Here is a 118,102-nt window from a genome sequence, read left to right as displayed (position 1 = left end):
CCAAAGTATTCCAGAGTCAAGCATGACAACATCTGTTTGACTGCTATTAATTATTTATGTATTAATTATTTAATATTGTCAGCCTATCCCAGCTACTATAAGGCAAGAGGCAGGGTACACCCCTGGACAGGTCACCAGTTAAAAGGGACTTGTCCAGGGTGACTGGAGACCTGTCCAGGGTCACCAGTCACCCTGGACAAGTCCCTGACACATAGAGACAGACAACCATTCACACCCATGAAGGTAACTAACCTCACTAACTGCATGTCTTTGGGCTGTGGAAGGAAGCCGGAGTACCCAGAGAGAACCTTCACAAACATGGGGAGAACATGTAAACTCCACACAGAAAGACTCCGGCCAGGTGCTGGAATTGACCTTCTTGCTGTGAGGCAAACGTGCTAATCCTTCTGGAGCACTCAAAGCTCTTTATACAATATGCAATGCAAGCAACTGAAAGCATCTAAGAGTAACTCAGGGTTAGTATCTTGCCCAAGGATATTTGGCATGCAGACTGGGGGAGCCAGGGATCGAACCGCCAACCAGATTCTGCTCTACCTCCTGAACTCCAGCTGCCCCACACCATGCAGCGGTGTTCACTATATAATGGGACAATATACTTGTACTAACCATATACAACAGTGCAGACACACACACACGATACACCTCACAAACTAAATCAGAAAAATACATTTTTACATTGACCTATACACCCCGGGAATAACGCCTCTCTAAATGCCTGTGCTTTGAGAAAATGAACTCCTTTTTTAAAAAATGTGTTAAAGAACAATGATCCAAGCAGAAAATCTCCAACAGGATGGCAGAAAAATTCAGTTTAATTCTATTTATTTAAACAGCGCCAAATCACAGTAACAGTTGCGTTAAGGTGATGTACAAAACTGTAAACTGATCAAAGCAGTTCTGCCTTAAAGAAATGAACAGGGTGGGCCATTTATATGGATACACCGTAATAACATGGGAATGGTTGGTGATATTAAAGTCCTGTTTGTGGCACATTAGTATATGTGAGGGGGCAAACTCCTCAAGATGGGTGGTGACCATGGTGGCCATTTAGAAGTCGGCCATCTTGGATACAACTTTTGTTTTTTCAATAGGAAGAGGGCCATGTGACACATCAAACTTATTGGTAATGTCACAAGAAAAACAATGGTGTGCTTGGTTTCAACGTAACTTTATTCTTTCATGAGTTATTTACAAGTTTCTGACCACTTATAAAATGTGTTCAATGTGCTGCCCATTGTGTTGGATTGTCAATGCAACCCTCTTCTCCCACTCTTCACACACTGATAGCAACACCGCAGGAGAAATACCAGCACAGGCATCCAGTATCCGTAGTTTCAGGTGCTGCACATCTCGTATCTTCACACCATAGACAATTGCCTTCAGATGACCCCAAAGATAAAAGTCTAAGGGGGTCAGATCGGGAGACCTTGGGGGCCATTCAACTGGCCCACGACGACCAATCCACTTTCCAGGAAACTGTTCATCTAGGAATGCTCGGACCTGGCACCCATAATGTGCTGGTGCACCATCTTGCTGGAAAAACTCGGAACGTGCCAGTTTCAGTGCATAAAGAGGGAAACACATCATCATGTAGCAATTTCAAATATCCAGTGGCCTTGAGGTTTCCATTGATGAAGAATGGACCCACTATCGTTGTACCCCATATACCACACCAAACCATCACTTTTGTTGTTCCAACAGTCTTGGAGGGATCCATCCAATGTGGGTTAGTGTCAGACCAATAGCGGTGGTTTTGTTTTTAACTTCACCATTCACATAAAAGTTTGCCTCATCACTGAACAAAATCTTCTGCATGAACTGAGGGTCCTGTTCCAATTTTTGTTTTGCCCATTCTGCAAATTCTGTGCGCCAATCTGGGTCATCCTCGTTGAGATGCTGCAGTAGCTGGAGTTTGTAAGGGTGCCATTTGTGAGTAGCTAATATCCGCCGAAGGGATGTTCGACTAATGCCACTCTCCAGTGACATGCGGCGAGTGCTACACTGTGGGCTCTTGCTGAATGAAGCTAGGACAGCCGCTGATGTTTCTTCATTAGTGACAGTTTTCTTGCGTCCACATTTTGGCAAATCCAACACTGAACCAGTTTCACGAAACTTAGCAAGCAGTTTGCTGACTGTAGCATGGGAGATGGGTGGTCTCGTAGGGTGTCTTGCATTGAAATCTGCTGCAATGACCAGGTTACTGCGTTCACCAGATATCAACACAATTTCGATCCGCTCCTCACGTGTTAACCTCTTCGACATGTCAATGGCTGTGGACAAAGAGAAACTTGTAAATAACTCATGAAAGAATAAAGTTACGTTGAAACCAAGCACACCATTGTTTTTCTTGTGACATTACCAATAAGTTTGATGTGTCACATGGCCCTCTTCCTATTGAAAAAACAAAAGTTGTATCCAAGATGGCCGACTTCTAAATGGCCACCATGGTCACCACCCATCTTGAGGAGTTTGCCCCCTCACATATACTAATGTGCCACAAACAGGACTTTAATATCACCAGCCATTCCCAGGTTATTACGGTGTATCCATATAAATGGCCCACCCTGTAGATAAAAACAGTTTGAATGTGCACTTTGGTTCCCCCTGGTGGTTAGAGATAAATTGCAATGATCTACTAATGAAAAACATTTATAATTGATTCCATCATAATAAAAGTAACAGTCATTAAACCCTTATTATGCTTTCATAAATATTATTGCTTTCATTTATCCTCTGAAGTTCAACATTTGTTTAGTTCCTAAACTTTTAAATACAATGCAATACTTTGTAAAACTGCAGGTTTCCTGCAGTGTGGGGGTTAGCTTCAGTTCCTTCCTGCTTAGTCTTCTCTGTGTTCACCGTGTTATTGACTCACAACATGGAACAGGATGTGAGTATCTACGTTCACAAGCAGAGGGTGCATGCAAGCAGAGCAAGAAAGGTGACGTGTGTGCATGCATGCAGGGTGGAAAGAGAAAGAGGGTTATATGCAGATGTGCTCTGAAAAAGAAATCTTATGGTGGTTTCATGTGTGTACCTTCACACCTTTAGTATCTCCACGCTACATTTTCTTGTTTTACTATCTCCTCTGCTCCCTACTCCTCAGTCAGTACAGTCGGATTTGTACACACTGTTTTATTAGATTAAAATCCGTCTTCTTTTTCTAAATTTGGCGGTATGGACGTGCATCTTTCCTTTCGGTATTTCTCTAAGGAGCAGTACAAGATCACAGATTAACTTTTTGTGCATCTTCATATTAATTTCATCGTTTTATTGAAGTCCACAGAATGGAGGCTGTTTCCCAGAACCTGCAAGGTAAGCTGAGCCATTTTCAGCAGCAAAGTTAATGCTCTTTGATATTTCTGATTCTTTGAACTTAGGATGATAGCATTGAAACACCTTAAAAGTTTTACATGTATTTCAACTCAGTCTGTTTAAGATGACCTAGTTAAAGCAAATGCAATCTAATTCAGGGGCTCCAAATGTTACCATAGTGGGTAAAAACGGGTGCTTAGCAACAAATGCTGAGACTTTCTGTCACAGAGACCAAATACTGGAAGAGTCTTACATGTATTTATTTACTTTTGTCTAAAACTTCAAACATACAGTTTTATAGATGTAAGATTATTTATAAAGATGTAAATAATCTGTGCTTCAGTAATATGGCTAGTGATACTAGCCATACAGCTTTTTACTGGACTAAAACTTCATAAACGTCTAGTCTAGTCAGTTAAGTTAGGCTTTTCTTTTTCGTTGAAACAAACTGTTTATGCCTAAAGGTCAGCTTCTCCTACTTAGTTACCATCTGTGTTTCCACTTTAACAGTCAGTGACACCAACTGACAAAAAGAAGGAAACGTGACTCAGTGTGTGGTTTGTTAGCAGTGTTATGAACTGAATAAAGACAGTCAGACACCAGGACTCTCTGAAATTATTACTCCATTAGTGCTCCGATTAATTTCTAAAGAAGGGTGGGGGCACAGCTCACCTTCAACATGCAGCGTTCTGCAGAAATTCAGTGTAATCTAAGCACATGATAGGTATGGCATGTAACATGTCCTTGAATTCAGCACAGCAGTCAGTTGCACTCTGACTGTCAGTATTTCCACGCCATAGACCTTGCTGGTGCCAAAAACAGCTTCTGAATAACAGTGAATCTGACACTTGCTTGGTGAGGTGGTTCAGAGAAGTTTTTGTGCCATCTTAAAATTCTGAGCTACCTGAACTTCATTAGAAATGATCACCTAATCATGTATAATCAGGGTTAGGGTTGGAACTGCTAGGGCTCACTTCTGTAAAACATCAAACCCTGATTATACAGCTATTGCATCATAACAGTTTGAATCTTATCTCACAGACGTTTTACTCACTCTGTGGGGAACGTACCTAATTTCTCTCCTTCAGCAACTTTTGAGCCTCGGGTTCATTTTATATCTGCTGGCCTTGAGATAGATTAAAAAACTAACATCACACACTATTTATTTGTAGATACCATTCATATATGTTTTTTTGCCCCAACCAAATAAGCTAATGTTATTTATAAATGAATGGACAACAGTAATTTTATCAGTTCATTTAAGATTTTTGTACAGGTCATTGCCAATAAGACATCAGTTCTAATCGCCTGAAATAGTGGCTTACATGATCAGTAACACTGTGGGCGTCCTGTCCTCTGCTAATTTTATCAATACAAATAATTTCTGGGTCATCTTTGACCAGTCCCATTGTTTTTGCACCCACATAAAGGAGTTTTCTGTGTGTTGGTTTTTCCCCACAAAGCTTTTTTTTAATCTTGCGTTCATCCTGTCCATCTTTTATCAGCTTTTTTTAAAATTCATCATTGTCTTAGCTCTGTGTCTGATTACTTGTAGGAAATTCAGAATGCTACTATTTGGCCACTTAACAGTATTCCACCTGATCAGTGTGTCCATCGCCTTTCAGTAGCTTACCGTTGCCCACGTCACCTATTTTCAAACTTGTCAGCCTCACCTACAGAGCAGTGTACTGTTGGTCTCTGAGGTCTGCTGAGGATCAAGAATCAAGACTTTTATTGTCATACACACCATGTGTGAGTTTTATGATATACAACTGTAATTTTGTATATGAAAATAATGAGTGAGTGGACTTGTGTATGGACAGGTACATACACAAACCAGGTGTTATTGTAACTGCTGATTTTAACTCTGTTTGATTTATTGGGGAATTTGTAAAAGTAAGGTATCTAAAGTGACAAAAACCCCTCAAGTATATATAATATATTGAGTTTAACTGAAGTCATTCACATTGAAAGTCGTTACAAATACATTTCCTTTCTGTGCTAAAGTTACAGGGCAAGTTTCCATTATTTCAGTTTGCTTCAAACCACAAAATAGAGGTTGCTAGGCAGTTTCAGATCTTGAACTACTTTTGCTTCTTTGAAAACTCAATTTCATAAGTTTACCAAACTCTTAGCATTTCACAAATCACTATACTATCACGATATAATTCGCTACACTAAAGTCAGAACTCCTGCCGGTTAGTTCTTAAAATGGGCTGGAAATAAGAACCACACGGGTAAATAAACAGAGTTTACAAAGGATGGATGTCTTCATGCCTCACAAAGTAGGTGGTGTTTAAAGCCTGGTAATACGACTGTTTGGAATTTTTCCAGGGCCGCCCTTTGTCGGCCAGTTGTGTTCATAACTCCTAATAACAAAATTTCTAGGTGCAGTGAAGATGCTGGTGGTGTACAGTGTGGAGGATCTGTGGATCTCAGTTCAGGGTTTTGCAGAAATGGTGACATCTACACTATTAAGTATTCACCCACCCAAATCACTGAGTTCAGGTCTTCCAATCACTTTCATGGCCACAGGTGTATAAAATCGAGCATCTAGGCGTGCACCTAGAGTGCTTCTACAAACATTGGTGAAAGAATGGCTCGCTCTCAGGAGCTCCGTGAATTCCAGCGTGGGACCGTGATAGGATGTTACCTGTGCAACAAGTCCAGTGATGAAATTTCCCTGCTACTGAATCAGAGGTGGCAGAAGTACAGACATTATGTACTTAAGTCGAAGTACAGATATTAGTGTTAAAAAACAATACTCCAGTAAAAGCTGAAGTACTGATTCAACTTCTTTACTCAAGTAAAAGTGAAAAAGTACAAGCTCTGAAATGGACACAAAGTAAGAAAGTAAAAAGTAGCTCTTTGGAGGACGTTTCTACCAGCTGGTTTTCTGTACAGGGACTCAGCTTTAAATAGTTAAGTAGAAGGAAGATGAGCAGAGAAGAAGAAGGTTTTTTTTTTCCTGTTTCCTCCATTGTAGAGGGTGACTTTGCCTATCAACAGGGAAATTAGTAGGGAAGAGCCTAAAATGGGATTTAGCAGGTTGGAGAACCTTTAAATCCATCTCAGTACAGCAAACTAAGCTGTTTATCCTGCACTCAGCTGCAGGATAAACTGTATTATCTTTAAATAATACAGTTAATCTGCCTTACTTTGTTTTAAAGCACATTTCACAATATGAAAAACATAAAGTCATTTATACAGATGCAATGTCTGATTTAAAAACATGAGGACTTGCGTGTAAGCTTCCAATTTCCAGTTTTTGAAATCCCACTGAGCAGTCCTTCCCTTTAAATCTAACCTCTCTTCTTCCTCTCCTGTCCTGTCTTTCATATCTTTCTCCATCTCTGAGTGAAGTTAGCTCTCTTTCTTTTCTCTGCCTGTCAAATATAGCAGCTGGACCTTTAGCTAGCAACACACTGTGCAAAAAACTGCACACAAACAGTTTGCTGATGTTTGTTGAACTGATAGAAATGTTGCATTTGAAATGACCTGCCACTTAAAAATATGACTCCTTTATGCTCCTTGCTCCTCTTTTGTAGCACTAACTGGATGCTGAAGTACTGCTACTACAATTTAAATATCGACAAAAACAAAAATACCCATCGTCAAAGGAGTTTGCAAAGAAAAGCGTCTGGACTTCTTTAAGTTGCTTGAAGACGTTTCACCTCTCATCCGAGAAGCTTCTTCAGTTCTAAGGTCAAATGGCCGAGAGTCCCAGATTTAAACCCAGTGGGAGTATCCCCCCAAAGAGGGACAAAGGACCCCCTGGTGATCCTCTAATCACATGCGCCAAGGTGTGAAAGTGGGTGTGGGACCTAATCAGCCAGGGTTCCGGGTGAGCTCATTGTCACAGACAAAAATACCCATCACACTTTAACCGCTGACTTTGGCACTCAGTTTTGCCTCTTCCATCTCTTTCTATGTGACTTGCCCTGGTGAATAATACATGAACAGGACTGGCTTTCATGTGTTATTGTTTAGGCTCAAACTGGTTTGATGTTTGGAGGCTCACAGTGAAGTGAATTAATAACTCACCTTAAATATGTTAAAATCAAAGTAATAAACCTGTTTTGAAAATGTAAGAAGAAAGTACATATGCTTCAAAAATGTAGTGAGTAAAAGTAAAAAGTAGTAAGAAAGAAAACTGCTCAAGTAAAGCACAGATACCTGAAAATTCTACTTAAGTACAGTAGCAAAGTATTTGTACTTTGTTACTTCCCACCTCTGTACTAAATACTCCACAGTCAGCTGTTAGTGATGTTATAACAAAGTGGAAGCGACTGGAACGACAGCAACTTAGTCATGAAGTGGTCGGCCACGTAAGATCACAGAGCAGTCTCTTAGTTTCAGTGATGGGAACTCTTAATGCTTCAGCATACCAAGACACTTTGGACAATTTCAGGCAAAATTTGTGGGAACAGTTTGGGGATGATCCCTTCCTGTTCCAACATGACTGCACACCAGTGCACAATGCAAGGTCCATAAAGGCATAGATGAGAGAGTTTGTAGTGGAGGAAACCTAATGGTCTGTCCTCACAAATGTGCTTCTGAAAGAATAGTCATAAATAAACACTCCTAAACTATGGAAAGCCTTCCCAGAAGAGTGGAAGCTGTTATAGCTGCAAAGGGTGGGCCGACATCATATTAAACCCTATGGATTAAAGAATGGGATGTGACTCAAGTTAACAGTTAGGTCCATAAGTATTTGGACACAAGTTTTGATTTTTTTCCCCCTGGTTATTGAAACATATTTAAATAATAGTTATACAATGGATATCATGTGTAGACTCTCAGCTTTCATTTGAGGGTATCCACACTAAGATTGGATGAAGGGTTTAGGAGTTTCAGCTCCTTAACATGTGCCACCCTCTTTTTAAAGGGACCAAGGTAATTGGACAATTGATTCAAAGGTTATTTCATGGGCAGGTGTGGGCAATTCCTTTATTATGTCATTATTAATTAAGCAGATAAAAGCTTGGAGTTGATTTGAGGTGTGGTACTTGCATATGGAAGATTTTACTGTGAACAGACAACAGCAGTCACAGGAGCTCTCCATGCATGTGAAACAAGCCACCCTTAAGCTGTGAAAACAGACAAATTCCTACAATATTAGGAGTGGCTAAATCTATCCTGAGATCCTGAGACCAAAAGAAAAGCACTGGTGAACCCAGCAATGCAAAAAGACCTGGATGTCCAAGGAAAACAGTGGTGGTGGATGAAGCCATAAAACCTCCTCACAACAGCCAACCATGTGAACAACACTCTCCAGGAGGTCCGCGTATCAATACCCAAGTCTACCATAAAGAGAAGACTGCATGAAAGTAAATACAGAGGGTTCACTGCAAGGTGCAAGCCACTCATAAGCTTTAAGAATTGAAAGGCTATATTAAACTTTGCTAAAAAAAACAAAACACACATCTAAAAGAGCCAGCACAGTTCTAAAAACATTCTTTGTACAGATGAAACCAAGATCGACCTCTACCAGAATGATGGCAAGCAAAAAGTTTGGAGAAGGCCTGGAACAGCTCACGATCCAAAGCAAACCACATCATAAACACAGCGGAGGCAGTGTGATGGTTTGAGCATGCATGGCTGCCAGTCCCACTAGGACACTAATGTTTAATGGTGATGTGACACAGGACAGAAGCAGCCGAATGAATTCTGAGGTGTTCAGAGATGTACTGTCTGCTCAAATCCAGCTATATGGAGTCGAACTGATGGGCGTCATTTCATAATACAGATGAACAATGGCCCAAAACATACAGCCGAAGCAACCCAGGAGTTTATTAAAGCAAAGAAGTGGAATATCCTTGAATGGCCAAGTCAGTCGCCTGATCTTAACCCAACTGAGCATTTCACTTGTTGAAGAATAAACTTTGGACCAAAAGGCCCACAAACAAACCATTACTGAAAGCCTCTGCAGTAAAGGCGGGCAGAACGTTAAAAAGGAGGAAACCCAGCACCTGGTGATATGAGTTCATGAGTTCAAGCCTTCAGGACTGGGTTTCCACCCATGAATTAGAAATGAACATTTTATTTTCAGTTATTTGGATGGACAACTATCCAGTCCATCACAAAAGTGAAAACCTTGTTAGCCTTGTTTAAAGTGCTGCAGAAACAGGCACTTAATAATCAAACTGTGAAGATGTCCTTAAAAGTATGAAAGCAATAGTGATGGTCTGTTTTTGTGTGTAATCCTGTGAGCAGATCAGATATCAGAGCTGCTGAAGCCTCACAGAGTCTGTCTGGTGACGCCTGTTATTTTGAACAACTCCAGTCAGCCAAGTGGAAGGTCAACCAACAGGTTTATGGTGAGTGTCATTGGTAAAAGCCAATACCTTTGGTCTAATATTAATTTCACTATGACTGTTTTAACTAAATCTGAATCAGCTGGTGCTCTTACAGGATCAGCCTCACTACTCTGCTAACAGTTTGTTTGCACACAGAAAAGTTTATGTGGGCACCAGGGCCACTCTGGCATCGGCATGTACACAAATCTGCCAGGAGGGGGCACTAAAGGATCTGTTTTTACACTGCGTGTGATTTAAAGTTAGACAAATATTTTTATCAAGAGTCAGGATCACTTCAAGTTTACTTTCTTGTGGATTAAAGTAAAAAAATAATGTTGTTAAACTACTTTTATATTTTGTATTGAATACATTCAGGTGGATAAATGTATTCAAATAAAAGCCACGTACAGCGTGGCTTTTATTGTCCATTATTGATCGAATAAATAAATGGTAAAAAAATTATTACATATTATAAATTGATTATGTGTTTGTTAAAGTGTATTTTGACTTTTTTACTGTCAGAACTATAATCTGCTCTTTGACAAGCTAACAATGTATGTATAAACATGTATGAAGGTTCTTAAAGCAGGTCACTGAACAACTTCAAGTTTAATGTTAATTTTTGCGAAGTAAAGAAATTTGCACTTCTCTGTCAAAGATAGAAAGGAGTAAAATATAGATTTTTAAGAACATATATTTATGGCATGATTAATTAATGATTAATGATTGATGCAAAATCAGAGTAAATAAACTGTTGTAAAAGTAATTTGGCCAACATTATTTTGTACCTATTTTGCACAAGAAGCTAAACTTGAGGTGATCCTGACATGTGACCAAATTTCACACGGTAACTTGTTTCCTGTGTGAGCAGAGTGGTAATAATGAGGATGATACTCTACGAGCACTAACTGACCATCTGAGAATTGCATTTGGCTCCTGCAACACTGCAGGAGCAGCATGCCACTTGTGGACCTCAGTGCTACTGTAGTTTGGAGGTCACTGTAAAAGACCAAAATTGCATAACAAGACCTGACAAAATGACAGTGTTCCTCTGAAGCTGCAGGCATTGGTCTGTCAGTTTGATATCTGATAGCTTCTCTCTTTGTTTTTATGATGTCTGTTTCTCTTAGGTACTGAGTCTATGGAGAGGTTACGTGGTTATAAACAAGCAACCTATCAGGGTAAATTACAACTTCTCTTTTAAACCAAACCAGCTTCACTTAAACATTGTGTGATGATGTTTGAAATAAGAGGTGTTATTTTTTTTTCTTACTGGTTCTTACTTGATAAATGACCATTGTGAGTTATGAGCCTTATGGATTATCCTCTCTGACTAGGACACTGTTTCTGGAGAGAGATACAGCTGAACGTGCCAAACATTTTCTTTTTATATGTATGTGCATAAATGCCCCGATGCATCGGGTGTGTGGGCCTATGTGCACAGATTCATTCTCACTGTGCATAGAATAAAGCAGTGTAGGACTGGGCGGATATGACTTGCTGTGTAAAAGCACTGATCGGTATCAGGCCATTTAACACTGCAGTGAAAGGACAGATTTGGCCGCACCACAGTTACTAAAAAAAAATCAAATTTTTAAATGGAATTTATTCTCACTTTGTCTTTGTGTGTGTGTGTGTGTGTGTGTGTGTGTGTGTGTGTGTGTGTGTGTGTGTGTGTGGGTTCACATGTATGCCTTTCTCTCATCCACAGGTGGAGAGCACCTTTAGCTACCTGGAGATTTGCGCCATTAATATTCACAGTCACATGAAGGTACACCATTTATCAGTGCCATGCCTATTTTTTCCCCATGTCATATCTTGTTATGTTCAATATATAACCTGTTTTTACATTAAATTTTTATACGCATTTATGTGTATATAAAGCACACATTAAGACAATATTTGATTCTATAAAAAAGCCTCTAGTTTGTATATGCAGAGAGTAAAACATGTATGGTACGGATGTGTTACAGATTGTGTTGGAGACAGACAGACAGACTCTGTATTTTAGTGTGTTACACACTGAAGATCTTGAAGCCATGATCAGTCACATGACCGCCTCACTGAAGAGGATCTTTCCTGATTCTTCTCCAGGGTGGGTCCGTCTTGCAGTGGGATCGTACCAGCCTTAAAGCCAATGGCTTCTCAATCACAGAAAACATATGTTTATTATATACAGTATGTGTTTTTAAAGATACTCCCTAAGTTTACATACAGTTTGATGAATATAGGAAACAATCATAGACTATATATAAAAGAAGTAGCCATTACAATGTCATCAGCTGGTTTCCAAAGGCCTGTTGTTGCACAGTCAAAGTGAGCTTGTTCACCTTTGGGACCTTAGCTTCTTGAAATCAGATCTCACAGGTGGTAGATCTGTCCAACTTTACTAGGCTTTCAGGACAGTAAACATGACTAGAAATTCTAAAAGCAACACAATAATATATATTTAGTAAGACCTTAAGACCAAAATACTTTGAGGTGTTTAATGAGGGACTAGATCAAGTGAGTCAAGACCTGAATTTCTGTGTTCCCAGTCAATAGACTCTTCGTCTGTCTGCAGAGTATTGCAGTTTCATGGGGTACATTTCATATTTTCCTTTAATCCTCAGAAAGCTGTTGAAGACAATTCCACCCGATCTCAAGGACAGACTCCTCACACTGATTGGTGCGATAGAGGAGCAGATGAACAGTCAGCCTGGCTACTGTGGTGTGTTTCATTGTCCAGTATTAGATATTTTGTAGTTGGGAAATCAGTTACTGTAGTAACATGTAAACATTAATAGATGTGTTGTACATACTACAATAAAGCTAAAGACCTTTTCAGTTGATCATAACCTGTTATTAACACCTTATGATTCAAACATTAGCAACACCTACAACATGATCACCGACAGTTTTGCATTTCAGAAAAACACATGAATTTAAAACTAGAACTAATGTATCTGAGTATTGTTCCCAGGAGGATTCTCTGATACCTATGCTGCTTTGTGTGATTTCAATGAGATGCCGTTTAGAGAAGAGATTCAGTGGGTATGTTAATGTTGCAACAACATAAAATCTAGATAAAATAAATTTTTAAAATTTAAATCAATTTTAGCACTTTTTATACAAATATTAGAATTATTCTCAAACTGTTTATGCAGGATGTTGACAACATTTACTACATCCACAACTGGAGACAATTCAACCTGCAGGACTTCAGCCACTTAGACAGCAGGTGAGATACAGCATTATGATGGGTAATCCAGTCATACTTTACCGCTGTTACATACTTTCTTTGTCTCCTCTCCTCACAGGGACCTGGCATTGGCAGTAGCAGCTTTGTCCTTTAACCAGTGGTTTACAAAGATTTACTGCAAAGATCTCAAACTGGTACACTATGACTTTTATTTATTTATGTTTGAGTGTTTGAAAGAGTTACCTAAAGGTTTGCACACTTGAATCCAGCTTTTTCACAAGATGACAACTATTATTAATAATTAATAAGTGGTCATTTTATAATACACAAACTATATATGTTACTAACTAACAACTAACAAAATATATGTTAGGTCCAACACAACTGTCACAAAGCAAGACTAGTGAGGGGAAAGGCTGGAGAGGATCTGGATCTGAAGCTGCACTTATCTCTGTGTTCTGTGCTGAGTGCAAATCTAAATCTTTTTGTTTCTATACATAACAAACATGAGCAGAGAAAAATCTGCTGGTGTCTTTCAGCCACACTTCATATTTTCTTATCTATCATATGGGTGGAGCTTGTACCTGATTATACTCTGATCAGTATTAAAAAATCAAGATAAATTAACTGTCAGCAAAACCACATGTGAATTGTGATTCTGTGTTCAACCATTAATATACTTAATACAATTTCTCTTATTCAGAATCATGTAAAATGATGGGTTGGTGACATTTCTTGTCTTTCACATTCCTGCAGCCACACTCAGACACTAATCTGCCAAAGTCAAAACTGGATCATGTCTATTCACACAAAATCATTAGAATAATTTTCAACACTGAAACTGCATTTCTCATTCAACATATTAATCAACTTCTATTTTGATTATATCTTGGATTAAGAATAAAGATAATTTACTATTAGCAAAGAGATAAAACCTCTGTTAAGGCACTTTGTATCATTTTAAACATAAAATGCTGGATGTTAAGACCATTTACTGTCTCTCTCCAAGAGGAACTTCAATCTCTCTCTCTCTCAATCCCACCTTTCTTGACAGTTTATACACCAGTCTGCATTTAATCATTAGTTATTATTGATCTCTGGCTCTCCAGTTTTATTTCCCGTTTTCCTTCCCTCACCCCCGACCTATCACAGCAGATGGCCCCGCCCCTCCCTGAGCCTGGTTCTGCTGGAGATTTCTTCCTGTTAAAAGGGAGTTTTTCCTTCCCACAATCAGTTGGGGTCGTCCAATTTCTGAGGTCTTTCTGTATTACTTTAGGGTCTGTAACTTACAATATAAAGTGCCTTGAGGCAACTGTTGAACTGAAATTTTGCTCTTTTCCATTCTTGATATCACTCCAGACCAAATTATTTCTAAGACCAAATACACAATGACAAAATAACTGGGGTTAAATAAAATCCCCACCAGGACTTTATAAAAACCTCTCCCAGCTCCTGGATTCACGACAGGCTTATTGTGCATGTGTCTATGGGCCACTGCTAATGCAAAAAAGAAAGTTGGAAACACCACTCTGCACGTTTCTCTTGGACTCTGGTTTTGTTCTTTCAGTCAGTGGATATCCAGCAGCAGCTGACATACCTGCTCTCAAGATCTCCCAGTCTGGAGGAGCTCTCGCTGGAGGCCAGTGGGCTGAAGCTGTGAGTTTCTGTGTCCACATACAAAAGTAAACGAAAAAACAGAAAGTGTCTCAGAAAGATGTGGGGTCATTATGGAGCCCAGGTGCTCTATTGATGAAGGCATCATTGTCACACAGAAGAAACCATTAACACCAGGAGCGAACACATACCAGCTGAACGCTCCGCACAGCTCAACAGAGCTCCTCACTGCATGTTTGAGCTTTTAACAATGAATTTAACAAAATCTGAGACTCTTGTCTGAGGACCCCTCCTTCTTGTGACAACATAGATCTTTGTTACTCTGGCTGAATGTTTGCACTCGCTCACAGGCCAAGCAGATGCCTCCTTTATGCTACTGTGGTGGCTCAAGATCCAAACATCTTATTGTATAAAACATTTGCACAATATCATGTACTCAGGAAGAAATATTTTTACTTGTTAAACTAGGCTGACTTTAAATTACTTTGATTTACAGTGTAGTTTACAGGTATTGAGACTGACAATAATCTTCTCTACAGGGACTTTGCAGTCAAAATGGCTGCTGCCCTCAAAGAGCATGCCTCGTCTAGCCTGCAATCTATCAACCTCTCTGGCAATCCAATTGAAGACAAAGGTGAGCTTTTTAGATTTGACACCTGATTCATGTATGTGGTTGTGACTAAGATGTGAATAGGGGAAAGGCTGTCACATCTACTGCTGCAAATCATAATAACTGGTTTGTAGTTGTATGCCTTCAGTTGCAGTTTAGATCCATGTCTGTGCAGACTCAGACAGTAATATGTATATAGTGAAAACTTTCATTAAAGGTATGAAGTGATTGGCAAACAAATTTGATTCTAGTAGAACATAAAAGCCTTCCTGAGAAAAGGCAACCGTCACCAGCACAGATACATCATAAAATACAGGTAGTAATCATAGATACAGAATTAAATGACTAAAAATAAGAATATTTTTATTCTAAAAAGTGTCAAGTCAGTGATGAGAATATACAAATCGCAGCAGAGTTGAATTATTATTAATATCATTGCCTCTACCTGTGCTTTTCTGCAAAATATGTCCCATTGAAAGACACTATTTTAACTCACAGCTGTGTTAATGTTTTGTGTTTTCACTGCAAGGTGTAATAGCGCTAAGTCAGAATTTGGAGAATCTGGAGAAAGGACTCAAGCGCCTCTCCCTGTCCAGGGTATCGATGACTGCCAGAGGTACAAACACTATAAACTGTAGAAATAACGTGCTGTTTTCATCAGTTTTATAAGGAGCAGAATGAAGACAGAATCGAGTAAATATAAAGAAGAGGAGGTCTGTCAACACTGTGCAGTGTACCACTAAATAATTATAATTAGTGTGTTAAAACACACTTCTTAGATACAAATTCTAACAAATGCTGAGTATAGTATGATCATATTTTTGTACAATACAGCCAGGTATATCAGTTTTGCAGATTCCTCTTTTGCTCTTCTTTGAATGAATATGAAATGAATAAAAGAAGGATTCCCTGTGATATTTTGCCTGCCACCATAAACGCGTTTCACACCATCTTTGCTGTTACATCCACTTACCCCATTCAAAATAATCAGTATTTGTGGTTTGATTGTTTTTTTTCCAGGTCTCGGCTGTCTGAGTCAGGTGTTGTCCTCCAGTCAAAGGTTCTCAACATCTCTGACCCACCTTGATCTGTCTGGTAACACCAGTAGCCTGGTTACTGAGGAAGCCACGGTACACTCTGCTTTATGTGTACCTTCACATGATACGGATTGAACACAAATGATGCAAAGAATATTCTTACAGTACTTACAGTACACATACTGTAAACATCCAAAAGTGGTGCCGACTATTATCCTGACCTTGCTTGCAGGAATTAAAAAATACTGGAAACAAAGATTAAAGTAGAGTACAGATGACTTTTGCATATGACAAACTAAATGCTTGAGCTAAAAGCTTTCCCCATTTTTCTTTAAGTTACAGACAAACCAGCTTTAGTCTGGAGTGTATAATGTTCAAGCCCAACCTTAAACCTTAAAAACTTAAGGTTAAATTTCTAGCAACACTCATATGACATAGAACAGCTTCACTGGTTTGTTGAAACATTTCAGCTTGTGGTCTTCACAAGGGTAATCATCACTGAAGGCCACAATGTCCAATATGTTGTTCATGCAACAAAGTATTTCTATGTACAACAAACATTGCTGGACTTGTAACATGTTGTCCAAGCACGGTGAGAGTAAGTGAAGGTTTGCCAGAAACGTCAACTCTGTTTCAAGACACCCCCTGATGGTTTTCCATCCTGGATAAGAAGGAAGGAAACCATGTCTACATAACTCACACATGTACTAAACTTTGTGATGCATCTGTGTGTGTTTTGCAGTTTCTCTTCAAGTTCTTGTCCAGTACAAACTCTCTGTCTTATCTGGACCTCAGTGATACCAGCTGCCCTCTGGACACGGTCAGTGACATACTGTTTTTATAACTGTGGACTTCTTTCCATCATCTCATTGATTTCTCATTGATTGATATTTGGAAGAATCAGCGGCCATGGTTGGATCTCAACAAAATGGATAAAACAATAAAACAAACCAAAATCAGTGACCTCATAGCTTGTGCCCAAGACCAATCTGTATTACATTACATCTATGTTAATATTTATGTGTTATCCACTCATCTATCCAGTTCGAATGCCTCCCCAGGTCGCCAGTCTGATGCAGGGCCAACACATAGAGACAATTATTATTAGTAGTAGTAATAATAAACTTTATTTACCACTATTAGTAGTGGTATTTTCATTGTCATTGTTGTTGTTCTTGTATGCACAGTATCAAAACAGTGGGTTGAAACAATTGCTACAGTTGCCTGTAATTTAACTTGCTTGTCTGTCTGTTCATGCAGTTATTTGTGTCGCTGTCTGCTGGATGTTGTTACAAACTGGTGCACCTTAACCTGGCCAGGAATCCTTTCAGCCACAGGTCAGCTCCACTGTCCATATCTGTAAACTCATTGGATGACTGAGAACCTTCACAGACTCATTGGACTTCAGTTTCTTAGTTGCTTTGAAATGCAGCAGCGTTTGAAAACCAGCAGAGGGCATTCCAAGCCTTTGGAGTCATACTGCCACAATTTATAGGATCAACCAGTCCACAAGTTTACTTAAACAACATTAATGAACAAATTAAATATGAATATTCAACACAGTACTGCGTACCTCAGATTACAGTCTGAGAACATATTAGCATGAAGTGTTCAGAAGGAGCTTTAACAGCATGTGCACAAACTGGCTTATACCAGAAACAAGTGGCTTTTACAACATATCACCTGATGTTGTTGGGAGTTGTTAAAGTTGTTAAGATCTTAAAATGTGAAACACCTGCCACCATAGAAAAAAAGAGAGCTATTCCAGAATTAGTAGATAATTTAGGTGTCAACATAAATAAATACATCAGTAAAAAAAAAGATGTCCCATAATTTCTTTCATCCAACTGGTGTTTTTAAAACAATGTGCTTGGTGCTATGTTGGACACAATCTTGTTACAAATTCTTAGGAACTTGAAAAATGATATTTAATATTTTCCATATACACAATATATTAAGCCATTAAAAAGATATCATATTAAACTGTCATCAGCTGTTAAATTCATAGATTAATTCACTGATAGATTCAGAGATTGAGCAGTAGTATCTACTAAGTCATCTATTAATTGAAAGGTTGAATATGTGAGCATGATCCAGACACCCTGGTGTCTTCATGAATGTTTATGTGACTACTCCCTAAGTCCCTGATTCCAGCAAGAAATCTCTTTCTTTGTCTCTCTCTCCCTCTGTGTGTGTGCGTGTGTGTGTGTGTGCATGCACGTGTGTGCATGTGTATAGAAAGGTGCAGGAGGTCACGAGGAGCATTCAAGAGTTCTTTAGTCAGAGCTGTGAGCTGAAATATGTTGGGCTGTCTGCAACCAAACTACCTCCACAAGCTCTCAGGTGTGTGCACACACTGTCACATGATAATATGACATGAAAGCTCATTGTTGGCTGCAGGAACTGTAATGTTTAATGTAATGTGTTAATGTTTCGTACTTTTATATTCTAAATGAGTCACACACAGTTAGTTATCTGCTTGTATTGAGACGTTTTTTTTGTACAGCCATATTTCACCACCGGTACACTGTAGGGGAGCCACGGCACTTTTCACACTGCTTTTCAGAGTAATGCTAATGACCACAAAATTTCTTTGTGGGTTTTATTTTCATCAGTGTATTTTATCAGTGCTTTGCCATTGACCTTTCATTTTTGTGAATCATTAAGTAACTCAATAAAAACCTGTTTGTTAGCTGTGCTTAATGACATCAGACAGCAGGGGAAAAACGTGGTGGTTGATGTTAGTCAGCACTGGCAACCTTAGTTGTATTTAATATGAAAACATTTTTGACTTGGTTAGAATAAAGATGAATAAAAATATAGTTTTTCCACCACTCTTATCACAATTACTATTGTATGTACTAACTGTGAAGCATCCCATGCATCAGTAAGAGATGTTTTGAAGCGCTTTCGGTTCATGTATGTGAAAGTTTTTGTCAAACTATACTTTGTTAGGAAATACTAGGTTAAAAAAGCAACCATTGCTTACCTTCAGAGTACTACTGTCCACACTGCCAGCACATAAACAGTTACAAATACTGACGAACTAGTAGTCTGTGGTTAATGAATCTATTGATATGTTTTGCAACTAGGTTATTACTGCAGGGTCTGGCAACCAACAAACGACTGTTTGGGCTGGAGTTAGACCTAAGCAGCTGCGAGGTACACACTCACATACCCTCATGCAGAAAGAATAGCTTTTTTCATTTATGATGAATGGTAGCATCCACAGTAGGTACATATTTTAGACCTATAAATATGTGTTTGTTTATGTGTAGCTACGTTCAGCAGGAGCCCAGGTGATACAGGAACACATCTCTGAAGCCACAGCCATCAGAAGTCTGGATATCTCTGACAACAGTATGCAAAACAACTTTCTTACACACAAATCCAATTATGCCATATAAAACCTGCAAAACTCATTTCAGTACATTGAAGTTCAGGACGAGAAGGCCTGGCTCACAGTCTCCGCTCTAACTCATCCCAAAGGTGTTCTAACTCAGGCCAGTCAAGTTCTTCCACACCAAACTGTCTCATCCATGTGTTTATGGACTTTGCTTTGTGCACTGCTGTGCGGTCGTAGTGCAACAGGAAGGGGCTAAACTGTTCCCACAAAGGAGGACAAAATCCAAAATGTCCTGGTATGCCGAAGCATTAAGAATTCCTTTGACTCCAGAGAACATGTCCACTGCTGAGTCCACTAGCAACACCTTGTCAGGCTTGGATGCAGCTGCACGGCCATGGAAACCAATTCCATGAAGCTCTCGATGCACTGTTTGTCAGCTAATCTGAATGCCACATAAAGTCTGTTGTGACTGACTCAACCCAAAGTTGGTGACTTCTGTGCGTGACAGTGTATCTCTGAGTTCTTTGCCTAATTTTGTCAATTGCTTATTTTAAAAGTCAAATTATTTTTCCTCTCCAGAGTTAGGTGAGAAGATTGATAGCACCCTCATAACTATAACCTTAATATGATCAACAACAATTTGACAGTTAGCTTTTTTTCACTAGATGAATAATAAGAGAATTATTGAAGTACAGTAAACCCATTTACACCAGGAAGAATGAATGCTTCCATTCCACCACTTTTCCCTTGCTCTCTGACTGTAGGTTTTGAGAATGACATGGTGACCCTGGTTCTGTCAGTCGGTCGATGTCAGTCTCTTCGACATCTTGCCCTGGGGAGAAACTTTGCCATGAAATCCAGGTATGATGAAAAAGATTAAGAGGTCCCTTTACTCTACCACCACATTGTCTACTGACATCAGTTTATCACACTGACCCTTCACAATGTTTAAAATGCTTGCAAGTAAAGTAAATACAACTGATTATCTCATTTGAATGTTCATTAACAGTAAGTGGTTACATAATAGTAGAGTCCGCTGTGCGCAGCTGGTCATCAGAGTAGAAACATAAAAATGATGGCCATCACTTTTATAGAATAAGATTCTCAAAGACGCCAACTGAAATGCAGCTGTTCACAGTTATATGTTTTTAAACTGAGTAACTGAATTCAATTAAACAGCTTTGCGTGATATGAAATTTGTGTCGCACACAAAGTAGAGTAATAGTAATGTAAAAAAACCAGAAACTGCAACAGCAGCAACTGCAAAGCTGCACTTTCAGAATCTGTAACATCATCACTCAGTATTAATGCAGCAAACTGATGCATGATTTGGACGTATGGTAACATCATTTCTGTGGTAGAACATTTAGTTTAAAAGATGAACACAAACTTGACCTTTGAAACACATAGGTCAGAATATTTCCAGGTCAAACACACATTTGACCTATTTATCATAATCCAAGCCATAATTTATCTGCATGTATATTCCTGCCTCTAGCTATATTGGTCCTAGATTCATAATCTGAGTTTCTCTTTTCCATAGACACCAGGTGTTGTTACAAGGTACACAAAGAAACTATCACTTTCTGCCAGCTGTTTGGCTCAACCCACAAAACATGCCACTGCTAATTAAATCTTTCAGATCACAATATTTATTTCAAAGTGTATGCTATTTGTAAACTAGTCAGCCTGTAATTTAAAGAATGTAAATCAGTAATTGTAATTTCTCCTTGTTCTTAATTTTTTTCTCTTCTTTCTCCCTTCATTTCATGTCTGCCTGCTTTGCTATGGACCAGAGCACTCACTGATGTTCTTCAACGTATAGCTCAGCTAATCCAGGATGAAGAGTGTGTGAGTGAAACCTTCAGTGTACTTTAATGTAATTCAGTAGCCCTGCAATGGATGCTCAGCCTGTCAGATGTGTTACCCTGCCTGTGACCCTAAAATTGAAATCTGTGTTTGCAGCCCTTGCAGTCTTTATCAGTGTCTGACTCCAAGCTGAAGACCGGGATACACATTCTGCTGAGTGCTTTGGGTGGTCATGCTGCTCTGGTTGAACTTGACATTAGTGGAAACTTTATTGGAGATACAGGAGCTAAAATGCTGTCCAAAGCCCTGATGAGTAATACCAGCCTGAGGTGCACATGTAAACACACACACACTCTCTCTCAAGAATGTTTGTAATTAATAAATGTTCTAATCCAAAGAGCTAATTAGTGAATTAAAGAACATCCTTTCAGAGGCAGAGAAAGTATGAATATCAGTGGAAGACAGAGCTGTATTTCCTCAAACTGACTGATCTCTCTTTTTTAAGGACTTTAACATGGGACAGAAACAGTGTGACTGCTAGAGGTTTCCAGGATGTAGCAGATGCCTTGGAGAGGTCATGCACACACACACACACACACACACACACACACACACACACACACACACACACACACAGGCAAATGTCAAAAAACGCTTTGCTGGCTTTTACCAGAAAAAATGTTTTTTCAAATATACAATTCCTCTGAGACACTGGCTGCTTTTTCACTCATGTTCAGTCCAGTCCTTGTAGCTGACAAATTTCAAAGGAATTTTTGTGTGTTCACTTGTTTATTTGATTGCTAAGCTGCTTAAGACTCATCTATGGATCTTTCAAACATAAAAACGGCACCTAACCCAAGGAATGAACCAGTAACATGTCTACATATAATAGACAACTTAGCAAAGAACCATTTAAATTGATCTTTATGCAACGAAACAAAAAGCAGCCAACATCCAAAAAAGAGCTTTGTTATGGCCTTCAAGATGCTTTGAGAACTATTCCTGAAGACTATTTAGAAAAATTATAAGAAATATGAGAGAATTTAGGTTGTGTTGAAGAATAAAGGTGGCCATATCACAGAAAGGTATTTGCAAGTCTCAGTAAATTGCTGCACCTAGTTCCCATTTTCCTATTAAATATTTTTAAAAGAAAGACAGACTCAATATGGGTGACGGTGCAGTTCTGCACTTCACAGCAAGAAGGTCCTGGGTTTGAATCCAGTCTGATGCTGTGTGTGGAGTTTGCATGTTCTCCCTGTGCACAGTTGAACAGATCCATAATTTGATGTTAGGTTTCTTTATTATGCAGGAACTTCACTCTGCAGCACATGTCTCTTCCCCTGGCCGATATCACACCGAGTTACCGTAGCAACCCTGACAGAACAAAAGAGGCCCTGCACAAGGTCAGTGTGTTTAGCAGGTTGTTATTTAAGATTATATGCATTTAATGTGTTTAGGACAAGGGTCATTTTATTTTTACATCACAGTTGAAGTTCATGTTTTCTCTTGTTTTTTATTGCTGACAATGTGTCTTTTGGACATCAGAGAACTGAGACAGCAAATGCAGACAGCATACACATCTAACAGATTCATTGTACTCTTTGTAGCGATACAGTCCAAATTTATATTATATAGAGTAATATATATTAATTGTTGTTTGGAGAGGCTTCTTCTTTTTCCAGACGTCAGCTGTGTGTCTTTGTGTGTGTGTGTTCAGATTCAGCAGCATTTAGACAGAAACAACCAGAGACAGTCTGACAGCATAGAACTTCGACAAGTCTTTAGAACTCAACAGTCTGAAAAGGTAAGCCAGTGAAAATACAAGAGAATCATTTATATAACTACAACACAATTTATTCAACTAGTAAATTAAATAACTAGTAATAGTTGCTGCTCAACCCACAAATGATTTTCCTTACCAAGAAACATTGTTACAACAAAGAAATAATTGACCAAATGAAAATTGCCTTGCTCTTTGTGCTAGGTCATATAAATCTTATGTGTATGTTATCCACCATTTTAGCTCATCCATGGAATGTGCCGCCAGTTAGAGAGCAGCCTTCAACGTTTAAGCCACTGTAGCATTCAAGAGGACCAAGCTGATGTCCTCAAAGCGCACGAGGTGCTGCAACATGCCAGGGACTCTTTAAAGGTACACGCTTCAAAGTTAATTTTGGATATTTAAGCATATTTAAGTATGTTTTGATTGTTTCCTCCTACCATTGCAAATAGAGGGGGACAGAATATAAGAAACAAAAAACTTCTTTGAAATGAAGTGAATGCTTTGTTGAATGAAGTCAAGTATTAGCCTGTAACAATATCCTCACTAAACTGAACTGAAGAAGCTTCTCGGATGAGAGGTGAAACGTCTTCAAGCAACTTAAAGAAGTCCAGACGCTTTTCTTTGCAAACTCCTTTGACTACGATGACCTGGATGACTGAGAACCTTCACAGACATCCTCACTAAAGTGACCAGGGATTGTAAATGATGCTGTATTCCACCTAATATTTCTTTTGGTATCATTTGTGTAGCTGCTGCCGTCGCTATATGAGGTAGGCACGAAGTGCGCCTCCGATGGAGACTTTGTGAACAGCATTCTTACTGACACGGCTACTGCACTGACCAATGAGTTCACTAGGAGCATACAGGTAAATGTTTAGAAAGCACTCACTGTGTGCACACGCGTACACACACACACACACACACACACACACACGTTCAAGAAATATGAGGATCCATGTCCAACTTCAACTTCAGCAGCAACAACAAACACACACAGGTAGCCCAAATCAAACATGAATAAATTCTTGAAAAAAGGCTTCCCTTGCAAATAACTTGGGGGCTTCTTCATCTACAGAACACAATGTAGTTCAAAGTATCTGAGAATCCACAGAAAGCTTAGTTAATAGAGACTGAGGCAAAATAGAGTAGTGCCATGTAGTCTGAGCAATCAAAAAATGAATTTATTTTGGAATGGATGCTGTTTTTCAGCTAGCTACATAATTTGTCTGTTAAAGTTTTAAAAATAAGCAAATAAAAATTGTTGTTTTAAACCTTTTTTAAAGTTGTCTATATTATTTCCAATTAAGTTACGGGTTTAAATGACGTTTGTAAATTCTGTCTTTATTTTAAAAAACTCTTACATGTATTTATGTATATATATTTTAAAAAGAAAAAGAAAAAAGAAAAAAATTAGACAAAAAGTATGCAAAAAGCCATCAGAAATGAAAATTATGTAACATAATACCATGTTCGAACTATTGCTGTAAGTTCTTAAGGCTATTTGGGAGTTTAGTCTAAAGCCAAACGGTAACATTTGAAGCAATTTCCCATCACACCTCACATTTCTCACAGATGATGGTGGTTAATTGACTTTGCAAGATTTGCAATGACCCCACTTGTCACAGTGTGCAACCTTGTTAGTGTGAACATCATCATCAACAGGAGCTCTCTTGGGTGGTGGTGGTGTAGATGTGATGCGCAGTGATGATTAAAAGGATCAGGCTAACTTCTGCCTGGAAGCTATTTTGTTTCAGTGGCTTTTGGACACCAAGTAGTTTACAGTCAGAGTGTTAAATGCATTGACAACACCAAGCGTTGAAGTTTTGAGTTTAATGCTGGATGGGACATGTATGTCACAACGATATTTGACAAACTTCATCTATATCAAACTGTTTTAGAAATGTTGCCAGACTAGGTTACATGTGACATATTATTTAAGGATTAGAGTTGTTGAATGGGTTTAAATTTACCTTTGGTAAGAGAGAGCTGGGGTTTTAAAATTAGTTAGCTGCCCTGGTGTGCTGCCATTTTGGAAATGATGTCATGGGTACTTGCCAGGTCAAGCTTGGTCTTGAGGGAAGATTGTTTAATGCTGTTTTGTCTTCAGATGCCCAGTCTTGTCCTTACTGAAGTCCTCGTCTCTGTGTTCCAGGAGTTGTCTCAAGGCCTGATGAGACACGCTGATGCTTTGTACCCACGAGTGGTCCAGCGGTCTAGTGTGTGTGAGTGTCTTTCAGAGTGTGTCTCCAAAAGAAGCACACAGACACACATATTCATAAGAAGCACTCTGGTGGAGAGCACAGGGCACATCATCAACAACAGACTGCAGTAAGGACATTTCCACAGAGCAGTGGTTGACATTTAGTTAATGTTTTTAATGAGATCCCTTATGAGTTAGTACCTATCAGTACATATTACATATCAGTAAAGTCAATGCACATCATATCAGGATTAGAGATATTGTTTGATGAGTTAAATAAAGATTATTTAGTGTGATGGTTCCATGGTCAGTGTATACATTATAAACATTATAGACTGAAATGTACACATTTCTTTCTTTTTTCAAAGTTAAATAAATAAATGCATGATAGGTATGATCCTTTAGTTTTAGAACTTGTATTAACAATAGGAAACTGATCTACAATACACTGTGAAAACATCTTTGTTTTAGTTTCTCTGTTTCGACAGAACAAATAAAATAAAAAGTAAAAGACACAGTCTGGTTAGATAGAGTTTACGCCGCAGACATTTTTGACTATAAATCTCTGGCACAATCACTGTATCTCTTATACCATGTCCTCATTAATGAAGTTGTTCCTTATTTCCTCTGTCGTGTTATTAAAGTGAACTGAAGAAAACACTGACTGTCACTCTGGCTGAAAGCATTGTGCAACAGGTGCTACAGGATCTAAAAGTGGCACAGGACAAAATAGTAAGTGTGTGTGTGTGTGTGTGTGTGTGTGAATACTGCACACTCCCAATCAGCCCAACCATTAAAACCAGGTGAAATAATGAGGGTCATCTTGTTACAGTATATGTTCTGATGGGAAACCTAGAGTACCTTTATTCATAAAGATGTTGCTTTAACACAATGGTTCCCAAACTTTTTTTTGCTAGGCCCGGACAAAAAAAAAAGTTTGGGAACAAGCGCGCGCTGTGCAGACGCTGTGCGCACGCGCTGTGCGGACGGCACAGCGCGTGCTCCCGACCCAGGGCTGTCCAAATTCTGCCAGGGACACTCACCTTGGCACCGCCATCGTGCAGGTGAAGCCAAAGGCAAGATATGCGTCATCATATTTTGTAGTCTTTGGCTTGGAAGGAAGTTGGTTTGGAAGCATATTTGGCGATGCTTCATCCTCTGCTTTGCGTTTGTGTGGGAGCCCCGCCAAAAACCTGTCCATTATGCAGGCTCTGCTACCCCCCCAACCTTTGGGAACCACTGCTTTAACACATACCACCCACTAAATACTGATAAACAACCGCTTTTGGCAACAGCACTCACTGATAACAGGAGAAAGGACCAAACCACATAAAAGAAAATTAACTAAATGACAGGATAGGTAGCCTGAATTGTTGGCATTGCACATCCACAGATTACTCTGTAACAGGCCTGATCTGTGGGCGCGCACGCTGCAGCCTACAGAACCCAAAGTATCAGCTGCCAAAGTCCCAGGTCCAGAGAATACACCCCACTGTGTCTGAGCTGTTTTGGCAGAATTAGGGTGACCTACAGAATATAAGGCAGGTAGTTTTAATGGTGAGGCTGATCAGTGTATGTGTTAATTATATTATATACAGTACAATATTTTTACACTTTATTTCCCAGTATTATTATTCATATACATCAATCACAATATTACAAGCCATCAGTGAAACCTTTGGCACTAAGGAACAATTCAACATTTTTGTAAAATGCTTGCTGTCTTATAAGAGTGAAAGGTTAATATAAAAAACTTTCTTTACAGAGTTTAGAAATTTCACACAATACACCTAATTCAGTGCTTAATCCTAATAGCACTCTATATGACATAAGTAGCAGCAATATAATTCATTTTATCTTCTATGGAATGCTTTAAGCATCGTACTGCGCTGTATGTAAATATCTTTGGTATATGCAATCATGGGGATAATTGTTTTCTTGTATTATTCAGGATTGTCTTATAAAAGAAAATACATGCAATACCCAGAGACTCAACATCCCAGAACTCAAAGTGGTTGAGAGTGACTTCCCAACTGATGACGTTAGTAACACACACCTATCTATCCATCCACTGTCTTTTTTTAATCTAATTGTTTAATTTTCCGATTTTTCCTAATATTTTATTATATTCTCTCCATCACAGTACAGTCCAGCAATTTGGAGAAATAGTTTTTACTCTAAGAGCCTGAGACCCGCCTGTTCAATTAAAAGTAAGTGAAAACTATTGTGTAATCCAGTCTCTGAATCTGGATTCTGCTCACTTCAACTCATTCAGTGTACATGTGGAGGTAACTGCAAGAACCATCAAAAGAATCTAAATCTAATTTAGTCATTTGTACTCACCTGTTTTAACTTCTATATTTGTCCAGTCACTCACTGTGTCTGCTGTTTCCAGACAGGTAGAGCAAAAACAGTTATTCTAACCACAATTCAAAATAAAATGAATTTTTTACAGTGTAAAAAAATCATATTAAATATAGATAAAAATAATTAGTGTCTTTAAATGATCTGGTTTTGCTCAAATCACAGTCTACTTTCTGTAATCTCATACAGTCTTCTTATATTCTGTTTCAATATAATCAAAATGTCTACTATCAATTATTGTCATATATAGAGAGCACTGTGCAAAAGTCTTGACTGCCCACTCATTTTATAACATTTCATTAGAAAAATAGGATATAGGTGCAGTGATTTATTGAAGCCTACATGGAAATACAATTTATGGGGGAAGAAAAGACAACAAGCTTGAAAGTCAGTTACTGGTATGATAGTTACCAGTATGAATTACTGGTATCACCTTTATTCTTCAACCCAGCCTGACCTCTGCAGCAGCTTTCTTGTAATTTCTTAAGTAGTCTTCAGGAATAGTTCTCTAAGCACCTTGAAGGACAAAGCTCTTCATTGGATGGTGGCTTCCTTTTGTTCCATTCTCTATCAAGATGATCGCACATTGCTTCAATAATGTTGAGGTCGGGGCTCTGGAGGCCCATCCATGACTGATGCTGTTCCACTGTGGGCTTCTTCTATCCAAGTATGGGTTTATTGCAGTGACAGTCTGTTTGGAATCATTGTTTTGTGGAAGTCACATCCCAATCTGATGCTTTACAGATAGTATTATCTACTTTCCAAGATTCCCAACACCAGAGTTTGATGCTCAAATGTAGCCCTAAACCCCGACCTCCTCCAAACATGCTGATGACTATTTGAAATAAAAATTTCCATTTGGATTCATCACTCCATAAGACCTGTTGCCACTGATTTTCATTGCAGTTCTTCCTTCCTCTGAAAATGGTTAGGTACAAAGACTGGACTGAAATTGAGTGAAAAAAAAAAACAGCCAATGTCCAAACTTTCAGAAAGCCTGGACAACCTGTGTTCAAACCACAAGCAAAATATAAAGACATTAGCAGAGTACTATATATACAGTGCCTGTTGATAAGCTCCTCAATGTGTGTAGCTTTGCTCTCGGGTCCTCCCAGTTTTCTTTATTTAGGTTCAAACCTCCTGCAGCTTCCTGCTGAAAAGCTACTCAAAGGGACAAAATCCTGAAGGCATGGGGCACTTCCCAGACTGCAAACAACAGAGGGTCTAAACAGCGATCCCAATTGCATCCGTCCTTGTGAATGGACTTACAAATCACAGACTTTAACATTTTATTCAGCGCGCCATCAACCTGCCAGTCTGAGGGTGGTAGACGCCGTTCCGAACAGAATGGGCAGTACTTCAGACTGACCATTAATGGTAATGGGCGCTTTCGGAATGGCCGGCTGGTTCAGGATACCCCATGGTTTGCCCAGAGTCAGTGTCAGACCACCTTGCATCACCACTAAGCCCAGCACAGACATTGCAATTCTTTACTGGTTATGAACGCACCCCTGCACACTTCCCCATTAATCTGCTAAACCCGGGCCAATCTGTTCCCAGAATTAAGAGGTGCGTCCACAGCCTTCAGTCTGTATGTTTTGCCCCTGTATTTAATTTCCACAGGCACTATAGGATATTTATGAGTGTCCCCATTTAAACACCTAATCTCCACACACTGCACGCCCCCAGGTGAACCAGGGTTTGGTGGACCAGAGTACACCATAGCTGGGCATGTACTGGCACACTGTAAGTCTCTCCTGGACTAAGGAAGGGTGCTAGAGGCCTGGTAACATGGAACACTTTTTGCACCTTCATCAGTGGGCACTCTCAGTGTCTCGGCCCCCGACACCTCCAGCACCCCCTCCATGGAGGTGCATCTAATTTATGTGATGATTACTTCCAAGCACTTTGCAACCTGTTCTCTATTGTGTGCCTTTTCACTTGTTTCTTATTTATTCCTGCTGTCTTACTATTTATATCTAATTCCTGCACAACTGGTCTGGAGCATCCACACTTTCATTGTACATGTACGATGACAATTAAGGGCTATTCAATTCTATTCTATTCTATTGTATTCTATTCTATGCTTTTCTGATGGTATCACGGCCATATTCTGTATAAGGGTAATCTGGTGACAAACTGCCCAGTGTTACATCTGAGCTCAGGTACATGTACCCTTCCATCATATCATGCTGTATTCTTCATGTATCCTGTGCCATGCTGAACTATTCTGTGGCAGACATGCAGCACTGTTTGGTTAATTGGAGCATAGCCTGTTTACTTTCACACCAGTGACTCTTACCACGGGAGAGATCAGATGGAGAGAAGATGGAGGAGAGGACGATTTGCATTCTTGAATTTATTTATCTATGCAGCAGGGACAACACATATTAAAATTGCTGCGTTTAAATAAAACCATAGAATGGTAATAACTGCTAATTTGCAGACCTTGTCCCTGGTTAGATTTTTAAGACACAACATAACATCAACCAATACAGATGCAAACTTTTAAGAACAACAGTTAAGAAGGACAGTAGACTCATTTCAGTTATCACAGATTTGCCTTTGTTTGAGTCATAATTTTTCCTTTGGATTAAAAACTATAAAATCAGTCAATGTTTTCATTTCTGGTGGTAGAATGCTCCAAATCTGTGGACCTTTAACTGTAAAAGAGGCCCGACCAAATCTTTTTTTACATTTAGGTGTTTTATAATTACCATTTTCAGTTCCTCTTGTTGGAAACTAAATGATGAGGGAAGAAAGTAGGAAACAGTGCGGTGAGTTAGGATATTTCAGCTCACATTGACACCATCCATTGTCCTGTAGCTTGATAGTTTTGAAAGTAATAAAATCTGACACACACAAAGATAAGAGAACATCCAGACGTCCACTGTCTGTGTGATTTTGTGAATGTCTCACATGCATAAGAAAGAAGGTATTTTTATACCCAAAAGTTATTCCTAAATTTACAATTCAAAGGACACTGAAATATTTACATTGTCCTTGGAGCTGAAAGATTTTATTTTGAATAAATTATTTGTTTTCCTTCATAGCAAGAGCTATGAACTCCATATATACATTAAGGTTAAAGCTGTATTAAGGTGTGGGATTCTGATTTTACTGTAATATACAGAAATTAACGCGGAATTCTTAGATTTTTCTCTGGAGTTCATAACTCTTGCGGGTTAGCGACCTACCAGCCAATCAGATAACAGTATTCCTTGTTGCTGTAGTAATTTTCCCCCCACCTTACTGTATATCAGTATGTTAGAAGCATTCACCTGTCAATATAGTCCATCACAGGATAATCATAAACCGTATTTCTTACCTGTTGGCTGGTGCCAGAATCATCCCGTGGAGGAGCGGTGGCCATCTTCAACCAAAATGCTCATTTTTAATTTTTAAGAAACACGTCGTGTCAATCATTAGTCTCCGCCCCGCCCCTCCCCCTTGATACACGCACACAACACAAAATCAGGGTCAAAAGTCTAAAAGTGAAAAAAATTACCTGTAAATGAAAAAAGGGTTTAAAACTGAAAAAATTAATTTGAAAAAGGCGAAAAATTAAAACTGCAAAAAAAAAAAAAAAAAAAATGCATGAAAGCAACCGATTTAAAATAAAATAATTCATTTTTTTTAACTTGTTTTTCATTTTTTAAGTAGCAAATGTTAGAATTTCAGTTTCAAATCACTTTTTCGACTGAATAAAACTTTTGAGTGTTTTTTTGTTGGTTTTTCTTAATGCTTTCCTGCCTGTCCTAGATATTCCCATGCACACACAGTACATTCCACCAAATGCTTGTTTGTTTCATGTACTGGGGACCCAGTCTTTTTAGCCTTTTCTCTTTCATCATCTCATTTTGAATGTCGGTTTTCATCACTTGCTTTATTTCATTCTCAGGTCTCCTGGATGCAGACTGGGAGCAGCAGATCAGGGACAGAGGAGCAGAGAGAGAGTGGGGAGGAGGTGCTGGAGAAAAAGACGGAGGAGGAAGGTGTGGCCTGCCTTGGTTACCAACAGCAACATCACTGTCACTCACAGCCTCAAGCCCCACCCTTTCCCCTTCTACTTCCCCGTCCCCTCCCCCCAGGACAGAGGGGAGTAGGCGGAGGGAGGGGGAGGTGGTAGCAGCGGATGCTGCAGAAGCAGTATCAGGAGCGAGAGGAGCATCGTTTATTCCTCTTCCCAGTCTCCCCCTCTTTTACTCCTCCGCTCAAGCTCCAACGGAGGAGGCAGCTGGCTGCGGAGGCTTACACAGGCGAGAGGCTCCCTTCCCTGGCTGCTGCCCCAGCCCAGGCCCCTTCCCCAGATCTGGATACACTGTTTCTCCCATGGAGCCTCTACCCACCCAGGGACAGACTCTAAGGCACTACACTGCCTCCCGACCAAGGCCACGACGCACACATACGCAACCCCCTTCCTCCAGGCCTCAGGTAAGAACACACATGCCAAAGACAGCGCACACGAACACGCACGCACACACATACTGTGAGGATGCATACAGAGCCATACATATAGAAGAATTTCAATGCAGAACTTACCCTTTTTTATTTACACATAGGCTGTGTACAGTGCATGGGCTTTATGAGGGCCTAGAATGTATGGTCATAAAATACAGCCACAGTAGAAAATAACCGTAACAGGATGCAGGAGCAAAAAGGTGAGAATTATCAGGAGGATAGAGAGAAGGAGGGGGAATCTGTCTATCTATGTAGCTAGCTATCTGTCTGTCTATCTGTCTGTCTGTCTAGCGCTTATGCTTGTAATTTCTGTCCTGGTGTAGTAATAATGGTAGCCATCTTTATCTTTGCATTCTCTCCCCCCACGTAGTTGTGCACAGTGTGTGTGGTGGAACAGGCACATACGTTTTGGGAGTGGTGTTCCCTGGGTTGTTCCCAATGCTCTCTCTCTCTCTCTCTCTCTCTGTCACTCGGTGTGTGTGTGTGTCTTGGGAATGCTTTCACAAAGTCAATTATTCATGTTTTCACATTAGTGGGGGTCTCTTTCTCTGTGCTGTTACTAAGTGCAAAGAAAAAAGGGGATTCTCTTCATCTGGTGTGACCTTATTTGTATGAATTGTGTCTTCTTCCTTTTTTTTTTCTTTACTTTATACGAAGCTGCACACAGGCTGTTTTGTAGATATCATTGTAAAATGGTGATTTTTTTTACAGTATTATTGGTTCTGTAAAGCCATTTTTACTCATGCATTGCAGCTCTGAACAATGTTAGAGATTCCAAGGAGAAAAAAATGTAATTGGTCCAACACGTGTGGATTGGACATCTCCAGCAATCTAGTGTGCCAGGTCCCAGAGTACAAGTCAATGTGATAGCTAGTTAAAAGTCTGATTAATTGACAGCTTATTTCAACAGATGCTGGCAGAACTACTAGTCATTACTGGTATCGGCTTACCAGCTTTAGTAATTCTAAAACTGACTTAAGTGGCTTGAACACGATGCGATATTTTCTAATTGAAAAGCAAGAATAAAAGGTTTCTGTAGTTATGTCCATTATGTGGTTACTGGGCACTGTTTTCAATCACGTGGATGCCATGTTTGTTAGTTATTTTGGTAGCTTGGACTCTTGATGAGTCAGTCATCTATAGTAGTTAGTCATTTGCAGGAAAATGTTATAGCAAACATCACAAATTCACTGGATCTGTTTTTAATCACTCGAATGTCTTCTAGTTTTTCAAAATGGGATTGCTCTTGTATTTTCTTAAGAATAAACAACAGAATTGCATTTTATGCATTTTCAATAATTAATCTGTTATTTATTTAGTACCAATTCCCACCTTGACAAAAGTGCCATCACAGAAAATTTAACATAGTACGGTCAAGACAACAGCATGAAATCCAATGATGCTCTGTGAGGAAGCAGGTGGCAACTCGAGACAGGGCAGCTGCAGAGAGGATGAAGCACAAACTATGGCAGAGAGAATATATAAAGTTAGTGACATGCAGCAGTGTACACATGCATGAGGAGTGGATGATAAAAGAGTAGGGGAGAGATGCGCGGTGCATCTTGGGAGAGCTTTAGGTCTAACTGAGGGGTTACTGGAGGTATCCCTGTTCTTTATCAGAAATTTCCAAACCGAGGTCGTCTGTCTCCCAAACCAAACGGAGGCTTTGGGAAACAAACAGTGGAAAGGAAGGAAAGGAAAGGAAGGAGGAAATCTGAAGGCCCTATCTCCTTTTCTACTTTTGCAAAGCTAGAAACAACAAACAAGGCTGCACTCTGAGAGCAAAGTGCTCTGTTGGGATAATGTGGTACTATGAGCTCTTTAATGTATGATGGAGCTTGGTCATTAAGAGCTTAGTATGTGAGGAGAAGGATTTTGAATTCTTATTTTTACAGGAAGCTAATGTAGACTGTGACGTGTTCTGTTAGTACTCTCTCTGCAGCATTTTAGATGCTTTGGATGGTCTCTGTTCAGAGATGTATCACTCTAAAAACTAAAACTGACATTTACTTAAAATTTTTTGAGGCAACACTTTTACACTTAAAAATATTGAGTAGATTGGAAACCAGTCAAATCTGTTCAATATACTTGATCAGTTGAATAACTACAGCTTAAAGATATTAAGTTGAAATGAATAATTGTAGTTGTTACACAAACATGAAAAAATTGAGTAAATAACTCTGACATGCTTGGTCAATGTAACTGAAATATAGATGGTCAGTTAATACAAAATTTTGTTCCATTTACTTAATATGACCATCACCAGTAGGTGACCGTCCGATTACAAGACGAACTGCCAACTCTTGAGCCACAATCACCCCCCTAACATTCAAATATGAATGTTATTGTATTTCCCTGGTAGTCTAAGTCTAAAAAAACCAAACAAACTAATATGGAGTTGTGTGTTTCATAATACATGTATGAAAAATGACCACATGTTAAACATTTTTCCAAATGAAAATTTAATTTTCATAAACATGGCAATAACTCGAAATAAACAAGCACTAAAAAGACAAGAGCCTTTTCCCTTTTAGCTCAAAGCCTTACACGCTTGAAGGATAAATGGCAAACCAGGAGAGCAAACACAAAAGCTCAGAGTATTTAAAAAACAAAATGAACAAAACAATGAAAAAGGCTCATGGTACTCAATTACTCGACGTTATCGTGTTTTACTTACACTTTTCAGTTGTAGTTGCTGACAACAACTAATATCTATTTGAATAATTAATGATTTTAGTACAAGATTCTGATGAGTATAGATACCTATTTCTCAAATATTTTGATTCAATTTTAAACAAAAGTATTAAGTACATGCAAAGAAGGTATTCTGTGAACCACATACTGAATTTTTTGTCTGAGATAAATGTAAATAAATACCTTTAATTTAACGCAAACACATACGTTAACATTATAGACATTTATTTCAACTTATCAAACTCAAATAATTACTAAAAGGATATTCATAGATTTGATCAGGCTCATCTAACTTATATTTATAGTGATATTTACTAAGCCTCTGAATTATTTTTTAGAGTGCATCCTAATTATAAAAATTAAATAATTCAGCCTAAAAACACAAAGTATTTTTAGCATCATTCTGTGACAGAATACTTCTTATTTTGACAATATTGCTGTTGACAGATGGTAGTCCTGGAGGCAGTCCTTTATGTCTGAGTAAGTGAAGACATATTCTGGTGAAAAAAACCCCAAAACTGTATACTTCCCCAGAGTAGTGCTGGATGCCCGGGTGATGCCATACAAAATAAAATATATTCTCATTGTGGCCCCGTTTGGGTCATTTTTTTTGTTTTAGTCTTAATTCACACATCAAAAATTAAAGGTCACCAAAATATTGTGATCAGATGGCTCAAAATGGTGTTAAAGCTGAAAGTTTTTAAACTTTTCCCTCCAACCAGGCTGAACCAATTTAATCAGGTACTGTAAAAAAAAAAAAAAAAAAACTACAGTAATGCTACAAAGTAAGTCTTGATTTTTTGTCTCAGTCCAGTCACAATGAGAACAGTTAGGGCAGCCAGTGTGTCAAAAACATTATGTCCAGATCTGAGAGTGTTTTGTGTTGTTGTTGTTCACTGTCCATATAACTCTCCCCATTTCTTTTGTTTATTAGTCAGATTTTTATAGTCATTTTTTAATAGTAATATAATTAATATATATATGTATATATATATATATATATATATATATATATATATATATATATATATATAAACTAGCAGTTAAGTCCATTTTGTAAGTTATTCTATTCTAAGTCAGTCAAAATATTTTGTCTTCCAAGATGGGCTCTTTACAATCTCTATCTATCTCTTTGGAATTGATTTTACCCAGTGACTGTCAGCAAGCTTGAGCAGCCATTTGTCAATCAATTAGGGAACAAGCATTTTTCCCTAGTGACCGCAGGTTGCCAGGGAGTCACCAGCCAGTCTCTAGGCCTGTGGAACTGAGGCCTAAGGTTTTGTATTTGAGGGGCCTCTCTGCTGTTGATGCTAACATCATTCCCAGAATGCAATGCTATCCACAGTATATTGCAGTATTTTATAGAAAAGAGTAAATATTGCCCAGTACACACTGTTTACTGTAATATCAGTATAATTTTAATGGGAAACGATGTGCTGCTATTCGGTTTGACTGTTTTCTTACAGAAATTTGTTTTCTGTATTCTGTCAGACAGTTTTTGTAGAATTGTCATCTTGAGCCTGTGGGGATAGGCTTGGCTATTTACAGATACAGGACATGCATTTGATATTATATTGTCTTTCTTGCCTTTGACAAATTTTATATTTGTGGCAGCACGTATAGTAAAGTATTTTTATTTTAGGATTATGATTTTGATACACCATCTGTCTCAGAATACTGAACTGATGCTGTTAGTAAAAAAAGCTATTTTTGTTGCATAACAAAATCTCTTTGTGCAGCTAAAAGCATCTGTCTTACACAGGTTCTCAATATCATCATGCTCAAGTGATTCAGCATAAAACACTTATTAAACCATGAAGAAGTGACACAGTTCCAAAATCTATTCAGGAGCCATAATGAGGTCCTGTCCATTATACCCACTATTGACAGCATCATTGCTGCTTACACCCTAGATCCCCATCATCCATGATGGCGCCTGAGGTCAGTCCTTGAAGGCAAATAACTGGGGGTTAATACCAAGTCCTACCAGGTTTTACTACCAATGTCCTACTAGTTTGTTTGTCTTGGAGACAAATTGTATCAATGCAAGTACTGTCTCCATAACAATGGGTGTTATTAAGTTATTTTTATGAAGATAATTGTTTTCAAGTAAGTATGATAACAGATGGCTAGGACACAAGGCATAGAAGGATCTGGCACATGGAAAACCTCCCACTGTACTGTATATAGGTAGCAGAGAGGTAGAAGCATGCCAGTTGATCCAGAAATGTCACAACGCGGCCATAGGCCGATAGCAAAACTGGACTCAAACGCAGAGAACCACAGCAGAGATGGCAAGAATTGTTTACAGTGTTTATTGAAAAAGCAGAGACTAGTACGTGGCAAAGTGAGACATGGATTAGACAGGAGCATGGCGTGGGTGGCGTGGGTCAATAAGGAAAAACTGGAAATTTACAGGATCAACTGAAGCAAAACGGGCACGTCTGAGAAAAGAGGAGAACTGGGTTAGGATGATGGTGGAGTGAAGGACGCTTGGAGAAGGTGAGTTTTACTGGTATAGCTTACTTGTAGCCAGGGTGGAGTTTGGCTTTGAGGGAGAGGCGGTGAGGATCCAGTTGAGTAATGGTAAAGGCTGGCTGACCTGAGTTCCACTGCATTCGAGATGGTGAGACATGGAAGAACTGGAGCTGAAGGAAACTGGCGTGGAAGGTCCAGGTGAACTGTGGCACAGGAAAACAAGGTAAACGAAAAACAAGAGACGAGCATGGAACTTGGAGCAGATTACCAACTTGAGGTAGTTGACGAAGTGGCGGTGAAGGAGAGTCTGCGTGGAGCTTAAATCCTCAACCTGAGGACCAGCTCCAGGTGTGCGGGACTACAGGAGAGATGATGGCTCCGTCCAGGGGTGGAGACCAAGGAAACTCAGAAGACTGATGGAATTTTCCAGCCAATCCCCCGGATCATGACAGGGAAGGTGGCAAAGTGATTTAGGACAAGAGTGGTAATGATAAATGATAATACAGATTTTTTGGAAAATCTGTATTATCATATTATTATTGTCAGGTGCATATTATCCACTGAAATGCACCTATCAAATAAAGCAAGGAGGGAATTTGGAGGTAAAAAAGAGCCCACTCGAGAGGTTTGGAATAAACTGTGTGTAAAAGAGAGCGAGAGAGAAAGAGCTTTTGTGGCAGTGTACCATGAGAGTACCATGCTAGCAGGGAGTACAATGAGACAGGTGGCTTAAAAGAAGTGGCAACAAATGAAAGAAAGGATCATTATTTTTCTCCGGCTGATAAGAAAAAATGTATAGAGATAAATACAACTTTTGCCCAGGAAAACCTTCCTTTGTACTGGCTTTGGAACGCTTATATATTATTCCAGGCATAATTGTAGGCTCACAATTTCGAATTAGTTTGTAGTTTGGGCATCGTTTGGTGAATACAGCTACCACGTTGACAACTCAACCTTTTTCTACTTAACCTTAATCATTTTTGAAATTCAGTCCGTAAAATGTGTCCATTGTTGAGTGTGGGTGAGAGTTGCTGTGTGAATGTATGTGAGAATAGGTTAATGGGATGTAGTTGGAAACGCACTTTGAGTGCTCAGTAGGATTAGAAGCATGAAATATAAGTACGAGTCCATTTATTTATGCACAGACTTCTCCATAATCTCTATTTCCACACATATTTATCACTAAGAGACTCACATGAACAGTTTTGCTCTAGAGAATATGGCACGAAAATGGCTTTGCTGTTGTTTACGATGACTGTTGTTACTATGTCGGTGCAGTGTTGGGAAGCATAAGGGCTGTAAGGGCAACCTACTTTGACCTCACTTTAAAATTTTATATAAATAATAAACTATGATGAAGTGGTGTACATTCATGCGGTCACAGTTTCACAGATAAACTTTGTCCACCAGAGAGAGGTTATAGACAAACATACCCAAGACACAACCACTTAAACTAAAGACAGTTCTGCAAAAGAAAGTCCTAATAGATTAAATTTTTCTAATAGTTTATAGATTTAATTATTAAATCTATATACTGGGACACCATTATAGGGTGCACAACAACCTATGTTTAACCATATGTACATGGTGCACTCTTAGACAAATGTAATCACAATTACAAAGTGCAAACAATACAAGTTTTAAACAGTATAATGTACATAGAAGAAGATAAGTTTTATAAATGGGTATAAGTGAGTTAGTGAACTCACCACATCTTACCTTATAAACGACTTTGAATGCTGTGTTATCAAGGACTTAGTTCTTGCCTGGTATTGCTCTTAGTTAACACACAGATGCTCTTTCTTTGCTCCTGACTGATAGCTCCATATTCAATATCCTTAGTCCAGTATAGCCACTATCCCTCATCTACACATGTCCAGTCCATCTCAGCTGTGCCTTTGTCTCCAAATTGCTCAACCTGAGCTGTCCTTCTGATGTACTCATTTGTAATCCCGTCTCTCCTGGTCACTCCCAATGAATACTTAAGCATCTTCACCTCTGCCACCTCCAGATATGCCTGCTGTCTTTTTGTTAGTGCCACTGTCTCCAAGCAATATATCATAGCATGTGAACATTACCTTTCACTCTTGCTGCTATCTTTCTCTCACAGATCACCCCTGACACTTGTCTCCGCTCACGCTACCCTGCCTGCACTCTCCTCTTCACTTCTCCTGTCCACTGTCCGTTGCTTGTCCACTTGTTTAAACTCATTCACCTTCACTACCTTCATCACTCCTACTACTTGCATCTTCACGTGGAAAGCTGACCTCCGGTGATAGGATTACAGCTAAAAAGTAGCCCAAGGTGTTGCAAAAGTTAAAAAACAATCATTTCTTAGGTCAGATGATCCTAGCTGTTCCTAGTTAACTGTTCCTCATTACAATAGGAAAGTGGACATTATCTGTTTGAGCCTCACAGCTGTGTAGAGGAAGGGAAGTTAGCAAACTCAGCTTTAAAAAAAACAACAGTTTTTATTTCCACTCTGTTTCTTTATTTTCCCCGTAAATAGGGTCAAGGTCACACCAAATGCCAAAATCAGTAAAAACCACAAATTTTTATAGATTGTCTTCAAACTTCTCAACAATGCCCTTTGGGGGACACGAGTACCCAGGTTGGTTGATCATTTGACTTTCATCTTCATTGTTAATGCCCAAAGTCAAAGTTGTCCTTCAAAAACCATATTGAGTAATATATCATATGAAAGAGCATGACGAGAGCTGTATTACACACTTTTTATTTTTTCAATGCGACTCCCTACGACATCACAATAATGCCATAAATTTCGACAAAATCACACATTCAACTTCACCTACGATGAGGGAGTACGCGACAACGAACAGAGCGAGATGTAGACTGTATATACACAGAAGGTTATTTAAGGATAATGGACACACCTGGGGAACACAGCTGAACAGAATTATAATTAGAAAAACTGAACATCACACACATGAGACAAGAGACTATCAATATAAAACAAGAAGTAACACACAATGAGACTCAGTTTAAGACATGAACTTGACACTGAGACATGGAGACGTGACTGACTGGACAAAGGGACGGAACAGAGGGATGAACATGGAAACAGGAAGGGAAAGAACACAGGGACAGGACTACAGACGTATTAATTTGACCAGACAGGGAACATAGACAGAGACAGAATACAGAGAGACATGACAGATATGGGGATATGACTGGAGACAGAAAGGATAATACAACATGAGGGCACTCACATAATAATATCAAGAAATCAAAATTAGAAATAGAAATAATGAAAACTCAGAGGTGCTGGGACAAACAGAGCTCAAGATTAACTAATACAGAAAACTAATGAAAAACCCTTAATTTCAAAACAAAGAATCACAAGACAAGAACAAACTCAAAATACTGGGTCAAAGACCAAGACCCAGGACCATGACAGTATCTTAAAATCTCGAGTTTTTACAGCTTTACAGCCAGTTCTGCTCCACTCATATAGATAAAGATAATAAAATACACCATTTTAGTATGTAATGCTTCAAGGTCATAGGTTGAACATCATAAAACATTAAAGTTTTGTTATATCCCTTTATCGTTGGAGAGAGTTGGACTCTCTAAGTGCTCTTGGTGTCTTCTGTATTTATTTGTATTGTGGACTAATTTATTTTAATTTGACTTATTTATCTTACTTGCCATAGTGTTTATACCTATTGTCCAAATTTTATGCCATTTTTTAAATTATGTTTACTTTTCTTTTTGATTCTGAACTATTTTATTATGCTCTGTAAAGCACATTATACCGTGGTGTGAAAAGTGTTTGTCACACTTAAATGTTTCAGATCATCAAAGAAATGTAAATATTAGACAAAGTTAACATAAGGAAACACAAAACGCAGTTTCTAAATGAAGGTGAAATAGGACCTGCCTGACAAAGTGGAGTAGACCAAAAGATCCTCAAAAGTCAGACTTGATGCTGCGATTGAAGGAAATTCAGGAGCAAATGAAAACAAAGTAGTGGAGAGCTTTCAGTCATGAAAAGTTTATAAAACCATTTCTAAAGTTGTGGGACTCCAGCCAACCACAGTGAGAGCCATTATTTACAAATGGTGAAAGGAGGGTGCAAAGACAAATGAGCAGAAACTGGTTTACCATTACATGTCCATGCTCTTTTTGGGTGGGGGTGTGCCACCCCACGTTCTCCCTCTGGACACACCCCTGCACTGCATTAAGCTACTATTAGCCAAAATGCTACTTTTCAGCTTTGTTATTAGGCAGTGAATTATGCTTCGACTGTAACAGTGCAGCATGTAGCTCTAAAAAATATTTCATTGAAATCCAGCTGCTTTTCTGTTGTACTCTTGCAGCATAACTAATGGGAGTGTATTTTTTATAAGGTAATCCTTTGCTATGTGCTGCCACATGTGCAATGTACAGTAAGAACAATGTTAAATTAAATTTTCAATATGGAAGGGATTAGAAAAAGACTTTGTTTTAACACTGCTGCAATCCTACTATTCTAAGTATTGTTTTTCTGCAGAGTGGGCTTGACCCAGTTAGAATTTGAGCTGTCCTGAAGTGCAGCTTGTTATTGCACAGTTCACAGCAAATGTAAGAACGGTCTATTTCAAAACTCAACACAATAGCTGAAATGTGTGGAGTGAATAGTCATGTTAGATTACAATAGGAATGCACAGTGATTCCATAGTTGTATTTTAATCAAGACTACATGAACTGTATCAAAGTTAGAATATGTGGGAAATTAAAAGAATGCATTTCAAGACTGTTAAATAGGATGGGGAACTTACAGCAGTGTGCTAATTTACTGAATGTTTCTTTAAGACACAGTACTTTCATTTCATACAACATGGTAGGATTTAACTTTATAATCCTTATAACAATATTACAGTAAGAATATCAAAGTAGGAGGAACAGAAGCTCTTTGCAGCAAAATTATACTCTTTTACTTGAATGACCAGGTAAGAAATGAATGGAGAGTTAAAAGGTGAATAAAAAAGAAAGAAGGGACTAGGACATGATACGAATTCAGGGACCTACACACAGGAAAAGAAAAGTAGCAATACGGGACGTAGAATTGACATGTCAATGAAATTTAGTGACTAATAGCAATGACAAAGGAGTCCGGTTGGTACTGAGTTTAATTTAACTCAATTTTGAGGCAATTTTTTGATACGACTTCTATCAGAGAGAAGAAAAACATTGATTGACATATGACAGTGTGGTAAATACAGTACATGGTACTACATGACAATGCACAATGAACAAATCTCTAACATGTGGCTCACAATGAACAGCATTTCTCAGTCTGGCTCCATCATACTCCAGATAAATTCACATCACCCTTTAGCAAGACTTTGAAACAAACAGGTGATGATCTGATTGGTTTATGGGATCAGAAAACTGAAGATTTAAAAAAAATAATTTAAAGAGTAGAATAGCTCTTGATTGTCAAACTGTATGTACAGTGAAATTGTGGAAATTGGGCAGTGTTTCCAGGATTTCAACAATACCGGGTTGATGCGTGAGTAAACAGAACAAGTATTTAATACGCTGCCCTCGAATTGGCGCCTATCAGATATTACAGTGATAAGAGCTCTTGATCTTAGCCAAAAGGCTGACAACTGAAAAAAGCTGCAAAATTACACAAAAGGAAATACATTCGATTTTTATTGTTTCTAGTGTTTGTTTGTTTGGGGTTCTTTTTGTCATTTAATTCAAAATGTAAGCTTTTATATAGTCTATATTAATTCCACAGAAAGTCAGCACCGTTGACAGATGGCAAGCCCTGCTGGAAATCAGTATGTCCATAAAGCTTGTCAGCAGATGGGAGCATGAAGTGGTCTAAATATCCTGGTAGATAGCTGTGTTGATTTTGGATATAAAAACAGTATTGACCAACCACCACCAACACCAGCAGACAACATGGCACTCCAAATCATCGTAGGCTTTGGAAATGTTACACTGAACTTAAAACATCTTGGATTCTTTGCCTCTCCACTCTTATTCCACACTCTAGCAGCTTGATTTCTAAGTCAACCCCAGGTAAAGATGCTTCTCATGTTGCCTATGGTTCAGGAGTGGCCTGATACTTGGACAGCAGCCTCAGTCCACTACTTGTGAAGCTCTCCCACACACACTCACATCAATACTAATGTTCAATTTAGAATCACAACCCAGTGACCCACAGTCCAGTGTCACGCAGGCCTGTCCTGCATATTACTGGACTGTAAGAGAAACTTAGAGTATCCAGAGGGTTTCCAGGGAAGTGATGACATGCAAACTGCACAGAGGAATGCCCCAGCCAACATGAAGGTTTGAACCAAGAGGCAACTAACAAGTACACCACCATGTCCACCATGAACTAGAAAACAGCAGAACATTCAGTCAGTCTTTTTTTTTTAATTAACCCATCACCAAATGCTTAAAAGGTCTCAGGACAGAGATATGTTTTAGTTGGCTATACTTTTCTGACAATTTGATTTGATTTGATTTGAATTTGTATTTGGTGTAAGGTACCAATCAATGCTGGCATGGTTTGCAGTATTAAATTGGTGTGTATGAGACAGGAGAAGGAAAATGCAAGCACAGCTACACACAATGCATGGTTTGCATACTGTACATTATATTGTATTTCTTACAGGAGGCGGTGTCAAAGGTGGAGAATGAAGCTAGTGAGGAGATGGGCAGAGTGGATGAAGGAGTGGAGGAGTTCTTCACCAAAAAAATCATCCCTGACTATGCACTGTGAGTTGACCTAACACACACACACACACACGCAGAAGAAATGTATTACTCTTCACGAATTATTAACTTGAACTTAAATTTGAACCACTTAATTTTCAGCAGTATATCGTATACTGTCAAGTAGTTGAAATTTACTATTGCTGAAATATCTGTTTAAATTCTGTTTTACGGTCAACAATGTTAATTTGGCTATTACCAAAATGCAGTGTTCAGCTGGAATTATGATGATGATGATGATCAGGATAAATGAGTAGAGATCAAAGAAAGTCAAGTGAGCACCAGATGAAATACACAATTATGCTACAAGATTTTTAACAAACTGCAATTTAGTAATTCCTCGAGCCAAAACTAAATTTTTGAAACACTCTGTTATATTCAGATCATCTTTTAAGTGGAACAAACTGATTTATGCAATTAGAGAAATAGCTACTATTCGTAATAAAAAAAAAACATTTAAAAGCCCATTTACACAGGTTTGAATTATTGTAAATATTGTAAGACGGCAATGCTGTGACCTGTTTTTGATTCGTGTATTGTGCCTTAATGTTATTGATATTTGCATGCTGATATTTTTACAATTGTAAAACCTTACTGTGGATGCAAGAGCCAAATCATGTGGACATCTTTGCATCTACTTTATTGTGTAATGTTTTATTAGATTATACTTGATGACTTGGACCCCAGGAAGACTAGCAACCACTACTGTGGACGCCTATGGGGTTCCTTATATATAATTAAATACATAAATAAATACATAAATAAATTGACCTGAGTCAGATACAAACATACAACCATGCCTATACACACACAACTTTCCACACACACAATATTTGTACATGAAAAATACCAGACACCACATGTGATGACCTGAGGTGTACACACAGTTTTCTGGAGCTGAATGAAAGGATAAGGAGGAGATTAAATAAAGGTTATTATGACAACCTGAGGTTATTAGCTTTATGACAGTTTTCCTTATTGTGTTGTTTTTTCAGTCAGCAAATTTCAACAAGAAAATTAGTATTAAACAGACTGTAAACTGTATTCTCCAAATCTTTAAATTCTCTATATTGACATTCTAGGTCATTTATTCCTAAGTCATATAGCTGGCTGGTACAGATGATCAGTGACCCCATAAATGTTATAAGCTGCACCCTAACGGCTCTTTAGTCTGCATTAAGTGCTACTCCTTGAGCTTGGACTAATGTTGCCAACGTTGTTATTTTCCCTATTACTCACGCTAGGCACCCAATGCACACAGTGTTGTCATAACATCACAAAGTCGAATGTTTTTAAAGCTGTTTTCAGGACTATACCTTCCATGATCGCCTCCACTTCACAATATCATCAAACTATGTCTTTTGCAATTGTTTTGATTAGATAATTTGTATTTAAATTCTAGAGACATTAAGTGTGAGGACAACCTGTCAGAAAAGAAAAAAGAGGAAAAAACTCCCTTTGAATGCCAAGGCAGGGAACTATGGCTGTTTATTTTTCATCTGTTGATAATCTCAAACCTGACTCAGTAGAGATTTTGTTCTACTACAGAGATTACATATAATTACAATGTTGTAACACAGAAAATATTGATCTGACTCCCATACGAACACTGGCAGTAATGACAGAGGTCATAGTGTAAGCACACATGATTAGAATTCAATGACAGGCATCTCTGCCTTGGACCATTTTGATCCCTAGTTAAGCACATTTCATCCAACATCCATATTTTGATGACATTGTCTTAACCCAGTCATGAGGATTGTATCAGATCTCATTCAGATATATTTTTGTGAAATGAAACTCGTGTAACTGGCACCTGCAAAGACAAATATATGACCTAACAAAGTAAAACAGGAAGTAACTTTCTAAATATATTCTCAGAAACTTGACACAAAGGAACACTAAGGAGGCAAGGAAAACAAATCAATACAGTTCACTTTGATTACTATAGCATCAAATCCTAATAACAGTGGCCTCAAGGCGCTTTGTATTGTAAGGTAAAGACCCTACAATAATAAAGAGAAACCCCAGCAATCGGACGACCCCCTATGAGCAAGTACTTGTGGGAAGGAAAAACTCCCTTTTAACAGGAAGAAACCTCCAGCAGACCCAGGCTCAGAGAGGGCAACCATCTGGCATTACCAGATGAGGTTAGGGTTAAGGAAATGCTTGGCTCAAAAGCTCAAAAGATGGTTTTCAGGGAATACTGTTAAATGTTCTGTTCCCATACCATATGTCAGAACAAGATCTAGACTGTGATTAAAGTGGGGGTGGGTTTATTTTACATTTTGAGAGAATCAAATTAAGTCTAATAATGGATTAAATGTTGTGTTGAGGCTGTCATTTTTAGGTCTACTTGGATATTAAAATCACCCACAATAATTATTTTATAGATGAGCACTAAATGAGATAAAAAGTCTAAGAGATCAGATAGACCCACTGACTCTGAGTAAGGCCCAGGTGGACGATAGATAACAGCAAATAAGTTTTCCAGGTTTAAGTTATCCAGCTAGGGTTGATAAGGCTGAGCGTTGGTCTTTTAAATGAAATAAAACTTTCTGGGTCTTTGGTTGGTTAATAAGCTGGAGTGAAAGATTGCTTTCACACCGCCCCCTCGGCCTGTGCTTGGAGGTTTCTGATGGTTCGAATGACCTGGGGGGTGTAATCCACATTTCACTGTTTTACTTTTTGGTGCAGTTGTTGATAATATTGTTCTTTCTTTGTGATTTTTTAATGTTTTTTGCTCATTTTTGGTGGTCTGGGAGCAGACACAGTCTCTAAGGGGATGGAGTTTTGGAAAGGAAACAACACAATCAACTCAGATCATGACATCCGGGGCTTTCAACTGTATTTCACTGTCTTTGTTTTTTAATATAACTGATGTGGGGCAATGGCATGACAGGTTATGTAAAGGGCGAGTCCCCTATCTGTATACAGGGATGGTGGTGCTCTTTCTTCAGCCATCCACTGATTCTTTTTTTAGTGTTAGTGTTTTTAAATTCTGTTCACAGACCGCTGACATTTCTTTCTGATGTTCAGCGTTCATTTGCTGAAGTGGTTGTAATGAGGCTGTGTTCTCAACAGCTGTTAAATGTGATGTCATGTCTACAGGTTTGTGCTTTGGTAATATACAGACTATTCAAGGCGCCTAGGCATATTTAATCATAGTCATATGGTGCTACACTTTATCTGCCCACAGACAATTTAGATTTACCAGTTAGTGCCACACAGAAAAGCTCCAGAGATCAGGAGATTCAGACAAGGAACCTTCTTGCTGAAACAATGGTGCTTACCACTGCACCAGTGTGGATCAGTTGGGCCCCAGGTTAACAGCGACTGCCTCTAATGCTGTTGGCAACAGGGTGTCAGTGGAAACTTTGCTAATGTTGGCTATAACGAAGAGGAGAGGGGTAAAGCATGTTAGGAGGCAGCGAGAAAAGGAAAAGCATCAGTGTGGAGATGAGAATAGGGACTAAATGTTGGACAGCAACTCATCCACACTTAATTGAGTGAAATAAAACTGGATAAACAAAGACAATTAAAACAAAACATTATCCTTTCTGTACTGTACTCTGCTGTGCAAGTCAGCCTTATCATACTAATTTGTATGGTGGCACTCCTTATGAAAGAGGGGACAATGATGATCTCACCCCCCACTCCAGTCTTCCCTTCAAATGGAGATATGTCTTTAGGGTATACCACAGGTGTCGATCTCCAGGCCTTGAGGGCCGGTGTCCTGCAGGTTTTGGATGTGTCCTTGATCCAAGACAGCTGATTTAAATGGCTAAAATACCTCCTCAACATGTCTCAAAGTTCTCCAGAAGCCTGGTAATGAACTAATTATTTGATTCAGGCGTGTTGACCCAGGGTGATATCTAAAACCTGCAGGACACCGGCCCTCAAGGCCTGGAGTTCGACACCCCTGGGGTATACCATCAGAAATGTTGGGGTTCTATATCTGTGAATCAAGACTGCCTACAAGTTATCTACTGATATTTTCCTATAGTAACTAGAGCCCATTCTGGTCTTAAGTCAGGATGCAATTCTCTAAATATCCTCTAATCCAAACTTTCCTCTTAAACATGGTAACACCTGAGGCAGCTCTATTCACTGAAGGAGACTGTGACATGCTGTTAAAGCTCTGGCAGCTGAATCAACATGTACTCATGCAAGTTTTTATTTTGTGTCACATTAGGATCAGAGTACTTTATTAATCCCTAAGGAAATTATGTGGTCACAGCGACAGACTCAATTATATTTAATAATACAATATATTATATCCATCCATCATTCTCTTTTGCTTATCCTTATCAGGGTCACAGGGGGCCTGGAGCCTATCCCAGCTACCATAGGGCGAAAGGCAGGGTACACCCTGGACAGGCCGCCAGTCTTTCGCAGGCCTAACACATAGAGACAGACAACCATTTGCACTCACATTCACACCTATGGGCAATTTAGAATTACCAATAAACCTAACCCCACTAACTGCAAGTCTTTGGACCGTGTAATTGACATTGTACTCCAAACTGTAAACAGTAAAACTTTTTTGTTTTCACTTTAGAGGATGTGCAGATATTAAGGGTGTAACTATTACACTGTGTAATGTGCATTGTTACCACATACAAAACTCAAGCCCTGAGTTTACATGCTACCTTAACTACTGTATATGCTATAACTACTGTAACTATAATTAATATTAGTAGTAGTATTATATGCCAGCCTCTCCAGGGGATACTTGGAGTATGGTTGCTATAGTAACAATAGACATTTTTGGACATTTTTGGTCAGAAACATATTTTCAGTGCTTCTCAGTGCATCTTGGGAAGTCCCGTGCTTGTTTATTTTACAGCATAACTGCGAGTTCATGGTTCATGGTTAAGGGTCATATGATCCAGCCCCAACTATAAGCTTAATGTTAAAGAAGAGAGGGTGTCTGAAACCAAAGCTGTTACCACAGTAGAGGAGTCTGAGGATGAGGTCTATAATAGGACTGGGTCCTTAGTGCTCAGTTGTGATAAGGGATTTCAAATTCTATTCTGGATGTAGAGATAATAATATGGGGATAATATGGATTTATGGATAATAATATGGGGAAAAATATAACTGTTTTGTAAATTTCTGTCAGTACTCTCACTAGAGCATTTTGGAACACCTTTTTAAGCACAATGGCATTCCTATTTTAATATCATTCAGTTTTTTTCATGAATGTGTTTATCACTCTCTATTATCAGAATGTACCAGAGATTTAACTGGCAACTGAGAAATGTAGACATATTAATGATACATGAATGTTTACCCGTCATATTTCCTACAAGTTTCCAGTGAGAATGCTAAATGTACAGAACACAGTCCAGACAAGGCGATGCTCAGCACTCCATCCCTTTTGGTTTTCTACCTTTAAAATAAACACACCTCCTGCCTGCATTACACACAGATCATATCTCTCAGATTGACCCAGCCTGATTCCTGACCACTCAGTGTGTGTGATTTACATTTTAATTATTACCCAGGCTTAATGTAAACATCTGTGATTGAAAAATCAACTCTTCCAGTGAATGTAAGAATCAGCTGTTTCATGGTTGAATTAAGAACATATAAGAGCTATTACACCAGAATTGCCACGTCAGAACAGCAGTTTGTGGCATTTTTAGGTTTTACACGGCAGACAGAAAAGTCGGAAGAGAGCAAGGTGGAATAATATACAGGATATGATCTGGGATGGACTCAAACCCAGGCTTTTCAGTTGAACATTAGCGGCACCAGGTCAAAACAGCTCTGTTGCTGTGTTGACAACAACATGCTATGTTGGTGAAGCAGGTGTGAAACTCAAACAAATGTCTTCCCCTTTGGTGTTAGAATCCTTCATTTTCTCTATGCTAAGCTAAATCTCCCTTCACCTGCTGCTGTTGAATTGTAAAGTAAAGACAAAACTACATAGACCTGACCGGGCCCATATCCACTCAGGACCAGAGCCCTGATTAGACTAATATATGTATATATTTAACCAACGGGTGAAGCAAATTTTAAGCATATTACATAGAAGTCCAGGTGTAGCTTCCAGGTTTTTTGTCAATCTGTCAGTCATTTAGGAGCTGTTTTTGCCCTGTGTGATGTTTGCATGCATGTTAGCTGTGTGCCTGAGCTCAGCATGTCTTTGGTCCTGTACCAGTAGTTGTAGTACTGAATGTCTCTTCTTGTCTGTTGCTCTTTCTGCTGTTTTCCTGCTGCAGAAAAGGCCAGTGGGAGGAGTCAAACCCTGCCCAAGCCACTCCCCCAGAGTCAAGCTCCACCCCCTCAGTCTCAACCCTCTTGTCCTCTACGTCTGACATTATCACCTCCTCTACCACCACTCTCACTTCACCCTATGCATCCACTGACATGTCCTTCACGTCCACTGATGTTCCACCCCTCTCTACCTCCATTCCATCCACCTTTTCTTCCGTCACCACCACCACCACACTTCCCACCAAAAATATCAAGAAAAAGTTTGGTGACTTCTTTGCCTTCAAGAGGGCTCGAGTTGCCCGAGCCACCAAGGCAAGTGGGGGAGAGGGAGGAGGAGGAGAAGGTGTGAAGGTCAAAAGGACCTCCATTGCAGACCTCATTCGACCCCTCCGTGAGGCCAAAGAAAGGGAGAGGGAGAGAGAGAAGGAGAGAGGGGCAAGGTCAGTGGAGGATGCTAACATTTCTAATGATGCCACCACCACAGAAGGAATCCCCGCCACCAGCCATCATCTTGCAGGCGATGTGCGGGAAAAGAGATCGCCTGCCCAGACGTTAACCATGACGATGCCACCCAGTGAGACCACTCCCTTGTATCCCACCATCACAACAAGCCCTGATCTCACGACTACTGTACTTTCCAATCTGGAGGAAGAGGCAGCTCCTGTCTTGCCAGCTCGCATGCCCAGTCCTGTAGTCACTCGCACTCTGACTGGGCAGGACAAGCAGCTGGTAGGGACTCCATATGGGGAGAGGAGACTAAAAGTAACCAAGAGGGCACTGAGAGAGGGAAAGAGCCAAAGTCTCATACTGTTGACGGGATTAGAGACTGATGAAAAGGATACACCCACTAAGGTCAGTCTTGTGATACCTGGGACATCATAATAACAATAAATTATGAGATGAATCTCGATGGGAACCAAGGTTTCGAAAAAAGCTAATGTCAGAGACTAGCCTTTATTTTGAATTTCTCTTGTTTTAAGTCTAATTTTAGCATATTAAGGTAGAACCTTTCCCTGTTCTTTGACCTGCTCCCATTTTATATTGTAGATGATACTATTTGTTGTTGATACAGAGTAAACACTTCCTCAAAGGTCTACCTGTTTTTATGATAAATTTACCATATTATCACTTTTGTCGCACAGATATAACCAGTACGACAACACAGTCGGGTCTTCGCTGTGCTCATGTGTTAACACAGTGATACTGTTAGTAAAATTCTAGTGAGGCTTCATGCCCATTCTCATAAAACATCTACTCTATTCTCAATCTATATATTGATAGTTTTCAAATAATACCAACGGAACCAAGCCAAGCCAGTGCTTGTGTGTGTGTGAGAGAACAGTTATTGTTCTAAGTGTTTCTGTACTGTCTTTCAGAAACATGCTTCGGAGAGCACATCTAGTTTTGAACAGAAGCTTCAGGTGATGTTGCACAGAATGGGCGTGGCCAAAACTCCACCTGCTGAAACCAAGATGAGCCAGGTAAATGGGGGAGTGCGCATGTGTGTGTAAGCATATTATTCTGAACATTGTTTGCCTTAAACATTTTTATCTATCACACCTCTTTTATTTTGTATCTTTTTAAATTGTGAGCAACACACTCCTTACCCATTCTCCCACATCTTATTTTGAAAGTTCGCCAGAAAACAAAAGTGATTCAATCTCATTGAATTATTTTTCCCTTTTAATGAGTGATTGATTAAGAAAATGGATGATAGATTGGAATGTCTTAAGAAAAACCATGTATCTCAATTTTTTCCATATTTATTGAGTCTACTCTCATTAAATGTACATTACAGATCAGTGTGGAATCTTCACAGTTTTTACCCCTGAGCCAAAAAAGGCTGACTGAGTATTGTCACCATCCTACCGGGCAGGCTGGCAGCCAGGCAGGCAGTGTGCCAGTATTTTTGTAATTAAATAGTATATCATTATATTTTTATGATTCAAAGAAATATGTAGATCTATAATTACCTTTAACTTAACAGACATTTCCACTCCTCTGTAGTAGGCTAGTGCTATTAATAGGAATAGAAAGCAGCAATAATGGCAGTTTTCACACTGACACTGAGAAAAATGCTTTTCTACTCTGTCTGAACACCCAACGTGCTTTACACAACTTCCCTCATTTACACCACGAGCACTTTTTCCCGTGCACTTTCTAAGTGCTTTCTATCTAACATTCGCACACACTTACACTTTGATGGATGCATCAGAGAGCAACCCAGGTTAGTATCTTGCCCAAGGATATTTGGCATGTAGACTGGAGCAGATGGGGATCTTCTGATTAGTAGGTGACCTGTGTTCTTCTGCCCTGATATGTTTATGTGGATAATCTGGTTCAAAAATGCTGGAAACTATAGAGCAAAAGGCACCAAATTCCAGCCCATACCTGTGCACTTTGAAAGCCAGTAGCTTGGTCAGTTTTCATAGTAGGACGTTAAATTTTAACTTGGCTTTAAGGAGTACAGTAAAGTTACTACAATGAAAAACAGGTTTAAACTTTTTTAAGTTTTTAATGGTTTTATTGGAATGACCCAAACCAAACCAGCAAAATAGACAAAAATAATTGGAAGAGAAAACAAAGGTGAACAGTAAAATCCCAACTATCTCATATTTATCTTATTTATTTATTTAACCTTCGTTTAACCTTGAAATTCAAATCTCCTTTTCAAGTGAGATCTGGCTAAGAAGCCATAATATTATAATAATGGTATGGCTGTGAACATGAAAACACATAAAACAAAAATAAAGACTAATTCCTCTTTTACAGAATAAAGATGAAGAGCTGAGAAAGGCCAACTCTGATGGTAAGTATTTTTGCATAAATATCTCTATCATAAAAAAAATATATGTTCTCTATAAGTGTGTTTGTGTGTGTGGTTGTCAGTGTGTGAGTCAGTGTTGCTTGAAGTAATGTCCTTTAAGTTCACTACATAAAGGCCAGTCCATTTGTCAGGTATTATTGTAGGGTCCACCTTACAATATAAAGCGCGTTGAGGCAACTGTTGTTGTGATTTGGTGCTATATAAATAAAATTGAACCGAACTGAAGTTGAACCATTCTGATTAAGTAACCAGTTCCAACCTTTGTTTTTTTTTAGTGTACATGGTTATAAATCAAATTTAGTTTAATTCTTTAACAGAAACTTTGAGTCTATACTTATTGTTTCATATAGTTTTATACATTTTGCTTTTTTTCATCACTCTTCTCATTTTGTTTGAGTCATCAGTACTAATCCTTGTTTTAAGATCTGCCATCTAGAGCTGTGTTATAAGCTGTAGGATTCACATATTATTCGTAATATTCACTGTCTTCTACTGTCCTGCCACGGTCCCTCAGGTGCTATTCTTGACAAACCTGAACCACCTCCCACATACATGAAACCCAGGACTATGTCTACTTCATCAGGTATCAATATTTCCTTGCTCATGTCTACATATAAATTATAATCCCAATCTATAGTTTGGCAGAGCCAGTCCAGCAAAAAAACACGGTATTGCTGTGTGGGACACCAATATGAACAAGTCCACTTCTGAAAACACCCTTGAGCATGTCCATGGTTTATGCAATTACTGAGCTTTTTTAATAATAAAATAAAATATAAAAATAAAATAAAATGTGATAATAAAATGCTGTCTTTCTGAGCAACCAACTAGGTTGTTTTTTGGTGTTTTTTGGTGTTTCTTAATTTAATATTTGGCAATATTGTATGAGTATAGTTTTTCCAAATCACGACAAGCACACGGTAAGACATGCACAAACGATGAGGGGAACTTGTGCCTGTGCCACACCCTTTGCAGAAAAGGTGTGCAGCAGCACTGCTTCAGGATGTCGAGCTGCATAATCCACTACAAGTAATACAAAGCAATATCCGCTTGCACAGGGAAGTCTGTCCCCAGAATTAAGGGATGCAGCCGTAACTTTATGCATTTGCCACTGTATCTCATTTCTAGCGGCACTATGAGCGATTTATCTATGTCCCCATGCACATATCTGACCTCCATGAATATTGCTTCCACCAACACTCCCGAACGAACCAGGTTTTGGTAGACTAAGGTCTGCGTGTAGCCCGAGTCCACCATAGCCTGCCGTGTACGCCCTTGGCACCTTACCAGAATTCTGTACATGAGTCAGCTGCTCACGCTGTGCCGCTGCCTGCTCCTGGGGCATTTGAGCCAGGACGTGCATCTGCTGCACGGGCTATAGGTCTAACATCGGGTGTTGGGATGTTGGGTGCCATTGTAACACTGTTCAGCTGTTACAGGGACCCAGCATAGGGCTAGGGTTAGGGATGTGCACAAACGATGTGGCTCATGTTCTGGATATCTTGTTATATCCTATGTACTATATGTAAACAGCAAAGTTTAGTCTTTGGAGGTTTTAGTTTTGGTGGACATGGGACACTGGACAGTGAGTGACATCATAAACATGTCTTCTGTAGTGTAACCAGTCTGATGTATCTAGGCCTGTGATATGAGAACACAGGAAGTTCTGTACTAGTATGCCATGCTTTCTGTGTATAATCTACATCCTTTTAAACATCTGTCCAAACTGTGGACACTAACTGGGACAACCTGCACTGTCCCTTTCACCCTGCTTCCCAGCTGATCCCAGGTATCCAATCAGATCTCTGCACCCCGTTCGACCAGATCCTGTCCTTCCTCCAAAGCCCGCCCTCCCAGAGCGTCCTATTGGCCCCCTGCCACCCAAACCTGCCATCTCAGCCAGACCTCCCCTCTCCACCCTGGCTGCTGCAGGAGGAGGAGCTCGTCCCTCTTCTGCTCCTCCTTCCAGCAGCTCCACTGAGCTGCTGGAAGGAGGGAAACATGATGGCAGGCCAGAGGAGACTACAAGACAGGTAATATATTTCATTTTTGAAAAAAATATATAAAAACGACTGACCAAGAACAGTCACTGGTCTCACAGCTGGTTTATTTAATGTTTTCTTTGGCTTGTTGGGAGACGTTGACATGCGGATTTGAAAACGGGGTTAATTTTGCAGTGGATGACTTTTCAGCTGGTGGAACAAATTTGTGGTACTGCTACCTTTTGCGGCAATAGGTTTTAAGGCACGTTTTGCAAATTACTGCATTTTGTTCGACATCCTTCTCATGAAATCCAAACTACAGCAAGTGTCATTCGCTTGCTCGTCTGAAACTCCCACAGTCGCTATATTTTCTGGTAGCCGTTTTAATCATAAGTATCAACAACACTTTAGTCAATAGAAAAAGCAAGAGAAACTAAAATTTGAAAAAAGAAAGTTTAAACAATATTTTGTGCTTACAAAACTTACTGAACTATCTTTTGTGTCATTTTGTGAGGAACTAGCCCGTTTAGAACCAGTACAGGAGTTTTCACTTTGATAGCTGTATCTAGGTGATGATTCACATTCATGTTGTTCTGTGAAGAGGAAAAACACCTTTATATCTGATCATATTTGACATTCTGAAAATGAAGGACTGCATTTAAAATTAGCTGTTGATGCAGTGCTTTTGTTAAACCCCTTGAATTAAACCTTCTTGACCGATTCATTGATTTCAAATCAATGGTGGCGTACAGAGAAAAAACTGTGTCAGTGAACATCTGCTGATTGTTATTCCTAGAATGGAAGCGAGGACGGTTTCCAGGGTGGAACATCCACCGTGCCCTCTAGAAAGGAGCTTCCTTCAGTCCCACCTCTCTGGAGAAGTCCCGGCACACAGGATCGCGCTGAAAAAGCACAATCAGTGACAGAGGGTATGTCTTACCTGTCTTATTAAAAGAAATGTATCTAAATTGTGGTGGTTCTGATACAACTTTCAATCAGCTCTGGAATCCAAGTCAGTGTAAATAAATGATTGTGTGTATTTTCAGAGAGTCTTCCTAAGCCACGTCAACACATGAAGCCTCCTCCTCAGCGTAGAGCTGTGTCTGTCCATGAGGATGCTTTTGCCATGACACAAGGTGAGGCTTTGATGAAACTGTGAAAAAATAACGCTAGCAACAGCAAATCCCAAAACTGGTTAAATGAAAAATATTCAAAAAATGTGATTAAAATAGAAAAAGATTATCAAAGTAAATTCTTCAGTGTTGTTGGAACATGAAATTGTATAGACTGAAAAAGGACCCGTGCTCTGATTTCAGGAGCAGTGAAGTACTTGTGTTGTATTGACACACGTTGCATCTTTCACAACAAATAGGAAGAATTTTATACTGCATACTAGAGCCCTGCACTGGACTATGTTTTTAAATCCCACTCCCACAATGTTTGTGTCCAATCCTGCTTGAATGATTTACCAGACAACGGAAAAACACTCGGTCAACTTTACTGTTACGACACAACATTAATGTGTCTACTGGAACTTCTCTGGCCACAGTGTAAATGTCCAAGTCAACAACTTTCAGTTTATCACCCCCAGTGAGTGTTCATGGCCAGAGACACAATTCATTGTAACCTCTCAGGCTGATGTTACTTTGTGTGTCTTGTTTGTTGTGGGCCTGACATTTAGAGTTTCAGTGTCCAGCTCCTCCAGTCCACATGTCAAAGATACTGAGCTGCGAGTTGCCCCGATGTATCCAGAGTGTGTGAATGTTAGACAGGCTTAGAAAAGAATCCATGTATGAATGTTTGTGTGATGGTTTGCATGAGGCTTTGAGTAAAACGTTTCATCCATTCGTCACCTCGAGGTTAACTGTGGTATTCTCCCACAACTGTCCTGGAGAAAGGGATAACTGATGATTGACTCTTTATTATACCTCATACCCTTCTTTTTCAGAGCTGAAGGCAGTGTTACAGAGGTCACCCATCCGTTTCCGAGGCAACAGAAGTGATCTACCATCCTGCATTGAAGATCCATCCAGTGGAGAAGGACAGAGAGGTCTTCTTAAGTCATGCTCATAATTTAGCCTTTTTGGCCTGTCCTTTTCCTTCTTTGTTTTACTTATTAATCTATGTCATTCATCTTCACAGCCAGTGACATGGGAAGGGAGACTGATAAAGATAAGAAGGGCATTCCCCAGAAGGAGGAGCTGCAGGAAAGACGAGGAAGAATGGGATGTGGAAGCACAGCAGCCGAAACCAAGCACCCCCATCCAGGAAAGGGCGAAAGCCCAGGCTCAGGGTGTCCCTTCTTTACAGCTCAAGCTCTGCATGAAGCAGATGCAACCCAGTTTTCCAGCCATGCGTTTGACAAAGCTTTACCCACCCAAGAGAGGCTTCCACCACATACCCGAACACTGGAAAAGTCTCCAGTGATGCCCCCACCCAAAAATACCACTAGCACAGCCCCAGCATTGCCCCAAACTCTAGATAAATTACTTGTCTCCCCAGCACCTCGAGAAAAGACCCTCAGCACAATCCCAGTCACGTCCGGATATTCAGACGTCCCCCAAGTAAGTCCTACATCCCACAAGAAGAAGGTCCCCAGCCCGGTGGATCTGAGAAACAGCACACCAGAGAAAGAGACCATCTCTAAACATCACACAGTGAAGGCAGAGGCAGCAGACCAAAGAACTGAGCCCCCTCTGTCTGAATAGCATCCACAGACTGACTTACCTGAGGAGAAAACACATTTAGGAGGGAGAGGTCTGAGACATCACTGAGATCTGGAACTGAGGGCGTATCTGAGAGTATCTGAGAGTAGTGTGAGTGTTTTAGTGCAGCAGATAAGTAGAAAATCACAGTCACTAGACCTTTGTTTGTTTGTTCTTGTGGAGCCATTGATTTGAAAAATCCCATTAACCACTTGAATTTTAAAATTGGTCCCAACGTGGCTGCCCACTGGTAAATTTCAGAATTTTAATTTTGACATTAAAAACACTGAACAGCACTTTTTGGGAGATTTCGAGAGGGCAGTAAAGCTGCAATTTCAACACAATTGAAGTATTAAACAGTTAATATTGATAATAAATGTCACCCTGGCTGGCGCACACATTAACATAAGCTGTTTAAGCTTGTTCATTGGCAATAACCTGCCATCTTTTATCATATCAGATCAAGTATAACCAGCTGTTTTGTTAATGCAGCACTTTCATTTTAGAATAATATATGATCTTGCTGTAGATATTGACAGTTAACCATGTCACACAGCAATCAGGCCTTTTAATCCAGTTCTAATTGTTTTTCTAAATACAGTATTTTTTGTAAATAAATCAAAATGTCAACCTGTATTTCTGAATGAACTAAAAGCTGTTGTGGACCTCACAGGGCAGACTGTAAACCTATGATTTTGTAGAACATGATGCATTACTGTAGATTAAACAATATAGTCTTTAAAAAACCTGCTCAACCCTAAACATGTGCGGCGGTAATACTGGTCCATGTCACACTGACGGGGAACATTTTTCTGAAAAATCATTAGATAAAAAAAATGTTACAAATTTACTGCCAGGAAGGAGAGCAGAGGTGAAGAAGTCAAGCAACAGCAAGAAGCTGTTTTAATCTAATTCTGTTTGTCTTCTTAAAAGGAAGCTTTATTTATTTATTTATTTATCTATTCATTCATTATTACTTTTTTATTTTTATTTTTTTGGAGGGGGTAGTAGGGGTATAGTTTGCCAATGAGTGGTTAACGCGTTCACTTTACACGTGAAAGATCCCAAAACCCAGCTTCTGGGAGTACTCCTAGTGCTGAATGCATCAGCAGGGGCATCTGGCATGAACCTGGTGCCATATCAAACATGTGAATCCATCTGCTGTGCCAACCACTTAGTACAGCAGCTCAAAAACAGGAAGCAGCTAAAAGTACCTTTACATAAAGTACAAAGAGAATGATTTCAAACGTCAAAGATCAACTTTCACATGGTCAAACATGTGTGGTTTGATATTAAGTTGTCCTCATATCTAAATGTGAGGTTTTCCACCAGAGTCAGCATTTTGAAATTTCAAATGGCTAATGGGATTCCTCAAGAGTAATCATAAATGAGTATATCTGCACATTTTAGTATTTGTATCCAATTGTGAATGATGTTACTTGCACTATTGTACTCTCCTGTAGAATCGCTCTCATGTTCGGAGTGTTCTCGTTAAACGTGTGAGAACCACAGGTACGGTACACCCAGATGCTACCGACTTTTCCTGTGTGCTAGCTTCTGTGTAGTTGGTGCATTTATTCTGTGGGGTGGATTTTTGATTTATATTAGTTATTTATACAGTGGAACCACATGAATTAGATTGCTGGCTTGTTATTGCAGTCTGTGCAAATTTACCCCAAAGATTAAATGTACTGACCGTTAGCTGTAGCTAGCTGGACACATATTCACCAACCATGTGTCTGCTGAGTGTATCAGTGTGTTGACAGCTCATCCTCTCATCTGATGTCAAAAATGATCGCGCACTTCATCCTGTTATTTTGCTGCAGACTCATTATTTTTTAATCCCATCCATCTTTGCATTGAACAATATGCAACTGTGCCACCTATAAAATTCATTTCCATCAACCCATCGTTAAGAGTCTGAAATGAGCTTCATCAGCTAAGGGACTGAAATCTTTTTCATGCACTTTCCACAAAAACATTAAATTAGTTAACAAGACATTTCTGAGCGTACCACAACATCACACTTGGTTTGATTACACCATATCAGGCACATTAATAACAACTACTTAAAATTGTTATGATTTCAAAGTGGATTACAAACTCCATGCTGATAGCAGATATCTTTTCACTTTGCCTTTTTCATTTTGTCCCCTTTTGACAAGATGACTAGGTTTCTGGAAACTACATTTGTACTTAATATCTAATTGTGACTAAGGTTATTTAGAGACATTAATTACTTCATTTTACTTGGTCACACTGTGAGTCCAGGCAAAGGCTGGTTAGGTTGCCTTATGTCAGTCAAAGTAACCTCTTTTGGATTGTGCCATGGGGGGAAAAGTAATTAGTTACTAATACTACTGAACTCCTGCTGATTAAGATCTCATATTGCATATCCTTTTTTTTAGAAGTTGAGGGAGATGCCTCATAAGAGGACTCCACCATGGGGGGTTAGTGAGGTAGGTTTAATCTGTGGGTTTGCAGTGTGCCATGGTGGTCCATTCCTTACTAGCCTAACATGCTCTGGGTTGGTTATGTTCAAGAAAAGGTATCAAGACTTGTTCTTTGTTTGCTTTCCTAAGCACCACAGAAAGAGTAAGGTTACAACTGTCTCATGCAGCATAAGAATAAATTTAAGCAGCATGTTTACATAAAAAGCAATTGTATAGTCAGATCTACACGTGCCTTAATGAAGAGGCAGTGATACTCATGATGAAGGCAGCATATTAAGTCAGAGTTTCCCTTCAGAAGCTGTTTTTTAGTTTGCATTATATTTTCAAAATCCTCATATTTTTTCTAGTTGTAGTTTGCTTGACATATGCAGTGTCCATATGCAACTCTATATACGGTTGTTGATTTTTGGTCATTAGTGCAAACACCACTTTTGCTATAAACACTCATGAATAAGGTTCATTTGCTGAGTTGATCTTTATGACAATACTTAATGTGATCATTATTGTTAAGCTTAGTTTCAGTTACAGTCACGCTAGGTTTGGAGGCCTCGGAGCCACCAAAATGATTGGATCTGTGTGCAATCAGCTTGTGGTCAAGCCTTTCGAATGGTCTCTTTGAAGATGGGCTGTAACCACGTGCAGTGAGTTACATCTTCAAAGTGACTTTGGTCCATTAAGACAATAATAAAAGGGCAATAAGATAAAAGTCAAACTATAATCAGCTGCATTTACATGCAGTTCATTTGTAATAATATGGCAATTACCTGTTATAAACTGGCAAAAATTGCAAATCTGTTTGCTTAGTGTTGCAAATTTCAGTGAAGTAGTGCAAGACGAAATGCAAGGATGGACTAGCCACTTGGAGCACAGGCATAATACATGATGACGTGAGGTGTGGCCCACCTTAAACAGTCAACTTGATAAGCAGTTCATGGATTGTGCAGAATCCATACACAGCAGGTCCGACTCTCAGCAACAGACTCAGTCACAGTAAATAAATGCGGCAAATTTACAATTTATATATTTAGGAACAAACAAAGATGCAGCTATTTCATTTCAGCATTGACCAGAATTTTACCAAGAGCAGTGCAAATTTGCAGCTCAAAAGTGAGGTAGCAAGTAATGTATTAACAAATATAATACAGTGCAAAAGCAGGTTTGGCTCTTGTGTTTCTCTCTGAAAACAGAGAAAGAAACAGAAATGAGGAGACTAAAGAAGAATCGATAGGATTGTTTTAAAAGTGAGCTCTTCTGATAGAACTGTGTGTGTGGGCCCTGAGGACCAACACTCAGGGGCGTGCAGGGTTTAGCTAGAAAAGCTGGTTTATTACAAACTATTTAAACCTGAAATCTATGCATAGCAGCGGAAATGTGTGATGTAAAGAGCACAAAACGTTTTTTACTGTCAGATCCCGATCCGTCTGTGTTAATGAAGATACTGTTTCTGTCACTCTCTGGGTTTTTCTGCAGACTCTGTTGAATTCTAGGTTCTTATTAAAGTCAGTATTATGTATTGTAACATTCATACATTAATCTAGCACACTAATGCAGTTCCAATAGCTGGATTTTTAACATATGTGTGTTATCATATATTAATATGTAATAGCACCTGTCAAGCAACGTGTGCACGCTGCAGAGAAACAAAATGTTTTCATTGTATACTGATCTCTGTGTAAAAATGTGACTAAAGCACTGGAATGCAGGAACATGTGGGGCTTGGCTCTCGACACTCAGAATGACAACTGAGTAAGGATCTACAGGACAGAGCCAACGTTCTGGCTCTTGGCTCGCAGCTTTAAGCCATCCACCTGTGCTGATTGTCCACTTGTTCTGTTAACATCTTCCCAAACAAATGAGCGCTCATAGCAGCAGCTATCACACAAATATCAGGCATGTTGTTCTGGCATTAAATTCAACACAAGTTGCAGTAAAATGCGAGCCATAAACCTGACTAAATCAGGTTTGTGTGATTCATTAGATTATATTTCCACTTGGTGGAGCAGACAAGTTGTGTTCATCATCATCCGACTGACTGTAACCTGTAGTCAGTTTGTCTGCATTTAGAAATTAGATCAGGGTTATTTGGAAACCTTTTACTATTTGAGTGTGACTGCAGTCATTGCAAGTCTGGAGACAGGTTGACTCCCAACAGGCGACCTGTGCCTTGTGACTAACAGAAGGGTGCTGTATGTTCAACTTCACAGCAACTACTTTCAAATGGTTGCTGACAGCAAAAAAAAAAAAAAAAAAATCAGTGCTGTCTCTCAGCAACTGAGTTTTTCTGCTCGCAAAAAGGCCATCCTGTTTTTATTCTAGTCTGACTCAGGCTTAAGCCCAACAACAAAGAAAAAGTACTTTGGGTATGCCTAAATTGTTTTGTATGTTTGTGTATTTTATTAGATTTCATTTCTAAGTAACTAAGCACAAGAAGTGAATCCTTTACAACTGAAATGGAGGGTCTGGAGGAGGGTCCTATTGCTTTTCCCCTTTCCATACAGTGCACAACACAGCATGTAACATCTCTGCAGGACCTCAGTAGTGCCCAGTGAAAACTGCTTGGCATTGTGCAATCTTGCTATGAACTCCAAACTTTAATTCTTTGATTTCGTCCTCCAAAAGAAAAGAACAATATGAGTTGGATTTCCTCATAAACTAGAAGTGTTCAGGGTTGTTCAAAATCAAATGCATAAAACAAAAATACCTTTCTTTTGCAGTGTTCACATAGAACTGTCATGCCCGGTTTCTTTGCATTTGTCAGATATCGGTTGAGCCTTATCTTTAGTTTGGATACGTAAGGATAGCTGAAATTCTTCTTTAACAACATTCAATCAGGAGTACAGCACAAGACCTTTTAGTCAAGTACAAGTAAAATTTAACCTCTTGAGATCCATCAGGTGGTTGGTGCTACTATATTTAGAACTTAAGTTCACTGTTTGTACCCAAATGGAATAAAACAACAGTGAGTTTATACGTTTGCAAGAGATTTGAAAGTTAATATCTTCTCGTTTCTGAAAGTATGTTTGTGTTCCATTTGGCTAAAACACCACCTAATGCTGACCCTATGAGGTTTACTGGTGAGCTGACCTGAGCTGTTCAGAGTTTGGCATCATACGTTGAATTGTATTGATTTTTTTAAGGAAATTCTGGTTGTACAAGTATCTCCGAACAGGTGGAAAATTAATTCACACTTATATGCACTGAAAATTATTGCAGATATTTATTTTAGTTTCTTTGTTTTCATTTTTCTTTTTGCCTTGATTTCACGTTAAGCCTTTTTTATAATCTTCAGCTGAATACATGGGACACTAAAGCTCTGCTCACTCATTTTTGTGGGATCACATAAATATATTATATTCATATATCCATTCAATCAGTCCTTTAGTCAGCTTAATAATTTTCTCCGGAGTCACTAGATTAAAAACAAAACTATATAATCAGAGGAAAATGTTGTGTTTCTCTCAGGGTGGTTGTGGTGAATGATGTGTGTTTTATAAGAGCAGACCTCAGTTCATCTCCCTGTGATGTCTGACCCGAGCCTTCATCTTATCCTGGAGGAGAGTTTATTTTCTACCTTCATTGTTATTTTTGCCTTGCACGCACAGAATATGTACAAAACTACATAACACAAAGTTATAAACAGAGTGTGAACCTATACTTGTTAAGATTATTAAAAAGTTAACTGAGTTGTGTGATAATTTTATACTTTGTAAAACTTTGACTCGGTTGTTTGATGTCATCGGTCTCTGTGAAGAGTTTGTGCTCATTTTTTGTCTTTTCTCTTTCAAACCTTTCTCTTCCTGTTAGGTTTTTCCTCCACACTGTTGCCAAATCTTGCTCATAGAGCCTCATCAGATTGTTGAGGTTCTCCCTCTTAATATTCTAAGGTCTTTGCCTTACAATATAAAGTGCCTTGAAACAGCAGACTGGCACTATATAAACAAAACTGATTAACAGTGAATTAGGAAAAAGCTTCAAAAAGGCAGAGTTGGCTGTTAAAAGGTTTAACAGGCAAAGAGAACAAAAAGCTGCATCACAATCTCAGAAAGTAAAGTTTGACCAACATTTAATGGTGTCCCAATGTTTTTAGAGATTCAGCTACACTATAGGATCAATGTTAAGGTTTCACCCATGGGAGAAAACTGTCTGGAAATAAAGGAGCAACCACACTCCTGTAAGAACTGTTAAATAATCGTTTAAAAAGATGACAAATGTGTTCATTTTCAGGTCCCCAACTTTGAATTCTGCTAAAGAAGGTTTACATGACTCACAGTTTACAGTAATTGTTATCTCAATACAGCTGTCTAATAAGCTTAGTATTCACATGGACTCTACAAATGTCATGGCAGTCTGACACAAAGGCTCTGGTTTCCAATGAATCTGCCTATTACCAGCAATAATCTTACTTGATTTAAAACTGGACCATCTCCCCTTCAGTGTCGTCTTCCTGTGTTCCACTTGCACTTGTGCAGCTACAGTTTCACCCTGGACCTCAAACTGATGTAGATATTATACATCAAGGTCTGTGTCAACTTGACCCAACACTGTTATTGGAGATCACGAATCATGATGAGAGCAGACCAACCAACATCAGTGGAGTCTCATGTCCAAACCTAAAGGCAGCGCGTCAGTTCAGGAGCATTGCTCTTCTCTTATAGTTTTTCCTCTCCTTCTTCTTCTCAGTTTATATTAGTGTGGCAGAGGTGTGGTCCCTGGCTCAGCAGGGGAGGAGTGGGGCAGTGAGCTCAAGGAGGCAGTGCCAAGGAGGATAGAGGGATAGGTGGTGTTTATTTATCTAATGAGGTTTCTCCCATATATATAGTGAAGCTGGAGACCTGAGGAGGGGAGTGTGTCCTGGAGAAAGTTGGCGGACCAGGTGCCGAACCATACAAACGTCACATGTGTGATATTGCAATAAACACTCCTCAAACATGAACAACATACCAGTGTGTGGTCAGTCTTCACAGTTTGTTACTTTTCTTACATTTTAGCTGCTTGAATAAAATAATTTACCAAATATATGAATATTATCTGACTTTTAGATGAAAGATAAGTAGAGATCTAGAGCAAAGAGCAACTGAGCAACAAAAAAACAGAAGGAGTACAGAAGCTGCTCAGAGTAGCACAAGATAACAAACTAGGAGAGTTAATATGTGAGACTTGCTGAGAACTACAGCAAATGTCTGCAGACTGTTACCCAGCAAAAACAATACACAACTAATTATTAGCATCAGGAGGGCTAATAATTTTGACCCTGGCAGTTTTGTTTCTAAGCTAGTGTAAGCATCCATAATAAGACCTTTGGAAAAGCTGTGTTACAAATGCCTTGTTCTGTTTAACAGCTCTTGTGAAATACTTTTGAAATGTTCATAGTGCGACTAATAATTCTGTCCTCATCTGTAGCTGTTGGAACAAAAGCAGAATACAAACGTGGAAACAAAACATCTGAACAAACATCTGAACACTGCTTGACAGTGAACAAAGACCGGTTTTGTTGTTTGTTACTTACGATGAACCCTGGATGAAATCATATAGTTTTATACTGTGTATAGAACACAGAGCCTCTCCATGCTTGAGCCTGACACATGAAGACATACATCCAGGTTGGCACCCAGCATCACCTGCACCCTCTCTTTGCAGCCCTTCCACCATCTTCTTGAGCGGTCAATTAAATTATTTCCTCCCTCTTTTTACTTGAAATCATCACAATAACCACAAGAGAATGAAGATGTAACTTTTGGTCATTTAAACACATTTAATGTAGTTTGCAGTCCACGATAAAATTATCAGCTATACAAGAACAATAGAAAGGAGTATACATTTAGTGTTTCAGACTACACTCTGCATTAGAATATTTCACCTGCAGTTCATTTCAAGTTCAAGTCTAAAAATAAAATATCTGAAGGACATTATCAAAAGGAAAGGGCATCTAAAAGTCATTCAGATTTTTTCAAAAATATAGCTGAGTCCACCATCAAAAATTGAACAGCTGCTCTTTTACTTTCATACATGGCTGTTCTTCTGCTCTAAAGAAAGAACTGACACATCGTCTCCTCACAAAGAGCCAGAGCGTTCTGTAAAATCCTCCTACAATGTTCAACTTCAAATAAGAGAGACTAGTTTTAATTTAATTATTTTCTGCAACAGGTCTCTTGATTGTCATGAGTAGCACTAACTGGGATGGAGGTTCTGGAAAATATGTGATACTTTTGAGTTTATATCAAATTCTTTCCACTTGTAGGAGGCCTCACAACATCAACCAATCAATTACAACAAATCAGGGACCCTTTGTACATGTAGAGGTTCTAGCAGAGCCAAGCTCAGGGAAAGTCAGCAGTGGATGGGAATGAGACTGCAGATAGTATGGCATGTCCTGAAAGAAAGGTCTACTCAAAAAAATTACCCTGTGCCCTGAAAACAACAGTCACAATGTGGAACCCAGTATTTGTCAGAAAAAAAAAATTCAGCCTAATGTCTAAATAGACATCTTCATTCTTAACATTCAGAACTATTACAGGGAACATGCATCATCATGACAGTAATAGTTCTGATTTGGACAATGGTTATATTTTCTTTGCCTGACATCTGCAGGTTTTACGTTTGGTTGATTGATTGAAACAAACTTGTAATGACTGTATAACTGAGATCTACGTTTTTCAACCCCGAAAGTTTCATGTGGTTAGTTATTGTACTTATGAACATTCAGAAATATATTTATGGCTGCATCTTGTATTTATTAGGGGTTAAAAAATGCTGGAAAAACATGAAGTCAAAATTCCAACCATCATTATGTACTTTGAGGACTAATTTGTACATTTTTTTCATACTGTCCACTGATTGTGATGTGTTCAGATGGGTCCTGGTGCAAATAAGAAGGAAGATCTTTGAGAGGAAGGAAGATCATTCTTTGATATTTAGGAGTCGACTAAGATAAAAATTGTATCCTAAAAAAAATTGATCTCTAAAAAAAAACAACATCAAAACCTACATATAACTTGAATGCAATCATTCCTCATTTCATATCCTTCCCACATATTTCTTCTTTTTCTCCGCTCCTCTATTTTCACGTCGCCACATCGTTGCCTCCATCTCACCTAGTATCCTCCTCTGTCACACCAACCCTCTGCATGTCCTCCTTCACTACATCCATGATTCTCCTGTCTGTCTTTTCCTCCTGCCTGGCAGCAACATATTCAGCAATCCTTTGTCCAATAGATCTACTCTCCCCCTTGGTGACATCTCTGACACCATCTCAGCCTCCTTTGTTTCCAAAAAGCTCATCCTGAGCTGTCCCTCTGATGTATTCTTTTCTGATCTTGTCCATCCTGGTCACTGCCAATGAAAAACTCAAGATCTTCAGCTGCACTTCCTGGTTTTTTTTTGTTGTTGTTTTTTTTTATTTAGTGCCACCCTCTACAAGTCATATATCATAGGAGGTCTCACTACCATCTTGTAAACCTTGCTCTCCTGCTGCCACGTGTCTCTCACAAATCACCCCTGACACTCATTTCCACTCACTCCACCTTGCCTTGACTCTCTTCTTCACCTCTCATACACTGTGGAGTGTTTATCTCAATTATTTAAACTCATTTACCTTTAGTACCTCTGCTCCTTGCAGGATTACTTGTCTCCCTCACATTCTCTCTCTCTCTCTCTCTCTCTCTCTCTCTCTCTCTCTCTCACATACACACACACACACACACTTTGTCTTGCTTCTACTGACTTTCATTCTTCTCTCCAGGTTCTCTTCCATCTGCTCTCCATTCTGTCATAATGTCACAGTCCACAGAGACTCCTACCTCTCCTGTGTGCCTCTTCACACCCCATCATATGCTTTCTTCAAATCCACAAACACACAGTGCATCTCCATCAATACTCTCAATAAATAAAATATTGCATCTGTAGTATGAAGCTGGTCCTTGCTGCCACATCTCCTCTCAGCCTAGCTTCAACAACTCTTTCCTATATTTCCATGGTATGGTGGCATCAACTTTACCAATCTGTACTTACTACAGTTCTGCACATCACTCTTGTTATTGTAAATCAGGACTTGTATGCTACTTGTCCATCCCTCAGGCATCCTACCACTATCCAGGATCATATTAAACAGTCCACTGCCCTCTCTCCCAGACATCTCCAAACCTCCACAGGTATGTTATCTGGACCATTTGCCTTTCTATGCTTCATCCTCTTCATAGCTGCCCTTTCCTTCCTCCTTACTAATCCTTTACACTTCCTAATTCACCAGCTGACTTCTGTCCTTTCTCTCTCATTCTTCATTGATGAGCTTCTCCTTCCTGAACACATTCTCTTCATTACATTTCCATCACTATCCTGATTCACCCAAACTTGCTGCATATATTTTCTAACTTAATCTCTCCAAATACCCTTCTGCCAGTTTCCCTCACCACTACAGCTGTGCTTTCCCAGTCATCTAGCAACACTTCCTACCACCTGTATCAACTCAACCTTGAACACTGCACATCATTCTTCCTTCTTCAGCTTCCACCACTTCCTCCCCTGACTTCACTCACTTCCTGTTGATCATGTCCAAAGCCATACTACAAACTACCATCGGATGCTGGCTAGCTACATTGTCCCCTGACATCTTTCCCAGATATAAAGTGTTTCAGAAATTTTGTCTTCCACTTGTTGTCAGTTAAGTGCTTCATAACACAACCTAGTAATTACATTTTTATATATTACTGAACATAAATATCTTGGATGAAAAACTATTCCTATTAAAATAATAATCCTTGTAAAATCATCCGAATTCTGTATTTAAGTTTATGATCATTTAAGTGGCTTCTCGTGTACCAGTTATGCCAAGCTGTGTTTTTGACATTTACTAAACAAATAAACATTTTCTTTCCTCTCCAATTAAAATGGGTAAAATGCAACAAAATTATACTTATGATATATGAATCGCTTAAATAGTGACACAGATTTTTTTAGGATTGTCATGGATGGAATTTGTTTCCTCCTTCAGTTTTCATCTTCACTGTCTAAATTAGGAGGGTCTTCTGACTGGAGCAATGGCTTGTTGGCCAGTTTATGGAGATCCTCTGTGGTCATCTCTGTCATTGTCCCATCCATACCGAGCTGCATGGGCTGGATCAAACGGTTTCTGCAGGAGACGTTTTATAACAGAAATAAATATATACACTAAGCATTGAAAACATCGCCAATTTTATAAGTAAATATATTTCTAAAGGTGCTATGAACATGGAAAAAATATTGAACAACTTTACTAAAATGCATTTAATCTGTTCAAAAGCCTTTGATGATGATGATGATGATATCTTCAAGTATGAAGCAACTAGTCATCTGTATTGCTCAGGTGTGATTTTGGCCCATTCTTACACACAAACAGTCTTTAGATCCTGAAGGTTCTGTGGGCTCCGTCTATAAACTCTGACTGACTAACTTCCTTCCATAGATCTTCACCTGGATTTGGGCAATTCTAGCAGCTTTTTTCTCCCTTTCTCTGAAGCAAATTGAGAGTTTCCTTGGCTGTGTGTTTGGGATCTTTGTCTTGCGTAAACATCTGCCCTTCATCATCTTCATCATCCTGGAAGATTATTTTTTTTAAATCAAGAATGTCTTGGTACATTTTTCCATTTATCCTTGATTCAATTATATGAAGCGTGCCATTGCTACACAATGTTGTTCCCACCTTCAAACTAACTGTTGTGAAGTATATTTGGGGTGATATGCAGTGCTTTATGCCCTCCAGATATGGTGTGTATTATGGCATCCAAAGAGTTCAATTTTCTCCCAGCATTAAACAGGCTTGTCTAAATGTTCTTCTGCGCTTCAACATGCTTTCTCTTCAGCTGTGGAGTCTTACATGGTGAGCGTGCATACAGGCCATGGCAGTTGAGTGCATTACTTATTGTTTTCTCTGAAACAATTGTACCTGCTGATTCCAGGTCTTTCTGTAGCTCTCCACGAGTGCTCCTTGGCTCCTGGACAACTCTTCTGATAATTGTTTTCATGCCTCTGTCTCAAATCTTGTGGGGAACACCTGGCTGTGGCCGGTTTATGGTAAAGTGATGTTCTTTCCACTTCCCGATGTTGGCCCCAGCAGTCCTCACTGGAACCTTCAGCAGTTTAGAAATTCTTCTGTATCCAGTGTCATAAGTATGTTTCGCAACAATAAGGTTGCAAAGGTCTTGAGAGAGCTCACTGGTTTATCCATCATGATAAACCAGTGAGGCATTTTTATAAGCCATCAGTTGGGACTAATTTGAATAAGTGGCAGGATTGCTTTCAAGTTACTGATCGATTTCAGCTGGTGTCATGACTTTACATGCCTTTTTGCACCTCCTTTTCTTCATGTGTTTAATACTTTTTCCGTGTGTCATTTCTCATTATCACACATAACTTAATTGATGAAAATCTATTGTTTGTTTTCTTTGCATGTGTAAACTGGATGGGTTGTTACCAACATCTGGTGCAAATTTCACATAAATAGCACCTTTAGTAAAATATTTACTTAGAAAATCGGTGACATGTTCACACTTATGTCACTGTGATGGTATTAATTACTGATGATGATTACACAATATGATTAGCACAATATTCCCAAACAGGGAAGTCTTTAACTCAATCAAATATATTACATTTGCGTGGTATTTTTTTAGGCATTTCAGAGCTGAACTTTTACATATTACACCATAGCATTAAAGGCTTCTGTTGTGAAGACAACAACTTGACCAATGCAGGTTACTTATGTGACTGTGTGTGCTTTTATTGACCTTGACAGTTTGTCAAACATGTTGACCAATTTCATGGCTTCATATTCCTTTTGCTCTTCTGTCATTCCTTCCATGGGATTGGGCTGCTCCTCTTCTACAACTCCTGTTATTGGGTTTATTCTACAGGGAAAACAGATTTAAAAAAAAAAAAAAAAAGCTAAATGTGCATAACAAACAAACAAACAAACAAATATGTACAAAGAATTCAGCTGAGGTCTTCTAAATTCCACCATGACGAATATTTGCAACTAAAGTATGCTAAAGTGTCCATCAACATCATCAGTCGGTCTAAGATATGTCTGTTAGAAAAACCATTTGAAGGCTGGCAATGGTCATATTTACTGAAGAGGCCATACTTTACTACTTCACTAATATTGACTGAGTATTGCACAACTTTCAACCACTTGCAACCTGTCTTCTCTTGTGTGCCTTCCTCATGTTTTGTATATATTCCTCTTGTCTGTTATTTATTCGTACTGTCCTACTATTTTATATTTTTATTTTATGCACAGTTGATGTGGAGCGGCCACAATTTCGTTGTACATGTACAATAACAATAAAAAGCTATTCTATCCTATTCTATTCTTCATTTGTTTGTAATATACCTTTACCAAACACCATATTATAAATGATACATACATACATCCCTATACATCCCCAGCCACATCAAACACTAGTCACCACTCATAGTCATCACTTAGTTGTAAATATGTTTCATCTTTTGTCCTGTTTACTTTCGTCACTTCCCTAACTATCCTGCTTTTTCTTTGCCAACCTCATTCCACCACAAAGTCTCATTGTCCTCTTTTCTGTGTCCAGAGGATACACCAAATACCTCCTTGGCAGTTTCTCTCACCACTTCAGCAGTCCTTTCCCAGTCATTTGATAACTCTTCCCTACCACCCAGAGCCTGCTTCAACTCTTCACTGAACTATGTAATATTCTTCCTTCTTCAGCTTCCATCATTTAATCCTCGCCTCTCTCTTCACACACTTCTTCTTCTTGATTTCATAGTCATCCTACAGACTACAGACCACAATCTGGTGTTGCCTAGCTACATTCTGTTCCCTTCACCTGTGTGTCCATTGAAGTCCGCTCTAATCACCGCTCTCTCCCTCCCTCCCGTGGGACACTCTCTACCACTTCATCCAACTTACTCCAGAATTCCGTGTGTGCATACACCCCGTGATGCAAACACGCTGACAACATTCAATACCCCCCCTTCGATTTCCAGCTTCAACTTTTGATCCTCCTTAAGTTGTTAAAAATGCAAAGTAGAAATTTTGATAAGGTGCTGACATAGTTGTTGGTACTGACTGGGCTTTGGCCTCTCTGTACTCTTCTGTCTCAGAGTCCTCATCCTCGGAGTAGATTCCAGGGTCTTTACCTCCTCTAAGCAGTCCTCTGGCAGCCAGCAGGCCTGCAGCATTACCGTATCCAGTGTACTTAATGAACCTTGAAACTTGAAAGAGAGCATATTACTGTTAAAATGGCAGCTTTCTAACACAATAAAAAGAGCAATTACATTAGGACCATTTATACAACTGATGACCTCAAAATAAGCTGGTATTTTTTTTCCAAGCATATCCAGTGAAGAGAAGCTTCATACTATAAAAACTGGCCTTCAAAGTCTATCGGAGCAGGTTGAAATTCAGCTCTTTTTAAGTCACCTTAATTTTTCCAGCATTTATGAATTCTTACAACTTCATAAGTACAGGAAATAGCTACATGACATTTTTATGGATGAACTTTAGTTTCTACTAAAAACCGCAACCAAATCAATTTTACACCCAAAAATGTCTAAGTCTTTAGAAACAAAACTTTTTATATATTTACAACGGTGTGAAAAGTGTTCGCCCCCTTCCTGATTTCCTGTATGTTTGTTACATTTAAATGTTTCAGATCATCAAACAAATTTAAATAGTAGACAAAGATAAGACAGGGAAACACAAAATGCAGTTTCTAAATGAAGGTGTTTATAATTAAGGGTGAAAACATCCTCTGTGAAAACATCGACGGGCGCTGACTCTTCCAATTATATTAATTTATATTAAATATACAAGCTTAACATGCTCACGGGAAAACCTGCTTTTGATGCATTCTTGGCTATCATGACAGAACATGTTTATCATCAAAGATTTGCTAAAGTTAGTGCACAACAAAAAGTTAACTGATTTTTTTCTCATATTTGACTCATTTTAGATGAAATGACCAAATACACTCACTCCAATATTCATGAGTAGTTCCTGAGGAGCTACTCAGAAATTTGAGGTTTTAAAGGTTCAATGCGAACTTATTTTTTTCTCGAGAGAAGGTGGAGTGACTTTAACATCACCTGTGTACCTTAGTGATTGCTTCCCTCTCATCCAAAAAGTGAGTTTGTGTCACTCTCTCTCACCACTTTCTTTGCAGAGAACAAAGAGGAATTCAGCAGCACAGTCCTTGACGTCAGTGTCAATGTGGGTCATAAGGCGGACTATTTTATTCCTCAGCGTGTTGCCCACCTCTGGCCTGTTTTTCACATCACGTAGTGGCGGCAGCACCTAAAACACAACCCACACATAAACATATAAACATATAAGAGCAATCACAATAGCTAAAATGTTCAGAGATAATCTCTGTAAGATGAAGAACTGACTTTTGACCTGAGGAACTTCCTGGTCTCTCTGTGGATACGGGCACTCTCAGTCAACAAGTTCAGTGATGGAAGAAGAGTCTCCTTCAGCTTATGACCCTGTGAGACAGACCGACAAGCAAACTTGTCAATTGCAGGAAAGAAGCTAAATCGTGGATTGTTAGAGCACATTTTAAACAACAGGTTTGAGACTTTTCAAATTTAATGATCTACAATGTGGATTTGAGGGCAGTAAATGAGAAGCTCAGCCTGGTTTGTAGTAAACATGCCTTTGACAACAACAAAGCAATTTTTTCGTGAATTTATGTTAGATATACTTTAGTGCACCTCACCTTTTGTTTCATATTACCTATTAAAGATAATGAACCACCAACAGCATACACTTGTTGTGGCTCGTCTTACCCGGTCAAGTCTTTTCTCCATGAATTTTAGCAGCATGTTCACAGCATCCATGTTTACACCCATATATTCAATGGAACCTTGCTGCACCTTGGGCAAAAGTAATACATCCAAACAAGGCAGAGGGAGGTTACCTAGTAAATTCACAGTATGGCTGAAAAAAGAAAGGACAAAGGAATGAAGGGTGTGGCATCATTGGTGAGCAATGACTATATAGATCAAGTAACCAGAGAGCAGAGAATCAGACTGTTGTAATACCTGTGAAACTCTTCAGTCCGCTCCTCTCCATCAGCATGGCTCATTAGACAGTGCCTCAGTATGGCTCCCAAATGTCTGTACACAGCTGCCTCTTCCTTCACATATACATCAGACACGAGTTATTCACCAGTCATGAAGAGAACTCTCATCTTTTATCTTTATATTGAATTAAAAAAAACTGTATATTGAATTAAAATACACAAAATGTGAACTAAAAAAAAAGTCAAAAACAAGAAGACAGACAACACCAAAAGCTATAAAAACTATAATACACAGAATATAAATATATCCAATCTACCCAGGGCCATCAAGGCAGCAAAATGTGCATAAGCTGACAAAATGAATGACCACTTCGTGGACTTGAAGGATACGCGTCGCATGTAGGAATGAATTTACGCCATCACTGACTACAAGCCAGTACAACAGGTCTGCAGCAGCCACCCTTCCTACACGATGCACTGAAATGGTCTGGGCCAGCTGCTTTTCTCGGGTTGACAATGAGTATTTCTCGTACTTGGTGGCAGAGAGATGGAGTACCTGGTTGTTTGAGGAGATGGTGGTTTTCCTTGATTCCTGATGTGTGCCACCAAACATGCAAACCATCGAGTAGGAAGGGATCACTGCTGCAGGCCTGTTGTACTGGCTTGTAGTCAGAGATGATGTAAATTCCTTGCTACATGCGGTGTGTACTTCTCAAGTCCATGAACCCTCTCCGTCATTTGAACTAAAGGCAATGTGCCTGATTTTCTCCAGGGTATGCAGCTCCGCAGAGAACCAGGGTTTATGGTTCACATGGACGGTGAGGGTTCTGGAGGCAGTCACATCCTCAACCCAGTAAATAAGGATTTTTTTTGTTACTTACATTTCTTTGAATTTACAACAAAATGTTCAAATCTTGTGAATCTCTCCTAATTAATCTAATTTGCTTCGTTACCTCATCAACTTTGCGTCTGTTTATGTCAAACGTGATGTTGAATAGTATTTTCAGTATCTCCATAGCTAGTTCTGTCTGCTGCCGGCTCAGTGGGGGCAGCTCTTCGGTCGGGATGCCTTCAAAACCTGCTCTTGCTGTCTCCAGGGTCCCTGAGCAGCACAGACCCAGTGTGGCTTCCAAGTGGTTTCCTTGAATTACAGACAAGACACAAGTTATCAACAAGTTCTTTAAGTTTGCTTAATTGTACCATGTCTTTACAAAATTTACTTCATCTGGACGCTTTTCTGATTATGTCTGTTTATTTTATTTTATTTTATTTTTTTTACTTTTTTTTTAAATAATGTGAAAATAAAATGAATGGGTTGTTGAACTTTAGTCAGCTTCAGATCTGACTCCATCTTTTGGGCTAAGGTCCACCTCTCATATTTTTTTCCATATTCATCCATACAACAAAGAAACAAACAAAGCTAAACCAATCACACAGCATCCTTGGAAAAGCTAACAAATCACCTAGAAGGCTGACACCATGAAGCTCCTGAGCCAGCTGTGCCCTGACATCCACTCTTAGGGCAGTCAGCAGGAAGGTGAGGCGCAAGTCAAAGAAACGTACCTGGGAAGAGAAACCTTATTTTGAAATCAGCTAGAATGCATATGTTGCATTCTAGCGAATATTCAGTAACAAATACCCTTCAAAAACTACATCTGGCAGCTATAGTGCTCCCTTTAAAACGCTATAAAGAAACATTTACATTACAGTTGTCATAGTGCTTGGTCTCTGACCCAGAGATTGTGTTTGGAGACTAAATTTTGACTTATCATGATTATTCCGGTTTGGTCTTGATGTTTTAAGTCTCTGCATCAGAGCGTCTCTGTGTCTTTCCTCAATTTGCTTCGTTTTACTTATTGTGCTTTTGTATTCCAGGTTTTGTACTGATTGTTTGTTTTGATTCCTGGAGCTTCAGGTTACCTCTGCTTTCCCTGTATTTCCCATTAAGTCTGTGTTGGTGTAACTTGGCCCTTGTTAGCTACTTCCTGTTTATTCTGATAGTCTCTTGTGTCATGTGTCTGCTGTTGGGTTTGACATCCCTCGTGTCGCTGTACCTGATTTGTTCCTGCCGTGCTTCCCACATGTTTTCTCCTAATCTCATTAACTTGTGTAACAATCGTCTGTCTTCTCTTGTCCTTTGTCACGTCCCACCCTCTGTGCTGTGTTTTTTCTTTGATTCCCAGTGCTGCCATTTTTGTTTGACACTACAGTGAACACAACATATAATTCTACATTTGGAAACTCTCACATTAAACAGCTGTCTGTCTGAGTAATGGTCATACCTCATAGTTCCAAGTAGGATCATGACACTGTTTCAATCTCTCTGCCACACCTTTAATCAGCTGCAGATCTGCTGCTACCATCTGACATCAACCCAATGACAGAAATCCATCAGTCAGAGTTTATAGATTATCACCAACCAAATAAAATGTGTTAATCTGAGGAATGCAAAGCACAGCAGACTGACCTGTCCTGTCTCATTGTGTAGCAGGATGTTGCAAATGGACTTGAGCGCCTCAACAATCACTTCCTGGTCAGGATTTTCTGAAGGAGGGGAAGATTCCTTCAACACTTTACTACATAGTCCCGTCTCTTCCTCGTCTCCTCCCACATCCTCTTCTAAGAAAAGAAAGATTTGCAATATTGTTTAGCTTGGTCTGCCATCAACATGAACTCCCTTCAGCTAACCCATGATGTTTATTGACGGAGGAGAAAGATTATAAAGTATACAATGTTTAGGGGACAAAGAACTGGATTTCTTTTGTACATAATGCATCTCAAAAAATGTAAATATGACGAAAAAGTTTGGTTTTATTATTATTTAATTCAAAAAGCTTGCGCTGTGCCAGCTGGGTTAGGTTCCATGACCTCTGATTTTCATGAGCTGGGATAGCTCATGAAAATCAGACATTCAGTTTAGAATAATAGTCGAGTAAATTACTAGTTAAACAGTACAAATGGCCTAATAAACACCTAACTTTTTGTTATCCTACCTCTTAGTGTCTGCATTTGGGTCCTCCTCATCAACACTCTGCACATCCTGCACGCTGTTTTCTTACAAATGTACTAAACAACTAGCTAACTAACTATTAATAACTATTATTTCTGTCCTTAAACTGAAAGTATTTTGTGCTGTTGAGTTTTTAGATTCTTTCACATTACAAACTGGAAGTGGTACAGCTCACCAACTAAGGCTACATGGATGGGGGATCTAATTCTGCCATGTTAAACTCTACTGTTGCATTTGATTGTGAGTGCCTGAGAGCTGAACCTGCTCTGCTCAATGTGGGGCTTAGCTCTACATTGTATACTCACTTGGAGAAAATAATGATAGAGCAGACATGTTGCTCATGAGTGCAGACTGACTCTGACTGATTGCAACCTGTTGACAATTTGTCTGCTTTATCTAATTAGATGGAGATTACTTGCAGACCTTTGCCAGTCTGTCTGAGAATGATTGCAGTCGGTCTGAGTCAAACTGAGACACACTGCCTCCCACCAGGTAACCTGTGCAATCACAAAAAAATTCACTCACTAACCATCAGTTTTTCGTGGTTGCACAGAGGTGCCAATCTATTTGTCCTCTTGTGTGACTGAGGCCCCTAAGCTACAGAGGGTCTGTCTGTTCACAAAGAGCTGTATTGAAGCATATTCATGGAAAGTTGATGGCAAAAAGGGTGGTAGAATATGCAAGCAACAAGGATGAGAGCCTTGACAAAACTGTCACAAAAAGCTAATTCAGGAAGAGTAGTTATTATGCCTACGTAGGTCTCCTAAGTAAAGTCTATGTTTCTGAATTGAGGAAACTGAGAGTGAAAATGGAATTTAACTGTTAGATCTTCAAAATCAAAACAAGTCTTCATAACAATATATTTGAAATTACATCTTTGAATTTTCAAAACCTAAAATAAACCTGGAAAGATGATGCAAAAAAAATTATTGAAACCTAGCAATATTAATTACCTTGGCCATCCACTGACTGGCTGTGGGCAGGTGTGGTAGCACTGTCCACAGCAATGCTGGCATAGCGGGCTAGAGTGGACATGGCGAATTGGTTGGTGAATGGATCCAGGCAATTTTTATCTCTGGACAGGATTCGAACCGTTTCCAGACAGGCCAGCAGACAGGAAGGCTGCAACTCCCGGTTCAGGAAACCGAGCACTAACTCCCCCAGATGCTGCGTTGCACATATACATATATATATTCGTGGAGGAACAGTAACAATAGAACAGAAATTGTGTTAGACTGTAGACCATTGATTTTAGTCAACAGATACACCTTCCTTTCTTGTGCAAGTAGACACATACATACATTTAATTAGGCAGATTTACATTTTAAACTGTTTAAAAATGAAACACCAAATCTGACAGCTACATCTGCAGCTTCTGACCTCAGTCTGAATGAATGTCCATCACAGACTTCAAGTCAGGCAATGTTAGAACAGATTTTTGATCCATTTGCAGTATTACACTTCTGTTTTTAAGATCATTTTCTGACTAATTGTAATGAAATTATGACCGTCTTAAGACTGCCAACAAAGTGAAACGTGTTACAGAAAATAACAGATCAGTGAGTTCGCCCTACAGCCAGTGTATTCTAAATTGGTGAACAAGTGATTGCTGTTTCTTACTGAGGATAGGTAACACAACAGATGAAACTGTACATTGAAAACTGAAACATGAAAAACACTATATACTAAACAGCAGTCTTACTGATAGTGACAAAGTATTTGCAGCGCTAATGATAATGGTCTAATGTCAAGGTGATTCCTTTATAAAAAGCCCTACACTGTTGTGACCAAATGCAAGGAGCTAAAAAGGTTGCTGAAAGGTTTCCTAAGCTGTCATGCACATCTACAAGCAGGACAGCTTAGTACACCTTCAAGTAGGTGCATGCTATTATTGGATAAAGAAACCATGCAATAGAACTTTAGCTTCACTTTAAATAAACCTAAACCCTTAGCACTGAACAAACTCACCTTTCTTTTTCACCTTAACAATCAACCACAGTTCCTGTTTAGGACTGTCTCCTACTGGATTAAATGCTTCCTTTTATAGGAATACAGCTGTTCTTCTATTTTTCAGAGAGGAAAACACTTTGGAAAACAAAGTGTTGGTTTCCAAAACCAGACACATAAGTATTTTCTCAAACAGAATCTAAATCATACTGTTTAAAAACATTTTCAGATGCTTTTTTAAATGATAAAGCTGCTAAATGCAGAAATATTGGTTTGTTTAACTACATTTTTAGGTATTTACTGCTTTGTGAATGAATTACAGGTGTACTGGATACAACATCACAATAAAACTAATCAATAAATGTTCTGTTCTATCTTCCTAGCTATTCACCTTAATCAGTTCAAAGATTGACTTTCATCAATATTGAATAAACTGTATAAGGTTTAGGCCATGAATGAATTTGCAACAATATACTTAATGATAAACCAGATTTCTTTTTTCTAATCTTCAGAACTTCTTCTTTCTCAGTAGTTTTTGTTCTTGTATTATGTATCATCAGAATATCTTCTTAGAATCAAAGCTAATATGCCAGCATGATTAGTGTTCAAGCAAATGAATAAATCAAATCTCTTCATTTCATAATTCCCATTGGATTCCATTAAACTATTGCCATTGTGATCTCACACCTATTTATAGTTTTCTTTAAACCTTTGAACTGATTAAGTGTGTTTACATCTACTGACAAAAACCCACAGTTTATCCTGGATCACTTATTCAAGTATTCCAATATAACGTTAAGAAAATGTTAGAACAGGTAAACATTTAACTATTCATTTTACAGCAGAATCAACCTATAAGAGCTGGTTTTCAATTTCCTATTCTGTTTATCCTGAGCTTACTGCAGGGAAAAGGCCATGTGATTCATCCCCTGTTGAGCACTAGTGCCAATAACCTTAATATTAATTGCCAGACAGAAAAAAATCCCCATTCCCAAGAATTCTGTTATAAATAGTTCAGTACGTGTGAGACATTTCCAACAAATTTTCACCAGACGTGTGTGAGCTGAGGAAACAGCAGCCTTCAGGGTTGAAAAATGAATCCGGCATGTTTGTACCTTAAATTAAAAAGGACTGCTATGCTATAATATCCAACAGACTGTAAGCCTTGCACTTGGATTCTGTTTGTGTTCATTTCTGTATGTGTTGTAGGTGTTATTGTGTTAAGTAGTTGAGTCAGAGATGGAAAGTAACACTAACAGTCTGTGACGAGTCTGCAGCTCTCATTTGACAGGAAGGTAAACTGGCTTAAATGATGGAGTAATAACATCAGGGTTTGTTTTGACATTTTACTGATTTTTTAAGGGTTTTACAACAAGCTGCTTACCATATATAGCGATATACGGTATCATGGATCCAGCCGAAGAACAGCTGAAGAACTTGTAACAACTAAACCACATTTAAGATTAAAAGTTTTTTAAAATTGTGTATAGACCTGTGTATATACATGTACGCATTAGGAGCTCTGAGTCTCCTGAAACAATATGGTGGATGCACTGATGTATTGTTCCTGTGAACAGCAGCAAACAAACAAGAATTCTTTGTAACTCTGGCAAACAATCTACAGAAAATTACATTTTAGCTTTAGTTCAAAATATCTTGTCTGGCAAATAATTCTGCAAAAATTTATTACATCGTACATGCAGCTCACACTGGTTTGGACACAAAGCGTATGCCCCCTCAGTAATGTACCTGTGACAGCCAGTGTTTTCTTGGTGTCTTGTTGCCTGTCTCTTTCCGGTATCTGGTAGGTGGAGCTGACCCAATTATAGATGCAGCACACCTGAGAAGGCCAGTCCCCTTGCATTATAAAGCCCCTTTGACTGAACCTCCAGCTCTCCCTGTCTTTTGAACACTGAAACAAGCTCCAGCTCCCTCAGCCTCCCCGACACCAGCAAAGAGTGTGTACAGACCATAGATGAAACACAATGACTTCAGTCACTGTTACCCTGAGAAATCAAAGAGCAGTGAATACTGTCCAAATCTGACAGCATTTTGTTAGGTCAGTGTTTATGAACCTTCAACTGACATAACAAGAGCGACCCTATCAACTTCACAATTCTGGGATGTAATCTATTCACAGCTGGCCAATCACTGCCATTTAAAAGCAGATCATTACATTTCCTCTGGTTAAACACACAGATCCTTACAAGCATATGGCAATCCCGGAGAGATAAATCACTCCCACTGTCATTTTCATCTCATGAATTATTTATATCCTATAATGAATTCTTAACAGGACCCCATCCAGAAAGAGTCACAAGTTGAAGATAAACTGTGGGCTCCAGGTTTCTAATGGAAAAGCACAACATGGTGTTCATTGGTTATTCATACCTTTTGTAACTTTCCTTCCTAAAACAGGCGGGTATACAAAGGAAAGCATAAATGATGTCGGTAAGGGTGACATTTCAAATGTCGTCCTTTACTGGTGACATCTGCATCGAAATACTTCAGCTTGTCCTTTTCAGTCTGTTTACATTTTTTTTTATGTTCTGAACTTTGCTCTTCTGTGTAATTCAGTTTCGTCTGAAAAAATTGCAAATTGGCTAAGGATATAAAATAACACTGTGCTGTTTTTGGTTAATATCTGTCCCTTTCCATTAAAATTAAACGACCATAAAATTAGAGACTACTCATTTCTTTGGATGTGAACAAACTTACCAATTCAGCAGGGGATCATTTAATTATTTGTCCTATGTGTATAAACAGGAAATGTTATAAATACCTCTCTGTCCTTCTGCTCATCCCTGTTGAATGTAAAGCACTGGTTCATCTGAAGAAAAGAGAAGTACAAAGTACAAAACAGAGAGTCAGTGGATAGAAGAAGCAGACAGGTTTATGTTACTTTATTTGTACCAATAAGTAGCTTGTGTTTGCAGTAATCGAGCCATCCATTCTCCTATGTACATCTCTCAACTACAACTAAGAAGACATGTGTTGTAGGGTCTTCTAATGTTGTTTAGTCTTGATCTTGCAATGTAAAGTGACTTGAGTTAACTTTTGTTTTGAACTGGCAATATATCAACAGAAATGAACTGAATAAACATAATACAAAAGAGGGAGAAAAAACAAAGAAGTAAAAATGGACTATCCACATCACATCATGTGAAATATGTGACAGCCAGTGGGCTGGCCTTGTTTTCTTGTTGCCTGTTTCTTTCAGGTATCTAGTAGGCGGAGCTGACCCAATTTCAGCACACCTGAGAAAGCCGTCCCCAGTGTATTATAAAGGAACTCTGACTGAACCTCTGGGTCGTTTCATTATCTGAATCTTAATGAACACTGTTTTCGGTATGAGAGTTTTCTAAAGTTAGTAATCATATTTTGTCTTAGATATATTAATTGAAGATAGGCTCCAGATTACAAGTACAGCATGTTATCGTCCATCCATCAATGCATCCAGAACATTAATGCATGCATAAGCCTTCCAAAAGACATCTCTCCATTGTGTCATATCTCTGTGTAGCTCCTCAGTCATCCAGGTCATGGTAGTCTTAAGTGCTTGAAAAAATAGGCAGAATGACTTCAGTTTGAAAAGACACCTCTCATCAAAGAAGCTTCTTTGTTACAAAGTTACAAAGGTCCTTTCTATTGATTTGTTGTCTGGATTCACACAATTATCACAGATTACAAATGTGAATGCGAGCAGCTTCCTGTCAGATGTTGTTAGTTTATATATAAATAACCTCAGTAACAGATAAGCTGAGCCTCATTGTAGCTGTCTTTTGATACTGACATCAAAACAAACATGTCCATCACACATGCTAAAGTTGTCTGACCATTTACTAAAAATTAATCCACATCTTTCACTTAATTCGAATATCGAGTTCTGACTTAAGGAAAATAAACATAAGTTATACCCATTATTTCATTAATGTGCCCCTACTAATATTTATGTTAATGCAAATTCCCATAATTCCCAGAAGGCTGGATAAACTAGAGCAGACTAACTCCAGTCTACAACACAGAATATGGCAGTGTCCTGTAACAACCACTAAGCTTCTGATCTGTACGAGCTCTTTGGTGAAGTAGGATTTAACTGGCCTGTAGCTAACTCTATTTGTGTATCAGAAAATGTAATCCTATTGCCTTTGAGATTAACTCCTACACAGTCTCTGTGCTGAGGAAGCATGAAGCATGGTGCACCTGGGGTTTGCAGAATGTAACAAAACTCATGAGACTGCAGACTTCATATACATATAACATGTAGTTTCAACTATCATTTCTAACATTAACTGACCTGGATAGACACCAAGCTCAGTTACAGTTACATGGTAGTAACACTATACTCTGTCAGTGTTTGTGACAGTGTGGTTACCTTCAGCCGGCTCAGGAGAGCTGACATCAAGCCGGAAGCCACTGAAGTGTGCATACATTGCTGTTATATATATACATATACATACATGTATATATATATATATACACATACATACATATATGTATAGATAGATAGATAGATAGATAGATAGATGAAACAGATTTTATTGAGCCAAAGCAGAAACCACTGCTGTGCAATGATGTGCTTTAACTCTGTAATGCTCAAAATTTTTAAAATCAAGTTAAAACTGAGGGTTATCTAAAAACTTCAGCAAGGGTTTGAACTGTCGCAACCACTGTGCCAAAAACAAAAGAAATCAGTGTATACTTGTTGACACTAAATCAGCAGGAGATAGATATATAAAGTTATTACAGTATTACAGTAAGGGTAAAGAACTGGACTGGCAAGTATCATAAAGAAATTTAAAGAGCCGCACAGTACAGAGCAAGCTTTGCAGAGGTAGGAAGCAAAAGATTTCAAAGACTCTGGAAACAAAACTAGTGAGACATGTTTTTAAAAAACACAGAACAACTTTCAAAGCACTGGTGAGTGATTGACCAAAATCATGAATTGTAGTCTCAAAGAAGACAATCACTAGACCATCATCGGGCGATCGTGGCTCAAGAGTTGGGTGTTCGTCTTGTAATCGGAAGGTTGCCGGTTCCAGCCCCGGCTCGGACAGTCTCGGTCGTTGTGTCCTTGGGCAATACACTTCACCTACCGCCTACTGGTGATGGCCAGAGGGGCCGATGGCGCGATATGGCAGCCTCGCCTCTGTCAGTCTGTGGCTACAACTGTAGCTTGCCTTCACCAATGGATGAATGTGAGAGTGAATGAATAGTGGTATTGTAAAGCGCTTTGAGGGGTCCCGAAACGTGCTATATAAATGCAATCCATTATTATTATCACAGGAACGGACTGTGATACTGCAAAATAAGAAAAACTCCACTTCTGCAGAAGTGTCACCTTCAAACCAGACTGATGTATGCTAAGTACAACCTGGAGAAAGATTATGCAGACTGAAGGTGTGCCTTTTGGTCAGATGAGACTAAAGTAGAGCTCTTTGGCCATAAAGATGCTGCTTATGTTTGGAGAAAGAAGGGTGAGGTGTACAACCCAAAGAACACACAGTGGTGGAAGTATCATTCTTTGGGGATGCATCAGTTCGTCTGGACCTGGGAATGTTATGAAGGAAAAAGGAATCATGAAGAAAGAAGGATATTTGAAGATTTTGAAAGAAGCATTCAACTGGTTCTGGGTCGTTACTTTATCTTCCAGCACGACAACAACCCCAAACATGCATCACTCTTGGTGAAGAACAATCTCCAGAAGACCAAAGTGAGCACTGACTCAGGAATTCAAGCCCTCAGTGGTAAATCAGAGTGGCTGTAGCTCAGGAGGTAGAGTGGATCATCTACTGATAGGTGTGAATGGGTGAATAAGGAATGTTGTATAAAGCACTGAGTGCTCTGGGAGAATAAAAAAGCCCTATATATGAATCAGTCCACCCGTTCAGTCCAATCCCATTGAAAAATCAGTGGGGTGACCTGAAGACCAAAGACCATGCCAACAGACCAAATCTGGAGAGCCTGACAGATTTGGCAAAGAAGAATGGGCTGGGATTGATCAGTGTGCAAAGTAAAGAAATGTAAGCATGCCAAATAGAAACTAGGATGTTTGGAAAAGCTATGTTATAAATTAATTACACTGAACAGTACACACTGAGCTATGACTGTATGTACTTTAGGTCCTTTAACTTGTTGTACTCTTTTAGTGTTTCCATACAATTAGAGGCTAACAAAACACTATATCTTAGAAACTAACATTAGCAGAACTCTAACTTAATAATGTACGTAGAGCACAAAGTAGTTACCTAAAATAAATAATCTAAAAAGTAATGATAATCCTGAGATTTATAGAAAAAATATGATTAAATATCATCAGTCTTAGAGTAAGCTTATGGTTTAAGGGAAGTAGTATAATGTGTTATGATAAGCTTGAATTTAAAATAGAAATAAAATATCTGTAATATCACTAAACATTGCAGCTGAAATCTTTGACATTTTACTGGATGTACCTCAGCACTGATCTTAAACGTGAGCTCATTATCTTCGAGTAACTGCTTCTGCTTCTCTGTCCTCTTTTTTTTCTCTGTATCTAAGCGATGAATCCATTAATTACATTAATTTAAAAACTCCCACAGCGCTCTTTCCCATTACTCTTCAGTGTCCTGACACTGACTCCTTCCCAAGGTGTATCAGAGTTACAAGGAAATCACACATGTTATAAAAACTGAAAGAGCACAGTGAAATAAAGAAACCTCTCTAGATGGCCTGAGTTACGAGATATGTATATGTCAGATTCTCCAAGAAAATGAGGATTTAATCTCAGAACAAAGGCCCTGGAAATGTTGGGGAGATTATATGTCTTGACTGGCTAAGGAAGGCTTTGGTGTCCCCCTGGATAAACTGTGGCTGGCTGAGGAGAGGGACGTCTGGGCTTTTTTTTCTGGCCTAGTGACACAAACCTGGATTAGTGGCAGAAAATGGATGCAATGGATGTAGATATTTGTGACAAAACTAACTTGCATTTCCCATTTCTATTTTTACAATCAGTGGCTCGCATTAATTAAAAATAATTATTTTCAAAAACAAATATTTCTCTCTTTTCTTTCTACATTTCTTTCTGATTTTCTACCACATTATGAAACTGACTTGCCTGCAATTCAGACTGTGTCAGGCTCAACTCTTTGCATGTTGGTGATCACATAATAATACTTGGAACTAAACTACCACAGAAGTTCAAAGGGTAAAGAGGGAATTAATAGGCAGCTAAATAAATTACACTTACTGTCAACTTATGCCACATCATTATTATTATTAAAATTATTATTTTGGTGCAATGAATGTCTCAACTTTGGGATAAATAAAGCATGTTTTATCCTATCTAATATTCATTTATTATTTATTAAGTCATTTAGGTAATTTATGATATGGGTGGTTCTACCAATTTCCCAGCACCAACAGCAGATCCAGCAATACTTGAATAATGTTGAGGTCCAGGCTCCTGGGAGGCCAATCCACATCCAGTGAAATTTGTGACGGCATTTCAGTGTGTCTTCTATCCAGGTATGCCTTTACTGCATTGTCAGCATATTCGCTTTATCATTGAAAAAGTGAAAAATTAAGCCACTATCGCACACTTTCCAGATGGTATTGCACTGTGGATTTTTTGCATTCATAATTACATGAATTTTGACAAGATCTCCAGCACCACTGGCTGAAATGAGCCCCAAATCATGACATGCCTCCTCCATATTTTACCAGTGACTATAGACACTCACTGTACCCTTGTTGCAGCCCTGACATCCTCCATACACACTGGCAATGATTGGAACCAAAGATATCTACTTTGGATTCATCACTCAATAAGACCTGTTGCTACTGATTTTCACACCAGTTTTTGTGTAGTTTGGTGTAAGAATGCGTTGTTGACAGCCACCTTTCCACTGAGACCATTTCTTTGGTGAACAGTAGATGGATCAAGGGTCAGATGCATCTCTCAGGTATGTGTCATGTTTATAGAATCGGCTAAAGAAACGGGAATGTGTTATTTGTAACAAAGTTCCTAGCGACACAATTTATATTTGGATCTTTAAGTTCTCTTTAATTCCAGACACAGTACTGGTTCATCCCTTTAGTTAGATGTTTTTTAAGCTTGAATGACTCATAGGTCAGTGCTCAGTTGCTTAACCATCAAAAACACATTGCTGTCAGGTCAAAAATCTGTCAGGTACAAGGACTGGGCTGAAAATGAGTGAAAAGCAGCGAATGTCCAAAGAAGAACTTTGAAAGACCCCGAGAACTCCTTGAGAACTGTTGCTTAATATCCCTTTAAAAATTACGAGGAAATCTGGCTCCGTGAAAGCAAAACATGAAGAAGAAGAAGGGGTGGCTCAATACACAATATCGTATAGGCTATTTATAAGGTGTACAATGCAGCTTTAAACCCCGTTTAATATATTAAAGGCTCTACTTTTGAAAACAGTTCTGATTTGGAAATTATTTCAGGATCATCATCTGAATGGAAAGCATTTCATAAACTCAAACAGCTGTGTTACAACGCACTGATTCCTCCCGATGTTGCAGGGCTGGTGTTTACCTGCTTGTTGTAGCTCTGTAAAGCCGTCAGAGCCGAGTCTTGGTCGCCCGTCTCCATCTCCTCTATAACGGCACTTAAATCCATGTTCATCATCACTGAGCTAGCTGCTGCTGCTGCTGATGTCTGTATGTTTGTTCCCTGGACTGCGGATTCACGTTATGCTCCGTTACCTCTGACGGATGAAAGCATGACGTCTGAATCCCGAAGATCTGATGAGAAGCGATTAGCGAACGGGGATTTGTGCCAGCCAAGTGCTGCGTTTAGAGTCCCAAGAAAAGACGGGAGAAATAAAATTTGTGATTAAATTTTTGTAAATGGAAAAAACAAGTGAGGATGTGGATCACAAGAAACGTTAAGAGCAATATTAGACATCACTATATATGCATAGTCTAACGACTGTAAAAGAACGCTCCTCTCTCAGACTGCGGGCTGCTTGTGGTGTTCATCAGAGTTTCTAAAAGCAGTATTGGAGGCCTTCAGCTTGAAGTGAAACTGTGAAGTGCGGCACACGTTAGAGAAATGCGGGTTGGTGAGACTGAAACATCTTTCAGTAACTATTCTTTCATCAAATCGAAGCTCAGTGTGCTGGCTCAAAATTGTTGCAATTAATTGCAACATAAAGTAAGCCATCAACGACGCTGTTGGATGTCCCCATAGTTAGTGAGGTTTCAGTAAAAAGAAGAAAAAGAAAGAAGTGAAAATCAAATTTGAACCAGTGATATTTATTATGAATTATTCTTGAGGAATTTGCAGTGCTTTAATAATATAACCCTTTTTGAAGCCACAAAACAACTGAGAATGAATTCCACATACATTTTATTTTAAGTTGATGTATCACTGATGCCATTTTAGAAAGCCCAAAAGTTTCGATCATCCTTTAAAAAGACAAACGGTGTATGTGTGCAAGATTTTCCAACCGGTAAACTGAGCGATAGTGAGCAAGTCAGTGCAAACGTGAGAAAAAAATGAATTCAATATAAGATAAGATAAGATAAGATAAGATAAGATGGCCTTTATTAGTCCCACAGGTGGGAAATTTGTTTTGTTACAGCAAAAGTGCAAAGTTATGTAGCAGAAATTAGAAAACACTGGAATGCAATAAAATAAAATAAAATAAAATAAAATAAAATACTATGTACAACAGAATAAAATAGAATAGAATAATATATACAATAGAATAAAATACAAATACAAATACTATATACAACTGAGTAGGAAAATACAAAAACACAACTTCGTCAGAAGAAGAATTGCACATATAGCAGTCTTATTGCACATGTGTGGGTTTGTGTGTTTGATCAGCTGCAAAAGTTTGATCAGTATCAAACTGACTCTGAGCTGTTCCACAGTCCTCACTAATGTGGCAGCAACAAGCAACTTGAGAAGTTCGGTGCTCTCTCCTGTAGCTAGTCCAGTGAACTGAAAGTTGAGCAGAATCTTCTTTTCACTGATAATTCAATTTAATAACACATGATAATAGCACATTATCAAGTGCTGCTCATATGTCATTCTCTGATATACCATTTAAACTGACATTATAAAGCGTTTTTGAGGTTACTGTTGTCGTTAACTGTCGCCATGTAAATAAAATTACACTAACACATACCTAAAAGATAAGATAAACACACGTTCGCTTTAGGTAACGAGGGTCTGCGCTCTTTACACTACCGCCCTCAACTGGGCGTTTCTTGAACGAGACGTGGGCGTGCTTGTACGCTACTTAGTGTGCTCGATTTAAAATTCAAAGCAAACGTGCGTGCGGGGTGAAGGTTTTATATTACCCGCAGTTTACCCAAATATAGTTATCAATTAGATGAATTACACTACATTAAACCTTCAATTTGTTGTGTTACCACATGAGTCTAACTGTTTTGCTTAAAATTCGATAAACAGTATAAACCCCGTTCTTCCGGGACACTATACACATACTCTGTGTAAATGACGTCTTGACGAGACACGCACTATATCCAATAAAAGCTTACGGCCTTGTTTGAGCGACGGGATTCACAACCAATAGTTTTGCGGAAATCGTTTGATTGACAAACATTGCAGCTGGAGTGGGGGAAGGGGTCGATGAAGTTGACGGAACCGCCATCTTGAAAAGTGCCCTCCGAAGATCTACATTTTCGCGCCTGTTAGAAACAGTTTTAAAGGCTTTATTTTCCTTACCAAAATTTAATCTTAGCTCTGTCTTAGTATCGCTAAGGTCCGACGCTAATGTTAAGATAAGCTACATGCTGGAGAGTTGGTGTTTACCCTTGTCTATTGGTAGGTACAATTGCAAGCTCATACACTTGGTGCTGAAGAGACGATTAGCCAGCAGTCTTTAGATAGCCGGCTAACGTTAGCTGGCTAGCAAAGAGCATACTTGGCCATCTTATCACTGCGCTGTCAGACTGTGGTTTTTCAAGCTAAGAGGAGGCTAACGTTAACATGGCACATTATTTTAAGGTACCTCGGAATCATACTTTTATTTTTTTGTCAAACCTGTCAGCCAGTTAATATTACCCTCATATGTGACATATATTAGGTAACTGGTTGAGTTCGATAGTACTGGGTTAGCTAACAATAGCTAGTGACGTTCCTTGTACCGGTGTGTTGTCTTTAACGCCTGCACCGTTAGTGGTAGATAGGTTTGGGCCTTAGGATGTAAACGAAAGGGTAATGACGTGAATTAAAAAGGGCTACTATTTTGACTCGTGTTTAGCCGAAATGAAAGCTAACCGTATCTAACTGGGCCGTTGTGTTTTTGAGAAATGTTAACTTTGCGTTCGAATGTTGGTTAGCTGAAATGAAATACAACCAATAACGATTGCGTTGAATGACTGCCTTTACACATGCTTAAGGAAATAATATTTTTTTAAACCGCTCAGTCTGTTGGTTCGGAACTGATAGTCAAGCCCAGATGAACCAGGTGATTCTGGGTGAATATTATGTATTACCACCCAACTAAAATGTGATATCTTATTGCATGTGTATAGTTGCACTACATAGGCCTGAAATGTAGGTAGAGTTGGTATTTAGATTGATTTTATTACGGGCTCGTAATGTTTATGTGCCTACGGTATTTTTATTATTTTCGGTCTCTGGCGTATGTTAAACTGTTTTTGGGAGTGATAGTTTTATCAAAATACAGGCGTTTTATAGTGTGAGTGTGGTGTAGTTGATGTGTCAGCTGCATTGCTGAGTTAACACAAAATTCATAATAGCAGAAATATAATCGGCATCCAGATGTCTAGCCACACTTGATTTGCCAAAGTAGTTTGGGATTCACAGCAGCCGGTATCCTGTATGTTTATCACACGCAGTTGCTACAGTCTCTTAGTAACAAGTCACTGTTCTGAATATAAGTAGGAAGGTGCTTTGTACAGTGGGTGAGCTTGTGATTATAGGTTGTCTGTGGTACAGAACTGGTAATTAGAAGAACTTTTAGGTGGGAAATCAATGAATAGGGCAAATGATGAGAGGCTGCTAGTCACAAAGTGTTTAAAGATGCATACAATTTTAAATGAGGTCTTTGCTAAGCGATTTATCTGGAGAAGTACAGCTCAAAGCTGGTTTAAAAATTAAGAGAAGGTTTACCTCCTTGAAAGCAAAATAAAAAGAAATGGGAATGGATTAATACCTCTCAGTAATGTACAGTAATGTACGGAACTGGCACACATCTCAAGAGTGTCAACAACAAATATTCAGAATAGTTGCTAACAAGAAGCTTTAGTTTAATGTAACTTCAAACTTATGTGAATATAGATGAAATCACAGAAAAGCTAAGACTTTAACACATTTTCACAGGGATTTAATCAGACATCATAATCATATCATTAAGTCAGGGCTCTAGCATTGAAGAGAAGTGGACTGAAAGATGGCTTGAAAATAAAGGGTATTTACATTGGTCTTGATGGGTATTGTTTGTCACTTTTTCATATTTCTATTGCATGTTACTGAAGTTGTTTAACAACAGAAACTGAAAAACGTGTACAAATAAGAGCATTTCCTTCAGAGTATTTGTACTACACACATTCTTAACATGGGAAAAACCAGGAATTTGCAGCTTAGTTTAATTCCAGCCAATAGCAGCACTTCAGTCATTGTCATTGCCTTTTCATGTTGTCTGTCAAAACGTGGATGGAATAAGCTGTCACCTTTATAATGACCATGTTTTATAATGCTATTAAAAAGTTTTTGCATAATAATTAATTGGTTTTATTGCCTAGTTCTAATTATGAGGAACAGATTAAGTAGTAGAGTCATGTTAGCCTAGATGCACGTCTGCATACCCAGTTGGTGATGAGAAAGAGACTGGGGAGTTTATTTTTCAATGATGTCTGTTATATTAACAGACATCATTGGATGGATATAAGTTGAACAGTTAAAATAGTAATAAGTGAGAACTTGTGCCTTTTTGTTCTTTAAAGAAAGGTCACTCTTTGAGCTCTTTGTATGTGTGGTATTTCTAAATGCATGTAGGTTATTGTAAGTTTCTTATTATTGGTGTTTAATGCCAGCTGGTTAGCCTCAGCTGGGAGTCATCTTGGGCCTTAGGTGGGCTAGTGATACATCATTGACATTGTCTCTTTGACTCACTTGACCACTGTTTAATTTTAAAAACACTTAAATAAAACAAAAAAACAACTATTCCAAACATGCAAAGAAAATCTGTGTAGCAGGAGTACAATGTCTCCAAAATGCTAGGTCTTTCCTGTTGGCATTCTCCACGTTATGATAGCTCTCTGCAGCAACCAGTGTGTAGTAAACACAGAACAATGTAAAATGTATCAGGAGGTTGTCACCACTATCCAGTCCAGCTTTTTGAGTCAGGATGAGATGAATATCTGATCCAAATGTTGGGCGGGGCATTCTTAAAGCCTTTAAGTTATGTAAGCACTTCTAAATGCTGCTGACTATAATAATAAAGTAGAAATCCAAGTAGAAACATGCATACAAAAGAGGAGTGTAATATTAATTTTACATACATGCTAGGGCTGTTCAATATAACCATATATATCGGATGACAATATGAAAACATCTATCGTTTCATATTAAGCTATCGTTTGTTTCGTGGTGTCGCAATAAAACTGTTTACGGCAATATTTTTCATCGTTTTGATGGTCCCTGTAGAATTTCTTATAGTTCTCTCTTTCTCTTATATTTAGTATAACCACACTATGGAGGGACAAGCGACTGTTTTTATGTGTTGTCGTTAGCAACAACAACGACCATCGCATGGCTACTCCATCCGCTTGTTTATTTTCCACATAAACCTTTTGGAATAAAGCTGAAGATCCTGTTGAGATTTTTCAAAATAAACTGAATCACTTGAAGTAGTATGCAGAGTGGTTATGGATGAGAAGCTAAAAAGAGCCGTCGGGTGCTAAAAAATAAACGTTAGAACAGGCTTTTCCCCGCATCATGCTGTGTAATAAATACTCACAAAGAAAATTGTGGCCATTTCAACTTATGTAACGCTCAACTCCAGGTACACGACACCCAGCTGAAAGCACTTCACTCAAGTCGAGTTGCCCGAGATTCACAGAATTTACAAAAAAAGGAAAGTTTTTGTGATATATATCATTGTCGGGACGATAAATGTCTTATATTGGGATATGAGACTTTGGTCATATCGCACAGCCCTAATATATGCCCATCTGCTTCTGTCTTTATCCCACAGGTGTGTTCGTCTTGAACTGCTGTATGTGCGCTTTTTTTGAGTGTGTCCGTTACCACTATCTGCCTGCTTGCCCATCCGTCTGGTCAGCCTGGAATGGGCCACAACTCCCAAAGACTAGAACAAACCTCTTTTTAACCTGAGCTCTGCTGTGAGGACTCCAACATACTCACAGGTGAGCTGAAATAACTGTTACTCGATCAATTGAGTGATCCCTCAGTAAATCGTTGCCCCTTAGATGAATTTCGATTGATAATGTTTCATTTTTGTGCTCATTTTAATGACTCACTTTTGCCCATAATCTGTTTTAACAGATTTGTGTCCTTTTTTTTCATATGTGTGTATATTAAAGAACCAACATGTTTTGGAAATTTGACCTCCACACCACATCCCACATTGACACACTGCTGGAGAAGGAGGATGTGACGCTTACAGAGGTAATGGATGAGGATGATGTCCTGCAGGAGTGCAAGGCCCAGAATCACAAACTTGTGGACTTCCTGCTGAGACCACAGTGTATGGAGGACCTGGTTACCTTTATCACACAGGAACCCAGTACTGATGTTGAGGAAAAGGTTAAATACAAGTAAGGAAATGGTTATTAATTTTACAGTTTGACAAAAATGTATATTGACATCAGGAACATTTGACTGGCAGGATGCAGTTTTTCTGTAAACTTATCTGTGGTGCTAAATCAAAGTTGTGCAACTCCAGTGTCTAGTAAACTGCTGACATGTCCACAAAAGTTGAAATGTTAGCATGTTTGTTCACAAGGCCGGAAGAAACTGGTAAAACTGAGATTTGTCAGCTTTTCCTCAAACTTCTGATTATGTTGGAAAATCAAGTCGGGAAAACTTCACATCCAGTAGACAACAGGAGATGCTCTGCTTTAAAATCACTCATTGCTGGAAATACTATGGAAGTACTTGGACATATGGGACCCTCTTGAGCTCATACCTCTAGAATTTCCTGCATTTAAATATTTATCTGCTTTGTAATGACCAGTGCTGTAACTATTGGAAAAACTCTAAAAGGGCCTTTTTTTCTTTCTTTCTATTTTTTTTTTTTTTTTTTTAACCCTCAGGTATCCCAACATATCATGTGAGCTGCTTACATCAGATGTGAGCCAGATCAATGACAGACTAGGAGAAGATGAAAAACTGCTGATGAAATTGTATAGTTTCCTCCAAAATGAGCCGCCCCTCAACCCCCTCCTGGCCAGCTTCTTCTCCAAAGTTCTTTCTATTCTTATAGGACGCAAGCCTGAACAGGTAGGATGTTTGTTTGTTTATTTATTTTTTTATTTATTTTTTTATTTTCGCCAATGATTCCATCATGTAAAAATACTGAGAGGATAATTGCTGTGGTACATAGGTGTAGCAAAGTCTGTTTAAATCGTTATGACAAAACCTTGTCTTGTTTTTATTTAAAGATAGTTGATTTTCTGAGGAAGCAGGAAGACTTTGTAGACTTGATGATAAAACACATCGGGACCTCTGCGATCATGGACTTGCTGCTCAGGATGCTCACCTGCATCGAACCACAGCAGCTACGACAAGATGTTCTCAATGTGGGTAACAACAAAGTGCTTCCCCTGCTTTGCTAGAAATGATATCCTCTCAGGCAGTTTACACTAGAATATTACAGTCCACGTTAAATTATATTGCCATCTGGTATAGTTTATTAACCGTTCTCAGTTGATGTTAAGGAATTAAGTGGACAGCAAAGGGTGAAACGTTGTGAAGCCTTTTTATTTTTATTTTATGATTTGTTGACAAAGTTCTTTGTTTTTATTAGTGGCTGAATGAGGAGAAGGTGATTCAGAGACTGGTGGAGATGATACAACCTTCTCAAGATGAAGATGTGAGTTTCTTACATATTTTGCTCTGTACTTCCGGAAGTCACCAGGGTATTCGTCAGGGAGTATACTGATACTTATTTAATCATTGAAGACATTAAGATGTAATATTTACCGATATTAAACAATACTATATAAAGTGCAGAAAGTCACCTGGAGGGGTGCTGGGCTCTGTACCTATGTGCCCTTGGTGAGAGGCCGGGTTGGGGTGGGGGTTTCTCCCGATGGGATTTTCTTCCTTGCACTTCCAGTCATTCTATTTAACTGTGGGATGAGAGCATCATTGGAGAGTTGGCTCAGTAATCCAGGCCTGTGACAAATAGCTGCCTGGTCAGCTAGCAGCAGGGAAGTACAAGACTGGAGAGCTTTTTTTTTTTTTTTTTTTTTAAAGCTGGTTAGCAGTGTTTTATTTATTTATTTTTATCTTGATCACAGAGACACTCCAATGCATCACAGTCACTCTGTGAGATCATCAGACTGAGCAGAGACCAGATGTTCCAGGTGCAGGGCTCTTCAGAACCTGATCCACTTCTGGCCACACTTGAAAAGTATGTATTTGTTTCTTTACGAGAACTTGTCAGTATTGTACAGAATAAAACTATCTATGAGTACGTCATTGTTCAGTTTGTTTTTTTGTCTTCCTGTTTGTTAGCAGTCTGGTGTCCATTTTTCAAGATCTCATTTTCAGTTGTGTGTGATGATACCAAAAACAGCTCGAGCTGATTTAATTTTGGTGAAATTTGGGTCAAGGTCACGCCAAATGTGAATATATCAGTGAAAACTTTATATGAGCCAGTAATTTTTATGGATAGTGTTCAAACTTAACAACAATATCCTAGTCCTTGGGGGACATGAGTACCTGGGTTGGCTAAGCATTAGAGTTTGATCTTCATTGTTAGCCCAAGGTCAAAATTTATGCTGTAAAATAAAAAAAAATCAACAAACCGTATCATATCAAGGGCATGCAGAGAGCTGTACAACACACTTTTTTTTTTTTTCAATACAACGCCCTATGGCATTGCAGTGACCCAATAAGAGGAAATGTTTTGTAATAAGTGTCATTTAGTATAGCCCTTGTCATTTAGGGGAATTACGCTCTGAGTGCTCTTGTTTTAGTGTGACGTAACCTTTGAAGTCAGATATAAGATTATTGTTGTGAATTTGATAAAGATCAACCAGATCAAACTTTAAATCATTCTCTTTTGTCTTTGTTTTTGTTCAATTTCATTGTCATTTTCTGCCATGCCAAAAACCTGCTTTTCCCCATCTATGTGTCTGTTATCTTCCTCTTCAGGCAGGAGACAGTAGAGAAGCTGCTCTCTAATATCTTCGACAAGGAAAAGAACGAGTCTGCAATTGTCAGCGTTATCCAGATTCTGCTCACATTGTTTGAGACGAGGAGACCAGCGTATGTCTTGTCCTTTCATCTGCCAGTTGATATTTTTAATTTGACATGGGTGGAGATTTTATAAATAAAGGCAATCAATAAATAAATTTTTAAACAATTTTAAAGCAACACAATACCTTTTGAAATAGGGAACTAAATACCGCAAACATTCTTTCTGTCTTTATTGCAGTATACTAAGTTTACTTCTCCTATTCGGATCCTTAAATCATATAGTCCCAGTCTGAATCATGGTCCAAACTGTACTGGCAAGGCAACATTGTTTTGTTTTGTTTTCTTTTGTGCACTAGTTCATGTGACTGGACATGTGTTGTAGGTTTGAGGGTCATATGGAGTGCCCCCCAGGGATGTCTCATCCATCATTCTCAGTGAACCACAGCATCCTAGAGGCTGTGAGACCCAGACTCAAAGACTTTCACCAGCTGCTATTGGAACCTCCAAAGGTAAAAACTCTATTTACAGCTGTGACTATTGCTCTGTTTGCAGATTATAGGTTGAAGATGGGTAGACTATGTTGTTTCAGGCCAAGTGTGCAAATATTGATTAATTGATAATACTTTATTTATCCCAAGGAAAATTGTTTGATGATACTATAGTAATACTAATAATACTGTACTATATATATTATAGACATTTGTAGTTAAGATAAACACTTTGCTTTCCACCATCAGAAGAATATGATGAAGACAACATGGGGGGTTCTGGACCCTCCAGTGGGCAACACCAGGCTCAATGTAGTCAGACTGGTCGCCAGTCTGTTGCAGAGCAACACACACAGCATCAATACAGAACTAATTAACCTCAACACACTCGGAGTTATACTAGTAAGTACGATCTTCTTTTTTGGGGGGGGGGACTAAAATCAATGCAATGAATTTTGATTAGACAAGTTCAGAAGTTTTCTGAAAATCTTTTGGGACATAAATTTTCCACAGAAGTCCAGTTCAAAGTTTTTGGTCTAAAGCTGAAAATCCTAACTTGCACAATTAACAGAAACTTTTGTCCCTACATTGCAAACTTCCACACCGTTCAAGTCAATGTCCAATCCCAGTAAATTGTTGCATCCCGATGTTATGCAGCCATCTGCCACCAGATGGAGCATTGTTGGTGAGAAACGCCACAAATCCATTAATTGACGTTTCCTCAGATAAACTGGAGGAGGTGACTGATAAGAGAGCGGTCTGGGCTTCCCTGCTGCCCAACCCCAGATAAGCAGAAGAAAGTGGATGATTTAACTTTGTTGTTTTGGATTTTATGTTTTAGCAATGTGGTTGGCCTGAATTTTCAAACGGCCTGCATCATTCATAATGCATGACACATTGCTCATTACATTACAGTCTTCCGTGTTTTTTGTATTGTTTTTTGTTTTAATAAAAAAAAAAAATACTTCTACCATTCTTAACTGGATGGCCAGATTTAAGCTATCACTTGTCATGTACAGTGGCGATGCACAGGGAGCCTACATGTTCACCATAATCCTGTTATAAGATCTCAGCCTGTGAGGAGACATGACAAATTTTTCCTTCATAGCTTGTGTCAGCTATGTCAGCAAAAAAAAAAACCCTGAAAAACTTTTGGTTGTGGTTCACCCCCTAGTTTTACTCTGTCTGTCAGTTTACTAATGCATCTCATTTTGTACTTGTTTTTGTTTTACTCAACAGGATATGTATTTCAAATACATCTGGAACAACTTCCTCCACATTCAGGTGGAAATCTGCACAGCCATGATACTGGCTATGCCTCCTGCCCCCATAGACATCCAACCAGACACAGAGTCAGAACACGTGAAGGAAAGCATCCTCATCAAACATGTAAGATTGAAATACTAGAAGGGGAAAACAACACTTTTTAATGTTTTTTTTTATTATTATTATATAAAACAATAATAAATAAAAGACGAGTTTTACAGATAAACTGAGTAATCGCTCCATAACCTGTTTATACAGGTCTATACGAGCAACAGACTTACTGTCCAGATTACAGACTTGGAAGTTAACTATGCGTCACACGTGAGCTGTCTGTCAGATATTTCTTTGGTGTATTTAGTATCTTGTATTTTTCTCCACCAGCTGTTTCAAAAGTGCCAATTTATACAGAGAATCGTTGATGCCTGGAGCTCCAATGAGAAAGAACAGTAAGTATTCTTGTTTGCACTAAAAGCATAATGCTTGTGTTGTATTGGTCATGGTGCTAGCACCCTATGAAGTATGCTAATACTACTATTGAACCTTGTTTTAGGGCAGAAGGTGGGCGGCGACGAGGCTACATGGGTCACCTGACCAGAATAGCCAACTCTATAGTGCATAACTGCGACAAAGGCCCTAATGGACCGCAAATACAACAGCTCATCTCTGGTAAGGAATTACATTTCTCGGAGTGCTCATCTAGCACCATCATGTGTTGTTACCTTCCTGTAAAGTGTAGGTTTATCATCGATAGGTCTCTACTGACCAGGAACACATCATCAGTGGAGTAAAACCCTAAACCCTAGCTCATATTCCCCTTCGTTACACTCGTCTTTTAGGAAGGACAAAAAGCACCTCCATGTGAGGGGAAAGAGAAGAGCTGGCTTTAAAACACTAGAAACTGTGGAATAGAATTTGCAGCATGAATGTTTTGTTTATTATCTGGGTTTTATAATTATTGGACACTAAAATCATAACTGAAAATAAAGTGAGAGATGTGCTTACCCATAATTTGAGAATAACAGTTTTTACTACTTAGCTGTAAAAGGGCTCAGGGGGTAGCACTGTCTGCTGCCAGTAGTTTTGATAGTTGTGGTCTTTATGTTGATGTAGTGTGTGTGTGTCTATATAAATTTCATGTCTGTGACAGAGCTCCCTGCAGAGGATCGAGAAAAATGGGAATCTTTTATTTCTGGACAGCTGGCTGACACAAACAAAAGAAACACTGTTGACTTGGTGAGTAACAATACGAACATGAAAACTAGTAAAGCTTTCAGGTTTGTTTTCATGCTGAACTATTTAACCGCTAAAGTGTTTTGTCATGGTATTAAAATGTTTTTAATGTAAATTTTAATTGAAAATACACTGCTAGAACACATGAGGAAAAGATGAGCCAATGATTAAGTTTAAAATATACTGTCCAGCAAGACATTAAGAGTCAGTAAAACTATTATTATGAAGTTGAACTTTAATGTCAGCCAGACTGATTTCCCTGGGAACAAATGAAATGAACCAAGCATCACCTGTATACAGCACTTAAGTAAATTCTATCCCATGTTTATCCTCCAGTCAAAGGTGAGGTCAGATGTTGGGGTCTGTTGACAAGCTGCTGTGACAGTTTCAGTATTTCATGATGCACTGTAACACAGGAACCATGAGATGATAAAATAGTGAAATAATTGATTATGCTTTTAATAAAAGTGTACTTCTAATTTTAATATATGCACAAATTATAATTTAATGATTATGTTATTTAATTTTGGTACTCTTGGCACTCCATAAGCAGGATATCATTTTGTATTAAATGTCATGTTTTCTCAGGTAAATACACACCACATCCATTCTTCCAGTGATGATGAGGTGGACTTTAAAGACAGTGGCTTTCACCAAGACTCGTCTCTTCAACAAGTAAGATTTAAACACCGATTCAAATGAATGAAGGCACACAAAGCAGACCCATGGGCACAAAGACCCAGCTCATGTAGAGGTAGCCTTTCTGCCTAGAGGGCCAAATCAAAATCTTCTATATATTCAAAGTTACTGTCAAAAAGTATTTTTGATGCTTGGGGGGAAAAAAAACCCTCAGAAATTTAAATGTGCAGTACATACATAGTCAACTTAGTTTTACATTTTGTCCACTCCATGCTCAACAAGAGAAATTGAAGTCCCCCAAAGTGCATCAGGTTATTTTGTTTGTTTTTAGGTTTTTTCCTTCCCCCTTGACTTGGCCAGCTGTTGATTTCAGTGGGTACCCTGTGTCCATGGGTCCTGCACAATAACGCTGTCATCAGTGTAGCAGTAGAAAATTCAAAAATTAATGTACTCTAAACATCTGTCTAATGTATGTTATGTGTGTGTGAATATAGTGTGTGTATACATGTTCTTTGTACTGCAAGTAATGACCATTTTTGGTGTAGAGCCAAGAGTATATCATTATCGTTGGTCCTGGGTTTTGCCAGGCCTTTTCTGATTATCAGATGCAACAAATGACGTCCAATTTTATTGAGCAGTTCGGCTTCAATGACGAAGAGTTTGCTGATCAGGACGATGTTGTGGAGTGAGTACTTTTCCTACATTTGCTATTTAAGTATTACCATGTAACACAAAAGGTACATCACACCACACTACAAGCTGGTGGGTCATTTTTTTCACTGTTAATTCATTCAGTTATAGAATATGTGCATATGACTTTTAAAATAAAGTTCTTCAATTTAATTTCTTAATTTTGAGTCATTCATTGGCTTGTGAAGGATTCCCATTCCAGGCCTAAACTCAATTTCAAAAGCATAAAGCTTTTTTTTTCTGAGTAACTTAGATTTTCATTTTTATATAGAAAGAAATGTCATCACCAGCGACACCATTTTATGTTTTATCATTAGCCTGGTGCAATGATCACGTCAAAGGCAAAAATTGGCTCATAGCAGAAATCATATCCACCTTTTTCTGCTATCGTGCGCCACCTCTTTTCTATCTTTCTTAGGGTGAGCTGGAATGGGCACGCTTGTGGTTTTGCCTTTCATGTCACTTGTTTTTCAAAATGCCTGGGAGTGGATCAGGGAAATACAGCTTTCTTACATAATCTTAGGCTTCTGGGACCTAAAGTTATTCTTGTAACTTTTAGTTATAAGAATAAGTTTTCTCTTTATCTTCTTTTCTTCCTCTTTATTTTTTTTAAAAAACTATAAACACTTACGCTCATGCAGTCAATCTCCAGAGAAGTATGTGTGTTTATGTGTGCTTAAAAATAGTAATCCTGATTGGTTGTATTCAGAAGGGGGAAAATGGCATCAGTAAAGAGCTCAGGTAGGTAGCTATATGAACACCTGTCAAAAAGCAAGCTTGTTAGAAACATAAGACTCACACATGAGAGACGCGTAAATACATTGAACCCAGAGCATTGGCAAACCTACCTTAGTGAGTGAATGTTTCCCAGCAAGGCTAAAATTGCACATTGACCATAGATATGACCTCTATGAATTCTGTTAAGCATAATATTATTTAATGTTATTGAACTCTATGTAATGAAAATTTGACAAGACTCTTTTAGAAAATAAAGCTGTTATTCACTGATGTAGCTGATGATGCTTCTGCTCTAGCTAATCTAAAGTGTCTAAAGTGGTGTGCCTCCTGTGCCACCATGATGCCTGGAACGTATCTGATGTAGCCTAAAAAAAAAGAGAAGACTTGACTTTCTTGTAGAGATGTACACAGCATACAACCTCTGCTTCTTTGCTGTAAAAGAACAGTGCATTGTATACAGGCTAGATCCATCATTTTTTCATTATTAGTTGGTTCAATAGTGTATATACAACAGCAATATGCATGATGAGTTTTATATTTATTTTCATCTTTGTTAGAGCTAGTGTAACGATATTTTTTTTCTATGCACTGCAAAAAAAAAATCCATACTTGGGCACACTCACAAAATGATTGATATTGATATGTAGTCACATAATATTTTGGGGAAAACTTACCATCCACTAAGCAGAGTAGAGACTAACAATGTTGGGTTCCTTGTAGAACTGCATTGTTTCCTCTACCTGGAAATGTAGCTTTTCTTAGCTTAGTCAGTTTAAAACACAGAACAGAGACATAAAGAATAAAGTGGTGATTAAAAATAGTTTATTTTTGTACTGGCTGCCTGAACTATTAAACAAAGTTTTGCTATGTCCTGGAATTTGTCAGTGTGGGGTCATTTGGAGACAGGTTAAAGGAAAAACAAGTGCCTTGATAAGGTGTTGTACCACCAGAAATTCCAGTGTGACTTGGCATTGTTTGTCCAAGTGTCCAAGTCTATGAAATTCTAAACAGTGGTTAAGCAGCACAAATGATATTCTCTCATTTGGAGTTTTGATGACGCCAAAAGTTCAGCTGGCTTTTGAATCTGGCAACTAAAGGTCATGGTGTATGAGTCACATCAGTCATACTTATTAACGCCTTTATTTCCCTATGGATGGGAGCATTAACATCTCGGCAACAACTTGCATCACTGGGAGTGCTTCATTGGTTAAAAAAAGATCACTCTACAACTTAAATGTTTCCCACATAACGGCCAAAAGATTCCCCCATCGTAGGAGGGAATCTGGGTTTTTTCCTTTAATTTGTCGCTTGTCTGTATGTGGATGCCTAACAACTCTAAACTAACTCAATAAAACTCTGTTCTCTTTAACCTTGCAGTATTCCCTTTGATAGAATATCAGACATCAATTTTTCACTGAATACAAATGAAAGTGTAAGTACTTTGATTATTAATCTAAAATTCATAATGTTGAGAGTAAAACTCTCCTTTTTAAAGGCATGTTGTGCATATCCTGATGTTGATATTAATTTGGAAGCAGATGTCAAGAAAGTGAAAAAATAAAACTGCTGTAGAATACAAACCTTGAAGTAATTTTTTTCGTACTTTAAACAAGCCTCTAGGTATGCTTCAGGAAAAGAAATGACAGCATAATGCTGTGAAAGGTGCCTGAGGCCTGCTTTCTAAGTGAAGCCTAGGGTTTTGATCTGTAAGACTTTACTTTGTATGTGCATGTGGTTTAGGCACAACCGATGACTCTAATTTTGGCCTGTGTGTAAATTTCCTCCAGGCAAATATTGCTTTGTTTGAGGCACGCTGTAAGGAGAAAATCCAGCAGTTTGAAGATGCTGGTTCAGATGAAGATGATATCTGGGATGAAAAAGATGTCACCTTTGCACCAGAGGCACAGAGACGCCCCAGGTCAGTCAGAAACACATGCACCAACTAACTGAACATTTTTTTGCAATCTCATACTGAATTAACCTTTTATTACCTTAATGTCCTCATTATACTATCTTTCCACTTGTTTTTAAATTATTTATTAATGTATTCATTGACTTTTTGGGGGTGGGGTTGCCTTTATTATTATATGATAGCATTAAACAGCACTATCAAGTCAAACGTGGGCATAGTTGTAGTGCTGTCAGAGCAAGCTGGTACGGCTGTGAACCATGTGCCACCAGATTTTGAACAGCTAAAACATTCAATTGATAGGAATGATATAGTAGGTTTTCTCATTTATTCATATGGACACTGTATTTGATCTTATAGTGATTAATTTAAAACTCTTTTTAGTCTTGTTTAAGTATAATTTGCTTTTTGTGTGACTGCTTTGTGCTGCTGTAGTCATCAAAATACTTGTATTATCAGCTTGTGTTACTTGAGCATTTTTTAATACAATAGTAATCATAATATTTATAATCAACATAATATGAATAATGTCATTGGTACTAGACAAGAAACATTTATAGGTTTGTCAGTGTTATTTGTAAATCACACACAAATTCACTCACAATGGAAAGATGAGGTAAATGAGAAAGGTGAAGCTCATGTGGCTCTGAATACATATTTTAGTGCACAAAGGCCAGCATTACATACTTATTATGCAAAATACAAAAAAAGAATGTATTTCTGTGAACTTTATGTAGGAGCATGTATACAGATAAATGGTTTTACAAAACGCCACCAGAGCAACCTGTTAATTTAAGCTGTATCACAAAAATCCTGATATCAATTCCCGCTGAATTGTAAATGCTGTATTTTTTTATTTTTATTTTTTTATTTTTTTTTAAATCTCACTTACAGTATAAAGAAAACAGCTCAGATCTTTATTCTAATGCTTGATCTGTCCATCACAGGAGTTCAGGCAGCACAGACAGCGAGGAGAGCACAGACTCAGAGGAGGAGGACGTGAAGAGGGATCAGTTTGAAGCTTCCAATCCCAGCAACGATGACAGAATGGAAGTTGACACAGGTTAGTGGTTTTGAGAAGACCACATGTAAGACTCAAGTACACAATGGTAGCCATAATGACAAATTGTCACAAGAGTTTTTATTTATTTTATTTTTTGCCTCAACTTGATTTTAGGATCAAGATTAAACTAGGATTAATTTAAAGTTATAGTGTGTAAAATCTCACTGCTTGTCAGTAGATTGCTGTCAGCTGAGTGTTAACCCCTCCCAGTTCTACTGAATAATCAACTATTTTAGATCAACCAAGAAGAATCAGTAACGGCTGCTTTCATTTTCTCCATAATGGCCGCTTCCAACTGGCGTGTTTCTACAACTGTTTGTCATTTTTGTACATACTAAAGTATATTTGAATAATATCAACAGTAAATTATGCAATAAGCAATAAATTACGATTAAAAAAAAAACAAAACTGAGCCAGTAAAATATTTTGCAGTACTTTACTTTTCTTTTTCTTTTTTTACCCCCCACCAGGTAGGCATTGCATTGTGTAAGCACAATAATTAATTTGAGTTTTCAGTTTATGTGTGAATTAAAACTTATATATTTGGGGTTGTTTTTGTTGTTGTTTGTTTGTTTAGGCCCAGTGTGGACGGCAAATTTTGATGATATCCCTATGGACACGGGTACATCCACAGCTTCAAACTCCAACCCCAGCAACCCAGCTGCATCCTCTCCCTTGTCCTCCACCTCCCCTGAGGCAGCATGGAGCTCCTCTCCTCCAGCTAACTCAAACTCAGAAACTGGCTGGGCTGATTTCTCCAACTTCACTCCTGTCAGGTAAGATGACCTGACTTACCATGGGTCTGTTTTTCTGTCTGCAGTGTTGCAGTTTATGGAATAAATAATTTTGTTTAAGATAGTCTTGGAACTTTAAAGTGCTTTATAAATTTATATTCCTCTTTCAGCCCCAAAGACCCCCTGAGATGCAACTCTCCTGTTGCTATGGAAACCAGCATAGAGACAATGGACCCTTTAGGGGTTAACGCACCCATGCAGTCTGAAGGTGAGATATGCACAAATGCATGTTCTTGATAATAGAAGGAAAATTATGAGCATCCTTGCCATCTGACAAGGGAAGTATCCAGAATTTCCTGAACTTGAAGATGTTTCTTATATTTCTTATATCTTTCTTAATGTCACCCATGTTGGGGTAGCTGTTGATGCTAAAACAGTCTAATTGACGTTGATTTGATTAGACCTGACACCTAATGTCACATTTCTTAACATCCCTCAGACTGTGATGGCTGGTTGGGCACGAGTGTGGCTTCTCCAGCTGCCTCTTCACCTAGTGATTGTGGGAGCTCTAAGACAGAGGAGGAAGCACCTAGCTCTGAGCACCGCAGCATCACAGAAACGGTCATCAATGGCTCCATGAAAGAAACAGTCAGTCTCACTGTTGATGCCAAGACTGAGACCGCCGTTTTCAAGAGGTTCGAGAATCACTTGCACACAAAAGAATTATGCTTCAGACTTATGGTGATGAGAGTGGGGCCAGTGCCAGTTGGAATTCTGTGGTTATAGGGATGGGTTGGCTGGTTTTAACTGGTGTGTCTTATGGTAGGGGGGGGGGCTGGCTCATTGTAGCTTCATGCCAGAAGAAAAACTCTTAAGCTACTGAAGTAGTCCTGCTTTGTGAATAACTCATCTTAACTAGGCTGTAGTCAGTGTAAATTCTTAAAAATTGTTATCACTTTAAGAATTTACTTATTTATGAATGAACTTTTTATGTATTTATGAATACAATCCCTGTTTAGTTATCTGTGCCTCAATGAGGATCAGAGGCTGATCTGATAAATGATTCCTACTTGAGCTGGTCATTGCACTGCCGTAAAGAAAGGGGCCTTTTGACTGATTCAGTTTTTAACACTGACCGTTCTTTCTTCCACTGTCTAGACTGTAGTGACTGTAGCTAACACAAGTTCTTTACACTATTGGTGTTTTGAGACTTTAGATACAACCACTATAGATCCTGTGACATTTAATTTGTGTGCCCTGTCATGGGTTAGTGTAATGCGACATGATAATGTGGACAGCAGAAAAAAGGATTTTTGGGGGGGGGGGGTGTTAGGGTTGATATTTGAGCATTTGAACACTAGTTTGTTTGTTTGTTTGTTTGTTTGTTTGTTTTTTACTCCTTGATAGCCGTTTGATGTTCAAAAATCCAAAGTAACTGAGGTCTTGCCTTATACAAACTGGGAATACCAAGGTTTGAAAGCCACTTTTACGTCCTACAAGCTTGAAAAGTGCCTCATAAAAAGTGCCTTTCATAGTGAAATCCTTGTTTCCTGAACAGTCAGGTTTTAAAGTTGGTTGTCCTCTGTCCTTCCGTCCCTTTGTTGATGCTGCATCATATTGTCTGTCTGTCTGAGTTGATAACAGCAGTCTATTGAACTGAGCGACACTTACAATCTGAGCTTCCCCTCTCTCTCTTGCTGTGCGTTGTGGGTGTGGTCTTCTTCAGAGTGTTGAAATCTTATCGGTATGTACAGCCAATCAGAGATCAGCCTGCAGCCGTGATGTAGTCTTGTTGTCACGTCAACCACCAACTTTTCTTTCGGAATTTTGATCTTCTTTGGTTTCAACTCCTTGTTTGTTTATTTCATTATCTCCATTCTGCATGTGTTTTTACCAAAGGTGTGTTGTTTTTTTTTTTGTTTGTTTGTTTTGTTTTTTTGTTTTTTTTTTTTAGTGCAGTTTTTTTTTCCTTTTTAATTTTGCCTTGATCTTATTCAGATTACTCTTATTCTAACACTGCAACACAACCTCATTCTTGGCTGAAATGTCCCAAGTGAAATTGGCCCAAAGTAGAAACCAGTTCTCTGAAGTGGCCTCAGTTGGATTTTTATTGCTTACATACAGCTTTCTAAATATTTTTCTCCATATGCTTGTTTCATCGGTGTGCTTTTCCCATAGCTGCCTTCTTTTTGGCTTTGGCAAATAGACAGTGTGTCCATCCTGCGATTGCAACTTATTAGAGTGAAAAACATTACTGCTTTGAGCATTACTGATGAGCAAAATACAAAAGCAAAATGTGGTGATTGTATTCTGACTGAAAAACTACTTTAATAAGGAATAAAAACATGTACACGTCACAGCTCACTCTTCACATAAGAATACAAAATTTGATATTGGCTGTAATACAGCCATTCTAAATATAACAATAACTGAGGTAGTTTAAAATAGAAAGATTGGTGCTTTCATGTGCTGCTAATTGAATCAGATTTCAAAACAACATGTACAAAGGACTGCTATTAATGAAAATATCTTAATAAAACTTTCCGAATTATAATTGACAAAATATTCAGACATAGAAATCCTGTGTAAATGCAATTGATAAAGTTGCAGTTAAAGTTCTTTTTTTTCTGTACTTTAAATACCAGAAAGTAAGTTTTTCTCTTTTTTGGTACTTGACTAAAATTACATTTACACAAGCATGACTATATGAGTTTGAATGTTTTTGTGAAATTGTAAAATTCTATTTTTAAACATGTAACTGACTGCAGATTTTTAACAGGAGACCATAGACATTTGTTTTCTAATTTTATACATTCTGGGTACCCGTTATGTAGCACCTTTTAAATGTTTGAGTAGATTTGGATGTTTGTGAGTGTTTTTAGTTTGAGGCCTCATCAAGATGATTGGTGGTTCTCTGAGACAAAGCAAGACTGACGGCTGGTACAAACAATTTTGGTCTAATCAGTCTCTAGGCCTGTTTACTGTTTGCTTGCTAGCAACAAAGTAAAGACTATCATAGCTAAACAATCCAATCTGTTGACTTTCTCCATTTGCTGTACATTTTGATGCTTTTCCTACATAGACATCAGAGGTGTTCCATTTCGACATGACCATCCTTTGTTTTACTGTTCTTTCTGTCAGTCAGTTCAGCATGCTTCACTGTTGACATCTCACTGTTGTAATGGTTGGTGTGTTTTTGTGGAAAAAGTGACTAATTAGAAGAGATTCATACCAATGTATTAATGCATATGCTGTGTACTTATGTGTTCCAGTGATGAAGAGAAGATTGCTTCTTCAGAGAAGTACTCAGTAGTGGAGTATGTGGAGTCAGAGAGAGCAGGCATCAACAGCTCAGCCACAGCCTGCTGTCCTAAAACTGGGTCAGATATAGCACACACAGTCTCACACTCACCACTTAAGTTTGTTTTTGTTTGTCTTATAAAAAGCCAGAGTCAGCACGTGCTCTGCAGTGCTCAGCGGTCATCCGTCACACATTTGTCCCTGAAATGTGCACGACTTTGCAGTATTCATTGCTACTATCAGATGCGCTTGCAGAATCTGATAGATTTTTTTCTTCATGACTTCAAGTGCATTAATAGTAATGAGTTATCACATTCATCATTTCTGTTATATCGCCATCCAGATGCATCTAGCACCTATGCCAGTGCACCTTTTTTCACTGTGCTGTGTGAATAACTGCAGGCCTTTCCATTTTGGTTATGGATGAGCCTGGAAAATAAAAGATGTGATTGAAAATTTGTAAATTGCTTTTGATTAAAAAATAGTGAGCTAAACAACAAAATAAAAACTTCTTTCCTTCCTTTTTCTATTGGATTAGACCTTTTCCAGAAAGCAGGTCATTTAAAGTCTAGGAATAGTTCCAGATTACCTTCAAAGTCTGCTTTGCATCAGCTCAGTGAATCAGGTATTAAAACAGCACGGCAGACAGCTCCTTTGGGCTCTGTGCCAACAGTTAGAGATAGTTGGGGTTTGGGGGAGAAATCCCGACTGAGTGATCTACTCTTGTAACAAAACCTCTTAAGTCAGAGTTGAGCATTGCACCCACAAAATAAGTTCAGTATATTATTCCTGGCCAATCAGAGCTTGGTCAGTTGCTCTATTGACTGGAATTTATTTTATGTATTTTTAAGAAATTATAGGTGTAGTAACTGATAAATGACAAAACAAAATTTTATGTTGCTGCAAGATAAAAATTATCTTGAGCTGCTTTCCATTACAGCCTTTTCTTAACCATTTCACGTGTTCTGGTATTGTAAACTGAATATTTTGTGTTTCTCTCCTTATTCGTGTCCTGGTAAGTAGTGAGAAATGTCGACCCGTTGTGGAGGTACCCAATGGTCCCCTGGAAGAAATGTCCCCCACAGAGGAGGCCAAGTAAGTCTGACTGCCTTTGTGATTCAAGTTTGAATTTCATTAGAATATAATCAGTCTCTTCTTAGTCTTTATTTATGCAGTGATATTTATTTCCTTCTGTCTTCAAAAGGTTCCATATCTATATCTGATTCCTCTTTTCTAGGCTCGACAGAAGTTCTGTGTCCTCTGAGCCAGCTGTAAATGGGCCAGCATGAGAGTCACTTAATGCCTGCCAATGGCCAGCCTGTTCTGCCATGCAGGGCCTTTCTCCTGGTCAGCCAGCAGAGGCTGCTGCTCACAGCTGTTCCAACCACATGCCCCATCAGGACCAGCAATACTCCCATCGTCTCATCACTGAAAGACAAATGGGCAGACAGGTGTACAGACACAGGATGGACTAAGAAGTAAAATGAGAGACACTCAAATGGATACGGAATAATTTCTTTTCTGCATTTGTTTATATACTATTGTACTTAGGAGGTGATGTGTGACTGATATCCTGACTCCCAAAATTAAATAGTAATGTTGCGATGGTTAAGGAAATGATTGTATGAATAAAATATTTTATAAAAGGAAAATGTATACAGAAGCATAAGTTGAATTACCACAGAGAGAGGAATAGTTGATTCATGATCCAACTAATCACCATGTTGTTGTTATTGGCTGCATAACAGGCTGACACTTGCAGTTAGAGCTATATTTAAAATTTCTCCCCCACCGTTGATCTGTCTCTGAGCAGAGGTGCTCCGACCAATTGAAACAGTTTTATTTTTGTTGCAGCTAATTGCAAATGATTTTTCTCTTGTGATCTTCTGCGTTGAATAACATTTGATGAGCTGTTTTGGTATGTTTCTTTCTAATTTATTATGGAGTTGAGATTGTAGTAACAAAAAGGGAAAAAAATGACCATAGAGATATACCAACAGTCTCTTTCTAACTGGCTGTTTTCATGCTAACTAGGTTCTTGCCTCGCAGCTGGAAGGCTAAAGAGGAGATGTTTGTCACCACAGCCTAAACTAGGAGCTATAAATTCATTAAGAGTATGTTCGTTTTTTGTTTTTATCGCAAGTGCTCTTCAGATAACTGGTTTTCAGTTTGCTGGGTCTCCCTTTAGATTGCATTATATTTAAAAAAAAAAAAAAAAAAAGTCGTTCCAAGTTGAACATTCATCTCCGATGTGCAGAACTGTCAATTCAGCCTGCTACTATAGTAAAATTGAAAGGCATTTAATTGCCAAACTATACACAGAAATAGAGGATAAATTTATTTTTTAAAAATTAAATATTGCCAAAACACACAGCTGCCACATGGGGTAGGGCCAAACAACTACACAATCTCAGCACTACAGTCCGTAACTCTGCTCTGTCAGCTGTAGAGGGCGAGCAGATGGAGCTACTATTTGTAGTCCCACCATCTTGGCATTAGAAAGATATTGACTGGCAAGGCTTGGCTCTGGAGGTTTCATCTATAGGTAAGAAAGTGTTGGTTTTCAAAATACGATTTTTAAGTCAATATTTGTACTTTGGTCAGCTCAAGCGCACATACTCTATAAAAAAAAGGTTGCAGTTTATTTCTCATTGAGTGGGATACAGCATTTCTGGTGTGTCCTAGGGACAGCACTTTGCATGCCTCATAGATCATGTGGAAGCTGTGTGTTTTCTGCGTTACCTTTTGCAAGGTTGTCTTGTGTCCACCCTCCTGGGCTTACATGTGACAATCAGGTGAAATTGTTTCAGCCAATGACTGTGTGCCAACAGGTGACACTGTTTAGACCGTACAGTGGGTGGGGTGGGGGTACTGATGTAGAAAGTTTTGACAAAAAAATTAAATGGTGACTTCAAATGATGTAGTCTGTCAGCCAGTCTAATCAATGAAAGCAAACATTCCTGCTAGATTACTTTGTAATATGAATGGTGACATTTTACTTTTTACCTGCAAGTTTTTAGGATAAATTGATAAGGATTACTTTTACAGTTATCACATCAGGCGCTCTGCAGTGTTTTAGCGTCTGGTATGTGTTCATGTGTAAGTTATTCCTGCAGAGCAGGAGGTCCAGCTTGAGTAAAGCACCCAAGTTTGAAACAGTTTTATTTCTATTTTCATTGACTTCATTCTTGTTCAGCTATATTTTTGTTGGGAATCATTCTTCACTTTAAAACCACATTCATAAAGCATTATTTGGAAAATGGTTTGATTTATTTTGGTCTCTAGTTCTAGAGGTGGCGGCTGGATCCTGAGGTGTATGTTTTGTTTTGGGGTTTTTTTCTTAACATTATAAGTGTTTAACTTTTCTTTTTTCCTTTTTTTTTTAATTGGACCAACCGTTGGTGCCCCGGGCAAAAACAAACACTGGCTTATCTTGATTGGCACTATTGCTGCAGAATGTGTCCACACAGGTTTGACTTTTGTATTGAGCACTAAATGCACCAATCACCAATACTTGTAGGATTTTAAAGTGGACTTGTGTCATGCTAGTTTCCAGCTCTGTTCTTACTCTTGGACACCTGGACAACCAACCTAAACTGCTGTGTAACCACCTGACTTAGAATAAGGAGCTGCAGATAATGTGATGGTAAAAAAACAGACTTCAACTTGTCTTCCCTTCTTTGCTGTAACCCCATACTTTGCTCTCACCAAATTAGTTGAAACGTGGTTCCTAAGGAAAATGGTTTTGTGACTTGGTTTTCTGTACCAGGATTGGAAAGGAAATGAGAGGTTTACAGGTAATGGTTCACATTTACTGCTCTGTTCAGTTCTGCATTATTTCTAGACTGTCAAAGGCACAACCCATTTTTTGTTAGATTAAAAATGTCAGTGGAAACTTGAGTAGGTTTAATATACTGATGTATATTAAATGGTGGTAATCGCACCCATTTCCTCTTGTGCTTTGCTTTGAAAACCAGCACAACATTTTGCACAAAACTTCTAGTATCACCGAGACCTAATTAGCAACGTTACGGTAAATGTGAGAAATAGTTGTGTGAAAGTTAACTGAGGTTTTAAGATATTTCTCCATTAGAATATTTGGAGTTGGCGCAGTGGGGGGTTGCAGTGTTTAATCGCTCATGTCAGACCACATGACACATTTGTGCTTCCAGTTTAAATGACAAACACGCCTTTGTCATTGTGCCTGTTTTAAAACCGAAAACTGAGTTTTCCTACGCGGCTTCAAACCATCTTCCTCCTAACGGCTATTTCGCTCCGGAAGCTGTATGCGTCATACACAAACGATGAGCATGAGAGGAGCCTACATGGTTGTTTCTCTGCTGCATTATTTGAACACTGCCCCCAAGCGACATACACGTGGAAGAAACCACACTAAACCTGCTTACACACAAGAACTTATATTCAACAGATGAAACGTTAACATTGTAATACCATAAGATTTAAGTCTTCTATTACAAACTACTGTGAACTACTACTATGCTGCCAAAGAAGACGCCATCGCCATTTGGGGGTGGGGGGTATATTGTTGAGGATGAAGTCAAAATTTCGAGATTAAAGTCAAAATTCTATTTAAAAGTCAAAATTTTATTTCGAAAAAAAAAAAAAAAAATCGGAATGTGGCGATGACTGTTGCTTTTTTTTTTCCTTTTTTCAAGACAGACTGCCATGGCTGCTATATCCTCTACAAAAGGCCTTGTGTAGATGTTACACTTGTTACTCAAACCAATTCTGGAGTAAGATTTCACTAACTCACCAACGGTTTGTTTTGACACAACTACAGTCTCCACATTTTCACGTTTTTCCCAATATTTTATACATACATACATTTATACATTGATTCATTATTGTGGCCTTAATGTGCCTTTCTATCATTACAGAATCTATGTCCGAATAAAAGTTGCTATAACGACACCCCCAATCCATAAAGACGAATATTGATCGAACATTAAATGGTTATTATTAGTTTAATTATTACTTGTATAATTGCTCTACCTTTGCACTCTTAGGAGCGTGTTGCCTGACAGACTGCACTCTGGGTAAAATCCTCCCTACTACGTCAAAACAACAGCTTGGTTAGCTCTTGCTAGCTAACCTGACGCTAGTTAGTGGTGCGTCAGGTTCACCAACCAACTTTAATGATTTCTCGCGTCTGTAGGCCATCTTTGCTGTATGCAGTGTCGATTTTGTTATGAGACATGCAGGATAGGTACAACGAAGTAGGCTTTGTCCAGCAAATACTCGGTTTGAATTTGGTGCCGAGAAAAAATAGTACAAACCGAGGCAATGACACATCTCTCAGCGACTTCTCAGGTGGGCTAATGTTTGGTAGCCTTTCAGCTAGTCTTTATGTCTTTGCTGTCTACCTATGCTAAAGTATTTGACTTAAAAAGAAGCCATTTAAAATGTACAACGAACAGAACCTGTCCCTATGGGTCATTAGCTAGAGGCTAGTTTATACGCAGTGTTGTTGGAGTAGTTGGTGAAGCTAGCTAACTTCTACTTTGTCTAAGCCATTGTTGGGTAGTCGGAAGTCTGCATATTGTTTTGTAATTTGAGGGTCTCTAATGTTAAAGACCTGTGTAAATGATACTGTTACATTCCACTGGTCATGGCTCTTAGGGTATGGCCATTCAGTAGTGTGTTCAGTCTCTATGTAGATTTGACAAATGAAATGTGCGCTGGTGTTCTGCTAGAGTTATTTTTCTGTGACACTGAATACAGCAATAATTTTTGCGTTGGTGTGTTACTAGTTAAACAATGAAGATCTACAGTTCTAAAAATAAATAAAATAAATACATTCGTGGTTATGTAATTTGTTCACGGATTGGCATGAAGAGATGCATAACTGTATAATTGTGTTTTCCCAGAGATGTGGTATGGCGTGTTTCTGTGGGCAGCGGTCTCCTCTCTTGTCTTCCACCTGCCTGCAGCTTTACTGTCCCTAGCCTCACTGCGCCAGCACAAATTTGCCCGGTTCATGCCCATTGCGATCCTCCTCATGGGCATCGTGGGACCAGTGTTTGGGGGAGTCCTAACTAGTAAGCCTTCTACCTACACGTGCTGTGTTATTGTTGTTTTTTTTAAATGTATGTATTTTTGAATTTTTTAAAATGAATGATATAACTATTTGTGATTACATTTATTTCAGCATTTATTAAAAAGATTTGCATACCTGCATATTATAAAATAGAAGGTATTTTCAGATGCTTCCTCATTTCCTAAGTATCACCAAAGCAGATTAGTCCACACAGGAGTACATGAACTCTTGTCCATGTACTCCTGACTTGTGTCCATGTACTCCCTGATCTCAAACAAGGGATGTATTGCATGCTAGGCAGATGCCTTTGTGTTTTCCCCAATGTAAAAGAACTGAATAAATTGAACCATCACTGAGCAGTGCTGCTGGAAACCTGTTCAGTATGCAGCCAGTTCATTTAAGCTTCCACAGTGTGTGGCGTCTACTAGTCTCAATCTCAAGTGTTTACAAATAGGACTCGATGTGTAAATTAGTATCTCTGTAGCTGAATTTGGTTGTGAGCACGCCACAGTGGTTGTTAATGAAATACTCTGAATCTTAAGTTGGACCAAAGCATCAGGAAATTTTGCAGTTTTTAAGATGCATAATAAATAGATGATAAGTTCTGTATTTTTTCTGAACTTTTATTTAATTTTTCCTAAGTCACTTAAGCTTGAGTTAGTTTCCAGAATGCATTTGCTTGTTTCACTGTAGTCTTTGTTCATGTTTAGTTGTTGTTAAGTCTTCATTATTTTCAGTGCTACTTGTAGTGTTTTATTTTAATGACATCAGAGGTGTCGATAGCCATATGTTATTCTGAAGTTCAAAATGGATATTACAGTACAACTGCAATGTTTATCCATTTAATTTTGAAGGCAGGTGATTCACGACAAAATCCTGAGTCTCAATAAGCAAACGTACAAAATCCTGATTGGACAAATTGTGATAACAAATTTAAACAAAAAGTAAATGCATATTCTAAAAAAAAAGTTTATTATTATTACAATTACAATATTATTACAGTATTAGTTCAGGCATTGTTTCTTTTCAAATTTCCATTTATTTTAATTGGGTTTGTTACACACCCACTTTAGTTTTTAGTTTATTTGAAATTTGAATCATATTTGCACAAATGGGGACAGCTTGAAAAGATTAAGAGAACTAAGGATATTCTTTTAGTAGTAGTAGTAGTAATTCAGTAAAAATCTAATAATTAGATTTTCTTTAAGAAGTGACACAGTCTACATTCTACGTTTTCCCTGATGATGGTAGGCTGAATCATCCATGCCCCACTTTCCCTCAGATCTGACAGTAACATAACGTGTTGTCATCCGTACCTTCACCTCTCTGGTCTGCTCACCTGACAGCAGAAATGCTTGAAAATTTAGATAATGAGTAATAATAATGATATGTAGTAAATACATTGACCAAACTAATGGTTATTATGATTTTTGCAGTAGTCAAGCCTTACATTCAGACCCCCAAGTCTGAGGTTCCGATTAATTGTTGCTTATATCAGGAGGTCAGGAGGCCAAAAGGTGGTTTGTCAGCAGAGCTCTGCTTATCAGTAAGTCAGAGGCCAAACTGGAAGACACACACGTTTAATAGTTTTCTTTCCTTCTTTTCTTTTCTTTTTTTTTAGGTGCAGCTATAGCAGGTGTGTACAAGGCAGCAGGGAAGACGATGATATCTTTGGAGGCGCTGGTGTTTGGTGTCGGACAGTCGTTTTGTGTCCTTCTCATCTCCTTCCTCAGGATACTTGCCACCCTTTAGCAGTGCTGAGTTTGATGTGGACTTTCTGGTGAATACTGGCATGAACAGTCCAGTCTGGGTTGTGATGTCATTTTCTATGATGCCCCAGGGTGGATTTTTTTTTTTTCTCAACTATCAAGAGAAAGGCAGTGTGTAAATTGATGGAGTGTATGCTATACAGCACTGAATGCTCTAAGTGTTTAATCATCTGTATGATATTGACTGTAGGACAGCATGTTGCTACATTCACATCCAGGCCTCCCCATACTACATCCAATGAAAGTTACTTAGCATTGTGTCCCAGGTTTTTTCTAAAGTCAGGTGTCTAGCTGAAATCCTCAGTTTAGGAGTCTGCACTTATTCAAACCTAATGTGAAAGCAGCAATATGCTGTTCTCTTCAGTTATCAGAGCTTACAGTTCAGCAGCAGGATGACACTAACCTCTCTCAGGGGCTGTGTGAGAGTGTGTGTGTGTGTGTGTTTGTGTGAGTGAGAGGGAGAGCGTGCGTGCATACATGTGCGCATGCATGCACATTTCTCTGCCAGAGTGATTGCATAGAGATAGAACAGCAGATGGGCTGTTGTACTGTTAAAATAGGGAGATAATGGTTATATGCAAGGTTAATGCTTTTTCTCTTGAGGCCTTAATTTCTATTTTCTACCTTCCAAAGTGGTGTTTATCTTCAGGGCTATATTTCCTTAATTCTTTGTCCTGCTGCTCCTTGGGTTCTTTCTGGTGGTTTTGGTTGACATTTTGTTGACTGCCTGTGTGTTAATAATAATAATTCCAGGTTGTTTAGAAGCACCTATATGTCTCCCTCTATTCCTCTCAGCTTATGTCTTTCACACAGGGATACAGTGGAGATGCTATTATAAAGCTGATTGTTTAGTTCATAGCCCTGAAAATGCAGCCTGTGTCTTCAGAGCTTCTCTGTTCACCTTCTTGATTGTTCTGTCTTTAGGCTTGATGAAGGGGGGGGCAAACATGATCAGATTGCTAAATCAACAGAAAAGTGATATAAGTTTTTAATATTTTAGCTCTTTGAATGATAGTGTGTTTTTCAGGATTATTTTGTAACAATGAACTGATTTGTATATATTCAAAATTGTTTCCAGGTCTTTGTACGTTTTCAGTCTTTATGATCAAATATAAATTTCTGCACTAAATGTGCATGTATGAGTTTCCACATTGTGACAGCTTTTTGGTTGATTTTGGTATCTGAGAGGTGCATTTACAGTAAACTCTACAAGTAAAACGCATGTCATTATCTTTGCTGTGTCTATATAAGTAACTACATCACAAGTAATTAAGATAGAAGAAATGCATTTGTTTTAACAGGAATGAGGTATGATATGGTCAGAAGCTTCTTCAACCTCTGTACACTGTATAGGGCTCTAGGGGCTCAGACCAGTAAATGAGCTGTGGACTCTACAGGTTGATCTAATTGGTCCTAATATAACATTAATTGCATAAAGCAAAAAAGAAGTTGAAGACTGACAAACAACCCTGTACAAAAAAAAGGTCTCGTCAAGCAGGCAGGAAAAGGTCAAGAAAACCACTAGATGTCTAAGCTGTTTCCAAAGGATGAGAATGGACGTTTGCAAACACTTAATTTAGTTTCTGTTTATCTATAGTTTTGGCTAGAGTCGACACAACGTTTAACTATTATTGACATTTGGCATATCCACGCCTTGCTGTTGACTGTATATGATGTTATGATGAAGCCAAGCC

At 38.7% G+C, this 118,102-nt stretch overlaps 4 protein-coding genes across 16 annotated transcripts; 3 read left to right on the top strand and 1 right to left on the bottom strand.

Moving 5' to 3' along the window:
• The first annotated feature begins 2,945 nt into the window (after positions 1 to 2,945).
• Positions 2,946 to 63,823, top strand: carmil2 (capping protein regulator and myosin 1 linker 2). Its single transcript, XM_005454245.4, has 41 exons — positions 2,946 to 3,336; positions 9,553 to 9,656; positions 10,766 to 10,816; positions 11,347 to 11,406; positions 11,609 to 11,730; positions 12,248 to 12,345; positions 12,598 to 12,668; positions 12,782 to 12,855; positions 12,935 to 13,010; positions 14,384 to 14,472; positions 14,970 to 15,064; positions 15,570 to 15,656; positions 16,061 to 16,170; positions 16,820 to 16,897; positions 17,338 to 17,414; positions 18,316 to 18,420; positions 19,170 to 19,239; positions 19,356 to 19,437; positions 20,188 to 20,284; positions 21,220 to 21,274; positions 21,389 to 21,561; positions 21,738 to 21,806; positions 22,542 to 22,635; positions 22,950 to 23,036; positions 23,256 to 23,384; positions 23,765 to 23,881; positions 25,168 to 25,343; positions 25,860 to 25,947; positions 27,167 to 27,256; positions 27,359 to 27,425; positions 31,481 to 32,013; positions 43,847 to 43,950; positions 50,178 to 51,024; positions 51,549 to 51,653; positions 52,945 to 52,981; positions 53,514 to 53,582; positions 54,779 to 55,032; positions 55,778 to 55,910; positions 56,028 to 56,117; positions 56,930 to 57,031; positions 57,124 to 63,823. Exons 1-41 carry the CDS (start codon positions 3,309 to 3,311, stop codon positions 57,687 to 57,689), a joined length of 5,559 nt encoding a protein of 1,852 aa, XP_005454302.3. The 5' UTR covers positions 2,946 to 3,308; the 3' UTR covers positions 57,690 to 63,823.
• A 2,044-nt stretch (positions 63,824 to 65,867) lies between these two features.
• On the bottom strand, positions 65,868 to 87,909 carry ric8a (RIC8 guanine nucleotide exchange factor A). 2 transcript variants are annotated; one of them, XM_025909401.1, is made up of 14 exons: positions 87,663 to 87,909; positions 81,909 to 81,956; positions 78,133 to 78,346; positions 76,637 to 76,788; positions 76,452 to 76,532; positions 75,633 to 75,732; positions 75,123 to 75,310; positions 74,189 to 74,283; positions 73,934 to 74,084; positions 73,535 to 73,630; positions 73,295 to 73,439; positions 72,196 to 72,358; positions 70,897 to 71,016; positions 65,868 to 69,263 (listed from the first exon to the last, which is right to left on the bottom strand). In XM_025909401.1, exons 1-14 carry the CDS (start codon positions 87,753 to 87,755, stop codon positions 69,122 to 69,124), a joined length of 1,788 nt encoding a protein of 595 aa, XP_025765186.1. In that variant the 5' UTR covers positions 87,756 to 87,909; the 3' UTR covers positions 65,868 to 69,121. The 2 variants fall into 2 exon arrangements, with proteins under 2 accessions (XP_025765186.1, XP_005454304.1); XM_005454247.4 differs by having other exon boundaries at positions 72,214 to 72,358.
• Positions 87,910 to 89,718: 1,809 nt separating this feature from the next.
• On the top strand, positions 89,719 to 110,693 carry ppp6r3 (protein phosphatase 6, regulatory subunit 3). 10 transcript variants are annotated; one of them, XM_025909399.1, is made up of 26 exons: positions 89,719 to 89,930; positions 93,331 to 93,502; positions 93,680 to 93,913; positions 94,412 to 94,598; positions 94,760 to 94,897; positions 95,125 to 95,190; positions 95,621 to 95,733; positions 96,480 to 96,593; positions 96,907 to 97,033; positions 97,262 to 97,414; positions 98,252 to 98,401; positions 98,660 to 98,724; positions 98,829 to 98,944; positions 99,426 to 99,511; positions 100,097 to 100,183; positions 100,786 to 100,832; positions 102,953 to 103,007; positions 103,363 to 103,493; positions 104,432 to 104,547; positions 105,125 to 105,323; positions 105,452 to 105,549; positions 105,781 to 105,976; positions 107,008 to 107,025; positions 108,554 to 108,661; positions 109,602 to 109,676; positions 109,819 to 110,693. In XM_025909399.1, exons 3-26 carry the CDS (start codon positions 93,687 to 93,689, stop codon positions 109,868 to 109,870), a joined length of 2,724 nt encoding a protein of 907 aa, XP_025765184.1. In that variant the 5' UTR covers positions 89,719 to 89,930; positions 93,331 to 93,502; positions 93,680 to 93,686; the 3' UTR covers positions 109,871 to 110,693. The 10 variants fall into 10 exon arrangements, with proteins under 10 accessions (XP_025765184.1, XP_025765183.1, XP_025765181.1 ...); XM_025909398.1 differs by having other exon boundaries at positions 100,753 to 100,832; XM_025909396.1 differs by having other exon boundaries at positions 100,735 to 100,832; positions 109,605 to 109,676.
• Positions 110,694 to 112,139: 1,446 nt separating this feature from the next.
• On the top strand, positions 112,140 to 117,630 carry tmem170a (transmembrane protein 170A). 3 transcript variants are annotated; one of them, XM_013273784.3, is made up of 4 exons: positions 112,247 to 112,378; positions 113,258 to 113,360; positions 114,470 to 114,640; positions 116,261 to 117,626. In XM_013273784.3, the coding sequence occupies exons 3-4, from the start codon at positions 114,472 to 114,474 to the stop codon at positions 116,389 to 116,391; spliced, it is 300 nt and encodes a 99-aa protein (XP_013129238.1). In that variant the 5' UTR covers positions 112,247 to 112,378; positions 113,258 to 113,360; positions 114,470 to 114,471; the 3' UTR covers positions 116,392 to 117,626. The 3 variants fall into 3 exon arrangements, with proteins under 3 accessions (XP_019216751.1, XP_013129238.1, XP_003449230.1); XM_019361206.2 differs by lacking the exons at positions 112,247 to 112,378; positions 113,258 to 113,360 and adding an exon at positions 112,140 to 112,227; XM_003449182.5 differs by lacking the exons at positions 112,247 to 112,378; positions 113,258 to 113,360 and adding an exon at positions 113,628 to 113,912 and having other exon boundaries at positions 116,261 to 117,630.
• The last annotated feature ends 472 nt before the right edge of the window (positions 117,631 to 118,102 follow it).

This window comes from Oreochromis niloticus, linkage group LG7 (assembly GCF_001858045.2).
Source record: "Oreochromis niloticus isolate F11D_XX linkage group LG7, O_niloticus_UMD_NMBU, whole genome shotgun sequence".
In the NCBI taxonomy this organism is placed as follows: domain Eukaryota; kingdom Metazoa; phylum Chordata; class Actinopteri; order Cichliformes; family Cichlidae; genus Oreochromis; species Oreochromis niloticus.
Note: the sequence above shows the minus strand (reverse complement) of the source record. Positions and strands in the feature narration are given on the sequence as shown.

Bases quoted from the DNA above. Each gene is read 5' to 3' on its own strand.
- carmil2 (XM_005454245.4), top strand. From the start codon at position 3,309: ATGGAGGCTGTTTCCCAGAACCTGCAAG. The intron at 3,337-9,552 runs GTAAGCTGAGCC...TCCTGTGAGCAG, and splicing joins TGTTTCCCAGAACCTGCAAG to ATCAGATATCAGAGCTGCTG. The intron at 57,032-57,123 runs GTCTTCTTAAGT...TCATCTTCACAG, and splicing joins CAGTGGAGAAGGACAGAGAG to CCAGTGACATGGGAAGGGAG.
- ric8a (XM_025909401.1), bottom strand. From the start codon at position 87,755: ATGATGAACATGGATTTAAGTGCCGTTATAGAGGAGATGGAGACGGGC. The intron at 75,311-75,632 runs GTGATTTGTTAG...CTGTAATTCAAG, and splicing joins TCATGGTGTCAGCCTTCTAG to GAAACCACTTGGAAGCCACA. The intron at 74,085-74,188 runs GTATTACAACAG...TTCTTTTTTCAG, and splicing joins CGGACTGAAGAGTTTCACAG to CCATACTGTGAATTTACTAG.
- ppp6r3 (XM_025909393.1), top strand. From the start codon at position 93,687: ATGTTTTGGAAATTTGACCTCCACACCACATCCCACATTGACACACTG. The intron at 95,734-96,479 runs GTATGTATTTGT...CTTCCTCTTCAG, and splicing joins CTTCTGGCCACACTTGAAAA to GCAGGAGACAGTAGAGAAGC. The intron at 98,402-98,659 runs GTAAGATTGAAA...TTTCTCCACCAG, and splicing joins AAAGCATCCTCATCAAACAT to CTGTTTCAAAAGTGCCAATT.
- tmem170a (XM_003449182.5), top strand. From the start codon at position 113,798: ATGCAGGATAGGTACAACGAAGTAGGCTTTGTCCAGCAAATACTCGGT. The intron at 113,913-114,469 runs GTGGGCTAATGT...GTGTTTTCCCAG, and splicing joins ATCTCTCAGCGACTTCTCAG to AGATGTGGTATGGCGTGTTT. The intron at 114,641-116,260 runs GTAAGCCTTCTA...CTTTTTTTTTAG, and splicing joins GTTTGGGGGAGTCCTAACTA to GTGCAGCTATAGCAGGTGTG.